The sequence below is a fragment of the Schistocerca cancellata genome, chromosome 5 (assembly GCF_023864275.1).
Source record: "Schistocerca cancellata isolate TAMUIC-IGC-003103 chromosome 5, iqSchCanc2.1, whole genome shotgun sequence".
NCBI lineage: Eukaryota > Metazoa > Arthropoda > Insecta > Orthoptera > Acrididae > Schistocerca > Schistocerca cancellata.
This window is the reverse complement of record NC_064630.1, coordinates 150,232,181-150,376,359: the sequence shown is the minus strand read 5'-3', so window position 1 is coordinate 150,376,359 and position 144,179 is coordinate 150,232,181. Positions and strand designations below refer to the sequence as shown.

At 40.3% G+C, this 144,179-nt stretch overlaps 1 protein-coding gene across 1 annotated transcript; it reads right to left on the bottom strand.

Moving 5' to 3' along the window:
- Positions 1 to 47,756: 47,756 nt before the first annotated feature.
- LOC126189003 (queuine tRNA-ribosyltransferase accessory subunit 2) lies at positions 47,757 to 135,295 on the bottom strand. Its single transcript, XM_049930809.1, has 9 exons — positions 135,009 to 135,295; positions 134,596 to 134,745; positions 126,805 to 126,923; positions 105,844 to 106,000; positions 92,386 to 92,574; positions 90,110 to 90,291; positions 60,349 to 60,552; positions 55,319 to 55,444; positions 47,757 to 48,671 (listed from the first exon to the last, which is right to left on the bottom strand). The coding sequence occupies exons 1-9, from the start codon at positions 135,120 to 135,122 to the stop codon at positions 48,569 to 48,571; spliced, it is 1,344 nt and encodes a 447-aa protein (XP_049786766.1). The 5' UTR covers positions 135,123 to 135,295; the 3' UTR covers positions 47,757 to 48,568.
- Between the last annotated feature and the right edge of the window lie 8,884 nt (positions 135,296 to 144,179).

The window sequence follows — 144,179 nt, the reverse complement described above, 5'->3', positions numbered from 1 at the left end:
TCATGGCAGATATGATTTAAATTTAAATCATCTTGTCTAAAAACATTTTAAAAAATTAGATTCTCCCTGATTTACATTTGTATTGTCTGGCCAAAAATATTTTTAAAAATTTAGGTTATCCTTTTTAATTGTTTTGGTATTTTTGAATATGTCTCAGCAAAATAAAAAATCTATTCATTTACATCTTCTTCTAGTTATATATCTATTCATTCATGTCTTCCTCTAGTGATATATTCTCTAACTATATCTTGATTTTAAACAATGAAATCATCGAATACTACAAGTGAATTATCTTGGCATTGATTTAGTGGTATAAATGCATCATTGTTTACAATAAACTTAGTAATCGTCTTATTATTTTTATCTTCAATTTTCTTACACATTTTTATAAATTCTTGATTTTTTGTTGATATAAACTTTTTGAATAAATACACAAGTGATTTACCTTATTCCAGTTTAACTATCCATGAGATGGTTAAACTGGAATAGGGTGAGATATTAACCAAAATCGATCTATGGAGCAGGCCAGTTGGCGGTACATATTGCATAACTCCTGTTTCTAATGTGGCTTGCAACTAACTAAACATTTTATCGCTATCTGGCTCAGCTAGAAGGTCCTGCTGCATGGGCAGAAGGTGGCATCAGGCTATGAAACCAGTTTCCCAGATGGCTTTAACAGCTGGAGCTGATTCAAGAAACTGCTGACAGATTGTGCCATATCTACAAATTTTTATTCTCGAATTCACTTTGTCACTCCATCACCAACTATATTCAGGATTTGTGAACTTTATTTACTAGCTCTGTGGGTCATAGATGAGTAGCTATAGGATTGGGTTGGCTGGCGAATGCTATTGTTATTTGCTACCATCGTCCACTGCTGCAGCCCATCAAGAAGATGATCGCCAGAAGCAGCTCTTCCAGTGCATACCAATGTGCACTGACCAAGACTGTGCCAGAACAGGAAGACAGGTGAATTACAGTTAGCATCCAAATCACAGTCCAACAGAACATTCAGCAAAAAATCCGGTGGAGTGAAATGAATTAAAGAGAGTAACATCAGAAAAATCTCTGCTGAATTTCCTTTCAAAAGACACCATAAAGTTTTGCTAAAATTTTGTGTCTCGAAAATAAATTGTAGTGTGCTCAAAATGCCCATTGTTTTCAACTAAAATTTTATTTCATGAAAAACTTCTCTAATTAATTCTAGTGCATTCAAAATACCGATTTTCGATGTAATATATAGTAGTAAGTGGTACTTCAAGCGCACTAGGAGTGTTTTTAATGCAGAGCTTTTTTATTAATTTTGTAAAGCTCTTTTATATGTAAAATTTTAAAATGTAATGTATTTTATATATACATTTTTATAAATAAGTAACTTTATGACATTATTAAAATTTTATGTGTAAAAATATATAGCTTTATAAAATTCATTGAAAAGGTTAGACATTACAAAACATAAGCCTAGTAAAAGAAGTATGTAAAGAAAGTATAACTGTTCTTTTCCCCCAACGGTCTTGCCACATTAATACACCCACTCCCATCAGATCACAGAAGTTGAACAATGTTGGACGTTGCTAGTACTTCGATGGATAACTGCCTGTGTATGCCACACACTGCTAGCAGCTTTCCCTTTGACTTTCCAGTGAAGTGAGGAGGGATGATAGCATAAAGTTCTTGATCACAAAACCTTGCACCAGCGACCTGGATTACATTACAAACTTCACTAGTGTGTCTCAGGAAGTAAGAAGATGTGACACAGTTGGTGGTTATCCATTCATTGGATGGGGATGTTAAGCCTCACAGACCTCTTGGAGCTATTTCAGAGAAGTAACCTGTGTGAATAATGGGATTGTACCACTCTGAGCCCACTTTGCACTGTTTCCAGCTCTCCCAAAGGCACAGGTCAAAGTAACAGTGTTCCATTATCTCCCAAAAGGGTCAATGTCCTCCTTGGTCAAATTCTTCCTTAAAGGCCACAGCATCTGAACTTTGCCTTGAAACCTACCACAACATGAAATACAAAGATACAAACATTCTGAAAAACACATTCCAGTATTGGGACTGTGCATTCAAGAAGGCTATTGAAAACTGGCTACATGAGAACCTCATGAACAAGGTCAATGGATTTCAACATAGTCGAGTGTGTGATCCAGCACTGAAAATTCTCCAAATGGAGCAGAAACAAAACACCTAGCACAGCCACACATCGAACAGTCGATGCACAGGGTCAGTGGAGAGGGGAAACAACTAGTATATATATCGCACAACTCGTCTAGAATGCTAGACAGCAGGAGTAACATGACGATGATGGAATGTTACGCCATCGAAAATTCGTTCTATGAGGTCTGTCTGGCTGCATACCTGAGAGACGTTCAAACAGCACATTCGCCTGGAAAACTTACAAACACATATTCTCCTAGTTCTTATTCTTTGTTCCATTTGATCAGGTCTCTACAATGTTATTTGAAAAAAAGGTATATCTGTATTAAAAAAAGATAAACATAGCATATGATATACATTACACTACAAAAGAGCTAGAGACTTTTATAACTAACAGCGGGTGAAAAAACTGACACACACACACACACACATACACACACACACACACACACAAAGAGAGAGAGAGAGAGAGCGAGCGAGAGAGAGAGAGAGAGAGATCCTCAGATGTGTAATCACACATATAGAATTTACATGCACACATGGTGTGCAGTCAGCCCATACACACACTCACATGTATGAAGGTATATAAACTATGGTAAATGGTTCATAATGCTACTCCACATTACACATGCACTTTCACTATATTAAAGAGTGCCTAGTGGGGATGACCACTCTGATACCACTCTGAACGGTCTGTGTGGTGGGTGGTGGACTGGAGAGCCCTGTGAAGACACTACTGACAGTAAAGAATAGCTTTATTTGACTCCAATACATGTTGTATTGTGACTCAGCAAGGCAAACACACCTCTCTCTTTCATCCTTGGCCAGTAATGAAATATGGGCAGCAGCATCTGCGCTGAATGCTGACCTGGCGCCCTGTACTGCTGACAGCAGGCCCATGGTAGACTGGCAGCCCTTAGAGGCCATGGCCACTGACATCAGCAGTGTGTTACTTCCCTCAGCAGAAAGGAAACCTCATGACCCCTTGCTCTGCATGCATCACCATGGTGGCACACAGAGACAGCTGTGCACAGGGTATGACACACTGGCAGGAGACAGTTGGCAGAGTAGTACCGAGGCACCATGTCTTACTAGAAACTCAGGGATGGTGGCAGCAGGCACAGACAGAAGGTTGTCGGGGTTCTGGTAACAAGTCCCATAAAGGACAGTCCCAAACCCATGACTGGTGCTGGCAATTCCCAGTCATCTAGCTGTCCAGCATAGCTCTGGCATTGTGGTCGTGCTGCTAGTCTCTGGGGACAAGAAGTGACCCCTGCCTCAAAATTCAGACTTATTTGTACGCCTCTAGCGTACATTTGTTTCACTAAAGCTCGGCACCTAGTTACACTGTCCATAACAAGAGACTTGGCTTGGTGTGGTGACATCATCCTACTCCCTACATGGTTACCACTATGCAGTGCAGTTTACTGCTCTGCTGAGCTATCCCCATCTTGATATCCACTTGTGTGTCTGTTATTGTGAAACACATGTCGCCACATTGGAGCCTACTGGCTTGCAGCTGCTAACGCAACATCCCATGGGGGCTTTCTCACTACTTCTTATTACTTTTCCTGAAGACATAACTTTTGTTCAGAGTCTGGGTAGTGGCAGTACACTGCTCCTGGCCATTGAGAAGACCTAGATAATTAGTCTTGCCCTTAATTTGTAGAAGAAGTATGTTATACTAAATCAGCTACTTCTAAATACTAATCAATTACTATATTAACCTGCAACTTTGCAAATCTATCTTCCATCTCTCGCTAGGGGATCCAGTGTATAGGAACTTGAATTATCCCTGACTGTGTGTTCACATGGCTTGTCGTTTCACATATATTATCCCTGACTGTGTGTTCACACGGTTTGTCGTTTCACATACATCTAAGCCAGGCAGAGCAAAATCAGACTCACCAAAATAGTAGGAAGTGCGACACTCAAGGTCACGGTTACCTGACGTCTGCTTTCCAAAACTGTTCCACATGCTGCGACAATCACACTGCAGTAACCCACCAATCCTGTGCTCCTATCCTTTGATCTAAAGAATGGTCCAGGCTCAGTACCGCGTCATGTTAAGAAAGGTAAGGTTTTGTTTGGAAAACACCTCTAGAGATTCTTCTGGTAAATACAGCTCAGCTGTGTCATATTCAACAGAGTAACTCCCACCATAGTAACTGGTAAATGAAACATGGGTCTCATAATCTCACACACAACCCTGGTGACTAACAGTCCACTAACTTGCAGTTCTAACTGTATTGATCACACAAGTTTCCGTTGCTCAAAGCAATTGCCAACCACTTCTATGTTGTTGTACACTGAGTATATACGGTTTTTGTTCGATCACCTCTTTTTGGCAAAGATGTCCCTCTGTTTTGCCACTGAACAGTGGCATGATGCATGTCCTTCCAACCACCAAAATCTCTAGAGTCGGGCACATGGTGACTATCCCATTATAACACTGCTGAAACTCACCCACGGCCATCCCCACATGCCGATCCTCATCTTCCACCAATACTAACAGCCCTTCCCCTCTCACAAATTTTTCAACTCCTGCTAACTTCAATGAATAAGTATGCACCACGTAACACCTAAACACTGTTTACTTGATAGTTACCTGTATCTTTACTGATATTTACAACAACATATTACCCTTTGTTACACCCACCATAGTACCATAGTAGAAGAACGGCAAGTTCTGGCTGCTCGGTTCCATTACTAATTGTAATTCTATCAGTAATTGCCCTCGTGCCTTCCTCAAACCCTTCAGATACTTCTTAGATGACAGCAACATTGGAATTAACTCCCTATGCAGCATCTGATGGACAGCTTCCTGCCAGTTCGTTAACTCCACTCTTGTGTCCCAGAATTCACACCCTAGTGACTACAACAGTCTTGTCATCATTATTGTTGCATCTAGTAATTGCATCTCTATTTGTACCGCTTCCAAACACAAGCATAGTGTGCTACCCAAGACTCTGGCATAATATGCATACCCTACTCCGTAAAAGTTGAATTGTGTGTGTATTGTTTAACACACACCTTTCCAAGTCCACAATCTGCATGGTGTACCACTCCATACTTACCTCATTTGTCTCTGCTATACTCCTTGTGGCCTCTGCTGTCTTGTTCAATTTGCTTATGTTTCTTGTGTCTCCCGTCCAGATGATGGTCTTCAGTAGTAGTGGGGCAACAAGGGTATCAGGGCACATTGCTGGATGCCTACATCAGGGACAAGCATACATTCAGAGGCAAACCTATTGTTCTCCTTAGACTGACTGGTCCTTACCTATTGTTTTGCTAAGAGGATTATGACCCCCTGGGGATAATCTGTCCTTTTGATTGACAAGTCCTTAAGCTATTGTTCCCCCACCCCTCCTGCTCCCATTCCTCCCCCCTCCACCTCCTCCTCCCTGATAGATTGATATAAATTTGATTGACTAATTAATTAAATCGATTAATTAATTAAATCCCTCTCTATTAAACCCCCAAGCCCTCCCTTTCCCAGAAATTGGCGAGGGAAAAGACCCAGTTGATTGGCCATTTGGAGGGAAATCGATTGCCATGTATGGCATATTGTTTAAACAATGTAGACAATACAGTTTATTTATTAATTTAAGAAATTGGTGGTAAATCGATGGCAGTGTATGGAATATTGTTTAAACAATTTAGAAAATATGTGGTATATTGTTGATTTAAAAAATTTGTAGGACAGAAGATGATATATAGAATATTTAAACAATCGCAATGCTTTTTCATTCCAATCACGCAAGGAATACCGTTATGAAAGACACATCACACATAGTGAAACTGTCAAAAATCTTTCCATCGTGAATCATGCACATCCACTGGACTGCACAGAACGCCAACAGTGCAGGCTGCCTGGAGTTGGGGTGCACTGGGAACCCCATTAAGCAATGTGTCCATCAGTAGCCAAGGAACACACTTGTGTCTAAGAAGTGTCCGCTTGGACCCTGCAACTGACAGATCGGATGTCATACTAATCCCTGAACAAAAGCATAAGGTGGCAGCAACACTATGATACCCAAGAAATTCCTGTCGAAATTAGTGCTCTCTCTCTCCTTCTCCTCCTGTAGCGCCCCACTTCCGGGCCTGCAAGCGCCGTCGGTCACAGTCAGAACGAACCACAAACAAAGCAGCATTTACCTGGTAAACCCCTATACAATACCGACAATTCCGACGCACTTGAGATCATCTTCCAAGGCAAATGCCTGGCTGAGAATGTATTCCGCCATGAGCTCTAAGCTGCCGTCTGTGCTCAAGAGGAGGATCTCACAACAGGAAATTCAATTATACAGCATAGGATATACTGTTTATTTATAAAATTCAATTCGCTGGGGCTGGATCTCACTTTTATTTGGTAGAAAAAGCTGACACCCAGCAACTAAATGTCCTAATTACGTAATTACACGCTGCAAATTGGAGCTGTGGTCTTATTGAAATATTTTCATGTGTGCACTCACCTTGACATGCAGGGATCGACTGAGCTAGTGCACAATGCCACCACCAGCAGACGTCCCACCCAGTCCCCTACCCCTCGCCCCCACCCTCCCCACGCAGCGCAAAAAAAAAAAAAAAAAATTGTAGGAAAAACAATCACTCTGTGCTGGAGAGAAAGGATCCCACAACACAAGAGTCAAATCAAAGTCAATAATATATTCATATATATTCTTTATTTAATCAGTTTGCGGGACACAGTGTTCTCCCAAATGGGTAAACAACATGACTACACTCCCCACCCTTGCGTCCCCTGACAATAACTGCAATCACCAGAAAATGGAATGAAGTGCAGTATAGTAGCCACCGCTTTGGGGTCTCGCGCGTGTGTGTATATCATCAGGGCGGCGCCACGAAGGTCAAAACAGCCCAATGTCCTAATTACTGATAACGTTACTTAATACCACCGACCACAGACCGGATACCAGCCTCCTTTGATCTCGTGGCCCCCAAACAAAGCATCTAGTGGCGGCTTGCTGTTGATCGGCAAATTCCAGATCTGCGCTTCCTGTCTCTGACTCTCTCGAAAGGCCACTCCTTGCTTGTGTGAACCAACGTCTCGAAACACAAAGATGGAAGTTCTCATCTCTCCTCAGAATACTGTACTCCTATTGGCTAGTGCTGAAGACAAAGCGAAAGCTGACGCAATTTCGAAATCAAAAATAGAGTGAAATAATCCATTTGCACTACCCTGTCAAATTAATTGTTTAACAATTTACAGGAGTCAAATAGATCGCTTTAGGCACTCACTTCCACCTTATGATGATTCTTCTTCGTGATAAAACATATTTTCAACATTTGAGTATCACACGCAAACAATGCAAATCGAGTAATGAAATTTCCACCACAAATAGATCGTAGCGCTAAATATATCTCAGGCCTTGTACGCACCGACGTTTGAGAGCATAAACACCCTCCTCCACCACAACGTTTCCACTGAACATATATGGCGAAAAAAAAAAATATCCTGCCGATCACACAGACTCTCGATCACGAAGCGCGCCGTCCGCCGACTGCAGAGTCGCGCCGGCTCGGGGAGAGGGACCCACACCAGCGGCAGCCATGCCCGCCTCTAACGAATACTTGCGTACACACGATACAATTATTGGCAACGACAAATGGATCAATCGGGAATTTGACGTCGCGATTGGGTTTTTAAGAGTACTATAGACTTCCTATTTCTAATTTCTAAAATCATTGGGGAAGTGGCAACAAAACGACTATTCACGTTAGTGTGTAGAATATACGAGTCTGGCGATATACCATCTGACTTTCGGAAAAGCATCATCCACACAATTCCGAAGACGGCAAGAGCTGACAAGTGCGAGAATTATCGCACAATCAGCTTAACAGCTCATGCATCGAAGCTGCTTACAAGAATAATATACAGAAGAAAGGAAAACAAAATTGAGAATGCGCTAGGTGACGATCAGTTTGGCTTTAGGAAAAGTAAAGGGACGAGATAGGCAATTCTGACGTTACGGCTAATAATGGAAGCAAGGCTAAAGAAAAATCAAGACACTTTCATAGGATTTGTCGACCTGGAAAAAGCGTTCGACAATATAAAATGGTGCAAGCTGTTCGAGATTCTGAAAAAAGTAGGGGTAAGCTATAGGAAGAGACGGCTCATATACAATATGTACAACAACCGAGAGGGAATAATAAGAGTGGACGATCAAGAACGAAGTGCTCGTATTAAGAAGGGTGTAAGACAAGGCTGTAGCCTTTCGGCCCTACTCTTCAATCTGTACATCGGGGAAGCAATGATGGAAATAAAAGAAAGGTTCAGGAGTGGAATTAAAACACAAGGTGAAAGGATATCAATGATACGATTCGCTGATGACATTGCTATCCTGAGTGAAAACGAAGAAGAATTAAATGATCTGCTGAAATGAATGAACAGTCTTATGAGTACACAGTATGGTTTGAGAGTAAATCGGAGAAAGACGGAGCTAATGAGAAGTAGTAGAAATGAGAACAGCGAGAAACTTAACATCAGGATTGATGGTCACGAAGTCAATGAAGTTAAGGAATTCTGCTACCTAGGCAGTAAAATAACCAATGACGGACGGAGCAAGGAGGACATCAAAAGCAGACTCGCTATGGCAAAAAAGGCATTTATGGCCAAGAGAAGTCTACTAATATCAAATACCGGCCTTAATTTGAGGAAAAAATTTCTGAGGATGTACGTCTGGAGTACAGCATTGTATAGTAGTGAAACATGGACTGTGGGAAAACCGGAACAGAAGAGAATCGAAGCATTTGAGATGTGGTGCTATAGACGAATGTTGAAAATTAGGTCGACTGATAAGGTAAGGAATGAGGAGGTTCTACGCAGAATCGGAGAGGAAAGGAATATGTGGAAAACACTGATAAGGAGATGGGACAGGATGATAGGACATCTGCTAAGACATGAGTGAATTACTTCCATGGTACTAGAGGGAGCTGTAGGGGGCAAAAACTGTAGAGGAAGACAGAGATTGGAATACGCCAAGCAAATAATTGAGGACGTAGGTTGCAAGTGCTACTCTGAGATGAAGAGGTTAGCACAGGAAAGGAATTCGTGGCGGGCCGCATCAAACCAGTCAGTAGACTGATGACCAAAAAGAAAAAAAAAGACTTCCTAAATTGGTTCTCTCCACTACATTCACAAGGAGGGAGGAACGTTCTATTGCATGACAGGACAGTAAATAACACTGCAAGACAGAGTCCACTGTGACGTATTGAGAAGCACTAAACACGACACACTTAACCGACGACCTAATCTGTAGCAATAAGCTGTCATGGCTAGATGTCAGAGATCGCTATCAATCGGGAATCTGATGTCGCGACTAGGTTTTTAAAGCATTACGGAATTCCTAAATTGGTTACTCCTCTATATTCCGAAGAAGGAGGAGGAGGAAGTTTCTGCTCCGTGATAGGCTAGAACAACAGAAAAAACTACACCAAGACAGAGTCCACTGCAATGTTTTGAGTAGCACTAAACACGACACACTCAAACCACGACCCAATTCACACTAGTAGTAGTTGTCGTGGTTACATGTCAGAGATCACTATCAGTCGGCAGTTTGGTGTCGGGACTAGGTTTCTAAAGCACTATGGAATTCCTAAATTGGTTATCTCCGTCCGCTACATTCGGATGAAAGAATGCTCTACTGCGCGATAGGATAGAGACTACAGCAAATACCACAGCAAGACAGAGTCCTCTGCGATGTACTGAGAAGCGCTAAACACGGCACACTTAAACCACGATACAGTCCGTAGCAGTAGTTGCCGTGGGTAAATGTTGGAGATTGCGGAAACGCTAGTACATCCAGCACATTCACTTCCCAGACGTCCATACACAGCGTGCCTGCCCCCTCGTACACCGCCAGCGCTCAACGTTGGTGTAAATTCATCGCAGTCGTGGCTGGGCGTGTAGGTCATAGTGCACGGCCCTGGCCATGGAGGGAATCCATGGATGGTTGGAGTGGTAGGAATTCGGTCGTTATCAATACGTCCAGCACAAACATCCACCCTTTGAATCTCCTCTCACGCTACACACATACGTTCGCTCTGCCGCGCTCACCCAGCACATTGGTCACTTCGAAAGCCCTTGCTGCTGTGGGCAATATCAGACAGGTCGGCGCGTTCTTTGCACCCTTCCCGACTACTCGTAACCACCGCTGCAGCCAGCTAAGGTGCACTGTGAAATAAATAGCTGCAGCTTGGAAGTATGCAGCAATTCTAAACAATTCCACCCCAACGTTGACCCGCCTGTTTCAAAAATTTACTTTACCCAGTCAGAGGCAGTGACGTTGTTGACCATGCACCTTGAATTTCTTACGCAAAACATAGATTTGTTCCTTTTATAAGAGTTATTTTCGAAGATAGAAGAAATCGGACCACACACGCGTTTTCATATCGCTAAAGTATCGTTACTTGTGAAAATCCTGTACAGGATTATGGCATAGGCTATATTCCTTCTAAGCTTTCCCTCATCAGGTACATAAATATCTTACATTATCTGTAATGTGCTGCATCACAGGACTAAAATATTAAACTCCTTTCTAGGTCATGATGGAGTGCTAATATCTACCACTGTCAGATAATATCTCCTCACTTTCAGACTCTCTCTTAAGCTAACAGCACACAGGACTTGTAAATATAAGGTTTATACTGGATATCAGTTTATAAATTCGGTAATACATCTCTTTTTTTACGACAGCCTTCTCCCCTTGTGTAGGCGAGAGATTCAAATATCGTTAAAAGATATCACCCCAACGAAAAAAACGCTAAGTCAAGAATCTTATCAGTGGTGCCCTAGCCACATCGCCACCACACACCAGGCGGCATGCCACTGATATCAGATTGATAGGCTAATTAAATTGATCATGAGAGACACTTCGCATGGCGAGAAATTTTTCTTTTTCAGTATTCGGATTACACGCATCAGGTAGTTAAAATGGGAATCCCAAAGGGAAGACGATGTTTTTTCGAGGTTGTTGTTGTTGTTGTGGTCTTCAGCCCAGAGACTAGTTTGATGCAGCTCTCCATGCTACTCTATCCTGTGCAAGCTTCATCATCTTCCAGTACCTACTGCAACCTACATATTTCTGATCTGCTTAGTGTATTCATCTCTTGGTCCCCCACTACGATTTTTACCCTCCACGCTGCCCTCCAATACTAAATTGGTGATCCCTTGATGCCTCAGAATATATCCTACCAACCAATCCCTTCTTCTAGTCAAGTTGTGCCACAAACTCCTCTTCTCCCCAATCCTATTCAATACCTCCTCATTAGTTATGTGGTCTACCCATCTAATCTTCAGCATTCTTCTGTAGCATCACATTTCCGAAAGCTTCCATTCTCTACTTGTCCAAACTATTTATCGTCCATGTTTCACTTCAATACAAATGCACTCCATACACTCCATACAAATGCTTTCAGAAACGACTTCCTGACATTTAAATCTGTACTCGATGTTAACAACTTTCTCTTCTTCAGAAACGCTTTCCTTGCCATTGCCAGTCTATTTTTTTATATCTTCTCTACTTCGACCATCATCAGTTATTTTGCTCCCCAAATAGCAAAACTCCATGACTACTTTAATTGTCTCATTTCCTAATCTAATTCCCTCAGCATCACCCGACTTAATTCGACTACATTCCATTATCCTCGTTTTGCTTTTGTCGATGTTCATCTTATATCCTCCTTTCAAGACACTGTTCATTCTGTTCCAAGTCCTTTGCTGTCTCTGACAGAATTACAATGTCATCGGCGAAGTTCAAAGTTTTTATTTCTTATCCATGGCTTTTAATACCTACTCCGAATTTTTCTTTTCTTTCCTTTACTGCTTGCTCAATATACAGATTGAATAAACATCGAGGAGAGGCTACAACCCTGCCTCACTCCCTTTCCAAGCATTGCTTCCCTTTCATGCCCCTCGACTCTTATAACTGCCATCTGGTTTCTGTACAAATTGTAAATAGCCTTTCGGCTCCCTGTATTTTACCCCCGCCACCTTTAGAATTTGAAAGAGAGTATTCCAGTCAACATTGACAAAAGCTTTCTCTAAGTCTACAAATGCTAGAAACGTAGGTTTGCCTTTCCTTAATCTTTCTTCTAAGATAAGTCGTAAGGTCAGTATTGCCTCACGTGTTCCAATATTTCTACGGAAACCAAACTGATCTTCCGCGAGGTCGGTTTCTGCCAGTTTTTTCATTCGTCTGTAAAGAATTCGTGTTAGTATTTTGCAGCTGTGACTTATTAAACTGATAGTTCGGTAATTTTCACATCTGTCAACACCTGCTTTCTTTGGGATTGGAATTATTATATTCTTCTTGAAGTCTGAGGGTATTTTTCCTGTCTCATACATCTTGCTCACCAGATGGTAGAGTTGTGTCAGGACTGGCTCTCCCAAGGCCGTCAGTAGTCCTAATGGAATGTTGTCTACTCCTGGGGCTTCGTTTCGACTCAGGTCTTTCAGTGCTCTGTCAAACTCTTCACGCAGTATCGTATCTACCATTTCATCTTCATCTACATTCTCTTCCATTTCCATAATATTGTCCTCAAGTACACCGCCCTTGTATAGACACTCTATATACTCCTTCCACCTTTCTGCTTTCCCTTCTTTGCTTAGAACTGGGTTTCCATCTGAGCTCCTGACATTCATATAAGTGGTTCTCTTTTCTCCAAAGGTCTCTTTAATTTTCCTGTAGGCAGTATCTATCTTACCCCTAGTTAGATAAGCCTCTACTTCCTTACATTTGTCCTCTATCCATCCCTGCTTAGCCATTTTGCACTTCCTGTCGATCTAATTTTTGAGACGTTTGTATTCCTTTTTGCCTACTTCATTTAGTGTATTTTTATATTTTCTCCTTTCATCAATTAAATTCAATATTTCTTCTGTTACCCAAGGATTTCTACTAGCCCTTGTCTTTTTACCTACTTGATCCTCTGCTGCCTACACTACTTCATCCCTCAGAGCTACCCATTCTTCTTCTACTGTATTTCTTTCCCCCATTCCTGTCAAATCGTTCAAATGACTCTGAGCACTATGGGACTTACATCTGAGGTCATCAGTCCCCTAGAACGTAGAACTACTTAAACCTAACTAACCTAAGGTCATCACACACATCCATGCCCGAGGCAGGATTCGAACCTGCAACCGCAGCGGTCGCGCGGTTCCAGACTGAAGCACCTAGAACCGCTCGACCACTCCGGCCGGCCATTCCTGTCAATTGTCCCCTTATGCTCTCCCTGAAACTCTATACAACCTCTGGTTTAGTCAGTTTATCCAGGTCCCATCTCCTTAAATTCCCACCTTTTTGCAGTTTCTTCAGTTTTAATCTACAGTTCATAACCAATAGATTGTGGTCAGAATCCACATCTGCCTCTGGAAATGTTTTACAGTTTAAAACCTGGTTCCTAAATTTCTGTCTTAGCATTATATAATCTATCTGATACCTTCTAGTATCTCCAGGATTCTTCTATGTATACAACCTTCTTTTATGATTCTTGAACCAAGTGTTAACTATGATGAAGTTATGCTCTGTGCAAAATTCTACCAGATGGCTTCCTCTGTCATTTCTTAGCCCCAATCCATTTTCACCTACTATGTTTCCTTCTCTCTCTTTCCCTACTCTCGAATTCCAGTCACACATGACTATTAAATTTTCGTCTCCTTTCACTACCTGAATAATTTCTTTTATCTCATCATACATTTCATCAATTTCTTCATCATCTGCAGAGCTAGTTGGCATATAAACTTGTACTACTGTAGTAGTCGTGGGCTTCATGTCTATCTTAGCCACAATAATGCGTTCACTATGCTGTTTGTAGTAGCTTACCCGCACTCCTATTTTTTTATTCATTATTAAACCTACTCTTGCATTACTCCTATTTGATTTTGTATTTATATCCCTGTATTCACCTGACCAAAAGTCTTGTTCCTCCTGCCGGCCGCGGTGGCCGTGCGGTTCTAGGCGCTTCAGTCCAGAACCGCGTGACTGCTACGGTCGCAGGTTCAACCTGGGATCCGGTGTTGAGCGAGTTGAAGCGGGCCCGGCGGTCGCGCGGCCAAAACATTAGCATAACGGTGCGGGACCGAGCACCAGTGACGTCACGAACGACGGCGCGGCTATATAAGCACGGCAGTGACAACCGCACGACAGTCATCCACTTGACAATGGCAGAGGAGATCTCTGCCGAAAGCTCGTGGGTAATAAACCACTTGACGCGGCTTGAAACCCGAGAATGTTGATTAACGGATATCGCCACAAAAGCATGCATTCGTACACAGGGAGCATAAGTGAGAAGCCTCAACACTATCCGCTGCACCACCGATTTGGTTGAGCTTCTCGTGCGTTAAAAAGCGCATAAAGTACCTCAAAAACTCTGACTGTCGTTTCGTCAAAAAATACTCAAGTATCTGCGCATAAGCAGACACGTGTTAACTTATTCTGAAGCTTCTTCCACTGAGCGATATTCTGGGTAATAGCGTTATGGGACTTGCCATGTTGTCCTTATTAATATAGCATTGTCGGCGTGTTCTGTCTAGAGGAAAAAACCAGGTCTTATATTATCATTTTTTAACAAAGTAAGAATAAAGTCAAATTCTTAGGCATGGCCAGAGAAGCCGCTGGGAAGCGATGCGAAAGCAAGGCAACCAGCCAGACGCCAGTCCATTGGTCTTTAAGCTCAGCTACAAGCACAGAGTGTCCACAGGGCATTACTGGACACTGTGTAACCTCTCCCTCTCTTATCGACCTTAATGACAGTGAAAAATTAAACCTCGTGTACCTAATGGAAATTTGGGAAAAGCATTCGTCACCAAGGTTAATCTGTCGGTAAAGAGGGAGGAAAGGGTTACATTTAAATGAAAGGAAAAATGCAAATGAAATTGGTGGAAACTAATTTTGAGAAAAGGGTAAAATTAATAAAGAAAGTAAATGTGCGGTCGTCACGTTAACAATTAATTGGCGTCAATTAGATATTTGAGATTTGGGGTAAATTACGGTCGCCAGTCCTATGGACAACTACGACAATAACTGAAAAAGAACGGTTATTGCACATATAATTAGCACTAGAAGTGTGGCAACTGAAGGTTGACACGTGTAGTGTGAAAACTGAAAGTTTGTCAGAAGTAATAAATTTCGCTACACTCTGACTTAATTTAGCGAAAGAATTAATAAAACTGGAAAATTGAAAGTTAATTTAGTGACTGAAATTAATAGTGAGCTTTGTTTGTGAAGCACATCGAAATTCAGTTAAATAAGGTTAGTCTTGGGCTACCTCAACAATCATTTCAAAAGCTACTTGAATCTACGCAATTTAGAAATAAGAGATTTAACTTTGAACTTGAATTAAATGATTCTGAACAATTAACAATAGTAAAATTTAGTACGTACCAAGCTGAGCTGCAGTCACAGGTAAGCTAAAATACGGTAACAAATCTCGCACTCTTAATTTGTGCTTGTGTAATCTAAATATTGTAGCCAGCTATGAATACTTTAACTGAACTTTGAAATTAAAGCAGTGAAATGGAATAATATTACTTTAATGCTGGCGTTTGAATTTCAACGACACTCGGGTTCATTCCGGAAAAGGAAGGGACCCTGCTTGGTAATGCAATTGGGACAATGAGCGACAAATGTTCATGCTAAGTTGCTGTAATTATAGTTACGAAAATGGAACAGTTTGAAAAGCTGAGGTCTGCCATACACTTCTAAAACTTTGCGTGCCTCCAGTCTTCCTTGTTGGTTGATTGACGGTTTGAAGCCGTCGATCGAGGAGGTGGCGACAGTCACTCATTGTCGGCCGTCACTGTTGCAGAAGCTGGATGTTGGCGCGCCTTCTTCTCGACACGGTCACCAGGCGAAAAGGGCTCTTGATCTGCGCCAGCTAATGCTTCCCATCCGCGACACCGTGACAGAAACTATCATCGCGAGTCGACAGCAATTACATACTGCCAAACCCCGAAAGCGCGGCAACTCGCGGGAGCGTCACACAACACACCTGCTCCACTGCACTACTCCAGCCAGACTCTCTCTGCTCGCTAGCGGTTCTGGCGCTGCAGTCCGGAACCGCGGGACCGCTACGGTCGCAGGTTCGAATCCTGCCTCGGGCATGGGTGTGTGTGATGTCCTTAGGTTAGTTAGGTTTAAGTAGTTCTAAATTCTAGGGGACTTATGACCTAAGCTGTTGAGTCCCATAGTGCTCAGAGCCATTTGAACCATCTCTCTGCTCGCGCTCCACGCGACAGAGTTAACACTACCAAAGATCCTAAACACTTTGGTTCTCCACACGACCTATCGATGTATTCGTTCGATAGCATAGTTTTCCCTAGGCCAGACCCAGCGTATAAATACAAACAATATTCACAAAACAAACCAATTAGACATCGACATAAATGCATATGTATACAAATAGTAAAACAATTACAATATACAAAGACACAGAAATGTTATATCTTCAGGTAACTAAATAAGGAAAAATCTATAGTACAATAGATGGAAATAGGAGGATATGCATTTCTGCCGTTACAAGTGGTCCATTCACAGGTGACAAATTCAGGTCCACACACCACATAATGATAGTGTAATGCCGAGATCAGCACTTATTGCTAAGCAGAGAGGACGACTGTGAGTTGAGAAGGAGACAGAGAGAGGAACTTTGGTGGGAAAAGCACTACGTCATAAGAAGTCAATGAGGGCTTAGGATGCAGTGCATGGCCGTATTAAGAGAGGCATCTCTTCCCCTCCACCAATCCTCTCATGAGTTGCTGGAGAAATAACATAAGCAGCGCCAGTAACAATGCAAGAACTCTTCGACGTTACGTCATGGCGAATGCTGGCAGGATCGAAGAGAAAATGAGAACGAAACTCGGGAGCTGTATGCTCCAACGTTTCTCAGGTCATAGTCAGAAAGTGGAAAAAGTCAGAGAAGCTGCGGGTAGGCAACGGGAATAGTTAGTTTGAGGTCGCTGCAGGTAGCTAGCAATCTGATGGGCTGTTTGAGGGCTGTTAGCTAGCTAGCTGTGGGATTCTGTGTTTTGTCGTGCGCGTCTTGTTAGTATAGACGGTTCCCTTATAGATGACAGAATAGCGATAGTCTGTCGCCGTCTTTGTATTTAGAGGCTTAGTCAATTCGTGGAGACACCTCCATCAATGCAGACAGGTTGAGCTTGTACTATTTCACTAATAAACTCAGAAGTTACTAAATGCTTCTAATGACTTTAATTTCAACCCACATCGTAGTCCTTTACCTTCGCATTAGCGATTTTTAACACCAAAGCCAGACCAAGTCTTCCTCTCACAACAGTCTACCAGCTAAATCCCTTATAACGACGGAGAGAGGTGGCGCAGTGGATAGCACACTGGACTCGCATTCGGGAGGACGACGGTTTAATCCCGCATCCGGCCATCCTGATTTAGGTTTTTAGGGATTTCTCTAGATCACTTCAGGCCGGGATGGTTCCTTTGAAAGGGCACTGCTGATATCCTTCCACACCCTTCCCTAATCTGAGCTTGTGCTCCGTCTCTAATGACCTCGTTGTCGACGGGTCGTTAAACACAATCTCCTCCTCCTCCTCCTTATAACGAAATGTGTTGCTCAATCCTAGGCAAAACCCAAGCTCGGGACGCAACATAAATAAAAACTGGTGCCAGGTGTGCAGCACACTAAGGCACTTAGTTGGACATTTTTGAGGTAGGGCTGACGGAAGGAAAGTCACATTCGCTACAGTGACTGTAGCACATTGCAGCAAACTGTCGCAACTCAAAACATTCAGTGTTAGAGATTCAGCCTCACGACAGCAGAGTCAGAGAAGGAGTCCTAGCCGGTGCAGGGCAGCAGCATAGTGCATATCCAATAGGCAAGGGGTGCCTCAGCAGGCAGAGGTCCACGGGTTCGAGGCCGAGTGCCCGATCTCAGTAGTGGCGACGGCAGCTGCAGCAGAGGCAGCCAGATCCAGCGACGAGGTCGGCACAGTCCAGAAGAACAGCGGCCAATGCAACGCACAGCGCGGGGACAAGGGCAGTGCGCATACACAGAGCATCGCAGCATGACTCAGCGCACCACAAGGAAAGTGGTACATATCGAATCCTGTAATAATTGTAACTGTATTCTTAAAGTGTTAAGACCGTTAAATTGTATGACTCAGTACACCACAAGAAAAGTGGTAGTTACCATATCTAGTAATAATTGTAACTGTATTCTTAAAGTGTTAAGACTAAAATTTGGTAAGATTGCCCCATAGTAATGAAGCGTTTTCATCCAACATCACTGGTAAACTTGCAGTTAAGGAAACTTTATGCGCAATACTAAGTCGTTTGCTGGCAACAAGCGAGATCTTACAGAATTTATAGAAAATGCGGGTGCAGTGTTTGATCTGGTAAAAGCTGAGGGCCACGAAATTTTGTTGAGATCTGTTAAAGCGAAGATAACTGGTGAAGCCAGATGCAGGTTGTGAAAGAACTGGTGCATGGGAAGAAGTGAAAATGGTTATGGAAGAATTATGTGAGCAAAATTAAGATACATTATTATGCTTGTAAAATACTTCAGGCAAGACAAGGCCAAATGGGGAACAATAACGTTGTGGGTGAGCAAATTCGATGAGATGCAAAAACGTTTTCAGAAAGCCGACAAAAGTGTAATGAGTAGAGAAAATCAGAGAGGCGCTATAGAGCTGGTAGACTCTGTGGGAAGAGTAGGCCTATGTTTCATACAAGGTCTAAGCAATGATAGGATCCAGACAACTGTGCGAAGGCAGGGTGATAAAATTGGACTAGCAGTGGCAGTAGATATTCTACAAGAAGAAAGCCCATTACTCTCGATGAGAGACAGAGGAATAGTTCTGTGAACGAGAATAGGGCATGCAAACAAGATGGAAAAACAGTCTACAAATGTAAAATACTTGAAGTGTTTCACACGTGGATTAACAGGAAATGTTACTATAGCTCACGTCATGTTGGAAGGCGGCCCCATGTTTCAACCGTTCTGAGCGTCCCCCACATTAACTGCTAGTAGGCAAAAAGATTCATTCTCTTTCTGAGCGGCTAGCCGCGAGTTACAAATACAAACTGGACTGCAAGAATCTCTCTCCCACGCGCTGCGCTGTTGCCATGTTTTGCGACAATGCAGTTTCATTCACAGAACGACCGAATTATTCATTCAGATGTCGATGTTATTTTCTTGTACCAGTATAGCTGTGAATGTGTATCTGTAAATGTTTTAGTGTGATTTCCAAGTGAAAATGTCATGTGACGGCAATAAAAGTGAAGTTCCTCACGAGCAACTTTAATTAAATTGCGTGCCTATGGAGTAACGTCTTAGTCGTGCAACAGGTTTCGTGGTTTCCAGTCAGAAAAATCACTGCATATAGTAATCGACGGAAAGTCATCGAGTAAAACAGAAGTGACAGAAGTGATATCTGGCGTTTGCAAGGAAGTGTTGTACGCTTTCTGCTGTTCCTGATCTAATAAACGATTTGGGAGACAATCTGAGCAGCCCTCTTAGACTGTATGCAGATGATGCTGTGATTTACCGTCTTATAAAGTCATCAGAGACTAAAACAAATCGGAATTAGACAAGATATCTGTATGATGAGAAAAGTGGCAATTGGCTCTAAATAATGAAAAGTCGGAAGTCATCCGCATGATTATTAAAAGGAATCCGCTAAATTCGTTTTACAGGATAAAACACACGATTCTATAGGCTGTAAATTCAGTTAAACACTTCGGGATTACAATTATGAATAACTTAAAATGCAGCTATCGCGTGGATAACGTTGTATGGAAATCAAACAAACCAAAGACTTCGATTTATTGATAGAACACTTAGAAAATGCAACGGGTCCTCTAGAGAGACTACTTACACTGTGCTTTTCCACCTTCTTCTGGAGTGTTGATGACAGGTGGAATCCACCGCAGATAGAATTGATCTAAAAAGTTCAAAGAAGGGCAGCTCGTTTTGTATTTTCGCGAAACAGCCGAGAGACTGCCACGGATATGATACGCGAACTGGGGTGGCAATCATCAAAACAATGGCGTTTTTCGTTGTGACAGGATTTCTCATGAAATTTCAGTTACCAATTTTCTCATCAGAGTGTGAAAATACTTTGTTGGTGCCCACCTACAAAGGGAGAAATGTTCATTATAATAAAATAAGAGAAATTAGAGTTCGCAAGAAAAGATAAAAGCGTTCGTGTTTCCTGCGCGCTGTTCGAGAGGGGAACGGTAGAGAAACAGCTTGAAGGTGGCTCTATGAATGCTCTGCCAGGCACTTCATTGTGAATTGCAGAGAAATCATGTAGATGTAGATGCTTCACAAGCAGCCGAGGAGGTTTACGTCCCGCATTTATAACTTCTTCAAATTCGAATCTCAAATAGATTTTTGACATTTTCAGGACTCAAGAACGAACTGCTGAAGTACGTGTCGGCAAGATAACTACACAGAGAATAATAAACAAATGTGTTAGACCTGTACAGAGAACAGTAAACAAAAGCGTCGGAGCTGTGAAAAACTCAGGAAATTTTGTTTTCGTGTTGCCTGAAAATTATCGAAATCGCTAGGAACTTGTAACAGAAATAGATGGTTTCGACAACGATGTTTTAAAGTGCTCTCTGTTTGAAACGTATATAAGAAGGGAATACCAAACATCACAAAAACTTGTTACAATTACGCCTGAGTAAATTGACTTCAAAGGTAGCGCTTCTTCAATGTAAAGAATTTTAAAATACATCGGTTTTAAAGAGAGAGTTTTTAACTGAACGAAGTGACGTAGAAGCAGCACGAAGCACGCCCGTTATGGAAATGCACGATACAAGAGGAGGAGACAGTTCTACAATATATTACATTTATGAAACATGGGTGAATCAGAATCATTCCATAAATACCTGCACGAAAATGAGTGATGGTACTGGTAGTTTTAAAGTTCCCTTAGGAAAAGGTTCTCGGATACTTATTCTGCATGCTGGCTCTTCTTCTGATTTGGTTCCTGAGAGTAAACTAGTATTTAGACGTAATAAAAAACAGTTGCGACTACCACTCGGAAACGAGCGGTCACTTCCAAGAAGTGATTCACTGAACAATTCTTGCCATGTCTAGCTTCGAAGTCGGTCATTGTAATTACCATGCCAGTTATCATTCAGCTGTTACAGAGAAATGACGAAGTACGAGCACCAAGAAAGGGAACATTGTGCTCTGGCTGAAAAATAAAAATATTCCGGACAATACAGGGCGAGTCAAAAGTCCTTGCACACCTTCATAAGTTGGAAGATTAAAGGGAAAATTGAAATATGATGATGGGAACATAGGTTTGATGTGGGGCCGCAACTTTTGGAATGAATGTCATTCATGGCCGCCGTCTTGAAATCCGCCATTTTGGATGCAAGTCATTTTTTTTAATGGGAAGGGGCGGGGGGTGCATGACACATCAAATAACCCTCGCTTGAGCTCTGGAATTGAGTGGTGTATTTTGTTTTTGTCTATCTTGTACAACTTAGAGGTTATTAATGTTCAAAGTTGGGAAATTACCTTCATACCGACTGCTACAATACATGTTCTACGTGTTGTCGATCCCGTGCAATGCACAACTGTAGTCGCCACAACAAATCTGACTGCACACGGAGGAGAGTGTCTCCTGCAATTTGGTCACAGGCGTGTTGTATGCGTTCCTACAGGTGTCTCAAATCACGGATGCTCTCAACATACACTATCTGCTTAAGATGTCCCCATAGAAAAAAATCAAGGGGCGTTAAGTCAGGGGATCTGGGCGGCCACTCCACGGGACCACGGCGACCAGTCCACTTCCCTGGCAGTTGTTCCTCCAACCATTCACAGTCACCAATGCCATAGTGTGGAGGGGCTCCATCGTGCTAGAAATAAGATGGGGAAATGCCGTCAGCGTTCAGTGTGGAAGGGAACACAAGGTCCTGCAGCAGCATCAGATACTGTGGTGCACTTAAGGTGTTGTAAATGAAAAATGGCTCAATGATGAGGGTGTCGCATATGCCACACCACACCATAGCTACAAGCTATGTGGGGGGAAAAAACAAAACATTCAAGATAACAGACACTGAAAGGCTTGTGCTGGCCTATGTTCTCGAATTGGGGCAACCCATTTCGGATCTGCGTCACTCCAGTATCGACAATTATGTCGATTAACCTCCCCGTTCAAAGTGAAATACGCCTCGTAGCTGAACAGTATGCCCTTGGCAAAAGAAGGATCCAGTGTTCAGTGGCCCACAGGCAGAACTCCAACCGGAACTTCTAAACTGTACAAGATAGACAAAAACAAATTACACCACTCAATTCCAGAGCTCAAGTGAGTGTTATTTGATGTGCCATACACCCCCCTTCCCATTAAAAAAAAAATGACTTGAATCCAAAATGGCGAATTTTAAGATGGCGGCCATGAATGACGTTCACTACAAAAGTTGCGGCCCCACGTCAAATCTATGTTCCCATCATCACATTTCAATTTTCCCTTTAATCTTCCAACTTATGAAGGTGTCCAAAGACTTTTGACTCGCCCTGTATATGGCAGACTCGTGCTGAACTCTTGCAGCTCGTTAATTTATAAAAGTCAACGGCAGAATGTACAAATTTGACTTTCTTGTATGTGAATGTGGTCGGAGTTTTGCGTTTACTCACATATTACTGCCAGTATAATCCGATAGAATTAATTTGCGCACAGGCTACAAGCTATGTGGGGGGAAAAAACAAAACATTCAAGATAACAGACACTGAAAGGCTTGTGCTTTAAGCAATAGACAGCGTCCCCCTTCAGCGTGGGCACCGTGTGTGTGTCACGCTGGAAAGTTTCAAAAATAAAGACTTTCACAGGGAGGTGAAGATGGATAAAAGCCTTGAACGTATCATCCTAAATCTACAATCAGATGGTACGGACATGGATTCAGATAGTAGTGGTTTTACGGTTTAGACTTTGAAATAAAGTAATGATCTTTCTTGGTTTTAAAGATCCATGGTTTAAAAACGTCTTTGTCGACACATATCAGTTGCATATACAGTACACGAGAACTTCATAGCTTTTATTGGTTATGAATATGTAGCCTGTGAAGTATTCTGACTATAATGTTCAATACACTGCCCAAGGAAAAGTTAAGCTTTTCCCAGCCTGTTGTATTGCTTGCGAGAATATGGCTGGATAAATTCGTGAAAAACTCCAGTATTTCGACACGCAAACCCCTGTCATTTTCATGACACTAATTGGAAAATGCCTTAAAATGAAAGGGAGGGTTACCTGTCGAGATATCGATGATTTTCAACGTTATCGGTCAGCATTCCGTCGATTTATTCACAGAAGATGGTTCAATGGATCATAAATGCGTTCTCCCACTGTAATGTCGAACGCGTTAGTTTAAACTCATAGTGTCTGTTGACACCGAAAAATCTGATAACATACTGACACTTTTTAGGATAGTCTTCTGCACTAGTGTTTGCTACCAGTAATTCTTTTTTACGCATAATGGTTTACGCTGAACAGCAGTGAAACACTCCCACATACGCGCATTATAGCCTACACATTTAAAAAAATTATGTGGAGTAGAAGCATTTGTCAAACAAATATAATGATTTCGGTTTTAGTTTGAAGCTTATTTTGTTACGTATTACATTTTTACTTATAACACAGTCCAAATCGCAATAAATGGCAATGATTGCAACTATTTTCGATGATCTTGTTGTTTAGACAATCGTCGTTTTGAGAAAAATTGCTCTTGACGTCTTCACAAAGCTGTATCAGATGTGCTCGCCTTCCGACGTCACACAGACAATTGCTGTAGAGCAGTGGACACAACCACAAGACTCAAAAGTAAGATTTCTCTCATGTAGACGAATGATCGAAATTGGTTTTAAAATGTATTATTGCCTCATAGAGTTGAACGTGTAATACGATGTATGGAAGGCAAATGAACATGGTTCTTGTCCTCAGCAACACTGTTCGGCAAATCGGACTTCGTTTGCCCGCGCTCTGCGGCGACGCATGGGCAAACCTCATCCCCTCCACGCCTCCCTATCGCTCCGCCTCTATGCGCAGAAGCTTCGTCTTCATGTGATGCAGGCTGTAGTAAATGGGGAAGGAATAAGTCAGAGGGCAGAGGCCGTGTTATTACGACAAAAGTCTATAAATTTCTGTTACTTATGTGACAACAAGGGTCCCACGTACGAATAGTGTAAGGTAACGAAAGCGACTGCTATAGATACCAGTGCATTTAAGGAGAACTGTATGGAGCTAGACGGTTTAATTGAATGGAAGTATCCTCGTGCAATTTACCAGGCAACTGTGACGTATCGTGTAAAAGGATAAGAAATGGGACTTGTTTTGCATGTAGGAAAACGGGCGCTACGCACAAAGATTGCCATGAAGGAGAGTGGCATGCACAAAGAAAGTGCAGAGTATCACATACAACGAAACCGGCAAAATTTCAGGGAAACTACGCTAATGGCCATTAAAATTGCTACACCAATAAGAAATGCAGATGATAAACGGGTATACATTGGACAAATATATTATACCAGAACTGACATGTGATTACATTTTCATGCAGTTTGGGTGCATAGATCCTGAGAAATCAGTACCCAGAACAACCACCTCTGGCCGTAATAACGGCCTTGATATGCCTGGGCATTGAGTCAAACAAAGCTGGAATGACGTGTACAGTTACAGCTGCCCATGCAGCTTCAACTCGATAACACAGTTCATCAAGAGTAGTGACTGACGTATTGTGATGAGCCAGTTGTTTGGCCACCATTGACCAGACGTTTTAAATTGGTGAGAGATCTGGAGAATGTGCTGGCCAGGGCAGCAGTCGAACATTTTCTGTATCCAGAAAGGCCCGTACAGGACCTGCAACATGCAGTCGTGCATTATCCTGCTGAAACGTAGGGTTTCGCAGGTATTGAATGAAGGGTAGAGCCACGGGTCGTAACACATCTGAAATGTAACTTCAACTGTTCAAAGTGCCGTCAGTGTGAACAAGAGGTGACCGAGACGTGTAACCAATGGCACCCCATACCATCACGCCGGGTGGTACGCCAGTATGGCAATGACGCATACACGCTTGCAATGTTCGTTCACCGCGATGTCACCAAACACGGATACGACCATCATGATGCTGCAAACAGAACCTGGATTCATCCGAAAAAAAGACGTTTTGCCATTCGTGCACCCAGGTTCGTCATTGAGTACACTATCGCAGGCGCTCCTGTCTGTGATGCAGTGTCAAGGGTAACCGCAGCCGTGGTGTCCGAGCTGATAGTCCGTGCTGCTGCAAACGTCGTCGAACTGTTCGTGCAGATGGTTGTTGTCTTGCTAACATCCCCATCTGTTGACTCAGGGATCGAAACGTGCCTGCGCGATCCGTTACAGCCATGCGGATAAGATGCTTGTCATCTCGACTGCTAGTGATACGAGACTGTTGGGATCCAGCACGGCGTTCCGTATTACCCACCTGAACCCACCGATTCCATATTCTGCTAACAGTCATTGGATCTCGACCAACGAGAGCAGCAATGTCGCACTACGATAAACCGCAATCGCGATAGGCTACAATCCGACCTTTATCAAAGTCGGAAACGTGATGGTACGCATTTCTCCTCCTTACACGAGGCATCACAACAACGTTTCACCAGGCAACGCCGGTCAACTACTGTTTGTGTATGAGAAATCGGTTGGAAGCTTTCCTCATGTCAGCACGTTGTAGGTGTCGCCACCGGCGCCAACCTTGTGTGAATGCTCTGAAAAGCTAATCATTCGTATATTACAGCATCGTCTTCCTGTCCCTTAAATTTCGCCACTGTAGCACGTCATCTTCGTGGTGTAGCAATTTTAATGGCCAGCAGTGTAGAAGGCGGCAAAGCCAAGTATTGTCGCGCTACATAAGCCCACAGTTTGGGTGATAGATTCTGCAATAGAAAAGGATGTTCTATGTTATGTTGTGTAGAATTAAGAAAGAACTTCAATTGCCGATAGACACAGGAGCGTAGTTGTGCTTGTTGAAGAAAGAAAATATTCCAGTTAGTTGTACTATTATCATAAATGAGGCAGAAAGGCTTTGTCTGTAAGAAATCACCAGCGAAGTAGTAAGTACAATAGGCGCAGGGCATATACATTTAAGGGTGGAAGGTGCTGCAAAAATCAGGCATTAGTATCAGGTGTAAGGGTCAGGACTGGCTACTATTCGATACAACGGGTTGATCGGAAGGGATTTCCTAATGCAGCACAAGGTAAAGTTAGATTACACAGGTGAAGTGTTAAGGCTACAAGGGCAACAAGAGGCACCAAAGGGCAGTGATTTCGAGCCGGATCACGGATCCGACGGGGTATCGGATCGAGACAAGAAAAAATTATGTTACTAAGTTAGTAAGGTAGAATACCGTGAGATACTGAAAGTGAAATGGTTATCCCAAAACAGGGCAGGGCCAATGAGGTGTACGTACAGCAATTTTTAGTGGAAGTTCGAAACGGCAGGTGCATTGTAAGTGCATTGAATTTGTCCTGTGACAAAGCTCAGCTGAAGAATGTCATGTTAGTGATGGTACAGTTGGAGCGACTAGTAAAGTACACAAAGTAAAAAACAGCAAAGCAGCCGTGTCGAAAACAGGAAGTCATGGTAGTGTTTTACAAAATCAAGAGAGAGCTGATAACTTAAACTGCACTGAGATGGAGTTACTCTCCATCTGCCAGGCGACAAACTGCCTCGTACATCTGCAGTAGAGCACAGAATTCCGACAGCAGCGGAACATGCAGGGAAGGTTAAGTGAACGCCAGAACATACAGAATTTCAGGAGTGCAGAAAGAAGTTGTAACAGGTCAAATTGAGCAAATGCTGAAAGATGACATAATCATTGAAAGTAAGAGTGCCTGGTTGGCTCCAAAGAAGATAAGACACCAGAAATGGAGAGTCGTCGTGGACCTACAGACAACTAAATGATATGACTGCAGGCCACGCATTCCCGCTACCGAATATCTCCGATATCTTGGACCAATTAAGGCAGACCAAGTACTTCTAAACACTTGACTTAGCCAGTGGATACCATCAAATATTGCTAGATGAGAAAGGGAGAGGAACGGCTGTGCTCAGTTTGAATTATCAGCATTAGAGTACAAGAGAATGCAAATGAGACTGAAAGGAACCTCATGGTGTTTTCAGCGGCTGAGCACTGTATTGGCAGGTCTGCATGTTTCATGTATTTACATGATTTAGTGTGCTATGGAAGAAACCTACAGGAATATAATCTTTGATAGGTTGCATGAGTATGATTTCAAGCTGTAGCTGGATAAGTGCAAGTACTTACGGGCAGAAGTGATCTTTTTAGGGCATTGTATTATGGACAATGGAATAGCACTGGACATGGCGCAGGTGGAGCACGTAAAGTTCTTTCCTCAGCCAAGAACAAAAAAGGAATCAAAAGGATTTCTAGGATTATTCGGGCACTACCGACGATTCATTTCTAAATTTATCAAAATTGTAAGGCCTCTCCATGAGATATGAAAGAATGGGGCAAACGACAAAACAATGTGTACGATAGGGTGTCCATTCGTCCCGTTTTTCCCGGGACAGTCCCGTTTTTTACCAAAATGTCCCACTGTCCCGAAATTTTTTTGGGGGAATCTCAAATGTACAGTTTTTTATGATTCCGCATGGCTAGAGTATTTTACGCTATTGGTTGTTTGACTTGCTATTAACTGCGCAATTATTTGCGCTAGGAAGCGAGTGATGACTTTCAGCATACCCCAAACATGTATCGAACTGTCAAAAATCGCAAGTAATTTTAAACGCACTATAGGTTACGAATAACAACGAAGATTCTTCTCTTCTAAATCGATCCACTGAATCCGTCCTTTCGGTCCAGAGATACTCTACACCACTGATACTTGCTCTCTGGATTTCGTTACCACACTGTTAATGTTTTGCACTGTGCAATCACTGTTCCATTATGCCAAAACGAAAGTGTAATTTTAACAGAAATATAAAAAGCGAGTTTCCTTTTATCACTGGTAGTGGAGAAACTGTAGAATGTACGTTGTGCAGATCAAAATTTGCTATTGGTCATGGTGGAAGGTCTGAGATTGTGAATCACATTAAAACGAAGAAACATCCCATGAGTGATCACACGAAAAGAGCAAATAAATGCGTGAGTTACTACTATGTAAACTTAAAATCAGTAACACAAATGGATAGGCAGTTGGCACCACAAGAAGCTACGTTTGCATACCACAGTGCAATGCATAACCATGGCTTTAAGTCAATGGACTGTACTACAGCAGTTGTTAAAAAACTTTTCAATCCTAAATTCACATGTGGACACACAAAATGTAATGCAATCATGAATGTTATTGCACCATATGCATCTCAGCAGGTTTTAAATAAACTGAAAAGTGCTCGATTCATTTCTGTAATGATTGATACATCGAATCATTTGGATTTGAAGTTGGTTCCTCTCCTTACCAGGTATTTTCACCCTGAAAATGGCATCACGGTGAAAGTGCTCGAATTGGTTAATTTAGCTGGAGAAACTTCAGATTTACTTCAGAATTATATGCTAGAGGTTTTAAAGAAATATGATCTTCAAGGAAAGGTGATTGCAGTTTCGGCAGACAACACTAACACCAATTTTGGTGGTAAGCAGAGGAAAGAAAAAAACAATTTGTTCTACACTCCTGGAAATGGAAAAAAGAACACATTGACACCGGTGTGTCAGACCCACCATACTTGCTCCGGACACTGCGAGAGGGCTGTACAAGCAATGATCACACGCACAGCACAGCGGACACACCAGGAACCACGGTGTTGGCCGTCGAATGGCGCTAGCTGCGCAGCATTTGTGCACCGCCGCCGTCAGTGTCAGCCAGTTTGCCGTGGCATACGGAGCTCCATCGCAGTCTTTAACACTGGTAGCATGCCGCGACAGCGTGGACGTGAACCGTATGTGCAGTTGACGGACTTTGAGCGAGGGCGTATAGTGGGCATGCGGGAGGCCGGGTGGACGTACCGCCGAATTGCTCAACACGTGGGGCGTGAGGTCTCCACAGTACATCGATGTTGTCGCCAGTGGTCGGCGGAAGGTGCACGTGCCCGTCGACGTGGGACCGGACCGCAGCGACACACGGATGCACGCCAAGACCGTTGGATCCTACGCAGTGCCGTAGGGGACCGCACCGCCACTTCCCAGCAAATTAGAGACACTGTTGCTCCTGGGGTATCGGCGAGGACCATTCGCAACCGTCTCCATGAAGCTGGGCTACGGTCCCGCACACCGTTAGGCCGTCTTCCGCTCACGCCCCAACATCGTGCAGCCCGCCTCCAGTGGTGTCGCGACAGGCGTGAATGGAGGGACGAATGGAGACGTGTCGTCTTCAGCGATGAGAGTCGCTTCTGCCTTGGTGCCAATGATGGTCGTATGCGTGTTTGGCGCCGTGCAGGTGAGCGCCACAATCAGGACTGCATACGACCGAGGCACACAGGGCCAACACCCGGCATCATGGTGTGGGGAGCGATCTCCTACACTAGCCGTACACCACTGGTGATCGTCGAGGGGACACTGAATAGTGCACGGTACACCCAAACCGTCATCGAACCCATCGTTCTACCATTCCTAGACCGGCAAGGGAACTTGCTGTTCCAACAGGACAATGCACGTCCGCATGTATCCCGTGCCACCCAACGTGCTCTAGAAGGTGTAAGTCAACTACCCTGGCCAGCAAGATCTCCGGATCTGTCCCCCATTGAGCATGTTTGGGACTGGATGAAGCGTCGTCTCACGCGGTCTGCACGTCCAGCACGAACGCAGGTCCAACTGAGGCGCCAGGTGGAAATGGCATGGCAAGCCGTTCCACAGGACTACATCCAACATCTCTACGATCGTCTCCATGGGAGAATAGCAGCCTGCATTGCTGCGAAAGGTGGATATACACTGTACTAGTGCCGACATTGTGCATGCTCTGTTTCCTGTGTCTATGTGCCTGTGGTTCTGTCAGTGTGATCATGTGATGTATCTGACCCCAGGAATGTGTCAATAAAGTTTCCCCTTCCTGGGACAATGAATTCACGGTGTTCTTATTTCAATTTCCAGGAGTGTATAAACTGCAACAGAACACAGTGAATAATATAGTAGGTGTTGGCTGTCCAGCACATGTGGTGCACAATTCCTTACAAACTGGCTCAGATTGCCTACCCATCGAATGCCAATTAACTGTAAACAAAATCTACCAGCATTTCTACATATATATGCAGTAAGGGTTGAATCTCTGAAGTCATTCTGTAAGTTTACTGAAACTGAATACAAAACTGTACTTGGTCACAACAAGACAGGGTGGCTATCTCTGCTACCAGCATTGAAAAGAATTGTAGAGATATTTCCTGCTTTGAAATCATATTTCATTTTCCTTGATAAGTGTCCTATTATCCTTAAACAATTCTTTGATAACCCTGTGTCTATTGTTCTTCTACATTTTCTTGTTAGTCAGCTAAAACATTTCTCCACAACAATTAAATGTATTGAGAAACAAGAAATCACAATAGTGAAAATTTATTAAGAAATAAACAAATTATTGGACAAATTACAATGTAGAAAATCTGAAAGATTTCTCACATCCTTTGTACATGAGACTCTAAGAAATCTGGAAGAAGAGGGTGAAATTACTGTAGAACAATTTCATATTTATGCTGACATCTTCTATGACTCTTGTTTGGTTTGTGGGGCACTCAACTGCGACTATGACTCTTGCATTGAGTATATTAAAAAATTGTGTTTACCATTTCTCACACCTTTTAAAGCATTTGACTGGGTTAATACTGAAAATGAGCAGCTACAGTGGAAGGATATTGAGGACTGTTGTGTTTTTGTTAAAAGTATTGTACCAAATTTTCCTGTTGATGAAGACGAACTGTTAGATGAAATTTTCATGTGCACAGATCTTCATAAAAAAAAGTGAAGAAGGAGACAAAGAAAGTGTTAGTCCAACGTGGTGTAAAATATTTGCTTATTTCAAAACTAAAAACATCAACATGAAAAATCATGATTCATTTGGTGGAGTTTTGTCTGGCAATTCCTGGGTCAAATGCTGCTGTGGAACGTGTGTTTTCGTTAGTGAACTCTTTGTGGTCAGATGAAAAAAAAAAAAAAAAAACAGAATGAAAGTTGAAACAGTGAGGGCCTTGATCATTGTCAAAACGCACTTTAATGGTGTATCGTGTACTGACTTTTATGATACAATTTCAAATGAAAATGCACTTCTTGATAAAGTACATAAAAGTGAAAAGTACGGTGATAGTGTGGCAGAATAATTGTAAAGAGTGATTTGGGATCATCTGAGTGCACGTTGTAAAGGTAAACTTGTATGTGTATTAAATTTAGTCAATACAATATTTATGTTCCGTTTTTTTTTTTTTTTCTTCATTGTCCCAGGTTTTTCTCTAATTTATTTTAAATGGCCCCTGTTTCAATGAAAATGAAACAGACACACTAGTGTGCGAGGAACTGAAGGAAGAATTGGTTAATCCACCACTACTTTAGTATCCAGGCTTCGAGAAGCCATTCATAGTGACTGGCTGATGTGAGCAACTCTGCTTCGGGTGCAGCTCAGACAGAAAACGATCTGGCGACGCGGTTATGTTGCGGCAGTTGGCAGGGTCTTTCGGCGGCGAGGGACGCCACACAGGAAGCGGTTCCTACAGAGCGGCTGATGGCGGTATATGGGAAAAATTAGTTTTCCGAATTTCTTGCTGTAAAAAATACTGTGAGTAGATGGAACAAAACTATGTCAACTCCTGTAAATAATTTTTCGGTAGAGATTCTCATCTTCTTTTAAAATATTAAAAACCACTTCTATCGGATTTGTGCGTTTTCTTCATTATAAAATACTTCTCATTTGATTCTGAAGAAACTAACTGGCTCAAAAAATTGATATTTGCATATCTTATAGTTTCACTTTATAGCTTGATGATGAAGTGTCTATTTGTCAATGTTGGTCATAGTTACTGTGATACCTACTTTCCAAGTACTATGTAGCATAAATGTTGAAGGGTTTGCAGTGAAAAATGTAGTCGCTGGCTACTGTACATTTAGTTCGTATTAGGTAATATTTTGCTGTGAAGCGCTACAGTCTGGAACTGCGCGACCGCAGGTTCAAATCCTGCCTCGGGCTTGGCTGTGTGTGATGTCCTTAGGTTAGTTAGGTTTAAGTAGTTCTAAGTTCTAGGGGACTGATGACCTAAGAGGTTAAGTCCCATAGTGCTCAGAGCCATTTGAACCATTTTTTTGTTGCTGTGAACTAAATGTAGCTAACGTATCGAAATTGTTTTTTAAGTTGGAACCAAAGTACAGTACAGTACCTCAGTACAGTATGGAGAAAATAGAAGTAAAGCTTCTTTATTTGTGTGCGCTGGCGCCGAGCGCGCTGCCTGAACGCGGTAGAGTCAAATACCGTAGCCTGCAGCTCAATCGGCCCAATTCGTGGACATACAAGCACCTTTTTCAGATTGGTGATCACGAATTATTATTGTATTTACTACCGGAAGAAAATGGTGAAGAAGAAGACATTCTACTCCAACAGTTTCATAATAGAAAAATTGAAACATATCCCACCTTTAAGACAAGCCTTGACAAAAATGTTTACAACACTTATCTATCGTTATTTATTAAACGAAGACAAAGTTCTGTGAGTTCTCCGGGTTAAATATTTCCCAGTTTAACAATTTCCTAGATCTGGTCAAAAAAGTATTTGGGAAGAATTCACCAAATAGATATTTGTATCCAATAACATCTGACGCTAAAATGTCCGCAACACTAAAGCAAAAAACAGTCAAAATATTTTGAAAACTACATTAGTTTATTTATCATACATTTGTTGTAAATGGCGCTTCTCCATATACGTGGCAAATAAGAACAAAAGCAATTTCACTTTATGTAAAACGTTCTCCGATTTCAAGACAGTAAACCAAGTTTGCATTAAGATATGGCACGTTTTGCACAATTACATTACAAATTATCTGAATTGTGTAAACACTTATCAAGCTGAGCCTGCCGTAGCCACAGAGACGTTCTCTCCAGTAGCTCATAACGCAGTTAACTGCTCACCTAGCTAATATGTTGCATTTTTAGTAATGGGTAGTCTCGTATACTACTAGTGTTGCATTTGAATAAATCAGTACCTTTAAAGGAAAGAGCACCAAGCGACACATCTGCAAAACTGTATTCGAGATCTAGTTTCTTTTTTGTGTATCCAAACATAACTCTACGTCTATAGTGAGCAAACCGCTGTTAAGTGCGTGGCTGTGTGTATGTCCTATTGTACCAGTTGTAAGGGCTTTATCCCGTTCCATTCACGTATGGAGCGCGGTAAAAATTACTTTGAATTCCTCTCTGCGTGGTGTAATTAGTCTGACGTTGTCTACACGACCCACATGGGAGCGATACGTAGGGGGTTGTAGTGTATTCCTAGAGTCGTCATTTAAAGCCGGTTCTTGAAAACTTGTTGAAAGGCTTTCTCGGGCAAGTTCACGTGTATCTACCAGTTCAGTTCTTTCAACAACTGAATGACACTGCCCCACAGGTCAAACAAACCTGTGACCATTCGCGGTTCCTCTCCCTATACGTTCATTACCCCTTGTTAGTCCTGTTTCGCTTAGGTCCCACGCACTTGAGCAATATTCTAGGATAGGTCAGATGCGTGATTTTTAAGCAATCGCCCTTGTAGACTGATTGCATTTCTCCAGTATTTTACCAACGAACCCAACTCTGATATCTGCCCTGCCTTACCCATGACTGGGTAATTCCATTTCATAGCCCTACAAAGTATTACAAACAGGTATTTGTACGACTTGGCTGATTCTAACTGTGACTCGTTGATATTGCAGTCATAGGATACTTCGTTTTCTCATTTTGTGAAGGGCACAGTTTCGCATTTCTGAATATTAATCCAAGTTACCAATGTCTGCACCACACTGAAATTTTAGCTATACCTCAATGAATATTTCAGACAGTAATTCACAACAGATAATTACGTGATTTGCAAAAATCTGAGGCTACTATGAACATTGTTCGCAAGGTCATAAATACAAAACACGGACAGCAAGGTTCAAATGGCTCTGAGCACTATGGGACTTAACATCTGTGGTCATCAGTCCCCTAGAACTTAGAACTACTTAAATCTAACTAACCTAAGGACATCACACACATCCATGCCCGAGGCAGGATTCGAACCTGCGACCGTAGCAGTCCCGCGGTTCCGGACTGAGCGCCTAGAACCGCTACACCGCGGCCGGCCCACGGACAGCAAGGGTCTCAACCTACTACTTGGGATACACCTGAAGTTACATCAATATCTCTTGATGACTCTCCATCCAAGATAGCTTGCTGCATCTTCGACAGCAAGAACTCCTCACTCCTGTCCAAATTTCACTTTATACCCCACACGATCGTATTTTTGATAATAAGCGTAGATGTGGTAGTGAGTCAAATGGTTTTCAGAAATTGAGAAATACTACATCTACCTGACTGCCTTTATTTTTGGCTTTCAGTATGCCATGTGAGAAAAATGCGAGTTAGTTTTCACATGATCGATGTTTTCGAAATCCGTGCTGGTTGGCATGGAGGAGGTCATTCTCTTCGAGATACTTCTTTATGTTTGTACTCAGTATGTGTTCCAAGATACAACAAATTTACGTGAAAAACATCGATCGGTAGTTAAATTTGGTAGGGATTCCATCGGGTTCTGGAGCTTTGTTCAATTTTAACGAGTAGGTAATCTGTTTACTGATTGCAAATGTTAAGCATAAAATTTCTCGTAATATAGGAGGTATTGCTTTGAATTGTATTATGAAACAAGCGTATGGAACAACATTTTCGGTTGTTTGTGTTAGAAACAAGCGTGGAAATATTTCTTTTTGACATCAGAAATACCATGTGAAGCTATAAAATTTTCGTTTTAATACGACAGTCAATTGTCTTATGTAAGGTCGATTTTCTATGTGTTGCTTTCCATTTAGATCCATTATGGTGCTTACATACTTGCTGTAATATCTTTCAGGTGCTTTAAGATGTAATATTCACGAACTGATTTCCAGTACTTATCACTGCACTGTACTTCAATTTGTGCAGCTTATGACATGTGTGAAAATTAAAATATCTGCAAAAATATTTACGATTTTGAACCAGTTAAGCAGCTATATCGCTCCATGCTTAGCCCTTCTTCGAAATGTTCTCATACTCTGCGTCAGCTGTATTGTATATAAAGTTTTACTTCCTCACCTGTTCGATAAGTTTTTCTGTTTGCATGATTTCCACTTAGTGCACTGCACGCTCGCCGATACGAAAGATCTGCGTGCCACTGCACCTGGCTCAGCGGCCGGTGTGAGAACACGGCAAAAAAATGCGGCTGCAGGCGCTCAAAGCCGCCTTTTGCAGCGGCGAATCTGTTTGAACTTTGAGACAAAAGCACTCGCCGCGGCTGCAAGACTGCCCGCCCTGTGTGTGACAGACACGGTGCACTAACAAGCATTTCACCGATGCGGGCTGCCCGCCGCTACTCAAGTTCGCAGACCGCGGCCTTTATAGAAGACGGAACAGCGATGGTTGTCGTTTTCGTACTTAAGACTTGGTCGCTACATGGAGACAATTCTGTCAATTCAGATAGGTTGAGCTTATACTATTTCAGTGATACACTTAGAACTTATTAAACGCTTCTAACGGGTTTAATTTCAAGCCTTCTCCTAGTCCTTTACCTTCACATCAGGGATTTTAGTATCATACCCAGATCAAGTCTCCCTTCCACAACAATCAAGCGGCTAAAGAACCACGCGGCTCAATCCCAAGCAAAATATATGCTCGAGATGCGACAGGCAGTAATTGTCAGAGTTTCTTCTGCACAAAGGGTAAAGTCATACGACAGCAAGTGACTTAAATATAAATGCTCCATTTGTTGAAAAAAGTGTATAAATCGCCACTGTCTGTTTAATGTAATCGTAGTACACAGCAACAACCACGATTTATGGCCCAAAAAAAGCAGTTTTGAAAGCACTTATATTTGTTGTAGCGAAAAGTAACAGTTAAATCCTAAATAAAGTTACTGAAACACAGTGGGATAAATTGCAAACCTGGATAAACAATTTGTACAGTACAGATTAGCTGCTTCAGCTACAAAATAATGTTAGATGGGTTTTTCCATATGAACTTCATATTAACATCCAAAGCAGAAAAAATGAAGAGAATCGTGGCAAGAAGAGGAGGCATGTAAATAATATTAATGGCAGATCCAAGGGGAAGTGTAAACGCCACTTTATGACAGTGTCTGGATACAAAGATTGTGGCATGTGACAGACAGTGGATATTTTACTTTTTATTTATTTATTGCACACTGATTCTCAGCAATACTGCTATAGGTATGAAAAGCTGCTGTATAGGAACCTTTAGACTATCATATGCTGACATTTATCTCAGTTTATTTATTATAAATTTTTTCGCCTCTATAGAAACTTTCAGTTGACGTAGATACGTTTCAAGTGTCACGTAGGCGCATGGTAGAAATCGAGGTTGCAGCAATGCCATTGGTACTTTTTGCTGTTTCGAAAGATAATCAATTCCAACACTTCCTTTGTCACTTGCTTCACAATACTGTCGACAGTTCCTAGTATGACACTAGATTTTATGAATCATTTGTATTCCCAGCTCTCTCACACACTTTTTAATTTATGCAAAACTTTCATTGTTTATTAATTTCTCTTTTTGGAAATATATTAAATTTAACATTTTGCCACCCTGGGCTGTGGCACAGTTCAGAAATACCATGGTAATGTTTATTTTCATCCTGTGTAACCACAGCCGCTTGATAGGTTTCAGTTTTTCCTGTGTCGGATAGGGCCTCTTCATTCTTTGCAAATGCTGTTATCAGTTCCTTTAGATTCCTTCCATATGATTTCCAGTCTTTCCGTGAACTTCTGTCAAGAATTTGTTCTTCAAGAATCATAAAAGAAGGTTGTATACATGGAATAAGCCTGGAGACACTGACAGGTTTCAGATAGATTATATAATGGTAAGACAGAGATGTAGGAACCAGGTTTTAAATTGTAAGATATTTACAGGGGCAGATGTGGACTCTGACAACAATCTATTGGTTATGAACTGTACATTAAAACTGAAGAAACTGCAAAAAGGTGGGAATTTAAGGAGATGGGACCTGGATAAACTGACTAAACCGGAGGTTGCGCAGAGTTTCAGGGAGAGTATAGGGGAAAAATTGACAGGAATGGGGGAAAGAAATACAGTAGAAGAAGAATGGGTAGCTTTGAGGGATGAAGTAGTGAAGGCAGCAGAGGATCAAGTAGGTAAAAAGATGAGAGCTAGTAGAAATCCTTGGGTAACAGAAGAAATATTGAATTTAATTGATGAAACGAAAAAATATAAAAATGCAGTAAGTGAAGCAGTTAAAAAGGAATACAAAAGTCTCAAAAATGAGATCGACAGGAAGTGCAAAATGGCTAAGCAGGGATGGCTAGAGGGCAAATGTAACGATGTAGAGGCTTATCTCATTAGGGGTAAGATAGATACTGCCTACAGGAAAATTAAAGAGACCTTTGGAGAAAAGAGAACCACTTGCATGAATATCAAGAACTCAGATGGAAAACCAGTTCTAAGCAAAGAAGGGAAAGCAGAAAGGTGGAAGGAGTATATAGAGGGTCTATACAAGGGCGATGTACTTGAGGACAATATTATGGAAATGGAAGAGGATGTAGATGAAGATGAAATGGGAGATACAATACTGTGTGAAGAGTTTGACAGAGCACTGAAAGACCTGAGGCAAAACAAGGCCCTGGGAGTAGACAACATTCCATTAGAACTACTGATAGCCTTGGGAGAGCCAGGCCTAACAAAACTCTACCATCTGGTGAGCAAGATGTATGAGACAGGCGAAATACCCTCAGACTTCAAGAAAAATATAATAATTCCAATCCCAAAGAAAGCAGGTGTTTAGAGATGTGAAAATTACCGAACTATCAGTTTAATAAGCCACGGCTCCAAAATACTAACACAAATTCTTTACAGACGAATGGAAAAACCAACCTAGGGGAAGATCAGTTTAAATTTCGTAGAAATGTGGGAAAACGTGAGGCAATACTGACCCTAAGACTTATCTTAGAAAATAGATCATGGAAGTGCCAACCTACATTTCTAGCATTTGTAGACTTGGAGAAAGCTTTTGACAATGTTTACTGGAATACTCTCTTTCAAATTCTAAAGGTTGCAGGAGTAAAATACATGGAGTGAAAGGCTATTTACAATTTGTACAGAAACCAGATGGCAGTTATAAGAGTCGAGGGACATGAAAGGGAAGCAGTGGTTGGGAAGGGAGTGAGACAGGGTTGTAGCCTCTCCTCGATGTTATTCAATCTGTATATTGAGCAAGCAGTAAAGGAAACAAAAGAAAAATTTGGAGTAGGTATTAAAATCCATGGAGAAGAAATAAAAACTTTGAGGTTCGCCAATGACATTGTAATTCTGTCAGAGACAGCAAAGGACTTGAAAGAGCAGCTGAACGGAATGGATAGTGTCTTGTAAGGAGTATATAATATGAACATCAACAAAAGCAAAACGAGGATAATGGAATGTAGTCGAATTAAGTCTGGTGATGATGAGGGAATTAGATTAGGAAATGAGACACTTACCAGAGTAGTAAAGGAGTTTTGCTATTTGGGGAGCAAAATAACTGATGATGATCGAAGTAGAGAGGACATTAAATGTAGATTGGCAATGGCAAGGAAAGCATTTCTGAAGAAGAGGAATTTGTTAACATCAAGTATAGATTTAAGTGTCAGGAAGTCGTTTCTGAAAGTATTTGTATGGAGAGTAGCCATGTATGGAAGTGAAACATGGACAATAAATAGTTTGGACAAAGAGAGAATAGAAGCTTTTGAAATGTGGTGCTACAGAAGAATGCTGAAGATTAGATGGGTAGATGACATAACTAATAAGGAGGTATTGAATAGAATTGGGGAGAAGAGGAGTTTGTGGCACAACTTGACTAGAAGAAGGGATCGGTTGGTAGGACATGTTCTGAGGCATCAAGGGATCACCAATTTAGTATTGGAGGGCAGCGTGGAGGGTAAAAATTGTAGAGGGAGACCAAGAGATGAATACACTAAGCAGATTCAGAAAGATGTAGGTTGCAGTAGATACTGGGAGATGAAGAAGCACAGGATAGAGTAGCATGGAGAGCTGCATCAAACCAGTCTCTGGGCTGAAGACCACAACAACAAACAAGTCTTCATGACTAGACTAACCAAACATTGTCAGGATTTTTCTCTTCTTTGTTTACTAGTACCTGGCATTAGTTGAGGGGCACTGGATGACATTTCAAGCAACTGTTCCATTTCATGTGGATTCCAGGATTCGTTCAATATTTCAATGCTGTAATCTCCATATTGGCAAGGTCCTAGCTTCCAGTTACACTTGTAACATACTATAACAACAGTAATCTCTTAGCAGTATTCATTTTGAATGTTATAAGATTCATCCCAAGCAGAATCAGATTTACAACAACACGGAGTTACTTTGATCATTTTGTCAGTGATGCAAAGATGCACCAGTTGGCCCAGAAAATAGCCTTCACGGCTGCTTTTGCTAATTAAAACGTCTCTACACCTAAGCCTGCAAAGACTAGATGAGACTGGGCAATGAAAACAACAAATTTCAGGTGCAGTAACCCCATATAATAATATGTTTAGAGCTCGATCTGGGAACAAGCTGCTGGAAGTAGACTAAAGGAGTAAGTACTTTTTCTATGATGTTACACTATTTTTAACACTGTTGCACTGTGTACCTGAAAATACAAGATCTGTTGCAAAAAAAAAATTCTGGATCTTCATCACAATATTTTTCTACACTTACCTGTTAATTATTGTGCATGGTCTCCTTCGAAATACTCTCCTCCATAATTGGTACACTGCTCCCAACATTTCCACTTCTGGAAGCAGTCTTGGTACAAATTTTGCTGGATCATGCAAAGTGCCATCTGTGAATTTTCTTTTATCTCGTCTTTTGTTGTAAATTTTCGTCCTTCCAACGGGGTTTTCAGCTTTGGAAATATAAAAAAGGTCCGCAAGGGCCAGGTCTGGAGAGTACAAAGGATGAGGCAGCACAGTGATTTCATTTTTTGTGCAATAGTCACACAACAACAGGGATGGATGTGCAGGTGCATCATCATGATGCAAGAGCCATGCATTGTCTGCCACATTTCAGGCCGTTCCTTCTCACATTTTCCTTGCAGGTGTCACAACACATTCTGATAGTACCACCCATTAAGTTTGTCGCTGTGGCACAAATTCATTATTAAGTAATCCTCCAAAGTCCAAGGAAACTATCAGCATGGCTTTGACATTTGATGTGACCTGATGAACTTTACTTGATCTTGAAGAACCTCTCCTGACCCACTGTGAAGACTGAACCTTAGTCTCAATACCATAACTGTAGACCTATGTCTCATCACCAGTTATAATTCTCTTAAGGAAAATCTCGTTCTCATTTGCACGAGCCGAAAGCTATTCTCAGACTGCGAGGCGAAGGTCTCTGTGGGCCGTGGGATAAACTTGGCGGCAACATGATGCATTCCAAAGTGTTGTGTCAGGAATTTATGACATGATCCTACTGAAACATTACATTCTTCTGCAATCTCTCAGGCAGTCAGTCTTCGACTGGCATGCACAATTTTGTTGACGTTCCTGATGTTAGTGTCATCAGTAGACATCAAAGAATGTCCTGAATTAGAATCTTTATCGTCTATCCGGCCGTTTTTACATGGTGTGAACCATTCGTAGCACTGAGTACAGTGTAAGCACTCATTACCGTAGGCTTCCTGCAACATTTTGTGTGTCTCTACAAAGGTTTTCTTGAGTTTCATGGAAAATTATAATGCACATGCATGGCTTCTCTACCTCTGCCATCTTGAAATCCACAAACTGTGCGACACAATGTCCTACTCAATACACCACTGAACAATAACTAAAGACCTACAAGAATGAAACTTCTGGCAGTTACACATTAAACACAGGCATATGTAGTCCTGCCAACTGCATTTCACTCCAACACACCATTGGTGTGAAATTATGAATATCCTGGAATTTTTTGAATGGACCTCTTAGACCAACTCATAGAATAGACAGATAAGCCAGAGCCATTACTTTTGCTGTCATTATGAAATTGCTCAATCTGTATCCTTGGACATGGAGGAAGCATACGATTACATTTTCCACAGGGACATAATGTGGAAAAAACCTCCCCATTATTTACGATGACCACACGAGACAAAACACTTTGTTCTACTAATGAGGCATAGGCCAGAAACAGTAACACAGATTCAACCAGTCTGCAGCCAAACCAAATACTGTTTCTCCACTCTTGCTTCCAGGAAACTGGGTAACATTAAATGGAAAATAGTGACAATGATAGACTTAAAACTTGTAATGATTGTAATATTATGGATATATGATCAGAAAAATTGAATGGGATCCTGAAAAATTTTTTGGAAAATTTCTTAACACACAAAACTACCAGATAAGGAGCTCATGAAGACTTGGAGCAACATTTTTAAAAATATTTACAGGAGATTCACCAATGAGAATACAGATGACTGAATTGTTAGAATGAAGACCCACTGTCACAGTTTCTTGACAAAATTCTTTTCAAACTAAGAGACCAGATATTTTTCAGTTTTGTTGATTTGTGATACATTTATGGCCAAATGAAATACTCTAATTACTTATTTATGCCATTAATTACAGTCAGGCATGCATTTTGATGCTCCCATCTTCAAATCAGATTTAATTACTTGTAAAAAAATTAGTTCATTCCATAGTCTGCTCTCATGTTTTGCAAGAAGCACAAGAATATTCTCATGTGCCCCACACCAAATATCTCTTGGTGGGATCAATTTTTTCCATAAGCTTACAAGCTGTGGCTAGAAAACAACAGCACTGGTTCTGTAACAGAGTAAGTAGTAAGTACATGTGTGCCAAAGATGAATGACCAACAGCTGTGAATCGTACAGCCTTCTGAGTCGAATGAAACATCACTGAAAATCAGTGTGGCCAGGGCCTTCGTTTCTGTAAGAGCTGTTATTTTGTTTAGTTGGAAAAATGATGACTAATAACTAAGAAGTAAGAGTCATGAAGTTTCACATGAAACTCGAAAAGCTGCTACTGAAACCTATCTGTTACTAAAAAAATGGTATGGCCTAAAACTGTTTATCACATACGTGACTTTTTGAGTGATACCAGCATTTCCAAAATGGTTGAGAAGACACTGAACATGACTCATACCCGGGATGGTGTTCAAGAACAAAGATAGATGACAATATAAAAAAAAGCACATAATCTGATACAATCTGACTGTCGGTTGAGTATTAGATCAATTGCTGATACTGTGGGAATTGACAAAGAATGTGTAAGGCAAATTTTACATAACCAGTTTTAAATGAGAAAACCATATGCAAAACTAGCGCAGAAAATTCTCAAGAGCGAACAAAAAGAAACTTGCAAAAATGTCTGTACTGATACTTTGAATCCTCCTGAAAACAATCCAAATTTCTTTGAAAGAGTGATAACATTTACAAATCTTGGTTTTTCGTTGATGATTCAGAAACTAAGTGCTAATCCATGCACTGGAAGGGCCCAACTTCTCCAAGAGTGAAGCTCGAATGAGGAAATTAAGATTTAAAGCAGTGACGATACCCCCCCCCCCCCCCAACCCCACCCTTTTGATATTCATGGAACTGTGTATGTTCACTGGGTTTCTGAAGGTCAAACTATTAATCAGCATCACTACCTAGAGATTCTTGCCCAACCTCTTCAGAAAATAAGAAAAAATGACCCAAATGCTGGAAGAATGAGTCATGAGTTCTGTATCAAGACAACGCACCATCTCATACTGCATTGTCTGTTACAGAATCTCTAGCGAAGAAGAGTATCCCAGTGTTGGACCACCCACATTAGTCCCCTAAGCTAGCACCATGTGACTTTTATCTATTCCCAAGGTCAAATCTGCATTAAAGGATAAAAGGCTTCATTCCATTGAAGCAGTAAAAAGGAAAAGTAGTACGCTTCATCAATGAGCTCACAGTCGAGGACTTCCAGCACTATTTCCATCAATGGAAAATCTGCACAGAGAGATAGTGGAGAGGAGTATATTGAGGGTGACAATAACTAAATATGAAATATGTGTCAAATGTAAATTTTCACAGCAATAGTCCCATTATTTTATAGCCAGAGCTTGTATGTACTGTTCATTTCAAACTGTTCCTTCAACATGAATCTCCCTACAGTTATGCCAAAGCATAACAGTCCGTATTGTGATTGAGAAAGAAAGTACCACCTTTTTTTGAAAGTCAACCATGAAAGCCTCTACCTTTCTGTTTCACATATTGGCTGACCGACATTACCTGCTGAAGCTAGTCTTTCATTCTTTACAGCACTGCCAAATGTAGCCAATATGAGGGTAGGATTTTTATTTTTCTAAATATTCTTTAGTGTAATTCATGCAAAAGCAAGTTCTCTTTTACAAGTCAATAAAATTTAAAATACTTTCTTCCATTTATTAATTTTCACATTTTAGTCCTCCAAAGTTGATTAAAAGCCATAGAATTTGTGAACCATTGTGCCATCCACTAACAAGGAAAACTGACAATTATGTAAGACAAAGCTTGCACAGGTTAATGGAAACATGACCAAGTGTTATCACCCTTGTCAGTTTTCCTTGAATCACCCATCCATCTACAATGTGCAGTTACAGCAAATATAACAATCATAGTTCCCATCTCGACTGAGTGCCAAATTGCTGGTTTCACTGCCATTCCATCTGACCATGCACCGGAAAAGGAAAGAGACACCAGGATTTTGAGCAAGCATCTGCTATTTACATAAAAAGTTATAATCATATAAAGATGAAATTCCGTGTTAGCTTCCTGTGTACATCATTATTCATACTGATGTTGTAAATCAACTTGCACATCTTCACTCATCCTTTTTGCATGCCTGTCAATGACTCAATGCCTCTATTTGGTGAGTAGTCTGCTTTACTCCTCAGTTATTTACATCTTCACACATATTAGATTTTAAAGATTACAATGTTTAATAATCACACCAAAATTCAGTGCAAATGTAGACAACTGAAACAGATGCACCGGGTGGCTGTGCAGTGAATATGATGTGGGCAATGTGCATGCATGACAAGAAACTAATTATAACTCAATGAAAATTTGCAAATGGCTTACAAGTTTCAAGAATCCTTATATCACTTATCACCCACCCATTACGATGTCTTCAAGGTTCCATGGAAGGAAGTATGTTGAGGAGTGCAAGAAGTTGTTGACTCCTGGTCAGGTCTCTAAACTCAAAATGACACTGCAAATGGTTAGGCTCCTTTAGGTTTTAAGGGAGCACAGGAACACAGCAATTAAGCCACAATTGCGTTAGTTTTTGTTATTCTTGCGGATCCAAATTTCAGCTATAAATAGCCACCTTCACTGCATTTCAGTGGGTTATAGTCCAAGAAATGCACGGCAGTACATGCCACCATATGACCTTATTGATTTATAGGCAGAAGGAAACTTTAGGTTTCATGTGGTTTTGTCATTGGCGTAGAAAATTTCTTTTCAGGCATTGCCAATATTTTAATACCACATTGCTCTACTGTGTCATTAAGTTTAATAATATATGTTTGACATATTCCAGTCAGCTGACATTATTTTTGCTTTTTATGTGTACAATATGTTATCCATTGCAGATATATATTATTTCATCTTCAGACATACATATGACTGTCCAATTAGTCATCTATGGAATACAGCAAGCAAATAAATATTGCAGTATTCCATACACAATTAATTTGATAATTATATGCATCTCTGAAGATGCAGTTACAGAACTCTGAAATCTCTAACACAGTGGGTACATAGACAACAAAAAACAGACACATCTGAATGAACATGTGAAATATAAATGTAATAAATATAATATAAATGAAATGGACACAGTTGAATGCCCAAGAATTTCATTTGGCAAAATGGATTACCCTAAAATAAAAGCTTCTTTAATTTACTTATACACTTTCTCTACCTCACTGGGCATATTGTATATCACCTGCCCATTCATATGTATATTGTATAAAATCATTTGCCTTATATCAACTGTATATTGTATAAAATCACAATACGATTAAATAAAATTAAATAAATCTACCTTACTTTTTGTGAATGGCTATGAATTTGTGAATAATTTTAAGATTTATTTATTCTGTTCATTAATGCATGTATAAGGCTTTTATTCCTCGTGTACTGCTTGTTGTGCATATTTATGAGTAGTTGGCTTCTTTCAATATTTTTCAAACATTTTGCAACTGTCATCTTCATTTGAAAATGTTTCACTTACACATGACTGGAAAATCATTGTTTACCCAGAGGAAATAATTACTCAGATTTCTTGCTTAGAGTGAAAAACAGAAAGAACAAATATACTGATGTAGTAATTTATACAGGAGACATAACATCTGAAATCACTTTGTCTACATAAGAACATGACAATGAGGTTGTATGCATTTTAAAAATTTGGTCTTGTCCATAACGTAATGAACCACTCATGTTAGTTGGTAGAATACGCTGAAAGAGAAGAGGCTAATATAGAATCATATCCAACTTCATAAGGCAATGAACATATAATTATTACTTTTACAATAATAGAAAGCAAAAATGAGATTGGAATTTTACCTAGAATCAACCCATCTGCATATACGAAATATTAATTCTACTACCAGAACAGACATGGACAGGGGATCACCCAAGCGGAGACATGAGCTGCAAATGGGGAAATCCTTTGAGATAAGAGACTTTGACAAAGGACAGATTTTCACTATGCAGAGTTTGTGAACAAGTATCGCGAAAATGGCGAAGCTGGTCGAACTTTCACATGCTACTGTCGTGAACATCTACAGAAAGAGGTAGAAGGACAGTGAAACTAACACTAGGTGCTAAATGATTGGACGTCCATGACTCTTTACAGAACATGGGGTTCAGAGGCTTGTCCACTCTGTAAATTGATCTGTGGCATCTCTGCTGAAAGATCACAATGCTGGTGCATGCATATATGTTTTGGAGTGCACCGCTCCTCATACACTGTTGAACATGGAACTCCACAGCAGACCAGCCCTATATGCTCACATGTTGACCCAAAGGCATCATCAATTATGATTGCAGTGGGCATGGGACCATCAGGATTCAACCATCAATCAATGGAAACATGTCGGCTCTTCGGGTGAATCACATTTTTGCTACACTAGGTTGATGGTCATCTCCACAAACGCCATCATCAAGGTGAAACAGCAGCTCAAAACACGTACCGTGTCCTGGCGGGAGCATTATAATGCTATGGGAGACATTCTCCTGCACTTGCATGGGACCTGTGGTAGTAATTGAAGACATGCTGACAGCTGAAAACCATTTATATTCATCCCTTCATGCTTGATGTCTTCCCCAACCGTGATGTCACCTTTCAACAGTATAACTGTTCATGTCTTGGAGCCATAACCTTTCTACAGCGGTTTGAAGTGCATTACAGTTGAGCTCACACTGATGTCTTGGTGACCAAATTCACCTGATGTAAATCCTATGGAGCTCATCTGGGTCGATGTCGGGCACCACCATTGCACACGCACATCAGCAGCCTCTTATTTACGTGAAATACATTATCTGTGCGATGCCACATACCTCCACATGCTCACCCACAGTTGGACCCCGATTTGCAGAATCAAGGATGTATTTTGTACCAAAAATGGACAAACAAGCTATTAAGCATGTGATCATAAATAAAGTTTCTCATCAGTGTATGTTAAAGCAGGGCGTAAGGATGAGCATGGGATACTGCACCCATTTATTGTTTGTGCAGGCAAAACTGGAAGGGAGATAATTCGTCGGCGCTGGCAAGTGTTCAGTGCGACCTGCCAAGAATAAGCAAATATGGTCCAGAAGCTCCGTGGCTGGCTGCAAAGAGTAATGTAGCATTGTATTGTTAAAAAACAAATGGAGAGACTCGAAATAGTGACTGTTTATTAGACATTGAACTGCTGTTGAGAATACGTGGACTGGACATGGATAGTCAGCCACAATAAAAGCTTATGTATCAATTGTGTTAAAAAATGTGTAATTAACTGAGTCTGGGTGCCCGGTAATGTGTGGGCTTAAGTCATAAAGTACTGTCTGATTGACATTTCAGCAAGTCGACTTGTAGAGGGCCAGCCAGCCAGGATCCAATTGTACTTCTTTCTCGAGCGCCACATGCTCGCTTTGTTGCCTGTTCTGTAGGTACATGCAGCACTATGGGACTTAACTTCTGAGGTCATCAGTCCCCTAGAACTTAGAACTACTTAAACCTAACTAACCTAAGGACATCACACACATCCATGCCCGAGGCAGGATTCGAACCTGCGACCGTAGCGGTCACGCGGTTCCAAACTGAAGCGCTTAGAACCGCACGGCCACACTGGCGGCTATACAATAAAAGTGACTGTTACACAAATGGTATAAGGAATTTACACAGTTGTCTTTATTTTTTAATGGTTTGTATTTTGGTGATATTACAATTTCATTATAATAGGTATAACTTTGTCTTCACATCAGTGGAGAGAACAGGCCCATATTCACCACACAAATGTCTCATACATTTCTAGTGCTTTTAATACTGTTACTTTCAAATCACATGAATACCTAACTCGTGAACTGTGCATAAACCACAACATCAATATTCGGTTGCAATCATTCTTCAGCTTATAACTTCATGGTCAGTGCTTAAGTACAAAATTGTTTTAATAAAATGGTGTACAAGTGCTGAAACATTTTAGATGCAACCAATCTTACATTATTGTAATTACATAGGAATGTTTGCAATTAAGTATAGTACAGATCAAGTCTGTGGTACATGCCCATCACCCAGCTACTGGCCTAACTGCAGACAGAATGCAGACTGCCTCCGCCACAGCACTAGGAGGGGAAGGGCTCCAGGCTCAATGCCTTGGCCTCCTTTTACCCCCAAGAAAGAACCCCAGTACTCATTTGATAGCAGACTTGGTGGACCTGGGTCTATCCTGGAAGGACTAGAATGAGGAAAAATCCCCGCTCCTACCTGTAATCGAATCCGAGAACTCCAGGGCCAAAGTGTCTAATCCCTTAGACCACCATGACCACTGTTAAGTAAGTGTAATACAATAATTTAAAGCAGGGGAACATAAAAATGTGATGTTTCATTATAACATAGTTACAACTTACGAAAAGAGTGATGTACTAAAATTATTGTACAAATTTGGTGTCATTTTTTATAACGTAAAAAAATAGGAACAGTTACTTCATGGAAATGCCGGTTTACATTTTTAATTTTATGTTATTTCTTAGCAATTCAAGGTCTCCTTTTGTAACTGCAGTTCTTATGCTTCTGAAAAACGCCAAATAGTGGTGCATATTGTGCCTGAAAAAAACACAGTTAAAACATTTTTAGTAAAAAAAGGTGAAAATGTCAAAAACTGGCAAATGAAAGAAAGCATAATTCACTTACTTTTCTAAATGGAGTAAATTGATATGTTACCAGTCACCTCATCACATCAGACTATTTTTGTTTCTAGATCATGCCCCAGGAACAGACAGACAATTTGAAACATTTGCCAAATGCTCCCCCCTCCCCAAATTAGTAGTTTGGTAATTCCTGCGTTGCAAGCAGCAGTTCATGGCCTTCAGTGTATGTCGTGTCACAGCAGCAGAGAGATGAAACTTCCTGGCAGTCAAAACTGTGTGCCAGACTGGGACTCGAATCTGCGACCTTTGCTTTTTACTGATTGGGCTCTACCAAATGAGCAGTGTAAGAAGCACAAATCATGACCTGCCATCACAGCACAGTACCTCATCTCCTACCTTCCAAACTTCACAGAGTGAAAAATCATTATGCAGAAAGATGTTTTCTCAACAATGGTGTTGATCCAATGAGAATGTTTTTAAAATCGTATTAATGAGGATATTGGTAGGACGGACAGTCATATTAAAAATTCAGCTCATTTCATTGACAAGTTAAAGGAAACGAGCGTGGGTCCGGATGATATCCTCGTCAGTTTTGACATTGTATCGTTATTTACCATGATTCCAGTAAACGAAGCTATCTTATGCATAGCGGATATTTTTCCTACCGATATTGTGGCATTATTCCGACACTGCCTCACCACAACCTACTTTCAATACAATAATAACTTTTATGAACAGATTGACGGGGTGGCCATGGGCAGTCCTCTCAGTCCTGCTGTGGCTAACCTATTTATGGAGACTTTTGAACAATGGGCGTTGCAGACTGCCAGTAAGAGACCAGCCAGATGGTATCGCTATGTCGATGACACGTTCGTAGTATGGACACACGGAGCAGTGGAGTTGGATGCCTTCCTGACACATTTAAACAGCATTAATCCGAAAATCCAATTCACTATGGAGACAGAAAAGAATGGGCAATTGGACTTCCTGGATGTGTCTGTGATTAAACGACGGGACGGAACGTTGGGCCATAAGGTGCATAGAAAGCCCACACATATTGATCGTTATCTACACAAAGATTCAAACCACCACCCTAGACAAAAAACATGTTTACCAGGAAGGTGATCATGAAATAAAATTCAGCGAGACAAGCGTCATATCAAAAACCTCGCATTATTATGCACACTTGTATAGAGAGGCTATCAAGATTGATAAACATCGTAATAAAAGAGGTGTAATGAAAACTTTGGTAGACAGGGCGTACAAACTTTGTGAACCTGTTTATTTAAAAGATGAGATTGAACATCTACGGTCAACTTTCGTGAAGAATGGCTATTCTAGCAAGGATATAGATCGAGCACTTCGCTCTAGGCAGAGAATCAGGAGTAACGACGAACAACAGTTGTCCAAGGGCAAAGTTTTTCTTCCGTTCATTAGTAAGATCACAGATCGCATTGGGAAAGTTTTAGGCAAGTATGGGGTAGAAACTATTTTCAGACCCACTACGAAAATAAAAGAATTTTTAAGGTCGGCAAAAGATGCATGACACCCTTTGGCTACACCGGGGGTATATAAAATTCCTTGTAGTTGTGGACAGGTTTACATCGGTACCACAAAGAGAAGTGTGAACACCCGTCTTGTCGAACATAAGAGGAATTGCCGCCTGGGTCACATGGATAAATTGGCCGTAGTGGAACATGTTTACCAGAAAGGTGATCATGAAATAAAATTCAGCGAGACAAGCGTCATATCAAAAACCTCGCATTATTATGCACGCTTGTATAGAGAGGCTATCGAGATTGATAAACATCGTAATAATTTTAACAGGAAAGACGAAGGTGTTAAACTGGATAAAATTTGGATGTCAGCGTTGCACCGCAAGCGTGACGATCGATTACTTTCAACCAAGAATGTTGGCAATACCAGAGACAATCTCATAGCCGACGCCACGTGATCGACAGTGGCGCCCTCTGTACTGCCTATGTAATCAGCGCTTCCTCGAGTTCTCTTCGCAGTTCGCCGCTTTACCTCCGAGGATGTCTCCCGCAGTCGGAGACAAAACGTCAGGAGACAGTTTTATACTTCGACCACGGCCTATCAGCCCGGAAGTTTTAAGTGAAGTTACTTAATTTCCCTCTAGTCCTGTTCTTCTGGGTCTCCCTAACCTAGGTGACTTTACTATTTAACCACTGAAAGTATCATTTACATAACACAAACAAAACAAAACATAAGGATATGTCACTTATAAGACTAAACTCAAGCTGGTTGATCTTCTAAATCATGAACCTATGTGAATTAAAAGTGCTGCCTACAATATCGTGACAAAAGTTTTATGAGATTTTTGAGTTGACTACTGTTTTGTGGAGCAGAAGCCAGTGCATTTTTGTCACATGAACTGAACATGAAATTTGATACTGTGAAATTTTTGCTGCAGTTGATGAAATAACTTCAAAATAATAATACTGCTAAATAATATAATCAGAAAGACCAACTCCAAAATTACATGGAATTTCTTTCTGAATTTATGAGTGCTGGTGTCACTTCATGTTACAGTCACAATTTGGCAAATGAATAGAAGTCAATATAAGCATTTTGTCATCAATGTCAAAAAAGGAACACCATGTGAAAGAAAACATGGAGAAAGTGTTCATTTGTTTGTTTGAAGGAAATTGTGTATAAGCCATTTATTACAAGAAGACGATCCAGAATTTTTACCAGGACGTTCTGAAAAATTGTTAAAAAAGGAATGTGACACAGTTATAGCCTTAGTCCCATGGCCAAGTGGGAATTGTCTGCTTCAACCCATCATCATCATCATCCTGTCCAACACAGGTTACAAATCCAACAGTTTTTGGCAGAAAACAACATCTGTGATTTTTCATCCACCATATTCTCTGAACCTTGCCCCCTACTGACATTTTCTTATCCCTGACCCTATGGCTGGCACACGACACAGCAAAGACGACTCTCAGGATGCCTTTCCATCTAATTCACCATACTGAGAACCCACCATTTACAATCAGATATATGCTACTAGGAATGCTTATGATGTCACTACCTTCGGTATCAAATGTGAACATTTATTTAAGGATCTCGTTATCTTCTATGACTGTAAATTTGTATTTGTTTTTAGCTAATAGATCACCATTTTGTTAATTTGGGAGAACTTGAAGAAAATCTGCAGTGGACCATCCCAGCTCACACAAGATTTCTTTTTTTTTCTTTTTTTTTCTTCTTCAAGGAGTAAAATAGTCATTGGAACTGGAGCACAGCATCAAATGAACATTATCTGGAAGTATCAAACAATGGAAAATCCAGGATGGAATGTAACAATATTATGAGAAGGAATGTTGCCACTCACCATATAGTGGAGATACTGAGTCGCGATAGGCACAGCAAAAAGATTTTCACACTTAAAGCTTTTGGCCAATGGCCTTTGTCAACAATAGACCCACATATGTGCGCACACAACTCACACAAACGACTGCAGTCTCGTGCAACTGAAACCACACTGCCAGCATCTCCGCTATACGGTGAGTGGTAACTTTCCTTCTCATAATATTGTTACCTAGAAGTATAATTTGTAAAATAAAACCACATTTTCTTTAAACATTCCAATGATTTGCAGTGCCTTCCTCATATGTCTAATGCTATCACCTACTGAATAGAAGTACTTTTTGTAAACGATAATAAGACACTCAGCATCAGTCAATCTCATAATAATAATAATAATTTCATTTTCATGGAACCACTTTTATTGAGTGATAGTAGTTTTTGCACCAATTTATATACAGATAGCATCTACATTATTAGAAAAATTTATCATACTTATAAGAAACTACAGGTATACATCAGATGGTGTAAAAATCTTACACCAGGGCTTCACAACATACGTGCTCGCGGAGCAAGCTGTGAGCAGCAAGGCGCGAGCACGGAGCAGCGCGAGCACGCTACCCCCACTACCGGACCAGAGCGGAGAGTGGGGAGAGTCATGTGGGGCACACAACAGCTGCCGCCAGTCAATGTAAATCCGCGGACACCTGCAGGGATATCACTCACGAATTATTACTGTGACAAATGAAACAAATAAAGGAGAATGTACACGTGCCACATAATTTTATTAGCTTGGTGTATGCCTCTACATTCGTATTAATTTGTGAACTGTTACACAATAAAAGGTGTCACTGAAGTGTGGGATTCTCTGTTATCTTGTACTTTTTGCCCTTTACAATTGCGTCTATGTTCAGAGTAATTGTTCTTGTGCATCGTATGCGCAGTGTGCAGTTTAAATTTCGATCAGACAATGCGTTTCTCAGGCACGTCTTGTTACATTTCATTGCAGAGAACAGTTATTCACAAACATACATGGAACCGAACATTGATATTATTGTAGCCACCAGTTTGTGCAAATGAGGAAATCTATCCTGAGGGAAGTGTCTGAAAAATTCCAAAATGTTTTCTTGTTCTGAAATTTGTCTCTGTATTCTCTGTCACACTGCAGGTCAATAATTTCTAGTTGAAGCTCAGGACGAATCTCTTCAATATTCGCTGAATATGGAGAGGACAACAGATCAGAATCACTGTCTAGTGCTGTCAGATCATGAAAGCGTTGATCAAATTCTTCCTTAAGGGCAACTAAACCATGTGAATAACATTCACAGTCTTTGTGAACATCTTGCATGGATGATAATTTAGGAAAATGAGCTGTATTTACTGTTTACAGCTGACTCACCCAAAGTGTCAATTTCATTTTAAAAGCTCGTATTCAATCTATGAATTGAGTAATTAGCAGATCTTTACCTTGTAGTGAAATGTTCAAAGCATTCAGATGGCTAGCTAAATCTGCTAAGAACGCGAGATCACATTTCCATGAAGGCTCTTTCAATTCAGGAACACACGTTATTTATTTCCATGAACATATTTATCTCATCCAATAGGCAAAAATTCGATTTAATAATTCGCCAGGACTAAGCCAGCGGACCTCGCTGTAATAAGGCAGGCTACCATACTGGCTTTCTACATCCTCAAGAAAGCTTTTAAATTGTCTGTGTTGTAGGCCATGCTTCCTTATATAAATGGTTGTACGAACAACAACACTCATCACATTTTTTAGAGTGATACTCTTTGCACATAAGTTTTCCTGGTGGATCACACAGTGAACGTTCCTTATTTCATTCAGCACGGTCAGTTTTCGCATTTTCTCCTTCAACAGCGCAACGAAACCTAATTTTTTCCCTGTCATCGCTGGTGCACCATCTGTAGACACTGAAACTAAAGAATTCCACGACAATCCTATATTTTCAACACTACTTAAAATATCACCTCCGGTTGTAGTGTTCTTCATGGCTACTACATCGAGGAGCTCCTTCCTCACCTGAAGATCTCTATTAACACCTCTAATAAATATGGAAAGCTGCGCTGTTCCAGTGATATCAACACTTTCGTCCAGAGCTAAAGAATACGCCATAAAATCTTTATAGATATTTGCAAGCTGGCTCTGGACGTCGTCTGCCATGTCCTGTATGCGACGCATAATGGTCATGTCAGATAATGGCACAATCCGAAACTGTTCAACTTGAGATGGACACAAATGTTCTGCTGCAACTACCAAACATCTTTTATTAAATCGCCATCAGTGAAGGGGTGCAGGGATTTTGCTAAAAACAAAGCAATTTTGTAGCTCACTTTGAGAGTTGCCTCAGTTGATTTTTCTTCGTCATCCAGATCTTCTTCAGATAGCTTTCTTTTAAGTTTAATAACTTCCTGTGCATGATCTGGTCCATCACATTTTCCACTTCTGTAGTCTTTCGCGTGGTACGACATATAATGTCGCTGCAAATTAAATTTCCTAAAAGAATTCAGCGTTTTGTGACATACTAAACATTTTGCAACACCATCTTTTTCTGTAAACAGATACAATTCCTCCCAATGGGGGTTGAACTGCGAAAGCATGGTTGGGGTTACACAACGGCGACTTGACATGATTCTTAACCAGCAAAGTGACTGTTAGAGCTGATCGTAGAACTTTTAACATTACACAGTCGGCGCGAATTCAATAGGCACGCTGCGGTCCTATTCATACGTGCGCGTGCGTTTCCCCTCCCTCCCCTCCCACCCTACTCCGCGACCTTGCACCTGCTCGCGAGCACGTGCCTGAGCAGACGCGAGTACTCGCGCTCAAAACTGGCCAGTTGTTAAGCCCTGTCTTACACCAACTAAATAACAAACCCCATGTGTACCATTCACTGAAATTTGTAATAATTATAAAAGGAGATGGCTCTCTGAGTCAATTATTTCTTCTACATTTATAATCATTTCAAATTTCAGTGAATGGTGCATGTGGGGCTCTGTTATTTAGCTGGTGTGAGATTTTTACCTCATCCAGTATATACCTGTAGTTTCTCATAAATATGATAAATTTTTATACATCTATTTTCCTTGAAAATATTACAGGGGAATATGGAAACCTTGGGATCAATTTGAGTTGCTTAGAGAGCAGATCATAGGGACCTAAATACTCATCAGCAGGCAGATAATACAAAATCTTACCATCCACAGTGCAATGTACAGTAAACATTAACTAAGGAGTAAGATGATACTCACACTGATAACAGTACTGGTGCAAGCAGCTCATTGGTCATTAACAGATGATGTATGTAGGCTCTTGTGTGCTTTTTGCAGCAAAGGCACTGACACGATGCTACCACAGGCTCGAAATCTTCACGAAACCTGATCAGAATCACATATAAAAAAACAGCCTTGGATACAGAATCAGTTTTCATTTGAGAAAATTATTTCAATTAAGTACGAAACACTAATATCAGATATTATACAGGGTGGTCCATTGATCATGACCAGGCCAAATATCTCACGAAAAAACTACAAAGAACGAAACTTGTCTAACTTGAAGGGGGAAACCAGATGGCACTATGGTTGGCCCGATAGATGGTGCTGCCATAGGTCAAACAGATATCAACTGTGCTTTTTAAATAGGAACCCCCATTTTTCATTACATATTCGTGTAGTATGTAAAGAAATATGACCACTTTTTTCACTTTGTGATAGATGGTGCCATAATAGTCACAAACATATGGCTCACAGTTTTAGACGAACAGTTGGTAACAGGTGGGTTTTTTAAATTAAAATACAGAACATAGGTACGTTTGAACATTTTATTTCGGTTGTTCCAATGTGATACAATGTACCTTTGTGAACTTATCATTTCTGGGAACGCATGCTGTTACAGTGTGATTACCTGTAAATACCACATTAATACAATAAATGCTCAAAATGATGTCCGTCAACCTCAATGCATTTGGCAATACGTGTAACGACATTCCTCTTAACAGCGAGTAGTTTGCCTTCCGTAATGTTCGCACATGCATTGACAGTGCACTGACGCATGTTGTCAGGCATTGTCGGTGGATCACGATAGCAAATATCCTTCAACTTTCCCCACAGAAAGAAATCCGGGGACGTCAGATCCAGTGAACGTGCTTCGATGACCAATCCACCTGTCATGAAATATGCTATTCAATACCGCTTCAACCGCATGCGATCTATGTGCCGGACATCCATCATGTTGGAAGTACATCGCCATTCTGTCATGCAGTGAAACATCTTGTAGTAACATCGGCAGAACATTACGTAGGACATCAGCATACAGTGAACCATTTAGATTGCCATTGATAAAATGGGGCCAATTATCCTCCCTCCCATAATGCCGCACCATACATTATAACCCACCAAGGTCACTGGTGTTCCACTTGTCACAGCCATCGTGGATTTTCCGTTGCCCAATAGCGCATATTATGCCAGTTTACGTTACCGCTGTTGGTGAATGACACTTCGTTGCCAAATAGAACGCGTGTAAAAAAATCTGTCATCGTCCCGTAATTTCTCTTGTGCCCAGTGGCAGAACTGTACACGACGTTCAAAGTCATCGCCATGCAATTCCTGGTGCATAGAAACATGGTACGGGTGTAATCGATGTTGATGTAGCATTCTCAACACCAACGTTTTTGAGATTCCCGATTCTCGTGCAATTTGTCTGCTGCTGATGTGCGGATTGCCGCGACAGCAGCTAAAACACCTACTTGGGCATCATCATTTGTTGCAGGTCATGGTTGATGTTTCACATGTGGCTGAATGCTTCCTGTTTCCTTATATAACGTAACTATCTGGCAAATGGTCCGGACTCTTGGATGATGTCGTCCAGGATACCGAGCAGCATACATAGCACACGCCCGTTGGGCATTTTGATCAAAATTGCCAGACATCAACACAATATCGACCTTTTCCGCAATTGTTAAACGGTCCATTTTAACACGTGTAATGTATCATGAAGCAAATACCATCCGCACTGGCGGAATGTTAGGTGATACCACATACTTATACATTTGTGACTATTACAGCGCCATCTACCACAAAGCGAAAAAGTGGTCCAACTAAAACATTCATATTTCTTTACGTACTACACGAATATGTAATAAAAAATAGGGGGTTCCTATTTTAAAAAAACACAGTTGATATCCATTTGACCTATGGCAGCACCATCTAGCAGGCCAACCATAGCGCCATCTGGTTTCCCCCTTCAAGCTAGACGAGTTTCGTTCTTTGTAGTTTTTTCATTTGATGCTTATTTCATGAGATATTTGGCCCGGTCACTATCAATGGACCACCCTGTATACTAGCTTCCCCCCCCCCCCTCTCTCTCTCTCTCTCTCTCTCTCTCTCTCTCTATTAGAATTATCGGTGAGGATTTGGGTTCCAGTTCAATAGGTCAGATAGGTCTGGCAACACTTATGAAAGGGTAGGTCAGACTTTGGATCTTACACTTCTTAACAGCTTGTTGTAACATCAGCAAGGACTCAAACTGTTGTTTTATCATTATGAATGAGTACACCAACTGCTGAACAAAAATAAAGATCTGCTATTGTAATTTATTTTTTAGTATGATGCTGTTCATGGATTTTAATATATGTTTAGGGTGTGTCCTGCAATACAAAGTAGCTGCCTTGCTGTGGTGCCATCTTTTCTTTCAACATACAATTTGATTTAACTGAAAAATGAAAGAGTTATACGGAACTGGTACAGAAATGAGACAGCTATTACTGGTAGAAAAACTGTATAAATAGAGATACAGACTTATTAACGTATATGACAAGCCCATTCACTATTACTTATCACCTTTAATTTGCATCTTTTGTAAGTCTAATCAAAATCACTGAAGACATCACAACAAAATAAAAGCTAGTGATAAAAGAATAGCTATCTTGAGAGATGTTAATGATGCTCCTGTTCTTGTTGAGGAAACCAAAATGTATGACACAATCAGGGTATCAAGCTAAAAAAATCATTTTTGAAACTTAAATACAGCTAAAGCAAATATGATGGCCTGTGACAAAAGAAGAGCAAATTGAGATAAGAATTAATGCCATAAATGAATGCCTGGAGGAGGCTGATTAATGTACTTGTATAAGGAATATGACACTCATGAACAGTTAACCAACATTAACTTACATAAAATAATGAAAAACAGAGGTGTGAATTAGAATTGTTCATTTAATCTCCAACAATTTTTTTAAAAATATTCCTATACAGCAGCCATGAAATTAACAAAGATGCTTTGAAAGCTGAAAAGGAAAGGAAGCTAAATTCATCTGAGTAATGGCACTACAAAACTGTGAAAGAGAAAACATGGGTTTACAAAAAATAGAAAGTGGTTTTTCAAAAATTAACTGTAAGCTGAAGCCTACTGAAATCCACTGTAACCAAATAAATATGTTTTAGTGGCTTTATAGACACATAATAAATTGTTTAAAAACACTAACCGACAGACATCCTAACCACAAGAAAGCAAAGAGAAGGCTGTAATTATGCAATCTGCAGCAAAGTATAAGAGACAAAGGAGGCAACAATTACGAAAAACTGAAGAGAAATAAGAAGAGTGGAGAACTACCATAAATCGATCTTTGGATTGATCACTACCAATGTGACTGCAGATAGTGCATCAGTTAACCAAAGATCCATAAATGTGTGCATCCACAAAGACATCAATTCTAATAATAAAAAAATTTAAAAAAAGTTCATTACATATCTTTCCTTCAGGAGGCAAAGAGAGAATCTGGAGACAGAAATGGGGAGATGAACATTTGTAAAAGAAAGGGAGTGTTCATCAGATCAACACTGACTGAAACAAATGAGTTTTCAGTAGTTTGAGTTCAATATCAATAAGTTTGTACATTGAAATTCCCTGGAAGAATGAAACTGTGTGCTGTACCAGGATTAAAAAGCAGAATTTTGTATTTAGCATGAAATGCTCTTCCCGATTGACCTTTCCAACCATGACTCACAGTCTGACATTAATACTTTATGTCTACTGTAACTTCTCTCCTAGTTTACAAACATCAAAGAAGCTCTCCTGCATACCTTGCAGAACTAGGACTACTTTAGTCAAGTCGCTGTAAGTTGATCCCTGACAGCTGGAAGCACTGTTGTAAGCTTTCAGCTGTGAAGTGCAGATGGTTGCAGGTGAAAACAACAGCCATCTATAGAGATCCACCAACAATGAGGCACTGCCACAGAGATATTTACAAAATCACATAATGTGACTGGTTGCAGTAGGCAAACAAAGCTGCTGTGTCCAGCCCAATGCTGCTGTCAGGATCTTCTTACAGTTACATGACTACAGCCACAACCTGTATAGCTGTGCCTGAAACCTCAGTAAAAGAGCAATGGCTCTGGAAGGTAAGATTAAGGATCTGCCTCTTGGTTTAGCAAGCCATTTTAATCCGACAGAAAGTTCTAAAACACTGCACAATATGATGTAGAGTGAAAGATTCATTCTGGAACATTTTAGATAGTTTGCTTCTTCACTTCTCTTAAGATTTTTTTACACAGGCATTTTCTGTCTGTGCCAAAATCCTTCTGCTTTCAAATTGACATCTTCACTTCCTCAGCTCTAATGTACAAAATGACTGACACTTAAGCAGCAGCATCAGTGATAAATATGTACATTTGAAAGAAATACAGTATCTTTTGTTTAAACATATAATAGTGACATGTTTTCTCTGTAAGGATTATTCAGGAAAAAAGATAAAAATCTAATGAAGTAAAAAAAAAGTTTATTCATAACCCAAAGGTTACTAGTGGTGGTGTTACTGGAGGTGGTAAGAACCCTAGCTTCCTCTGGCTTTTGAACTGAAGCACCCAGATAATTACAGGTGAACTTAAAGCTTAACATGGACTATAAACCCCAATTCAAATTATATTTTTCACATTAAAATTTAATTACCAGAAGTGAACGAAGTGATAATTGAAAGAAAAAAATCACTTGGGCACTGAAACCATGGACTTCTGGGATAGTTGTCTGACACTTCCCCAAAGAGTCAGCAAGTCACACAAATCTAATAAAGTGGAAGAAAACTGTTTTTATCATTGACAGGACTGTTATTTCTCTCTGTCTACATGAGAAGCCACAATTTAAGAAAAACACTCATGTACATTACAGTTCTGGGCCTAAAAGCAGAGGCCATCATAGTATACAGAAAAAAGTGACAAAAGAATAACTTATATTCTAGCTGAGCAAGAATATGTTTCATTTTAACCAAGTACAAATTACCATTACTCACCTATCATCCTTCAAAGATATTTCATACACAGTGTCATTACTGTCATGTACACCATTTGCACCTGCGGTTGAGGAATGTACGATGGCTTCTGAATCAGAGTTCAGATTTTTACAGTTTTCACCCTTGTCTGATTTTACTGCTTGCTTGTGACTATCAATATTAATAATTTTGTTAGTTTCCTCTTCCTTTATAGGTGAATCAGGACTGAAAAAGTACATTAAGTATAGTTCTAAAGAGTAAATAAAACATATAAGTACTAACATTATTTGTCACATAAAATACAGCCAGGCTTCAGCAGTCAGAAAATGTGGTTGTGTGTGTGAGATGTCTTTGCGTGAGTGTGTGTGTGTTTTCTGTATTTCTAACGAAGGCCTAGTTGGCTGAAAGCTCACTTTGTGACAGTCTTTTTGTTGTGCCTATCTGCAACTCAGCATCTGCGTTATATGGTGAGTAGCAACACTCATTTTCATAATACTGTTACAGTCCATCTTGGATTTTACACAGTACTTAGACATTCTTTCACTATCTCTAACTATGTCAATGTTCATATTTTTGGATTAAAAGACACCGCTTACTAAAAAGTAAAAGCATTTGCTGTCGATAGGCACACATTCAAAAAGAAAACTTGCTAGCTTTCAGAGTTATCCTAAGATACACCTATGCCCTTAAACGCTGCCACCAGAACTAACATGACTATGATATTTTTCAACAGGTGGACAGGTTGTAGTGGTTCGGGTAGACGGAGAGGGAGGCAGAAGGCAGGGAGAGGGACAGGAGTTGGGAGAAGACCAGTTTGTCATTTTGGAATGCAGGAGGGAGAGGTGCCAGGTATATGGACTAGCGTGATTGTAGTGGCCAGTGGGCAGCAGCACACATTGAAGATAACATGGGGATGTGCATGTGGGAGGAGTTGACAGGATGATGGAAGGGGAAACTTTTGGGTGGAGGGTGTGGAGACTGTGAGGTAACAGACTGACACCAGGATGATTACAGTAACAGAGGATGTGTTGTAAGGATAACTCCCATCTGCATATATGAGAGAAGCTGGTGGTGGAGGGAAGAATACAGATAGGTTAAGCATCCATTAAAACTGAGCATGTTATGTTCAGCTCTTTGTTGAGCAACAAGATGGTCAACTTTGTTCTTGCCAACAGTTTGGCAGTGGCCATTCATCTTGGTGGACAGCTGGCTGGTAGTCAACATAGCAAACTGCAGTTTTTGCTGCAGATTTGGCATACGACACGGCTGCTTTCATTGGTAGCTTGGCCTTTGATGGTGAAGGATAATCCTGTGGCTTGGAGTTGGGAATGGGAGTGGTATAAGGATGGACTAGAATGTTGTTTAGGTTGGGTGGGTGATGGGACACCATTTTAAGAGAGGTGGGAAGGATCTTGGATAGGATGTCTCCCATTTCAGGGCAAGATGAGAGAGAAACAAAGCCCTGGTGAAGGATGCACTTCAGCTGTCCCAGTACAGAGTGATAGTGGGTGACGACGGGGTGCTCCTTTGTAGCTGATTGGGAGGATTGGGTTGTGTGAGGGTTTGGCATGGGAAGTCTGTTTGTAGGCTAGGTTTGGGTTTGGAGGGTATTAGCTGTCTGTGAAGCTCTTGTGAGGCCTTCAGCGAACTGGGCAAGGGAATTCTCATCACTGCAGACATGTCGCTCATGGGTGGCTAGGCTTTATAGGAGGGGTTTCTTGGTGCAGAAGGGATGACAGCTGTCAAAATGCAGGTACTTATGGTGGTTAGTGGATTTAATGTGGACAGACTCCCAATTTCTACAGTGGAGAAACTTCTTTGCCATCAACCTCCAACTTAATGCCAACACTGAACTTCACCTCTCCCAGTTCATAACATCATCCAACTACAACCCCCCCCCCCTCTCGTCCCCCTACTCCCACCTAATCACTGAAGACAGCATGGCTATATAAGGAAAGCAGCAGCAATCATTCAACAATCACCACTTGACAATGGCCGAGGAGAACTTGGCCGATAGCTCATGGATTTTAAACCACTGGACGTGGCTGAAAGCTCAAGAAAATTTTATCAGCTTCCAACAATTCCTTACCTCCAACTTCTTCTCACAATCCTTCCCCAGGTCCCTTCCTAAGAACACTAACCTTTCGGCAGAAGAAAAGTTCGCCATGCACAACCTGAAAGCAGACCCAGACCTAGTCATCCTCCGTGCAGACAAAGACTCCATACATGTCATGATGAGTCGCTATGACTACCTGATGGGTGGCCTCTGCCACTGTCTGACTCCTCCAACTGTTCTACCAGAGTGATCCCATCCTGGAAGTCGAACATAACCTCCAATTCCTACTGAAATCCATAGGCCCCACCCAGAAACTCTCGCCTGAGTCTACCTCCCTATCCACCCCAACAATGTCCCGCACACCCACCTCCTTCATGCTCCCCAAAATCCACACACCCAACAATCCTGCAAACACCATTGTAGCTGGCTATTGCGCTCTCACTGAAACAAATTCCATTCTTGTTGAACAACACCTCCAACCACTTCCCCGATACCTAGCCTCCTATATCAAAGATACTAACCACTTTCTTCACTGGCTTTCCACCATCCCTTTACCTCCTATATCCATACTCATCACTGTTCTTGCCACCCCTCTATACACCAGCATCCCTCATGTCCATAGCTTTACTGCAATCGAACACTACCTCTCCCAATATCTTTCAGATCCTAAACTGATCACCTCATTCCTTATACACTTTACGAACTATATCCTGACTCAACTATTTTTCCTATGAAGGGAAGGTATATAAACAAATTCATGGCACCAGCATGGCACCCTCCTATGCCAAGCTATTTATGGGTAATCTGAAGGAAACCATCCTAACCCTCAAAATTCCCAACTCCTAACATGGTTCAGGTTCATTGATGATTTCTTCACAATCTGGATTCAGGGTCACAACTAGACCTCAGACTTTTAGGTTCTAAAAATCTTAATTTAGGTATCTAAAATAGGTTCTATCACTTACAAAAATAGGTTATAAAAATCAGAAAATAGGTGACCAAAATCTGACATTTTACTGTCTAGAAAGATAAATAGGTTGACAAAAATCCACATTATATTAGTATCCATGTCCATAGTTACAGTCACATTAAATATCTAACACATTCTCCAGATTTTCCATTAAGAAACTGCTTCTCTTGTCTGTTAATAGCATCTTATATGCCGAGAATGAGCAGTCCACGTCAACAGATGTTACTGGAGCATATTTAAATGACGGTATTAGGCTCAATGGGACAACACACTCATGTCCTGTTGATTTACCTGATAAGATGTCAGGCACTGTGCAGAGGGTGGTCAGTTTTTTTTTTTTTTTTTTTTTTTTTTTTTTTTGCCCCCCAAACCACTGCCTTTAGTTTCTCACTAACATTCATACCAATAGAACCTGGGACCAAGATTTTTTCTGTCCCCCCTTCTATCAATCGCAGTTGCGTGTAGACTGCTTTCCCTGGACACTCTAGAGCTTTAATAATAGGGACTAAAAATGCACAATGAGATTTTAGGTATGCAATGTCGTTGGAAATTGTTGGGTCCTTTAGAATAATGCTCACTGCCTCCTCCCGCGATTTAAGAACGATGTTCTTAATGTCTTCCAAATACTCGCCGTAATATTCCACATTGTGGGTGGTAGATAGGCTCCAGATGGCATGAGTATTGAACACCTTTTAAAGTAGTTAGTGTTGCGATGTGCAGAATGTTCTGTCACTGTTTGGTGGATGGTTCTGGATAAAACATCAATTTCATTCTGAACATTATAAGAAGCAGAAATCTTCATACAACTCAAAACTTGAACAAATTCCTGCAGTTAATATTCCACGTTCCCCAGCGAGTAAGTACAGGTTCTGGTGGAAGTGGTACCTTGGGAAGTTCCTCTTGAAATAACTGGATTCTTGTAGGTGCTTTAATAAAAACCTTTTTGATGGTTGAAACTAGCTTATTTACATGTTGAAACTCAAGACGTATCAGCTCAGCTACACGATTCATGGCATGGGCACGACGTGATATGGAGCAAGGCTGGGTAAAATACTTTCAACAATTTAACAGCAGCAATCGTGTATGCAGCTGCATCAGTGTAGATTACAAGCACTTTATTTTCATCTGGACTGTTGGGGAAAAGTAATTTGAGGGCTTTATTAACAAAGTGAGCAATTGTTTCCTGGTTAGTCCTTTTTAGTTCCTTCCTGCAGATCAGATGCGGTACAGGGCAAGTGTCAGGATCTAACTTTCCAACAGTCAAATTAGCCACATATAGACCTTTCTGCCAGTTGTCTTATTGACAGAGATCCACATGTATAAATCACTTATATCTTCCCTTATCCTGCTCATCTGCTCATCGCATTTTCATATAAAGTATCTAAATAGTTCTTTCTCAGTGTGGTTCCTGATGGAATGCTGTGGTGACAGTATTTCTCTAGAAAACTCTTGAATTGGCTATTTTCAGCTGCATTGAATGGTATATTTGCTGCAACAATGGCTCGACACAGGTCAAGATGAAATTTGTTTTTGTTTGTTGCATCTGGTTTAGTTACAAACATTTGTTTCACGTCTGATTCATTTTTTTAAATTTGCCTGATGTTTAATCCATGCAACATGCTGACTTAAGTGCGGCCCCTATTCAGAGCATACCTAAAAACAAAAAGAAATGAGAAACACTTTGTGGAAGAATTTATGTGCGAGATCTACTTCGCAAAATTAACCTACATTTAGGGTTTAGAGACAATATTTTTGCATTCGCATGTGTCTGGTCCAAGTTAAGTTGGGAAAAACAGTGGCATCACTGTTCTCTGAGTGGGCATAGCAGATAAAATGTTAAAATTTTACTTACATCTTTGTTGCACACATTGCAGTGAATAACTCTTTTGTCTGTAGATAAACCAGGAAATTCTTGTAACCACTGACGAATCAGAGATAATTTGGAGCTGGCCACTTTCGGCATGCTTGACTTTCCACAAATACCCTGTTGCTGTGAAATATTTCACCACATCTAACCAGCACACTGACCGACTGAATGAAGACAGTGAACGTGTTTTAAACAGGCCATTCAGATGGGGCAGGAAGACGCTGGAGGCAGATCACAAGACTCCTCCGTGCCCTGCCGGCCCATTTGACGGTTCAGGGCGAGTGACAACACTCCACTAAGCAGGGTGGGCTGGAACAGCTTAGCATATGCTGTCATTGTCTGACACACAATTGGCATTCATGCATGCAAACAAATCTGTTTTCTAAGTAGCTGGGAAGACCAGAAGAGTATTTTTAGTCATACAAATTTTATTTGACTGGATTTTTAAAAATTAGATACAGTCAGGTCCTAACATAAAATTAGGTATTTTTAGGATTTTTAAAAATTAGGTACAATCAGGTTCTAACATAAAATTAGGTATTTTAGGTACTACAAAATAACAATTTTCGTTAAAATATTTGCGTAATTCTTAGCTGGGAAGACCATGAGAGAACATCAGTCATAAAAAATTTTATTTGCCTTTATTTAATGAGGTACAAAATAGGTTTTTACCTAAAATCTGAGGTCTAGTCATGACACCCTGTCCATATTCCTTCACGACCTCAACAACTTTCCTACTATCCGCTTCACCTTGTCCTCTTCTATGTAATGTGCCACCATCCTGGACATTGACCTACACTTCTCTTATGGAAAATCTCTGTCCACATTAAACCCACTAATCACCAACAGCACCTGCATTTCGACAGCTGCCATCCCTTCCACACCAAAAAACCTTTCCCTATGCCTTAGCCAACCATGGACAACATATCTGCAGTGAGGAGAACTCCCTTGCCCAGTATGCTGAAGACCTCACAAAGGCCTTCACAGACAGGCTATACCCTCCAAACCTAGTCCACAAACAGATTTGTCACTCCCACTCCCAATACCCCATCACAGCTACCATATCCCTATGGCAGACCAAGGTGCAGAACCTGTCCAATTCATTCACCCATTATTGTGGATATTTTGCTCTAGTTTGTCAAAGGATAAGTCCAAAAACTGACAAGTTTTCTTTCTTTGGTGTGTGCCTTTCGACAACTTAACATTTTTCTGCTTTGCGGTAAGTGACTCCTTTAATCCAAAAGTACTTTCATTCTACAAGAACATTCCTGCAACATTGATGTCAATGTTAATTAACTGCAGGAATTTGTTCAAGTTTTGGATTGTATGGAGATTTCTGCTTCTTATAATGTTCAGAATGAAATTGATGTTTTATCCAGAACTATCCACCAAACAGTAACAGAACATTCTGCACATAGCAACACTAACTACTTTAAAAAATGCTCAATACTCATGCTGACTGGAGCCTATCCACCACCCACAATATTTCTCAACACTAACTCTCCTGATGTGTGCAGGTGAGAACTGTGTATTATGCCTTCTGTTCAGGTGATCCTCTGATCTAAATCTTCAATAGTCTCTAACCTGGCCACCACCTCCCACTCCGTTGCAGCTGCCATTACCTCTCCAGTCATTTCCCATACAACACTAACTGAGTGGTGGCTGCTCTTCCCCCCCCCCCCCCCCCACACACACACACCCGCCCCCACCCCAACCCCACCCACACATCTCTCTTCCTCTCCATCCCTTTAGTTTTGTGAATTAATCTGCATTGTGCCACTGCTCCTGACAGATTGACTATTGATGGCAGGTTTGCGACAGCAGGTCAAATAATATCTAACTGCTGAAAGAATACGAAAATCTATCACTGACTGCCAACAATGGGCTATGGATAAACAGTGTGAATCTGCCCGCATTCTTAGTATTTCACTGTGTGTTGTGGCGCTGTGTGGTCTTGGAAAAGTGTTATATTAGCACACAGATCTCATGATTCAACTAACACTTACCATAAACAAACCACAAGAGAAATGGATTGAAAAACAAAGTCATGCATCCCAATCAAGAATTGGCAGACAATCCAGAACTTGGTCAGTATTGCAATGTGTGTGTGTGTGTGTGTGTGTGTGTGTGTGTGTGTGTGTGTGTGAATGCATGCACAAAAAAAAGCAATGCCTCTGATCATTTTTTGAATTGTTTCCATTCCAGAATTTGTAGTACTGTAATATTTAAAGAAACAGGGCAGCAAACGTGTGTTTGACATGCCAGTGCTTCATAAAGTGTTCTATAATTTGATAGAATTCAAACCAATGTGCAATTTTGGATTTTCAGCAGACCCCCCCCCCCCTCCCCCCCCCCCCCCGCCCCCACACCCACCCACACACACAAAAACACACAAAGGCATTATCGGAGACAAAATTTTCAAAAAGTGGCAAAAAAATTCACAGACTGACAGGGGCTTGATCCCAAAGAACTGGATTTGTATTCTGAAACTTGTCCACTAAGCACCACATGATCATAGTATGTGACAGAATATGGTTTGTGTGAAAATGTAATGAGACTGATTGTTTTATCTACCAAAGTTTTTATTTTTTTCACACAGCAATTCTGTCTCCTTCAAAACAGTTCCCTTTGGTAGCTACATACAGGCGGAGTCATCGTTCCCAGTCTTGGTAGCAGCGCTGAAAGACTTCAACTCGTAGGTCCTTTAACATGTCAGTCACATTCTTTTGAATGTTCTCCAGAGTCCCAAAATGATGTCTTTTTAAGACTTTCTCAATTTCAGGAAAAGAAAAAAAGTCACAAGGACTCAGATCAGGTGAATAGGGGGATTGTGGAACAACAGGAATGCTATTTGAGTTCAAAAATTCCATGATGGAAGTAGCCATCTGACATGGGGCATTATGATGGTGCAGCTTCCACTTGGCTGCAATGTACAGTCTCGTTCGATTCACCCTTTCAAAGATATCTTTGTAGAACATTTGACTGACAGCTTGACCAGCAGGAACAAATTGTTTATACACAATATCCCTACTGTCAAAAAGCAAATCAGCACTGTTTTTATCTTTGATTTGCTCATTTGAGCTTTCTTCGCTCCTGGAGATACCACACCGTGTCATTCTGCACGTTGCTGCTTTGTCTCAGGATCATACTCAACAAGCCACGATTCATCACCTGTGATGTCACAACTGAGCCATTTGTGTTCATGGGCAATCCTCTCGAGAAGATCAACATACGCACTTCTTCAATTGTCCTCCTGCTCAGTTGTGAAGTTTGTCAACACTATATTGGCACAAACCTTTCGCATGTGCAACTCTTTAGTAGAAATGAAATGTATGGTGAAAGTGTTTAAGTTTAACAGGTTTTGATGTTCGCCTGCTTTATTTCCTCATTGACTGTCCTCAGTGTTGACATACTGCGTTGCTACACTGGCTGAAAAATGGGGGTGGAAGTTCAACACTGACTACTTTAAATGATGTAGCCAACAGGTGTACATTTGCATTTCACAGTTCTTTATTATCACAGTTCACAACCACCCAATATACACATTTAATATGGCCAGTTAACTATTGTTTAACTTTTGATAAGCCTTGTTAAGAGATTGCAGGCAAACATCCATGTACTGCTACAACAGTGTACTGTTGAACATCTACAAGCAGTAAAAGCTAACCACATAGTTCACAGTTCTTGAAGAATAAAAAGGTACATATGGAATAGACACTGTCATTGTTTTAACACACGGCCTAATTGTGTTACAGTTATTTCATAGTTAAGTTGATGTATTGCTGTTGATCTAACCATTACATGTTTCCCATCTGAAACTCGGCCGTGGACTGACTGTCTCGAGCTCAAAAATTTGGTCTTTACATATCCTCACAATAATAGGTCCTGAAATTACAGATTGTTCGACATTTAAGTTACATAAATTACAATTAAAACATCACTCATTAAATTAAATTAATACATCGAAAAATTCGTTCTTCTTAAATTAACAAATATCGCCACGCAAACAATACTTTTGACAAAATCGTTAATTAATTTGGAATTAATTAAGGGCTGGCTTTACTAACATGTTTTTGAATAGAACTAAATAGATCCCTCAAGAATACTATTAGTTGCTCCTCCAAATGTTTATAATTAGTACAGAACCCATATTTGTTTGTAAGTCAACAATAGAATTTAAGCCGTGAAACAATCACAGGTTTCACCCTATAACAAAAGTATTAACCAGGAAGAGTCAAAATAAATTAGAAAATCAGTCACATACATAAAACTCAGCAAAAAACCAGACCTGGTGTTATATTCTTTAAAACCTAGAGCCAACCTTTCTCTTTTATGAAAATGCAGACTACACCCACGCATGTCAGTGGCAATTAGTTAAAAGTGAAGAAATGAGTTTTAAGGAGGCCGATGGCTAAACAAGGGAGGAAGCAAAAATATCCCAGCTTGCTTTGTCACAAGGTCACCAATCATTCTTATCATTAAACGTTGGTCTGATCTCATGTTTGACATTTTTGTCAGTTTTTGAATTTGGTTCATGTTCTCAGCCTTCCAAAAATGATTTGTGACAGCAAAAAACCTGTGCTCTTTAAAAGTAATGTTTCTCATTGATTTTTCAAAGGTCTCATGCATGGATTCCCCAAAACTTGGCTGCATAACGGTGCTTTAAATTCCGCAGTTCCATTTTCGTAACACACGACTAAAACACAACTTCACTGATGACACTCTCAAAAATTACATTATGGCTATACAGAGCTGAAACTCTGAGCATCCAGAATGGATAAACACATGGGTCTACACAAGAAGAACAACACAGTGTGGCCAGATCACTCGCAGTGTTGTCAGCCTAATTACTTTTCTCATACATCTCATGTTTTATTCTTTTGTGTCCAACTAGCTTATTCTGTGTATTATTTTCATAGGATAACTCATTCCTTTTGTTGTGTATTGACAATAATAGATTAGTATGTTGCCAATACGGAATTCCCACCAGACGTCACAATAGAATATTTGAAAAATCACATATGTGAAATTAACACTTTAAGTAACAATGGTATGTAACTTTTTCCTCCCGATTCATTGATAATTATGTTATCCTGAAAAAGTCTTTTGTCACTTAATCCTCGAGTCGGTGTGCCGTTTTTCGTAACACGAGCAGCATGCGATGTACTTTGTAGGCATGTAAGAAACAGCTACCTTTATGTAACCAAGGTAAACATGTTGAGCAAAATCACAAATTAATCCTAATTTAATTGAACAACAATAAAACAGACTTACATTATATGACCTAAATCTCTGTTTCTTTAAACAATAATTGGTTGTCGCGAACAAGTGTTAACCCACACAAATGACCCACTTGAAGCACTAAACAGTGCAGCTGAATGAGGCCTCAGCCATCCACTTATTTGATTACTAATTATTTCACGAATAACTACCTCAGTGTGGGATTGTGCTGCAAGCTCAATCTGGGTAATTTTCTTGCACAGATTGTAATTTTTTTCTAACCTAGCTTGCTGTTTATTTTATATTACTGCTGCTCACTTGGATGTCTGTCAACACAACTTCTCACTGTGTTAGCTGAAGCAGTAATGAAGAAATACATATGGGCTTGCAACTGTAAAACAATGGAATGTAACAAAACAATCTTTTTTGTTGTTGGTGCACTCTGTACATAGGCCCGCACCCTCTCAAGGGTTAAACGGTTGATAATTAAAATGTTTAGAACAGGTCCCGTCTGATAGTTCCAGGTCCTTTCTACAATGGCACAAGATTGTAAAAAGTATCATAATATATCCTAAACTTATTATAGAAAAGAAGTAGCTAAATAACATGTCCACATGGATCCACTCTTTGCAAGTGTTTACTGCTGATGACAAATTTTAGGGCATTTACGAATGATATTGTAGTAACCGAAGAACAATTTTCATATAAATCTTATGTTTCTATTTACAGCTCAGAGAAGAGTCTAGTTTTGGCAAAATGTACATAATGAAGTAATGCTACATCCAGGGAATAATGGAAATTTCAGAACATAAACAATAAACAAAAATGAGGAAATGCAGCCATTCACCTTAAGCTGATTCATATGAGACACAAATATAGTAGCAAAGGCGTTTCTCACTTCTGAGCAGGCAGTAGCTTGAAAGAACAGTTAAATAGTTACACATCTGTGCTGTTACTTGTGTCACTTGCTGTGCATGCACCACACATCAGTTAGCTACATGTTGTCATTCTCTTTCATGAAGAGTTTTATCTCTGCATTCCTAGAGCGTCTGCACCTAGTGTCATAGAAAATTCATGAGATAACTTCATACGCCAAATACGCCAAACACAATAGTGCAAGAAAACTACACTTACTGACAGACAGCGTGGCATGGAAGAGGATCGCTGCCATGAAAACAGCTGGCGAGTTTAATATTCACTAATGAACATGATGTAGCAAACACAGTGCAATATAGTTTTTATAAATCTAGCTTAACTGTAATGCTGCCACTGCCGAACTTCACATAAACTATATTTTTGTTGGTTGTTGCTTTAATAAATTGTAGAAAAGACATCATGTAACATGTTAAGCTTGTCTTCAATTTGTTCTTTAGGTGCGACCTGTACCGCTCAAAGACCATTATCCAGCACAGATTTTTTTTTTTAATAGCTAGCAAAAAATGTAGCACTTATAAATAATGTTTAGTCATGCAGAGATGGGTGAATGCATCAGGCTCTTCGTGATTAAATTTTATTTATAAATATTATACTACGGACACTTTTTAAATGTAGGTACATTTGCAACTCTTGCTGTTAACAAAAATCTAGTTGGATAATGGCCTTTGACTGGTACTGGTCACACAATAAAGAACAAATTGAACAGCAGCTTAATGTGTTACATGATATCATTTCCCCAATTCTTGCATTCAAGCAAGAAGCTTCACTGTTTTAAGGAGTGCAAAATTTTGACTCATAGCCAATGAAAATCAGTCCAACAAGTATACATTTACATTGTGATCTACTGTTGGAGTACACTGTTCAACCAAGTTCTCTTCTTCAAACAATGGGAGACCATACTGGTTGGGGCAAATACTGTACCATGGTCATACGGCAAGGAAAGGTAACAAGTATGATATACGAAACCAATTTAGGAGACTATGTTCACTCCCCATGTGGGATTTGTTTCCCCATGATAATACTGCCAATCGTATATCCTAATGTATAAGGCAAAGGCAGCCACATAGTTACAGAGGACTGATGTAGGATGCACAGAAACTCACAAAAGAAAACCGTTAACACCAGCTTTCGAGTTCTTGGTCTTTTTCTAGCAAGAGTATTGCGATTGTATGTACTCTTACTTGAAAAAGAACAAGAGCTCAAAAGTTAGCATTATCTGTTTCCTATTACGTGTTTCTGTGCACCACACACCAGTTCACTAAGGATAAGTACTTGCCTTTCTCTTATTTTACATATTTTTCCACCCGAGAATTTCCATTATTGTTATATAATAGATGTCAAAGATGTTTGATCAGCATGAGGATAAAATAGGATATCTTGCCTACCAAAATTTCCAGGTTTGATGTTACTAATTCAAGGTAGTCTGTGTTGGAAAAGCATTTAAGTACTTTTTACACACTGTTAGTATCTTTGTAGGATCTAGGACAATTTATTTGCAAGCAATGGTACAAAATCCTATTGTGACCATTCAAAATTTATTTGGACTAATCTGCAGGAGCAGGATGATTCAGATTGTATTAGTGACAAAGACATTTGAAGCAGTTATTCATATGATTTCGCCCGGTTGCTATACCAACAGCACATTCTTCTGGTGACATAAATGTTACTAACATTAATAACAACTTATAGATACGGTAATGCAGCACAGAAATTGTCTACCACAAAGGTTTCTGCTGAAAAGGTCAACATTGTTGTAACTACCAAATTTGTGTGTCTGCTGCTTCATAGTCCATGCATGAGGTTTGTGCTTTATTCGGCCACTAGATGCCACCCAGCCTGCTGGTACGATAGCAGTTGCGGACGTAGCTTGACGGCTGGGCCCCCTGTTAGAACTAATGGTTATATAAGCCGGAGCACAAGTCTCTGCCAGCCACTACTGTGTTGTCTGTTGTATGTACTTTGTCTCTCATGTGTTTATGCTTTATCAAGTAATAAAGTTACAGTGTTCTTGCATTACGACACTTTCACGACAAGTACTGTATTCCACTCTGTGTATCCCACTTCAATTATTGGTCCTTTCTGTTTAATTTCCATATAGGCATTGCTTAAATCTCTTCTCGAGCAACAGCATGTGCTGACAGTTGCTATTTCCTGTTTAATATCTACATTATGATGACATGCACTCCTGCCAATGATATATCCACCACTGTTCCCTGTGTACAATGATGCAGCAGAAGACTGGAATGGTTATGAAAATGCCTGCAACAGTATTTCCAGGCATCTGGGGTAACAGACTTAACATCGTACAAGACTCTTCTTTTTTTGTTATGGATCTCACTTCTTATGTATCAGTTGTTGTGCCAGCTCAACTCATTACAGGAACTTTTAAGTCTTTCTTTTTATCAGATGTGGAAGATAGTTTCTACCAATCATTATAAATGTACTCATGTTACTGCTACTCATGTGAAGTTTTACCGTTGCAATAGTGAGCAAAACAGTCGTACAGGGCATGAGCAGCAGAACTATACAGACTTACTCATTGTCATAATTTTGTGAAAACGTTCTTAAGGAATCCTACGCAAATCAAATGGTTTGAGATTGCAACACTACATACGGAAGTTCAAGAGCAAGCTCCACAGCATGAAAATCCTACACTTACAGAAGTATTAAACTTAGCTCAATGGAAGCCTGGTCCAAAGTTTAAGAAATCGGTTCCTCTCCCCCCTCCCAGCCTTCAGTCACTTCGCAAGGGAATGGAGAAGCTATTACAGCACTCCAACATATGTCTCAGTATCATATAGGTAATAATTGTTCATGACAACAATGGTCCGAGTAACAACAGCAACAGCCTTGCACTCTGCTGCCTTCATGCCCATACTGCTTCATTCAACTTGAACAGACTGCATCCCCCAAGTGCTAAGCAATGCGTAATACATGTCATAAAAAAACGACATACTGCTTCTGTGTGTAACTCCCTTCCAAACCTGAGTGAGGATGAAACGAACATGGATGTGAACAGCGTGTCAGCAGTGATGGTGTCTCAAAGCAAGTTATACACTGAACTATTGAGAATGCAGGTGGACAGAGGTGAAGCAGCAACACTGGTGAATCCTCAAACATATGTGGGTTTGGGTTCTCTCCTACTGGCTCCAATGCCGCAGACACTCGTGCGATAACAAACAACAGATTCCCATTCTTGGACAGTTTTCTGCACCTGTGGCTTATAAGGCTGTGGTTCATTCATTAGCATTCCTAGCTGCGAAAAATGAAAGCAGAGTTAGATTGTCTTCAATCCCTTTATGTCATTCAACCTATTTCTCCCAATGAATGGTTAACACCACTGGCCATAGTAAAAAAACCTACAGATAAATATTATGCCCCTGCCATAGTTTTAAAATAAAATCACTTAATGCACCATCACTGATACCTATCCTTTACCACATCCTGATGAGCTATTAGCAAAATTATCGGGGCACTATTATTTTTCAAAGATTGACTTAGCAGATGCACATTTACAGCTGCCACTAGACAAGGAATCTAAATGCCTTCTGGTTAACAATACACCAGCTGATCTCTGTTGATCCATCATGGACAGGAGCTGGTCAAGTAATTATCAATGAAATTCACCAATAGCTGTCTAATTGAGATGTTATCTTATTTTATTTTGACTACCAGTTTCAGCATTTCACTACGCCATTTTCAGGCCCCAGTATGAATCTCTCAGAAATAAACAATATTGTCATACAGTGTCATAAATTCCTGGATGTCGTGAATTCGAAACCGTTTCACAAGTGCTTCATTTGAAGACTTGAGTTGCTATCATGTCTTAGAATGGAACACTTGTGAAACAGTTTTGAATTCATGACATCCAGGAATATATGGCACTGTATGCCAAAACTGTTTATTTTTGAGAGATGCGTATGGGGCCTGAAGATGGCATAGTGGTACGCCGAAACTGTTGGTCAAAATAAAATAAAATAACATCTCAATTACACAGCTTATTGCATCAGTTCCAGGCTGCATCAACTATTTAGATGACGTAGTAGTGTCTGGTGGTTCTACAGAGGAACATTTGGAGAAACTTCATGCTCTATTTTCTGTTTTACATCCTGCAGGATTAAAGTGCAATTTGGGCAAGATACAGTTTTTGCAACCATCTTATTTACTGGAAGTGTCACATGCCGGCATTCAACCCTTAGGCCAGCCAGCATTTTGTTGCTGTTGCTGCATTACCACACAATCATGGAATTACAGACATTTTTAAGCAAAATTGTGTATTACCACAAATTCATACCAGACAGTGCTACTGTGGCACAACCACTCCATGAATTACTGGGCAAAAATGTTTCTTTCCAATGGTTCCCAGCTTGTGACCAGGCATTCAAGTTGTTGAAATGTAAGCTGCAGTCGGCCCCTTGTTTGGTCACTTTCCAGTCATGCCAGCACCTTCTGTTAGCCACAGGTGAATCTCAAATTTGACCTTCACGCCATCCTCGCTTATATGTATGTGGCTGCATCAGAGTGTCATATTGCATATGCTTCTAAAACCTTAAATTCAGCATAATAGTGTTATTCTCAGATAGAGAAACAAGCTTTAGCAAACATGTATCCTCTAAAAATATTTCATGTTTTTATGTAAAGGTCTAAGTTTCACCTGATCAAAAAACACAAACCACCAGTGTCTCTTTTTAACCATTCTGTGACCTTGACGAATAAAACTGCACATCACTTACAGCAGCGGGCTCTCTCTTTTCCCATCACAATACAATTATGAGAACATTTTTAACGTATGGCGCAACATGCAAATCCTGAGGCCTTATCGTGTTTGTCAATTGGTCCAAATCCAGCATTTGATAAAGAGGAATTCCTTTGTTTTCATTTAGGTGCAGAAGATCAAAATTTTGTTGACAGTTTTCCTATTACAAGCACTAAAATTGCAGTTGCAGTAACTGAAGCTCCTGTTTTAAGTAATGTTGTCCAACACAGCTGGCTGGACAAACATCCCGGATGTGCTTCTGATCCCCTAAGGAATTATTTTGCATTACAAAATCATCTTTCTGTTTGGGATGGAGTTCTGCTGTTAGCTTCAGAGGACACCGCTCTGCGTGTTGCAGCCCCACCTGCCCTTCGGAGTGAGGTTATGCATTTAGTACATGTGGACCACTGGGTGTACCACACACAAAAGCATTAGCATGTAAACATGTTTTCTGGCCGGGCACTGATGGGAAATAGTGCAAGTTGCTGCAGCCTGTCCACACTGTGCTACTCATCAGGTGACCCCTGTGCATCTTTGTCAACATGGCCAGGTGGCCTTGGAAATGAATTCATGTAGATTTTGCAGGACTTTTTTTTAAATTTCTACTGTACTTGTTGTACTTGATGCACATTCTCAGTTTCCATATGTGGTGCACTGTCTGTCTACTTCTGCACAATTTCAGCTTTGTCCAAAATTTTTGCAATGGAAGGTCTTCCACATATGTTGGTTACAGAGAACGGCCCCCAGTGTGTACCTCAGGAATTTGAAGATTTTTGTAAAAAAAAAAAAAAAGTGGTGTTCACCATGTCACAGCTCCTCTTTTCCACCCTCAATTAAATGGGGAAGTGTAACATCTAATGCAAACATTTAGGGATCGAATGAAAATATATGTTCTGGATGTGTCACCAGATGTGGCTCTTGACTGATTCCTCAGTTCTTATAGGTTTACCCCTGTTGGAGGTAAGAGCCCAGCAGAGTTGTTGCACAGCCATCAGCCCCGTACTCTGCTACATCTGTTTCAACCAATACCAGGACATCCACTGTCACTGCCACTGCAGCACTTCTGGCCTGGCACAGCTGTGGTGCTCACAGTTTTGGCTGCCACCTTCAATTGGTGCTGGCAGTCACTGAGAGTCATTGCGGTCGATGCCTCTGCATCTTCTGCTCTGCTAAGAGAAGGGTGTCACGACAGTTCGGCCAGCTATGACCTCGTGGCGACAGCTGCACACCGGGAGCACCACTGCTGCCCTTGCGTCCTCTGTCTGCCTGGCCACCTCCTGCCTCATGGCTTGTGCCTTCGTTTCCTCGACTACCATTGGCGACGCCTTCTCAATCGTCTCCTTCAGCTGTCAGGGGCCAAGGGAGAACCCCAGGTCCCATGCTGTCGCAGCCAACACCTCCATCACTACCGCAGCTGGTGTTCCCTGTTCAGCCACCTTTGCCACAGCCTCCTTCACTGAGGTTGAACTCAGGGGAAATGGAAGCCACATCAACACCACCTGTCCTACCATATGATCTCTTACAGAGGGGGGAGGGGAGGGGGGGCAGGTGCCGCACCTGTTCATGCTCACTTCACTTCTGATCCTATGCCCCATGGCAGTGCATTGCATGGCTCGACAACCAACATCAATGACAGAGGAAATGGACTTATTCACAAAGTAAAGGAGTGCTGTAACTACCAAATTTGTTTGTGCACCACATCATAGTTCGTGCATTAAGTTTATGCTTGATTCAGCCACTAGAGGTCATCCGGCCTGCTAGCTAGTAAGAGAGCAGTTGCATGTACAGCCTCCCAGCTGCACCCCTTTAGAACTAAAGACTATATAGGCCGGAGTGCAGGCTCTGCTGGGCACCTGTTTGTAGTCAGTTGTATGTATTTTGTCTTTCATGTGTTTTTGCTTTTTCATGTAATAAACTCACCACCTGTTTGTAGTCTGTTGTATGTACTTTGTCTTTCATGTGTTTTTGCCTTTTCATGTAATAAACTCACAGTGTTCTTGGGTTACAACAAACATTTATTGCGATATATCAAGTATATATCTCTGAATATTTCCCATCCAAAGTTCTAGTATGTTAAAATAGTTTCTTGTTTCCCTTTAAAACAGTTCATTGCTGTAATGACAAACACACCCTTTCCCCAGTAACTATGCAACAATTACGACAAACTACACGAAAGTCTTGATGTATTATGATAGCCATATTTCTTGCATTTTTCACGTAAGTGTTTTTATTAGTAGTATTAGCGTTAATAATTACATCTCTGTATAGCTTGCGTCACGGCTATTGTAAAAGAATATTAAGTTCCACTGGATTTCTGTGCAGTGTGACTATTTGTACCTGCAGCAGGAATGAAACTATATAGATTGAGAAGTTAATGTTAAAAAATAAATACAATTTTTTCAGATGTATTATTCTGGGTTCATAAAAGTAAGTCATAGGTACACAGATGGGGCTTTGCATAGGATACAAGTAAGATTTTATTGTAATATAATGCCTGACAAAAAAAAAAAAAGGAAAGGAATCACTAGGGGAGGAGGAAACAGAATGAAATTTTATGGCTTGAAGGGATTGATACTGCAGTGATACAAAATCGAGTCAGGTTTACAAAGAACTTGATAATATGAGCCCACATATCAGTTTTATATTGCACCTCTTATGGCTTGGATGAATGCACAATTTGGTTGGCAAGGGAGTCATAAACTGCTGAATCCTCTCCTGAACCAGCTGGCCCACAATTGTTTTAACTAGCCTTTGATATTCTGGGTAATGGTACTGGAACAGTGTTGATGTCCAAGATGGTTCCACACATTCTATCTGTGACAGATCAGGAGATCCTGCTGGCCACAGGAGTACCCCAACATCACACAGGCAGTTCATAGAGACACATGTCCTATGCAGAAGAACATGTCAACATCACACAGGCAGTTCATAGAGACACATGTCCTATGCAGAAGAGCATGTCCTGTTGAGAACGGCACCACAATACTGTATTACGGCATGTAACACATACAGAGGGAGGATGTTCATGAGATACCATTGTATAGTCAGAGATTCCTCAATCACTACCAGCCATATCCTGAAGTAATATCAGATGACTCCCCATAGCATGATGTAACAAGTACCACTGCTGTGCCTCTCAGAAACATTGGAAGACTGGGGTCTTTCCCCATGTCACCACCATACTCGCTAATGATGATCATCTAGGATAGTGGAGAACCACAATTCATTGTTGAGCACCATGCAAAACTATTCATCAGTCACAGGACTACCCCAACTGCAGCAGTTCATACTGTGGTGTTAATGGGAGAAAACATACACGGGTTGGAAATTTCCTAGTCTGGCTATAGGGAACTGGAACCCTGATGACGAATATGCTGGCCCTCGTGTCACCTACAGTCCAACATTAGGCCACTGACACATTCGAATGCCCCACAAATTTGGATACTGTGTGATTTGATCAGCCAGCCAAATGGAGAGCCCACCTTCATGCCCTTCAAAGTGTTCACTCAACATGCGACATTGTTCATATCCCTTATACACAAATCAGCCAGCACATTATGATCACCTACCCAATAGCTGGTATGTCCACCTTTGGCACAGATAACAGCAGCAATGCATCATGGCATGGAAGCAATGAGGTCCTGGTAGGTTGCTGGAGGCAGTTGGCACCACATCTGCACACATAAGTTACCTACTTCCCATGAATTCCAGGGAGGGGCATGATGAGCTCTGAAATCACATTCAGTCACATCCAAGGTGTGTTCTATCAGGTTCAGATCTGTCGAGCTGGGGTGCCAGCGTACCCACTGTAACTCGTCACTGTGTTCCTCAAACCATACCATCACGCTCCTGGCCTTGCGACACGCTGCATTATCTTGCTGAAAAATATCACTGCCGTCAGCAAACGTGATTGTCATGAAGGGGTGCATGCCGTCTGCAATCAGTGTACAATACTCCTTGGCCATCATGGTGCCTTGTACGCACTCCACTGGACCCACAGATGCCATGTTAATGTTCCCCAGAGCATAATGGAGCTGCCGCCAGCTTGTCTTCAGGTATCAAGGAGCTGTTCCGCTGGAAGATGATGGATTCGCACCCTCCCATTAGCATGATGAAGAAAGTATTGGGATTCATCAGACCACACTCTGCCCCTGCACCAACATGCAGTCCCGATGGTCAAGTGCCCATTTCAGTCGTAGTTACCAATGTCAGGGTGTTAACACTGGTACATGCATGAGTCATCAACTGTAGAGGCCCATCATTAGGAATGTTCAGTGCACTGTGTGTTCAGGCACACTTGTACTCTGCCCAGCATTAAAGTCTAATGTTAGTTCCGCCACAGATCACCGCCTGTCCTTTTCTACCAGTCTGCCCAACCTAAGACGTTCGACATCTGTAAAGGAGGGTGGCTACCCAGCTCCATTATGTGTGGGTGTGGTTTCACCTTGGTTTCGCCAAATTATGAAAATGCTCACCATACCACTCCTAGAACACCTGAAAGGTCATGCAATTTTCGAAACGCTCATGTCGAGCCTTTGGGCCACCATAACCTGCTCTCAGTCAAACTCAGATAGATTGCTCGCCTTCCCTATCCTACACACGGACCACATGCTCACTGATACTACATGCACTGTGCATGTGTCTGACTAGCAGTGCAGCACTAAGTGACGCTGCTATAGCCTGGACAGGTTTATATCAATAGTGAGTCAGTGGTCATAATGTTCTGGCTAATCGCTGTATTTCCTAGCAAGTCTGGCAACAATACTAAACATGAAAAACAATAATCCACCGTGATGTCGATTCTACCTGCCACAGAGAACTGCAACTCTAATCATTTACGAGATGTGATCAAAACATATGTGACCGAATTTTTTTAGCAGCAACAGCAGACATTACAACCTTTTGATGTAATCTGTTTGATAGCCTGATCTGTTGAGACAGGCAGCATCAGGTTGGAAAACGTTCTGAATTGTCAGTCAGTGTCCAAAAGTGCTAGAGTGAGGCGGTGTTTACCACATCTGTCGCGCACCACGAATTTCAAACAATGCATGCACATTAAGTTCTGTTTCAACTTTGTGTATGGCTATAATGCTGTAACTCTTGAAGACTGTTAACAAGTGGTATGAGCCATCAAAAAGTGGAAGAAGACGAGCAACATTCGGGGCATCCATTAACCTCAAAAACAGAAGAAAATATGCAAAAAGTGGCACAAATTGTTCATCAAGTAGGGGAATAAGTATTCGAGCTTGACGAAAAAGGATTCTTGCAAAACATTTTACAGATAATTTGAATATGAGATTTAGTGTGTGTGAAATTTGTTCTCAGACTTTTGGATGATGAACAGAATGAAAATCATGTGTCAGTTTGCAAAGAGTTGAAAGATTGTTTTCATTCAAATCTGGACTTCATGTCCAAAATTGTAACTGGAGATGAAACTTGTGTCTATGGGTATGATAATGAGATGCAAATTCAGAGTTTCCAATGGAAAACCAGTGTATCTCTTCCCACTAAACAGACACACAAGTAAAAACTAAATATCGAAGTCACACTAATTGTTGTTTTTGATATTGAGGGTGTGTCAAACTTGCATGAACATTGTACATAACGAAGGACTCAGATTAATGTTCCACATCGCCCATCACTTGCGATAACATTGTAAATTCCAAGTTAAGTATTGTCAATCTGCTTTATTGATATAAAACTACTAATGTTATTTGGTTGAATTGTTGTATATCATTCCAAGAACATCAGCATCCCTTAGGCACCCTATACGTGACGAGTGGGCAGGACCTCACAGAGGGCATAGTGCAATCAGAGTTCATTACAAGGGGAACAACTGTGAGCACCAAATTTTACAAGGGCATATTGCAAAAAAAAAAAAAAAAAAAAAAAAAAAAAGAAAAAAAAAAAAAGAAAAAAAAAAAAAAAAAAGAGAGAGAGATTACACCACTCCTAATGTTTCAGGGGGATACAACACAGCATCTGGGCACCATTCCAAAAGAAGCCCTCCAGAAATGCTTCCAGTCATAGACTTAACGATGGGATAAGTGCATTGTTAGCCAAGGGCAGTAATTTGAAGGACATTAAATCAAATTCCATGTAAGCTTATTACTTTGTTTCTAATAAAATTATTCACTGCATTTCTTGACCACACCTCATACATACTGACAGTGGCGTGTATTGTATTAAAATACATTGACATCCAACTATGTCTCCTGGGTGCTTCACTTTTTTTGATAGGCTATGTATAAGCACCTAATTAATTATGCACAAAAGTAATACGTAAACCATGAGGATATAATCAAATTAGAAACAGACCACACGAATACATTATAGATGTATGAAATAACAGAAAAGAAAACAGTAGCAACATCTGCAGAGCTGATTCAATATAGAGCACAGAATATAAAATCTTGACTATAAAAATTAATATTTGTTGCACAGGATGGGAAAATTAGGTAATGTGTGGGCAAACAGAGAAGTACAATTAGTGGTTATAAGAGTATAGCACAGATAATGTGCCACAAGAAATATAGGGCACAGGTAAGAAGTCATAAGTAATAGCAGCTATAACTCAAGTTCCAGATTAATAATAAATGAGGTATACTAACTATACAAGTCAAAGATGGAATGCGAAAACTGGAAAAACAGGGGGGGAGGGGGGGGGGCACAGGTCACAAGCAAAAATGAAAAAATAAAAACAATACAACAAGATAAGAGTTAATACCCTGACAAGTGAATCTCTAATTCAGAATAATCAAACTGAAATGAAGAAGTGAAAATATATTATTCCTCCCTCCCTAAAATGAAGAATCCATGTGATACATCAAAAATCTTGAAAACTCCTGAGTGCTTATGATCATGCTCTAGAAGTACTCTGAAATTTATTTAGAATTCCTGTATTTCAGTAATGTATCATTGTGTCTTGAATAGAGTCCAAAACACTTTCAGATACCTTTTTGAAACTACTCCTGGATAGAATACAAATAACAAATATTCACTGTATACATGAACCACTCAAAATGTTGACAGGCACATAAACAGATTGGTCACTACTGCGGATCCACCATTCACATGTGGCCTGACTATAAGGATGTTGGCTACAAAGAGGAGATACTATTGATGGCTGATAGACTTAATATGAACAGAGGTTTTTGTGGAGCCATATGAGAAGTGGAGGTCAACGTCCACGAAGGTGGTACACTAGGCTAATGAGAACCACGTGAAAAAGATGAAAAGAGCTTTTAAGGCTGTGGAGTAATGAGGATAGAATGCTTTGATCTGGATGGTGTTGATATCATCTATGAAACTGAACCATACAAGGGGTTCATAATCTCAGGTAGCTAGGAGGGTTTTCTCTAGATGACCCTTAATCAGCTTGTTTTATGAGGATGTTAAGCAGATGCCCATAGCAGTGCCTCCGATTTGTTTTTATATCGTCTCTCAAAGGGTGCATACTTGTGGGTAAGAACATAGTTGGGCGTGGGCATAAGGGTGAGGTGATGAGTCTGGAGTCAGCAGGATGTTGGGAGAGGTAGTTACTATGGTTGCAAGGTCAAGGGCAGGGGCAGTTTTGGTGTACAACAGCAATGAGCAAGGCTCCGGGTCATACTGAGGTGAGGATAGTAAACAAGATGAAGGGCTTGGTTTGTGTCCTCAGTACTGGAAGTTTCACAAGAGGTAACGTGTTGGAGACGTTGGTCATCAAGAGGAGAACAGTCGATGGTTACATCAGGCCTTTCAGGACAGTTAGATGTATGCATTGCAGGAAGTGTGTGTGTGTGTGTGTGTGTGTGTGTGTGTGTGTGTGTGTGTGTGTGTGTGTGTAGGGTGTAGGGTGTACTTGAGTGAAAAAGGAAATGGGTTTGGAGGATGATTAGATCAGGATCTGTTTTAAGTTGTGGATGGTATCACTTTCCTCCACCTTGGGGACTATGTTTTTGTGAGGGGACCTGGGAACTGAGTACAATGCCAGGTTGGGGGTAAGGAATTTCTTTTAGGTAACCAGTGGGTCCCCCCCATGAACCATGGACCTTGCCGTTGGTGGGGAGGCTTGCATGCCTCAGCGATACAGATGGCCGTACCGTAGGTACAACCACAACGGAGGGGTATCTGTTGAGAGGCCAGACAAACGTGTGGTTCCTGAAGAGGGGCAGCAGCCTTTTCAGAAGTTGCAAGGGCAACAGTCTGGATGACTGACTGATCTGGCCTTGTAACAATAACCAAAACGGCATTGCTGTGCTGGTACTGCGAACGGCTGAAAGCAAGGGGAAACTACGGCCGTAATTTTTCCCGAGGGCATGCAGCTTTACTGTATGATTAAATGATGATGGCGTCCTCTTGGGTAAAATATTCCGGAGGTAAAATAGTCCCCCATTCGGATCTCCGGGCGGGGACTACTCAAGAGGATGTAGTTATCAGGAGAAAGAAAACTGGCGTTCTACGGATCGGAGCGTGGAATGTCAGATCCCTTAATCGGGAAGGTAGATTAGAAAATTTAAAAAGGGAAATGGATAGGTTAAAGTTAGATATAGTGGGAATTAGTGAAGTTCGGTGGCAGGAGGAACAAGACTTTTGGTCAGGTGATTACAGGGTTATAAACACAAAGTCAAATAGGGGTAATGCAGGAGTAGGTTTAATAATGAAAAGGAAAATAGGAATGCGGGTAAGCTACTACAAACAGCATAGTGAACGCATTATTGTGGCCAAGATAGACACGAAGCCCACGCCTACTACAGTAGTACAAGTTTATATGCCAACTAGCTCTGCAGATGACGAAGAAATTGAAGAAATGTATGATGATATAAAAGAAATTATTCAGATAGTGAAGGGAGACGAAAATTTAATAGTCATGGGTGACTGGAATTCGAGTGTAGGAAAAGGGAGAGAAGGAAACGTAGTAGGTGAATATGGATTGGGGATAAGAAATGAAAGAGGAAGCCGTCTGGTAGAATTTTGCACAGAGCACAACTTAATCATAGCCAACACTTGGTTTAAGAATCATGATAGAAGGTTGTATACATGGAAGAACCCTGGAGATACTAAAAGGTATCAGATAGATTATATAATGGTAAGACAGAGATTTAGGAACCAGGTTTTAAATTGTAAGACATTTCCAGGGGCAGATGTGGACTCTGACCACAATCTATTGGTTATGACCTGTAGATTAAAACTGAAGAAACTGCAAAAAGGTGTGAATTTAAGGAGATGGGACCTGGATAAACTGAAAGAACCAGAGGTTGTACAGAGTTTCAGGGAGAGCATAAGAGAACAATTGACAGGAATGGGGGAAAGAAATACAGTAGAAGAGGAATGGATAGCTTTGAGGGATGAAGTAGTGAAGGCAGCAGAGGATCAAGTAGGTAAAAAGACGAGGGCTAGTAGAAATCCTTGGGTAACAGAAGAAATATTGAAATTAATTGATGAAAGAAGAAAATATAAAAATGCCATTAATGAAGCAGGCAAAAAGGAATACAAACGTCTCAAAAATGAGATCGACAGGAAGTGCAAAATGGCTAAGCAGGGATGGCTAGAGGACAAATGTAAGGATGTAGAGGCTTATCTCACTAGGGGTAAGATAGATACTGCCTACAGGAAAATTAAAGAGACCTTTGGAGATAAGAGAACCACTTGTATGAACATCAAGAGCTCAGATGGAAACCCAGTTCTGAGCAAAGAAGGGAAAGCAGAAAGGTGGAAGGAGTATATAGAGGGTCTGTACAAGGGCGATGTTCTTGAGGACAATATTATGGAGATGGAAGAGGATGTAGAAGAAGATGAAATGGGGGATACGATACTGCGTGAAGAGTTTAACAGAGCACTGAAAGACCTGAGTCGAAACAAGGCCCCCGGAGTAGACAACATTCCATTGGAACTACTGACGGCCTTGGGAGAGCCAGTCCTGACAAAACTCTACCATCTGGTGAGCAAGATGTATGAAACAGGCGAAATACCGTCAGACTTCAAGAAGAATATAATAATTCCAATCCCAAAGAAAGCAGGTGTTGACAAATGTGAAAATTACCGAACAATCAGTTTAATAAGCCACAGCTGCAAAATACTAACACGAATTCTTTACAGACGAATGGAAAAACTAGTAGAAGCCGACCTCGGGGAAGATCAGTTTGGATTCCGTAGAAATACTGGAACACGTGAGGCAATACTGACCTTACGACTTATCTTAGAAGCTAGATTAAGGAAAGGCAAACCTACGTTTCTAGCATTTGTAGACTTAGAGAAAGCTTTTGACAATGTTGACTGGAATACCCTCTTTCAAATTCTAAAGGTGGCAGGGGTAAAATACAGGGAGCGAAAGGCTATTTACAATTTGTACAGAAACCAGATGGCAGTTATAAGAGTCGAGGGACATGAAAGGGAAGCAGTGGTTGGGAAGGGAGTAAGACAGGGTTGTAGCCTCTCCCCTATGTTATTCAATCTGTATATTGAGCAAGCAGTAAAGGAAACAAAAGAAAAATTCGGAGTAGGTATTAAAATCCATGGAGAAGAAATAAAAACCTTGAGGTTTGCCGATGACATTGTAATTCTGTCAGAGACAGCAAAGGACTTGGAAGAGCAGTTGAATGGAATGGATAGCGTCTTGAAAGGAGGATATAGGATGAACATCAACAAAAGCAAAACGAGGATAATGGAATGTAGTCGAATTAAGTCGGGTGATGCTGAGGGAATTAGAGTAGGAAATGAGACACTTAAAGTAGTAAAGGAGTTTTGCTATTTGGGGAGCAAAATAACTGATGATTGTCGAAGTAGAGAGGATATAAAATGTAGACTGGCACTGGCAAGGAAAGCATTTCTGAAGAAGAGAAATTTGTTAACATCGAGTATAGATTTAAGTGTCAGGAAGTCATTTCTGAAAGTATTTGTATGGAGTGTAGCCTTGTATGGAAGTGAAACATGGACGGTAAATAGTTTGGACAAGAAGAGAATAGAAGCTTTCGAAATGTGGTGCTACAGAAGAATGCTGAAGCTTAGATGGGTAGATCACATAACTAATGAGGAGGTATTGAATAGGATTGGGGAGAAGAGAAGTTTGTGGCACAACTTGACCAGAAGAAGGGATCGGTTGGTAGGACATATTCTGAGGCATCAAGGGATCACCAATTTAGTATTGGAGGGCAGCGTGGAGGGTAAAAATCGTAGGGGGAGACCAAGAGATGAATACACTAAGCAGATTCAGAAGGATGTAGGTTGTAGTAGGTACTGGGAGATGAAGAAGCTTGCACAGGATAGAGTAGCATGGAGAGCTGCATCAAACCAGTCTCAGGACTGAAGACCACAACAACAACAACAACAACCAGTGGGTGGTTGTTTGGGAGTAGGGGAGTTTCATAGCTGCACAGATTTATAACCTGGCAGAAGTAAGGTTCAATGTTAGCTTTGATTATGAGAAGTCAATGGTAAAAATTTGTTTCCATTGCACGGATCGAAAAGTGTTCCCAATGCAGGAACCAAGTGAAGGGTGGCAAATTTTTGACCAGCCTAGCATGACTGAATCTTGGAGCAGCGCTAAGGTGGGACCTTATGATAGGACTTATGCAGGATTAAGGCTGCAGTGGACATATTGCCGACAGTGTCTTGCATGTGTTTGGGTTCTGGGTTTTGTGGTATAATGTGGTATAACAGCAAGGCAGGGCATATCATCTTGTTGAGCAATGGTGTTTTGGTATTGGAGTAAGGTGAAAGTAAACTGGACAACTTTTATGAGATGGTGTGCATGCTCTTCTAGGAGAGAACAGAGATAGTTTAGAGATGTCTATGCCGCGGAAATTTGGTTTTCTATTATTTGAGAGTAACAGGAACTGGTGGGATCTGAACATTTTTAAGTCATTGTGGAAGGATGTCTGGCATCCAACATATTGTGTTCGAGTATAATGACTTTTCTGGAGACTAGAAATCTACTCTGTAGGAATCAGCATGGGTTTCGAAAAAGACGGTCATGTGAAACCCAGCTCGCGCTATTCGTCCACGAGACTCAGAGGGCCATAGACACGGGTTCACAGATAGATGCCGTGTTTCTTGACTTCCGCAAGGCGTTCGATACAGTTCCCCACAGTCGTTTAATGAACAAAGTAAGAGCATATGGACTATCAGACCAATTGTGTGATTGGATTGAGGAGTTCCTAGATAACAGGACGCAGCATGTTATTCTCAATGGAGAGAAGTCTTCCGAAGTAAGAGTGATTTCAGGTGTGCCGCAGGGGAGTGTCATAGGACTGTTGCTATTCACAATATACATAAAGGACCTGGTGGATGACATCGGAAGTTCACTGAGGCTTTTTGCAGATGATGCTGTGGTGTATCGAGAGGTTGTAACAATGGAAAATTGTACTGAAATGCAGGAGGATCTGCAGCGAATTGACGCATGGTGCAGGGAATGGCAATTGAATCTCAATGTAGACAAGTGTAATGTGCTGCGAATACACAGAAAGATAGATCCTTTATCATTTAGCTACAAAATAGCAGGTCAGCAACTGGAAGCAGTTAATACCATAAATTATCTGGGAGTACTCAATAGGAGTGATTTAAAATGGAATGATCATATAATGTTGATCGTCGGTAAAGCAGATGCCAGACTGAGATTCATTGGAAGAATCCTAAGGAAATGCAATCTGAAAACAAAGGAAGTAGGTTACAGTACGCTTGTTCGCCCACTGCTTGAATACTGCTCAGCAGTGTGGGATCCGTACCAGATAGGGTTGATACAAGACAGAGAGAAGATCCAATGGAGAGCAGCGCGCTTCGTTACAGGATCATTTAGTTATCGCGAAAGCGTTACGGAGATGATAGATAAACTCCAGTGGAAGACTCTGCAGGAGAGACGCTCAGTAGCCCGGTACGGGCTTTTGTCAAAGTTTCGAGAACATACCTTCACCGAAGAGTCAAGCAGTATATTGCTCCCTCCTACGTATATCTCGCGAAGAGACCATGAGGATAAAATCAGAGGCATACCAACAATCCTTCTTTCCACGAACAATACGAGACTGGAATAGAAGGGAGAACCGATAGAGGTACTGAAGGTACCCTCCGCCACACACCGTCAGGTGGCTTGCGGAGTATGGATGTAGATGTAGATGTAGATGTAGATTTGGAGGATTTGATGGAATTGTCTGCATTTCAGGCATAGTATTTGGGATGGGTTGTAGCTAGGGATAGAGATGCTTTTCTGAACAGGCACAGTTCAGATGGAACCATGTTCCAATAGAGGTGATATGTACCCAAAAGGGAGGAAAAGAGAAGTTATATAATCCTTAAGTATGACAATTGGAGGTTAGGTACTGCAAGAGAAGACTGACAAGTAAACAAAGGAGGATTAAGGTGAAATAAACACAGGAAGACAAATATACACAAGACAACTGTAAATGGATGTGTGTTTTGATAGTTATCTCTGAAAAAGACCATAGTTCTATAGGTCAGCACTATTTTCAATCTTGTACCTCTTGACCACTCAATGCATCAACTATATGGTCCTTCCCTTATTTAGGCTTTAAGATAAATAAGACCGGAATAAGTGATAACAACAATTCACAACTCTCAGTATTACAAGAAGTTTATTTGGCTTAATATTCTAGATATGCTGCACTGACTACTAAACTAACTGATAAAGAATCTGCTTGCGATCATTCAAAACTTCTAAATGTTCTATTTTTATTATATTCATCTTTCATCAAAAGGTATCCCACTTTGGGACAGGATCGATCCTAAGAAAGTAGTTCCCTGTACTTCCTTTTCCCTGCAAGTATTGAAGAGCATTCTTAAGCCATGTCAGCAATTGTGAAAATTTTAATATTGCACTTTCTTGCCCAAATCTGCTGGATGTACAACAATTAATGACATGTAATGAACAGAAATGGAAAATTAAATGAAATACTGCTTTGCCAATAAACTGAATATAGAAATGAAGTATCCTGAGCGACATTAGGTAGAAGACTACTAAGAAAAAGATCAGAGACAATCTGAAACCTGTGCTGTTTGGTGTGCTCATAATCCAATGAGTTGCAGAACACTAAAGCTGATCCTCTCTCTGACACGATAAACGGGTATGAGCTGTCAAATACATCAATTCCAGACTCTACCAGTTTAAGAACCATATCTGGATTCCAACAACCATGAGTAATACGGGGCTTGTCTTCTGGAAGTAACTTCTGAAACAGTAATGGTAAACGAACATCACTATATGAGAAAATATCAATGAAGATAATAATACAACGATTTATTATGTTAACTGAACATATATTAAATATATGAATTGTAGTGAGCTCAGAAAAGAATTTATTTTGAAAATAATTATAGCTAAGTCCTGAACATAAGAATCATGAAGAGCATTCCATCTTTTTCCAATAGGCAGCGCAATATTGTGGAGGGTGACAAAATACATGTAATTTGTGTGAATCACTATGCAAAAATCACAAATTTTATCAATGTTAGCAGTGTTGATCTCAAAGCATAATTGTTATAACAAAAAAGGATAAGTGTGACAATTCAACAAACCAGTCATCCGATGAACCTGACATACATTGCTAGCTTCTTTTGCATCTAAAATATTTCATTTTTGCAAACCTATCAAGAAAAGCTGACGTAGCATGGAAGTAGTAGTAAAAAGGTGGTGTAGATAAAATTGATCATAACAAGTACAGGGTGTCTCAAAAGGTATGCTACAACTTCAGTGCATTATAGCACATAAACTAATTAAGATATTCACACCATGTTTGGCTTATGAGACTGACATGCAAAGTTTTGTTTGGATGTGTTCCAGATTGTTGTGAATGAAGCATAATGACAACGGTTCAATATAAGGCTCAGTGTATGGAATGTTTTATTCAGACCAAATCAGACACACAGGTTCATACGAACTCCCAAACATGATAAGGGAGTATCCACCCTTCCAGATATCGATACTCCAATGGTACAGGGATTTTATGCAGACAAGAAGTGTTAATGTGAAGCATCATACTAGCTCACCTGGGAGAAATGACACTGACACAGAATGGATACAGTTGCCTTTCCAACATTCACCACAGAAGTCTGTTCAGAGGGCGCCGCAGGACTGCAAACCCCGAGAGATAACTGTGCATTTGGTCCTTCAGAAACATTTACAAATGTACTGTTGAGCATATTGAAACCAGGTGACAAGCCACAATGTACGCCTTTCACTGTGGACGTTCTTCACTGATTAGAGGGAAGACGGAAATTTTCTAAATAACCAAATATTTCCTGGCAAAGCAATGTTCCACATGTGGAGTATGGTAAACAAACACAATGTTTGCATCCAGGGGACAACCAATCTGGATACTGTGATGGAAAGGGTATGTGAATGTGTAGTGTTGTTTGATGAGTGGTCATATTGTAGGACCTTTTCCTTTCTCGGGGGGAGGGGGGGGGCAAAAACAAAAAACCGTTAATTCTAACAATTACCTTGAGATGCTGGAGCCGTTTGCATTGCAACAACTGGCTGACTGCTAAGAAACAATCTTTTCCAACAAGATGTTGCACTTCCACATTGAGCTCAGTCAGTGTGGGATGTTCTAGACCAGGCATTTTCAGATCGCTGGATTGCCAGGGGTGATCCAATTCCCTGGCCTCCTAGGCCTCCTGACATTACACTAATGGACTTCTTCTAAGTGCCTGTCCCACACATAAATTATTTAAATAACTGAATAGTTGCTGTCATTACCACAGTTGATGTGAACATGCTGTGACAGGCATTGGTAGAGCCCGAATACAAACTAGATGTTGTGCATGCCACCAAACGCATACATGTTGAAATTGAGTGAACATCATAAAAACTATGTGTGATAGTGTGTCGTGTAAACCAAACACAGATTGAACATTTTAATTAGTTTGGATACTATAACACATTATAATTGTAAGTACATTTTGTGACACCATGTATTTCTAGATATGAAAAGTTTAATTTCATTAGTCTGAAGAAAGGCAATTCACACCATGGGATGATACTTATGAATTTTAAAAATGACAAAAAGGAACACAACAACTAACAGAACTCTTTACAGTAAAGAAACAAGTACAAGATAATTTAAGATAGTCCAAACTGTCAAATTTACATCGCAGGACTGATGATGAATGGCATACAACACATTTTCTAACAAAAAATACCAATGACAGTATAAAGACTTTGGGATTATTTATTTAGTTCTGCTACATATAAAAAACATACTTACTCGTAAAGCATAACACCTGCATTACTACTCACTAAACAAAATACTTTTCAGACTTACCACAGTCTCCTGGATCACTTCTCTGATGCTAGAGAATGTAATTTTCTCCACATCTGGTCCATTGGTATGTAGGCCATCAATAACAAAGCCAGATACAGGATGCTGAGCTGCAGCTCTGGCTGATTCTTGTCTTGCATGTACGCTGTATCCTCCTTCAATTACTGCGAAGAGGCTACTGCTTTGTAATGTCTGAAAAACATCACATTTCACGAAGCGTGATGAAACGACATTGCTATGAGTAAATATACCACAACACAGACTAATGTCAGTACTAAGTAACATTTCAAAAAAATTTAGAAAGACGTATTTTACTCTAATGTGATTTGTTAAAAGTACTGAATTCTTATGCTGCTGAGTCCAGAATACAACAATCTGATTGCAGGATCCAACAATGAACTAACTAGTGTTTTGCTCCAGTAACAATTTCAGTATTAATCACTCAAAAGCTAGCCATTTCATAAAACACTGACACAGAGAGGTAGCTTGACTGGCATTTTCATTACTACCAGCAACTGGTAGTTGCACTCTATTTATAAACCAGGAAGCCACGCAAATCAAAAAATGTTTTCCGTGTGCAAGGTTTTGGAGCCAGTGGCTCCTTCCAACAGAAGGGTTGGAGGCAAAGGCCTGGAGAGGATTAGGAAAAGGGTTGGAGTTCAAAACCCATCCAGAACCCCAGGTCAGTGGAGACTTACCACAAGGGATGAGAAGGAAAGACTGACTGTTGGGGACTGCACTGGTTCCAAAAACCTGCATACGTTACACCTTCTTTTATAAGTGTGTTCTCCTGCCACTGTTTGGTGGGTAGATGTTTTTATCTATCCAATTACTTCGTTGTTGTTGTTGTTGTTGTTGTTGTTGTTGTCTTCGTCCGAAGACTGGTTTGATGCAGTTCTCCATGCTACTCCATCCTGTGCAAGTCTCTTCATCCAAGTAACTATTGCAACCTACATCCTTCTGAATCTGCTTACTGTATTCATCTCTTGGCCCCCCCTCTATGATTTTTACCCCTCACACTCCCCCCAATGATAAGCTGGTGAGCCACTGACGTTTCAGAATGTTTCCTATCAACCAGTCTCTCCTTCTAGTCAGACTGTGCCACAAACTTCTGTTTTCCCCAATTCCATTCAGTACCTCCTCCTTAGTTACATGATCTACCCATCTAATCTTCAGCATTCTTCTGTAGCACCACATTTCAAAAGCTTCTATTCTCTTCTTGTCCAAACTATTTATTGTCCGTGTTTCACTTCCATATATGGCTACACTACATACAAAACTTTCAGAAACGACTTCCTGACACTTAAATCTATATTCGATGTTAACAAATTTCTCTTCTTCAGAAACGCTTTCCTTGCCATTGCCAGTCTACATTTTATATCCTCTCTACTTCGACCATCATCAGTTATTTTGCTCCCCAAATAGCAAAACTCCTTTACTAATTTAAGTGTCTCATTTCCTAATCAATTCCCTCAGCATCACCTGACTTAATTCAACTACATTCCATTATCCTTGTTTTGCTTTTGTTGATGTTCATCTTATATCCTCCTTTCAAGACACTGTCCATTTCATTCAACTGCTCTTCCAACTCCTCTCCTGTCTCTGACAGAATTACAATGTAATCGGCAAACCTCAAAGTTTTTATTTCTTTTCCCTGGACTTTAATTCCTACTCCAAATTTTTCTTTTGTTTCATTTACGTTTGCTCAATATACAGATTGAATAACATAGGGGATAGATGAAGATGAAATGGGAGATACGATACTGCATGAAGAGTTTGACAGAGCACTGAAAAACCTGAGTCGAAACAAGGCCCTGGGAGTAGACAACATTCCATTAGAACTACTGACAGCCTTGGGAGAGCCAGTCCTGACAAAACTCTACCATCTGGTGAGCAAGATGTACAAGACAGGCGAAATACCCTCAGACTTCAAGAAGAATATAATAATTCCAATCCCAAAGAAAGCAGGTGTTGACAGATGTGAAAATTACAGTTTAATAAGTCACAGCTGCAAAATACTAACACGAATTATTTACAGACGAATGGAAAAACTGGTAGAAGCCGACCTCGGGGAAGATCAGTTTGGATTCCGTAGAAATGTTGGAACACGTGAGGCAATACTGACCTTATGACTTATCTTAGAAGGAAGATTAAGGAAAGGCAAACCTATGTTTCTAGCATTTGTAGACTTAGAGAAAGCTTTTGACAATGTTGACTGGAATACTCTCTTTCAAATTCTAAAGGTGGCAGGGGTAAAATACAGGGAGCGAAAGGATATTTACAATTTGTACAGAAACCAGATGGCAGTTATAAGAGTCGAGGGGCATGAAAAGGAAGCAGTGGTTAGGAAGGGAGTGAGACAGGGTTGTAGCCTCACCCCAATGTTATTCAATCTGTATACTGAGCAAGCAATAAAGGAAACAAAAGAAAAATTTGGAGTAGGTATTAAAATCCAGGGGGAAGAAATAAAAACTTTGAGGTTTGCCGATGACATTGTAATTCTGTCAGAGACAGCAAAGGACTTGGAAGAGCAGTTGAATGGAATGGACAGTCTCTTGAAAGGAGGATATAAGATGAACATCAACAAAAGCAAAACAAGGATAATGGAATGTAGTTGAATTAAGTCAGGTGATGCTGAGGGAATTAGATTAGGAAATGAGACACTTAAAGTAGTAAAGGAGTTTTGCTATTTGGGGAGCAAAATAACTGATGATAGTCGAAGTAGAGGGGATATAAAATGTAGACTGGCAATGGCAAGGAAAGCGTTTCTGAAGAAGAGAAATTTGTTAACATCGAGTATAGATTTAAGTGTCAGGAAGTCGTTTCTGAAAGTTTTGTATGGAGTGTAGCCATGTATGGAAGTGAAACATGGACAATAAATAGTTTGGACAAGAAGAGAATAGAAGCTTTCGAGATGTGCTGCTACAGAAGAATGTTGAAGATTAGGTGGGTAGATCACGTAACTAATGAGGAGGTATTGAATAGGACTGGGGAGAAGAGAAGTTTGAGGCACAACTTGACTAGAAGAAGGGATCGGTTGGTAGGACATGTCCTGAGGCATCAAGGGATCACAAATTTAGCATTGGAGGGCAGCGTGGAGTGTAAAAATCGTAGAGGGAGACCAAGAGATGAATACACTAAGCAGATTCAGAAGGATGTAGGTTGCAGTAGGTACTGGGAGATGAAGGAGCTTGCACAGGATAGATTAGCATGGAGAGCTGCATCAAACCAGTCTCAGGACTGAAGACCACAACAACAACAACTGGGGTTAGGCTACAACTCTGTCACATTCCCTTCTCAACCATTGCTTCCCTTCCATGCCCCTTGACTCTTATAACTGCCATATGGTTTCTGTACAAACAGTAAATAGTCTTACATCCCTGTGTTTTACCCCTGCCACCTTTAGAATTTGAAAGCGAGTATTCCAGTCAACTTCGTCAAAAGCTTTCTCTAAATCTACAAATGCTATAAACGTAGGTTTGCCTTTCCTTAACCGACCTTCTATAAGAAGTTGTAGGGTCAGCACAGCCTCATGCGTTCCAACGTTTCTCCAGAATCCATACTGATCCTCCTCAAGGTTAGCTTCTACCAGCTTTTCCATTCTTCTATAAAGAATGCGTGTTAGTATTTTGCAACCGTGACTTACTAAAGTGATAGTTCAGTAATGTTCACACCTGTCAGCACCAGCTTTCTTTGTAATTGGATTTATTACATTTCTCTTGAAGTCCGAGGATATTTCACCTGTCTTATACATCTTGCACATCAGATGGACTAGTTTTGTCATGGGTGGCTCTCCCAAGGCTATGAGTAGTCCTTGTATATGCCCGGCACCTTGTTTCATCATAGGTCTTACAGTGCTCTGTCAAATTCTTCATGCAGTAACATATCTCCCATCTCATCTTCATCTATGTCCTGTTCCATTTCCATAATATTAGTCTCAAGTACATTGTCCTTGTATAGGCCCTCTATATACTCCTTCCACCTTTCTGCTTTCCTTCCTTTGCTTAAGACAGTTTTTCCACCTGAGCTCTTGATATTCATACAAGTCGTTCTCTTTTCTCCAAAGATCTCTTTTATTTTACTGTAGGTGGTATTTATCTTTCCCTTATTGATATATGCTTCTACATCCTTACATTTGACCTCTAGCCATTCCTGCTCAGCCATTTTGCACTTCCTGTCAATCTCACTTTTTAGAAGTTTATATACCTTTTCGCCTGCTTCATTTACTGCATTTTTATATTTTCTCATTTCTTCAATTACATTCAATATCTCTTTGTTAACCAAGAATTTCTACTAGCTCTCATCATTTTTACCTACTTGATCCTCTGCTGCCTTCACTATTTCATCTCTCAAAGCTATCCATTCCTCTTCTACTGTATTCCTTTCCCCTGCTCTTGTCAGTCAAAAAGTTTCCTAATGATCCCTTTGAAACTCTCTACAACTACTTCTTTCAGTATATCAAGGTCTTGTCTCCTTAAATCTCTACTCAGTTTCTTGTGTTTTAATCTACAGTTAATAACCAATAAATTGTGGTCAGAGTCCACACCTGCCCCTAAAAATGTCTTAAATTTAAAATCTGGTTCTGAAATCTCTGTGTTATCCTTATGTAATCAATCTGAACCCATCCGGTGTCTCCAGGTCTCTTCCATGCATACAACCATCTTTCATGATTCTTAAACCAAGTGTCAGCTATGACAAAATTATGCTCTGTGCAAAATTCTACCAGGTGGCTTCCTGTTTCGTTTCTTCCCCCAGTCCATATTCATGTACTATTTTTCCTTCTCTTCCTTTTCCTACTACTGAATTACAGTCATTCATGACTATTAAATTTTTGTATCCCTTAAATACCTAAATAATTTATTTTATCTCATCATACATTTGTTCCAGCTCTTCATCATCTGCTGAGCTACTTGGCATATAAACTTGTAGTACTAGGATGGATGCGGGCTTCATGCTTATTGGCTATAATGTGTTCAATATGCTGCTCGTAGTAGTTTACCCACATTCCTATCTTCTTATTCATTATTAAACCTACTACCCCTATTTGATTTTGTGTTTATAGCCCTGCATCCACCTGATCAGAAGTCCTGTTCCCCCTGCCAGTGAACTTCAGTAACTCCCATAATATCTAACTTGAACCTAACCATTTCCCTTTTTAAATTTTCTGACCTGCCTGCCGAATTAAGGGATATGATATTCCATTCTCTGATTCGTAGAATGGCAGCTTCGTTTCTCCTGATAACGACATCCTCCTGAGTAGTCCCTGCCCAGAGATCCGAAGGGGGGACTATTTTGCCTCCAGAATATTTTACCCAAGAGGATGCCATCATCATTTAACCATACATGGCCGTATCAGTCAATCATCCGGGCTGTTGCACCTGCAACTACTGAAAGGCTGCTGCCCCTCTTCAGGAACCACACATTTGTCTGGCCTCTCAACAGATACCCCTCCACTGTGGTTGCACCTACGGTACAGCTATCTGTGTCACTGAGATATGCAAACCTCCCCACTAACAACAAGGTCCATGGCTCATAGTATAGTCAAAAATTGATTATTTTTGTTACTCTATTAACAAAGTATCACAGATCCATCAGTCTCTGGCCATCAATGTATTCTTAACTTTAAAGCCATAACTACAACAGTTCAAACTCTAATTATTTTGAATGTCTTCATGTTTATGAGCAGCAGTGGCTTTTCTGATATTACATGCCAGGCCAAGCCATCTGAGTAACAAAATTAAGCACTAATTAAATTAAGCAGTTTCTTTTAACACTACTGTCTGTTTAATAAGTGGTACCTCACAATGCTCATCACATCATCATAGTACTGTCCATTTTATATCCACTGCTGGGTAATAGCCTCCTCCAGACTTTGCCATGCATTTCCGTGTATAATTGTATGCTTCTTGTTACTGCTGCATGTTTTTAGTGTCTTCCATCCACATTTCACTAGGTCACCATCTTAGGCTTTTGTTATATCTTGGCATCCAGTGAAATACAAGGTGTCTACACTGAAATACCATGTTAGCTGACGCAGTTTAAAAATAGCAAATCTTTCTTCGTTTCAGGTCTGACTTGTCTGTTGGGTGCGAAAGGATCTAAAGTAGCTGCCTAATTTTTATCAACATTTGACACATTTTCACTGTTGTCTGCCCAAGTGAAAATTGCATCAGTTCAGGAAAAGGTACAAACTGTGCTTTGGTATGCAGAGTTTAAACCCACTGTTATGGTGCAAAAGCAGTTTTGTTCTTTTTGCAGAGAAACAGCACCAAATGCAAAGAGGATAAAAGCATGGCGCAAGCAGTTTCTGGATACTGGTAACATTCTGAAGCAGCATGCAGAGGGTCGCCGTGGCTCTGAAAAACAAGCTGAGAATGTTTGCCAAGTGTTCTAACTAAGTCCATGCAAATCATTTCATCAGGTTTCATGGGAACTTCACATGCCATGTGCAACTGTTTGTAAGGTCTTCAAAAAGTGGTTGCATCTATATTCATACAAGGTGCTGATTCTGCAGCCATAAAGTCTGCAACAGTGATGTGGATTTCCACTTGAAATGTTTAACCGAATTGACCAGAAATGTGCTTTCTTATCAAGTGTTATGTTATCTGATGAGGCCACATTCCATGTATCTGAAACTGTGAATAAGCATAACATTCACATTTGGGTGCCACTGAATTCACTGGGAAAAGGTGTGTGAGAGCACGAAAGTGAATGTTTGGAGACACTTTTGTGCAACAATGTAACTGGACTGTTCTTTGCTAAGGAATGACGTACCTAGACTTGTTGGATATGTTTGCTTTTCCCGAGGCTGAAGACCTGTAACCAAACCTTTGGTTTCAACAACATTGTGCACCACATCACTGGTCATTGGCTGTTTGGACAACTCTCAATCAAACATTTACAGGACACTGAATTGGATGAGATGGACCCATGAACTGGCCTCCTTGATCTCCTGATATCATTCCAATTGATTATTTTTTCTTTTTTCATTTTTGTTTTTCCTGGAGCTACGTGGAAGACAGGATGTTTGCCACTGCAGTGCAGGACCTTCAAGACTTCCTTATTCAAGAGTGGAAGTCATAGGTACCATCCCTCTGGACATACTGCAAAGGACCTAGATGGAAACTGAATACAGGCTACACATTCTAAGTGTCGGAAACTGAATACAGGCTACACATTCTAAGTGTCACTGCAGAGGCTCAAGTGTAAGTGTTTTGATTTGATTTTTTAACTTAACTTGACATACAACTTATTTTTGTGAAGAAAATAAATTGATTTCATTTAATTTTGTGTTGAGAGCAATTTGAATATAGCATTTTGATACAGACACCCTGAACTTTTGTGATCTATCTACCATCTATTCACATGGCTATATGCCTACCGACGTCCATTTCATGTTAATTACTCTCACATTAATACCTTTTACTCCAGTCTACTGCCTATTATCTCTCACAGATGTCAATATGAACCTTCAAATTGCCTGCTGAGCAAAAACTAGTAAAACCCTACTTAGTTTACCTAATTCCCTTAAAGACATTTTTACTATTCTGTTCATTTCTTTTGCTATTCAGCCAAGTCTTCTGAATATAAAAATTCCTCAACTAGCTCTGAGACTTCAGTGTTAATTTGTACTATTTTTTCCTGAAGCACTGATGACAGATTATTTTAGATCTATGATAACTGATTTCCAGGTCTACTTTTAAACTTGGTTGGTTGGTTTGGGGAAGGAGACCAGACAGAGTGGTCATCGGTCTCATCGGATTAGGGAAGGATGGGGAAGGAAGTCGGCCGTGCCCTTTCAGAGGAACCATCCCGGCATTTGCCTGGAGTGATTTAGGGAAATCACGGAAAACCTAAATCAGGATGGCTGGACGTGGGATTGAACCGTCGTCCTTCCAAATGCGAGTCCAGTGTCTAACCACTGCGCCACCTCGCTCTTTTAAACTTGCTTTATTAAGTTGTTCTATTTGCTCAAGAAACATCAGCAAATGAAGGTGGTTCATATACATTCCACTAACATATTCTGTCTACATTTTCCCAGTCTAATACTCTGAATACCCGCCAGGTTAGCCAAGAGCACTAATGCGCTGCTTCCTGGACTTGGGTAGGCGTGCCGGCCCCGGATCGAATCCGCCCGGTGGATTAACAATGAAGACCGGTGTGTCGGCCAGCCTGAATGTGATTTTTAGGCAGTTCTCCACATCCCACTATGTAAATACCGGGACAGCCCCCACGTCCTGCCTCAATTACATGACTCGCATACATCTGAACACGTTCACACTATTCCATGGATTACACTAGATGCAGACAGCTGGGGTACACTAATTCCGTCCCATGGGATACGGGGTGGTGACAGGAAGGGCATCCAGCCACCCCTTAACATTAACCTTGCCAAATCCAACCCTAACCATGCCAACCCTGCAAAACTGCAGGATAAAGGCACAGGCATAAGAAGAAGAATGCTCTGAATACTCCAAAACTCTTTCAACTGAGAATTCTGCCTATGGAGATGAAGTCTAATGGAAGATCTAGTAAGAACATGAACTTTTTTCAGAGTTTTACCGTAAGGAGAATCAACTGCATTGTTACTCATGTGCTGTTAGTACAGATTTAATTCAAAATGGGGTCAAAATATTTCTCAGAAGTTATGACCCACAGGCGTAGTAGCAATTCAGACTCAATGCTCCATTCTACAATTTGCTCATGACTCACACAAGTGGCCTGTTGTTACCACCATATAGCGGAGACACTGAATTGCAGATAGGCACAACAAAAAGACTGTCACAAAAAAGCTTTTGGTTAGCAAGGCCTTCATCGAAAATAGACAAAAAACACACACGCACACACACACACACACACACACACACACACACACACACACACACACACGAAAACGCAACTCACACACACATGACTGCAGTCTCTGGCAATTCAACTGAAGCCAGCAATGGCCTGTTGTGCTATATCCACTTCTGGAGCCACATTGTTCCTGTGCCAGACTGACATCAAGAGTTTTTTTCTAGGTGATTGGTGATAATGTTTGTGAAAATTTAAAGTAAAACAATTACTGCATTGTTCCAGTCTTGGAGAAGTATCTTCTGGCATGCACATTCAATAAATGATTTTGCAGACTCCTTTTGCATTAACTTTACTCCCAATTCTGCAATTTCTATTGAGCTACCATAATCTTCATCTAACTTTCCTTTCTTCACACCTCGAAATGCTTTCTATATCTCATCTGTCATTACTTCACGAATAATATATTTGTATTAGTAACCATCTTTGTTTGCAATTCCCCCCTTTGAACTACACAACCAGTTTAAGAAATCTTTGAAAGCTTATAAATGTTTTTGCACTTCTTAACTGCTATACTACCTGTTGTCATAACTGACAAAATGTGATACCCACAAAAAGTAAATTTTGGTATCGTTTTCTTCACACACTTATTTTTTTCAAATGTTTCCACCTCTCAAACTTACTTGATGGAGCGGACATGTACCAGAATCATTTCCTCCCTCTTCATTCTGTTTGAGAATGGTGTGCAGGAAAAAAATTGGTACCTCTCTGTCTGTATTCAAATTTCTCAATTTTATTGTCATGGTCATTATGGTAAAACTGGAGGAAGTAGTACACTTCTTAGTTCTTACTGGGATGTAACACATCACAGCCTTTGAGAGTAGAGTCTCTACGGGGTGCATAGAACCAAATGAAATTTACTGAGTTCCAGAAACACAAAAAAGCGCAGTTGCTTTAGAAATACACTGTCTGACAAAAACTGTCATGCATCTGGAAGTGGATGAGGAAAAAAAATGGAACTTCATAGGTTGAGGGGGACTCTAAACTATTTCAGTGTTTACATTATCGAGCAAAATATATAAAGAAATTGTCACTATCAGCCCACATATCATTATGGCATTGCACCTCCTCCGAACTGGACGTATGCACCGATTCGGCAGGGAAGACATTGTATCCTTTCCCAAAGCAAGCTGGTATACAACTGTTGTAACTGGTCTTTGGTATCCTGGGTACTAGCACTGAGATTAAGTTGAAATCCAAGCTAACCCACACATGTTACATCAGGGACAGATATGAGGATTCTGTTGGCCATGAGAGTATGTCCAAATCATGTAGTCAGTTCATAGAGACATTTGGCATGCATGGATGCGCAGCATTTTGCAACAGTATCATGGTGTCATTTTTCAGCACGAGAGATAATACATGAGACTGTAGGCTATCCATGACATACCACTGTGCCATCGAAATTACCTCAGTCACTACGAGCTGTGACCTAATGCCACATATTACGTCTCTCCACACCACGACACCAAGAGTAACACCGCTGTGCCTCCTCAAAACATTGGAAGAATAGGATATCTTCTGTGGTCACCACCATGCTTGTCGACAATAGGCATACAGGGTAATGTAGAACTGTGATTCACTGCTGAACACAGTGCAACATCATTCATCAGCAAGCCATGCTTCTCATCAGTCACAGCACCACTCTAAGTAAAGACATTTGCACTGTTACGTTAAATGCAGTCTACTCACGGTATGGTAATCACCTGGTCTGGTTGCTGCTACTCTCTGGCCAATGGAATGGGATGGCATAGAATCTTGCAGGGAGTCCATTACGTGTTCTCGAATGGTGTAGGGTTCCCGGCAGTGTAAGGTGCACAATATGGTGATCTTCCTTTTATGGTGGTCAGACACGGTCGACCAGAACCTCACTGATTATGCCTCCCCACAAGCTCCCATGCCGTCCATCATCTAGCCAGTGTCACATCCAAATGCCCCACAAATCTGCATATTTCCTGATTCGACCAACCGGCCAAATGGAGGCACACAACTATGACACCCCATTCAAACTCTGTCCGGAGCTGATAATGCTGTTTCACACCAGTTCACAGCACCTCTGGGTCCTTCACAGTGATCACTTAACATGTGACACTGTTCATGCCCCTTATAACCCTACCAGGACTGGTGACAATGCTACAAATGGGGACACTAATGCACTCTGGTGACCATTCTATCTGTTACAGAGAATTGTAGCTTTACTTATTTCCACATCCATCAATGGTGTGGATGCATATTAAGTTACACTGACATCTGACCACACCCTCTAGGTGCTTCACTTTTTTTGTCGGGCAGTGTAGTTTTACAAGTTCTTACAATAAATATCTACGATGTTTACCTTCCCATATCTCAGCTAACAAATACTTAACAGTTGTCAATGATTCCAGTGATAACTGATTGTGTAGCCATATAATACTGGGTCTTTTTGGCTAATAACATAGTTTTCATTATATTTATTTACTATGGCTGTATGTCCACCTTTGCACTGACTGCAATCCATCTTGAACTTGAAGACTTTTGTACCAATTTCCTAACAGCGAAATCTCCCTATACACAATTGCGTCTGCTGAAAACTGCTTCAAAAAGCTCATTGCCTGCCAAGTTGCTTGCATACATTGTGAACAACAATGGTCCTAAACCACTTCTCTGAAAAAAATGCTAGACACTGTTTTCCCTTCGGATGATGTTACCCCTTTAAGAATGACTTACTGGGTTCTGCTTGCTAGGGAGTCTTCAGTTCATTCATATATCTGCTCAGATATTCTGTAGGCACATATCTAGTTAACTAGGCAATGGTTTAGAATTTTATTGGGAGGCATTTTAGATGTCAGAAAATATAATATCAACTTGACACCATTGCATACGGCACTCTGAACCTTGTGAACAAGCAGACTAAACTGAGTTTCACGTCTTTGTGGAACTACAATGAGGTGAAAAAAGTCACAGGATAGTGATATGCGCATATGTAGATGACAACAATATCACGTACACAAGGTATAAAAGGAAAGTGCACTGGTGAAGCTAACATTTGCACTCAGATAATTCATGTGAAAAGATGTATGATGTGATCACAGCTGCACAATGGGAATTAACGGATCTTGAATGTAGAATGGTAGTTGGAACTAGACTTATGGGACATTCAATTTCAGAAATCGGTAGGGAAGTCAATATTCAGAGATCCTTAGTGTCAAGTGTGTGCTGAGAACACTGTCTTTCGGGCATTACCTCTGATCACAGACAACACAGTGGCTGATGGCCTTCACTTAATGACGAGAGCAGCATAGTATGCATAGAGTTGTCAGCATCAAAAGACAAACAACACTAAATGAACTGCAGAAATCAACATGGGACGTATGATGAACATACCCGTTAAGACACTGTGGTGAAATTTGATGTTACCAGGCTATGGCAGCAGATGACCAGTGTGAATGCCTTTGCTAACAGCACAACATTGCCTGCAGTGTCTCTCCTGGGCCCATGTTTGGTTGGACCCTTGACAACTGGAAAATTGTGGCCTGGTCAGATGACTCCAGTTTTCAGCAGGTAAGAGCTGGTGGAAGGGTTCAAGTGTGGCACAGACTCCACGAAGCCATGGAACCAGGTTATAAACTAGGCACTGTGCAAGCTGATGATGGCTCCACAAGGGTATGGGCTGTGTTTACATGGAATGTACTGGGTCCTCTGAACCGACTGAACCAATCATTGACTGTAAATGGGTGTGTTCAGCTGCTTGGAGACCATTTGCAGCTTTTCACGGACTTCATGTTGCCACAAAGTGATGGAATTTTTATGGATGACAATGTGTCATGTCACCAGGCCACAATTGTTCACGACTAGATTGAGGAACATTCTGGGCAATTCAAGCAAATGATTTGGCCTCCCAGATTGCCCAACATGAATTCTATCAAATATTTATGGGACAGAGTTGAGAGGTTAGTTCATACACAAAATCCTACACTGGCCACACTTTCACAATTATGGACAGCTATAGAAGCAGCATGGCTGATATATTTCTGCAGGGGACCTCCAATGACACGAGTCCATGCCATTTCGAGTTGCTACATTATGCCAGGAAAAGGAGGTCCAACACGATATCAGGGGGTATCGCATGACTTTTGTTCCTTAGTGTACATTGCTTCCTACTAAGGAGCTTGTTTTGAAAAAAGTCATCACATACAAGCATAATGCATGTTCCACAATCATTTTGCAAGTTGCAAAGACATAAGTAGAATCTCACCCAAGTTGGCCGGTACCAATATGTCAAATTTATTCAATATCAGGCACGTTGAAACTTATCAGTGTCTTATTCTTATGCTTCAGTGAGGATTTGTTTCCTTGTTTGCTGATTTGTGGAACAGCAATGAAACTCCATCTCATTTCCATTCAATGCTCAAATAGTCACGCTGAAAACTAATGATTGCTTTCTTCCTGTGTATAGAGGATACAGCAGATAATTATTCCCACAGTGAATGCTGAAAATCAGAGCAATGCAATGTACTTTACCTATATATTAATGGATCAAAACACTTAAATTTTGCTGAACATTGGTTGCTTTCCTGTGTATGTGATTAAGACTTTGACACTGAAGCTGACACAAACTGCACACACCTTTGATGCCTTATGCCTCCGAACACAGTGTTTAAGAAACTCTGATGTGCGATCAACACATTTCCGCGTACGTTTTTTGCTGCTATGGATATCCGTATCACCATCACAGAGTGCTTGGTACATGTCAGGCTGGAAGGCTTCAATCAGATCCATGTACCTGAAACCAATTTTACTGTTGAAGCTAAACATACACTTACAATTATCACTATATGTATTTCAGACACATGAATGAATATTTATTACAGAATAAAAACAATTTTACTAACAGTACAATATATAAAATTTTACTAAAATGGACACCCACAACAGAAAATGAATCTCTCTCTTTCACTCTTTTGGCTTAAATTTTGCAAAAGATGAACAAGGTAGTGTTACTGAATGGTATTTTAGATTTACCCCATTCTCCCTCCAGAGTTGTGATAATGTCACACACAACAGTAAATCAATGCTCTTGTAAATAAACACTTAACTTCCAACAGTGAAGTGTTACTTCTAGTTCAAACTGTACTCCTGATTTGCTTGAGAAAGCAAAGGTATATTTTTTATTTGTCACTGACCACTTTCAGTTACCTTTTGTCATTAAGTAAGCTACATATACATGACAAGGGTATTTTTTAACATAATTCCAGGAAACTCAGGCTACTCTTACACTGATATTAATAAAACTTAATGAAAATGCTATTTTATTTTATAAATATAAATATCTGCTACAATGTAGATCGAGCATTAAAAAAAAGTATGGTTCTTAGAAGTTAAAAGACAGACTGAGCAGCCTTGGATAATTAATCAAAAAATATTTATAAAAGTAATTTTCTAAGACTAATTAGTCTTTGAGAATCTCTATCCTGGAATATGAATGTCCAAAGTTCTCCTGGTGTTGTGATAATAAATGTTTTTATTGACACCTTCCTCAAACATTGTTGTCGCATGAAGTAATGCAACATAAATGACTATGTTTGCATTGGTTCTTCAGCATGATAAAGGACGTACATAGATTCCTTAGGATTAACTCTGCTGATTATTCTGGCCATTTTTTCCTGTGCTTTCAGAATTTCACCAAAATGACAAAATTGTCTGCAAATCATTATGCTAAAAAATAATTGAGACTGGAAAAACCCAATGTATACCACCCTTAGATGACCAATAATGACTGCATCCTATAGTTTCTGCAGAAAGTAGAACACAGTCATGTTATTCTTTCACAGACAATGACTAATACATCTGCCTAATTTTAATTTGAAATCAATATCTTACAGATACATTAATTTACTTTCCTTTCCTTTATTTAGTCTTAGAATCATGTGGTTCGTTTTACCACAGTTGCAAATGAGTTCATTAAGATCAAAATTAATTCATTGCTGACTACTATTTCCTTTATTTATTTATTTATTTTTTATTTACACGTCTAGTTCTGTAGGACCAAATTAAGGAGCAAAACTCCAAGGTCATGGAACATGTCAATACATGAAATTACAACATAAAAGTATTAGCAGATAAAATAAAATGTTTATGACCCAAAAAAATCAAGCCATAAGTATAAGCAAACGCAATCAACAATGTAACACAAGAATCAGCTCGATTTTTCAAGGAACTCCTCAACAGAATAGAAGGAGTGACTCTTCAGTTTCAATTTGAAAGTGTGTGGATTACTGCTAAGATTTTTGAATTCTTGTGGTAGCTTATTGAAAATGGATGCAGCAATATATTGCACACCTTTCTGCGCAAGAGTTAAGGAAGGGTGATCCAAATGCAGATTGGATTTCTGCCGATTATTAACTGAGTGAAAGCCACTAATTCTTGGGAATAAGATGATATTGTTAACAAGAAACGAAAGTAAAGAATATATATATTGAGAGGCCAACGTCAAAATACCCAGACTAGTGAACAGGGGTTGACAAGAGGTTCACAAACTTATACCGCTTATAGCCCAAACTGCCCGTTTCTGAGCCAAAAATGGGAAGAGTTGCCATATGATGATGTTTTAATGCTGTGGTCATTGGATAAGACTACTGGATGACCTCTTACATAAGTACAGAAATGTTTATTGCAACTAATGGAAGGAATGTCCTCGTAGCATTCCTTTTGATAGTTTCAATAAATGATTCCCATAGTTATACAGAAGATCATCCAGTTGGCAGGGATGCTGATGATCATAACACTTTATAAATAGATCATATGTCGCAGGAAACATTACTTCAATAATGAAATTAGAAAACTGTTTAATTATTCTTTAATTTTTTGATAAGGAATTGTCAGTGGTGTAGTACTGCAGAATTTATAACGGATTGTACATACTATTTCATGTGTTAACAGATTCTAACAAGTGAGCGGCCACTTTAACAAGCCCTGTACTTACTTACAGTGTTATATTCTGTTGGAATAATTCTGATTTCTTACAAATGTTTGAAAATACATACTTCATCGCTCTGTTTTTTAAAACTAGCATCATACACTCAAAATAAAATCACAGAAAATTTATTTGTAAATACAAGAATTATATTTTAATGCATTCACGAATTAGTTCATAACAATCATTTGATTATTTGTGTGGGGGATCAAGGTTCTAAGCACAAATCTTATGAATGTTTTAACAGTTAATTTCATTTATATTATATAGTATGACCGTGTGGTGAAAATTAATGCTGCTAAATTTTTTATTCTGTTCTCAATATGGACTACGTATTACATGTCATGTATATTTATCTGTCCAACCCCCACTTTGCTGATGCAAGATGCAACCCTCTGCTGTTAGAGGGCTGGGAATTGCAGCATGTAACATGGCTGTGTGCAACATAACTACTGTATGTTGATGTGAGAAAACTTAAAGCATGAATTCAAAGACTTCACCCACACATGAAACACCCACTCCTTCAGCATGACAATGCCAGACCACAACAAGCACTGCGACATCTGCCACAATCTGACATTTTGGGTTCACTGTCGTTGATCATCCTCCACACAGTCCCAACTTGGCCCTATCTTATGTTCATCTGCTTCAATGACAATATTGCGAAGAACAGATTACTGCTCACCGTATAATGGAGATGATATATCACAGATAGGCACAACAAAAAGACTGGTAACAAGTGAGCTTCAGTCAGTTTAAAGTAGGAAAAAAAGGAAGCAAAGAAGCACACACGAACGCAGACACGTGCACCCACACACACACACACACACACACACACACACACACACACACACACACACACACTCTTTCCTGACGAGGCAACCATTGGTTGCGAAAGCTAGATTTTGTGTGTATGTTTGTGTTTGTCTGTGTGTCTATCGACCTGCCAGCGCTTTTGTTTGGTAAGTCTCATCATCTTTCTTTTTAAACATATATATATATATATTCACTCAAGTACAACTCACACACATGACCACTGTCTCTGGTTGCCAAGGCCAGACTGCGAGCAACTGCATATGATGGTAGAGGCAATTTGCATGGTGGAGGAGGGGGATGGATAGCAGGGCCGGGGTGGGAGATGGTAAAGTGCTGCTTCTGAGAGCATACAGGGATGAGCGTGTGTTCGGAGGTAGGTGGGGGGGGGGGGGGCAGAACAGGAGAGAAGTGAAAAGACTGTGGTTGCATTAGTGGAATAGAAGGCTGTGTAGTGCTGGTGTTGGAGCAGGGAAGGGGACAAGTGGGTGAAGGACAGCGGCTGTCAAAAGTTGAGGCCAGAGGGTTTATAGGTACATAGGATATACTGCAGGAAGAGTTCTAACCTGCGCACTTCAGAAAAGCTGGTGTGGGTAGGATCAATGCAGATGGTGCAGGCTGTGAAGCAGTCACTAAAATCAAGAACATTGTGTTGGGCAGTGTGCTCAGCAATTTTGTCCAGCTGTCTCTAGGCCACAATTTGTCAGTGGCCATTCGGGCAGACAGACAGCTTGTTGGTTGTCATTCTCACATAGAATGCAGCACTGTGATTGCAGCTTAGCTTGTAGATCACATGACTGCTTTTACATGTGGCCCTGCCTTGATGGAATAGATGAATGCTTGCGACTAGGATGGAGTAGGTGGTGGGGGAAGGGTGTGTGGGATAGGTCTTGCATCTAGGTCTATTAAAGGGATATGGGCCATGAGGCAAGGGGTTGGGACCAGGAGTGGGGTAGGAATGGGCAAGTATATTATGTATGTTTGGTAGGCAGCGGAATACCACTGTGGGAAGGGTGGGAAGGATAGTGGGTACAATATTCCTCATTTCAGGGTAAACGAGATGTAGTCGAAACCCTGGCGGAGAGTGTGATTCAGCTGCTCCAGTCCTAAGTGGTACTGAGTCACAAGGGGAATGCTCCTCTGTGACTGCACAGTGAGAGTTTGAGAGGTAGTGGGTGACTAGAGAGATAAGGCACAGGTGGTCAGTTACTGTACAAGGTTGGAAGCATAAGTTCAGTGTGTGAAGACCTCAGTGAGACCCTTGGCATATTTCAAGAGGGACTGCTCATCACTACAGATGCGACGACCACTGGTGGCTAGACGACCACTGGTGGCTACGCCTTACGAAGAGACTTCTTGGGTATGGAATGCGTGGTGGCTGTCAAAGTAGAGGTAGGTTTCATATGGATAGAGGTACTGATGCAGCCATTTTTGAGTTGGAGGTCATTGTTGAGGAGGGTGGCTTGTTGGGTTGAGGAGGGACACATGGAGCCATGGGGGAGAAAATGAATTCTGGAGGAATGTGGGTAAGGTGTCGTCACTCTTGTTGCAGATCATGAAGATGTCAACAATGAAGCTGAGCCAGGTGAGGCATCTGGGATTTGGGGAGGTTAGGAAGGATACCTCTACATGGCACCCGAATATGTTAACACAGGATGATGCGATGCAGCTGCCCATTGCTCTGTCATAGATCTGTTTGTAGGTAATACCTTTAAAGGTGAAGTAATGGAAGCTGAGGACATAGTTGGTGATAGTGACCAGGAAGGAGGTTGTGGTTTTGGAATCTGTTGGGCACTGGGAAAGGTTGTGTTCAATAGCGGTACGGCTGTGGGCGTTAAGGATGTTAGTGTAAAGGGAGGTGGCATTAACAGTGACGAGCAGGGGCCTGTGTGGTAAAAGAAAAGGAACTAAGGAGAGTGGATGAAGGAAATGGTTGGTGTCTTTTATATAGAAGGATAAGTTGCTGGTAATAGGCTAAGGGTGCTGGTCTACAAGAGCAGAGATTCGCTCAGTGGCAGCACGGTAACTGGCCACAATGGGGTGTCCCGGCTGGTTGGATTTATGGACTTTAGGAAGCATGTAGAAGGTAGGAGTGCGGGAAGTGCTAGGGGTGAAGAAAGAGGCAGACTCAGGGGAGAGATTCTGGTATGGCCCTAAGGTTTGAGGAGGGTCTGGAGATCCTGTTGGATTTCTGGAATGGGGTCATTGTGGCAGGGTTTGTAGGTGGATGAATCTGACAGCTGGTGGAGTCCTTCCGTCAGGCAGTCCCTGCGGTTCAAAACCATAGTAGCGGAACCCTTGTCAGCAGATAGGTTTATAAGATTGGGATAAGTTTTTAGGTGGTGGATTGCAGTTCTTTCTGTGGATATAAGGTCAGCTCACATGTTGAGGGGCTTGTGGAATGATGGTTAGGTAAGGTTTGAGGTTAAGAAATTCTGAAATGTTAACAGACGGTGATTTGGGGGTAAGGGGGTGGATCATGGTTGGACGGAGGAGTGAACTCAGTCAGGCAGGATTCAACATCGGTTTGGGGGCGAGCCTGATAGGTAGGGTTGGTGGTGAAAAAGTATTTCCACTGCTAGGATCCGGAGAAGAAGAGAAGGTTTTTACCAAGGTTGAGGCCTTTAGAAAGAACTGATACTTTTGTGGGACTAAGGCTTTTGGAGGAATGATTCGTGTCTGTGTTTCAGGCCGGTTTAGGTTCTGGATTCAGTATGATGGTGAGAGGGAGTTTCTGAGGCTGTGGTACATGTAGGTCTATGCAGGGTTTATCAGCTATGAGGGGATGGCGTAAGGGGGAAGAGGTTTGGAGACTGTTGTAGAGGTGGTAGATATTTGTAGTGCAAGGTGGGGAGTAGGAGGTGAACACATTAGAGAGCTGAGGTGGCGTTGTGTATGCTGCTCTAGGTCCTGAAGGATAAGAGTTTGAATGTGAGTGATGGGATACAGTTACGGTGGAACTTTAATTTTACATCTCCCCAATTTTACATTTTTCGCAATTTCGTGCCATAAATTCATAGTCCCTGTGAAAAACTCATAATATCAATGCTAAAAATTCCCTGATTTTACAATTCTTCCTAGTAAGGTTTAACTCGATTCTACATTCTTACTCGACATCTCACTTGACTTCATCCTGTTTTCTTCCCATTGATATTTGATGTGACTGAACGAGTTATAAGTGGTGACATAAAAGACAGTTTGCACCATAGATGGTGGCAGAGTTAAAGGCATATTTTAGGCCATTGCGGGAAGGGGAGATGTGAGAGAGGAAATGCTGACATAATCCACAATCCGTATTGCCAACACAACTTGCAACATTTAGCTTCACAATGCAATTATGATACAAGTACTGCTAGATTGTGGAAATAATGGAAAAACATGACAGTCTACACAAAATGTGCCGCACCAAGCCAATAGATGACAAAGGTGCTCACCAGCCACCACTTTTTCTTGTGCCACTTATAACTCAGTCTCGTCCACCATCTTTGTGTCCCACTTGTAACTCAGTCTCATCTTTTTGCATGTATTTCCGATGTACTGTATTCAACAACAATACAGAGTGCCAACCTTTTAAATACAAACACAGATTCTTGAAGAATATGCTTGGTCAGAATCAAGGCCCGTTGGCCATTTCTAGCTAGTGTGCTATTGTTGGCTGGTGATTTGTTACGTCACCCTAACAGCCAGTGCTGCCACAACATCAAATTAATACATGTAAAATAAGCTCGCCCCTTTGTTTAGCTCGCTATGTAATAAGTTCACAGACCTTATTCAAAATTACTAAAAGTACTGTATTATAAAGTACACACAGGCATGGAAGCTATAAATGAAAGTTTGTACGAGAATGTCACTTTTCTCTCCCCAGGTAGCAAACAAGAAAGAAATTTCAAAATTTTACATCATATAATATATCCATTAGGAAAAACAGTGGTTTTTGCCACTAGTAATACAGTACAGTACGTAATTGAAAAGACTATCACTTTTGCTAATGACGTATACGGTAATTGAGCCATTTCCCAACCCACTACTGCCACAAATTATACCTGAAAACACACAGTTCTGGGGGTTATTTAATTATATGTTCACCTCAAAAATAGCAAAAATTGATAGCCTGTGTGATCAAATAAACTGAAAACTGTGAAATATGGTGAAAACTGCCAGAATATAACATCTCAGATGTTTGTTTCCCACCTGCAGCCACTAACTGTATAGCATGGTGATGTCATCCTAATGCAGTGGCTTGTAGAATACAGAGCGATAAACAGCAAGCTTACTTGGCGGCCTTTCCCAAAGTATGGCTGATGCGATCGGTTTATAGCAAATGGAGTGACCATGGCTTCCACTAACTTATAAACGTAACGGATTGCTGGAACAGAGACATGCTGAAATCACAGCAGCTTAACTTTATGTCATATTGATTAGTATAAATAAGTACCACACATGAAGGAACACTTGTGTGTATATAGACACTTTCTCGAAACATGCTGTGTTTACACTACAGCAAGTGAAGAGTTCGAAGTGCAAACACTGCACATTGGTAAATACTGCAGAATGTTCCACTTCGACCACTCGGCTTAGGATGGAGTAGATTTCGCACTACTTTTTGCAGTCGTGATGCCACTAGTGGGCTTTAGACCATCAATTTTTGCAAGCGCATGTGAATGACTCTAGTGTGAACTGTGTGCATTTCAATTATTCATTTCCTTTGTAGTGTGTGTGCCACAACAGGCTGTTTCAAAGCAGTGGCACATAGCAAATGTATCACAAACACATCACCTTCATCAGTAATTGTCCATTAATAAAGCATCAAAAATATAAGGCTTCAAGAAATATTATAACAACAAAGATAAGACACAACTGACATGAATTAATCTGTAACATAATGAATAATGCTGCGACTTACACATTTAGGGGTGGTAGGTTCGCATCCTGCTATATGCAAAAAAATTTTTCCTTCTTAGCGTTGTTACCACATTCTGAGACTTTGTTATGAAAGTAATACAAGTATGTTCTGCAATATTTGATCTTATTTAACATTTCTGTCTGATTAGAAAACAAAGGATGAAATAAATATTTGGATGCCCATTTCCGAATATATGGTGATTTCCGTCTGTGGGGTTACGCAGGGACCTAAGAGAACAACCCATATTGCTCTGAGTGTAATGAGCAGCAACAAAATTCATATTCTTCCTTGTCACAAATTCTTCGTTGTTTATTTCTGAATATGTTGCGATTTCTGAGTGTGTGGTTAGCTAGTTTAATTGCTGAGACTGAAGCAAGTAGCAATAAAATTCATATCCATCCTTCTAACCAAATATCTGGCTCTTTGTTTAGGAATTTCTGATGATTTCCGAGTGTATGGTTAGGCAGGAATCTAAGAGGACAGCCTAAATTACTCCAAGTGAAACAATTAACAAAAACATTCATGTTCTTCCTTATTACAAATATTTCACACACTGTGCAACCACAGACACATTCCCGTAAAGAGCTCTAGCTACAACTAAGATTCTCCTGTCATTAAAGTCGGGTTCACACATGCAACTGATGTGGCAAAACAGCTTGCGGCTATCTGTAGTTGTATTGTGAGATATCATTCACATAGGACACTATAAATTCTACATAGCTGCACAGCTTTCAATGTGGCATCAGTTGAAATCATATTTTTGGGTATGAATGTTATAGTGTAGCTTATGGCATTAGAGCTATGACAAGACTTAAATAGAATGAAGATGAAACCCGAAAGTTGGATCCAAAAATAGATTTTGCACAGGGAGAAATCAGGGGCCACAAACACATTTGTGAAAGAAATAACACCCAGAGACAAAAAAACTGTGCACAATAGCAAGCTAGCCAACACCTGGCACATAAATATCACCTGCAGACACACCATTCTCCCAAGAGTTTAGAATCCTATTGTATTACTTGGTATAGGCATTTCAAAAAACCAATTTTTAGTTTAAAAGCAGCTACATAACATTCAGCAGCTATTTCCTGCATATAATCCACAATTTCGACAATTCTTGGTCTGAAACACAGGATGTTTATACAACTCCCTTTTTTGGTCACACACCTTCAATTTATTTATTTATTTATTCATCCCAAAATCTAAAAGATTGTCAGATATGCCATTGGTTTGCAAATATCACGTGAGTGCGTACATGCAAATATAGTGCGCGCCCGCGCCCACGCACGCACACACACACACACACACACACACACACACACACACACACACACTGCTGCAAAAAATCAATGTAGGTTGCTGTCCTTGTCATTCCAGAAGCTACGAAAGTGCACCTGCTGACCACCATTTTCACTTTTTCAGTATTTAAAACACTAAAATCGAATGCAGTATAGCAGCGATTACTCCATGATGACTGTGACAGAATGCTCGTGTTTCGAAATACTGCCACCAGGGAGCAGTGGTGGAAGAAAAGGGCCGCAACAAAGTACAACCAAGTTGAACTTTTTGTGGCATGACAAAAATTGTATATCTTAATTTGCACCATTAAAAGCTGGGAGTTCACACTTGCAACTGCACTGCACCTGCAATCGGAGATACTTTCATCGTGTGTGTGACCCCAGCTTAACAAAACCATAAACATCAACTCGGCGGTACAACAATCGATAAATTGAGAGCCTCATTTCTGGTCACCATTGCCAGTGGCTACAGAAGGAAAACACACAACCTCAAATGTTAGATCCCAATGCCTTTCTCAGTACTTCACTTTTCCATTCAATTCACCATGTTCATCAATTTTTGCTTTTTTCTGGGTGAGCACAAAGGAAAGAGCTCTAGAAAACCCGTGTTTTGACTTATAGTGTGTGGTCATAGCATGTCAGAAAAGAGCTCTATTACCTAGTACAGAGACAAAAATTTCCGTTTTTTGACGAGTTTTTCTTGCTGTTACACACCTGTGATTTTTTAAGAACTGAGGACATTCATTACTACAAATTATTGTATAAATATTGTAGTGAACATTTAATTTCCTTAACTTATACATATTTCATATGATGTATTGGAGAGGATTACAAGTTTTAATCGTATATGCCAATTACATATTTTTTGCTCAAATTTAGGGAGTTTTAAGGTTTTCCTTGATTACGCATTTTTCTCAATTTTACGTTTTTTAAATATGGACAGCACTAAAACCTAAAATAGGGGTTTCACTGTATTTGGGACTATAAAATTGGAGAAATTTACAGATGAAGAGAAGGTACTGCAAGGAGGTTAGCACCTGATTTACATAGTTTGGCAGGACTAGGTTGATGAGAGCTAACGACCAATGGAATCTGAAAAGTATGTAAATTGAAGGAGAAGGGAGGTGAAAGGAAAGAAAAGGGAAGGGACTAGTGATGTCAGCTGCATCGGTACTTTTTGCAGAATCAGCAGTGAGGAGATCCTGGTTTCAAATCCCAGTATGGCGTAAATTTTCACTCGGCACCGCTGATTCCGTGAAAAATCCCAATGCAGCTGACATAGCTAGTCCCTCTCCTTTCCTTTTCTTTCTACCCCTTCTCCTTCAATTTACATATCATATATCACAGCTGTGAATTCAGTGTGGTACCTGTTCTTTCGGACATGTCCAAAGGAAAAGATGGAGGTTATTGTGGAAGGAGGGGTTGCAGCCCCTTCCCTGCCCCCACTCCAGCCCTGCACAGCATTATATTCCACCAACACATCCACAGCCTTTTTACTTCTCTCCTTTTCCATTCCCCCACCCGTCTAACCTCCCGATAGCACCCAGCTCCCCTACCCTGTCCCCATCATGTCCCTGTATGCTCCCACAAGCAGCACTTTACTGTCCCCCACCCCTATTCTGCCATCTCTGCCCCTCCCCACACCAGCTTTGGCCTTACCGCAGAATCTCAGTTGCTTTTCCCATCATGTGCACTTGCTCACTGTCCAGTCTCTGTGGGCAGAGAGACTGGTTATGTATGTGTGAGTTGTGTTTGCGCCCGCACGTGTGTGTGTGTATGTTTTATCTACTTTAAAACAAGGTCTTTCGGCCGAAAGCTCATTTTTTAGGAGTCTCTCTTTTTGTCGAGGCTGTCTGCAACTCAACATCTCCTCCTCTATACAATGAATACCAATCTATCTTTCATAAGGCCGGCTGGTGAGGCCGAGCGGTTCTAGGCACTACAGTCTGGAACCGCGCGACCACTACAGTCGCAGGTTCGAATCCTGCCTTGGGCATGGATGTGTGTGATGTTCTTAGGTTAGTTAGGTTTAAGTAGTTCTAAGTTCTAGGGGACTGATGACCTCAGCAGTTAAGTCCCATAGTGCTCAGAGCCATTTTTTTTATCTTTCATAATATTGTCATCATCATACTAGATTTTCCATTGTTTGATTTTTCCAAAACCTAGAGAACGCCTTCGAGAACTTCACTTTGATAGTGATGAAGTGGTACAAAGAGAGGTAATATTGTGGCTCCATCAACAAAGTCACACATTCTACAGTGATGGTATGAACAAACTGGTCTTTCGTGGTCTGTTTGTCGCCAGGGTGACTAAGTTGAGAAACAAATATGTAGGCATAAAGAAAAAAGATGTAAAATATTAATAACATTTGTTTTATTTAAAAATCTTACAGAGTTTTCAAGCAAAAAATTCAGTGTTACTTTCCAGCACACCTCGTAAGTAAATGCATTAGTGCCTCCTCAGTTCATATAACAACTGTTTCACATTATCCATTAAAGTTAAAAGTTCATAAGAAGGGAAATAGCACACTTAAAGTTTTAGGGTGGCTACTCAAACTTGGCAATAAAATTCCCTGAGAATTCCAGATGTGAGGAGGAAGCTGGTGTCAAGAAGCTCTTGATAAACTAATGGTGAGTGTGTGTTGTGGGACAGTGGGGGGAGGTGCAACACACCACAATAATGACTTTTCTTTTCTCTCAGCTGCACTGTATATCAGCCATAGGCAGTAGTTTTCCAGCAGTTTCCAGTATTTAAACATCAATGATTTATACGGAATAATATTCATATAATGAACACATTTTGAAATATTCAGTATTTTCAGATTTGCAATTTATAAATGGCATAAATGGCTGGTCTTCTGGGTTTGAGATTTTTTCAAGCAGGTGGTCACTCTGTAATTTAAGAAATTCTTCACACATTCTCACATGTAACATAATTCATCTTGCGTAAAAGGAAATTTACTTCAGTAGTAACTCTTTTCAAACCACCATTTGCAAAATCTTTCCACGGCCTGTTAGAAACATAAACAATTGTGATGTCATGCTCATCAAAAGTAGTTTGTAGTTACAAATTATTGCATAGTCTTTGTCCTAAAGCCTTTGACACATTTTGTTGTCAGTAGATGCCTGCATGGGCACTGTGTTTTGTTGTCGTAAATGGCATATTTTCTTGCAACTAAAGTTTTATTTTGGTGCTATTCTCTCATTTATGTTTATTGTTGGAGTATTATTCTGTAGTAATGGACTGAAGTATAACTCTTTATTAGAGTATCAATTCTTACAAAACTTAAACTGAAAATTAAAACAATGAAAAATTCCCAAGCTTTTCCAAATGAAACAGCTCCTGGGTTTTTCCCAGATTTCCTGGGGCATATACACCCTGTTATAATGTACATACACTATTGGAAGCCATTCAATTTAAAATCCTACCCTTGAAGAATATAATTCCAGTGAAGAATTCTGTTGAAGATGCTATGGTCAGCTTAACCCTTTAACTGCTCTGGACAGGTGCCTTTGTACCTGTCCCTGTGTCCTCTGAACGTGTTTACGTGTGCCACCAGTCCTACCTGGTACTCTGAATGTGTCAACGCATAGACACGATCAGAGTAACAGGTAGGACTGGTGGCGTGTGTAAACACATTCAGAGCACACAGGGACAGGTACAAAGGTGTGCGCGTTAACACGTTCAGAGCAGTTAAAGGGTTAACAATAGAAAAATTCTTCAGCAAGGAAGGGCTGTGGAAACACTGGACATGACAACCATAAAAACCCTACACTTTAGGTTGATTTAGGATATTGCAACTTCAAAAACATTGAAGAAGCTATTTGAAATGCTGCTTGCACAGACAGATACTTTTATTGCTATCTACCTCCAAAGCATTCTGGTCACACTTGACAGAGCCTTCATCTGTTCATCACACTTGAATAATACTATAACGTGTTCATCTAAGAAGTATTATTCTACATTTTCTGGAACCTCGATGGATTTCCGTTTCACGTGGGACTGCAGCCAAGCTTTCTCGAGTACTGTCGAGGACGATTATAAGGGTATGTATTGTGCTGTGCATTACGCGCACATCGACTTAGCGATAATATGGGACAACAGCTTTACCGGCGCATTTAACTTTGACAGCACTGCCCGGTCAGCTGGTACAGCTAGCCTGCAGTGATGTGGCCAGCTGCAGTTCACATGTAAAAAGGGATGAGCAGAGAAGCAATACAGCTTCGAATGTCATTTAATTTATAAGCAGAATGAAATAATACACTGCAGATCTCCCACAATACACTCCTTAGATGACTAGATGAAAACCTCAACACGTTATCATTTTTAGCTAATGTACTATTATAATTAAAAACAAGAATGATGAAAATTCCTGACTTAACTACAGGGTAATTTTTCTGCATAAGCTGAGTGTAACATATGAGAGTATTGAAGGATTTCACTGTATAGTTAAATATTGAAGCCACTGATGGTATTACTTACACTCAGTCATCTGGTAATCTCTTAACTCCTTCCTTATCCGAATCCGAGAAATACATTTCAGTTCTGGGAGTGTCACCTGCTACGTTGATAATGAGCCTATCGACAACAGAATCCACGAAGCCAACCAGGTGCAGCATTTTCTTTTCTTCTTTTATGACGAGCCGTCCTATATCCCTCCAGCGTTTGGCAGTGACATGTGAAAAAGCTGTGTGTGTTAGTTCCAGTACGTCTGGTAGCTTAACAGTCTTGTTACTTCTCGGGCCAAATCCCGCAGCTTGGCTCCAGATCAGTTCTGTTGTGTTCATACTGTAATGGTACAGTAGCAAATGTAAAAATGCAGCATTTGTATGATGTGCTCGATGCTGTGAAAATGATTGTTTCTAATGTTTCTTTGATACTTTTGTACCTCTGTGGTATAAAATGATGGAAGTAGCCCAAATAGAGAGGATTTGATTTCTCATTTCTGCCTTAAAAAATTAAATTGTTTTGTTTTCTTAATTTAAACAACTTTTATGAACAGTCTTTCATAAAACATCAATAATAAACAATTCTTATTTGAAATGGAAACAGAAATTTTGCCTCCAATATGTACTCAGAAACAAGAAGACGTGCATTATTCATAAGAAATGTTGAGTTTTATAATTATGAGATGTAGGTATTTCAATTTTAACAAGAAAATTTTTTTTCTGGCGAGATTTGAACCAACACACGAATAACCATATTCCGTTGACATTGCCACACGCTACCGACTGCACTGAACATTCAACCTGTTTGTTACTCAACTGCATTACATATGGAGCTGGAAAAACAGAGCTGGAGAAACTTCAAAGCCAATTATCTCCATAAATTTATGAAAAACATTAAGAACAGCCTATTTCTTGGAACTTTTTAATGTGTTCCACATGCGTGTTTCACTACGGAACAGAGAGCAGCCTCAGTCATTTTTATACTGCACATTAACAGTGTGACAATCGGAGCACAAAACTGCAAAGGCTGTGACTGTACACAATTTCTGAAATAAATACTACATAGCTATAGCGTGATTAAGAAAAACATTGATGGCTGTTAATGCATTTGAATACCTTAGAGTTTCATTTAATGTAACTTAGTAATAAGCTATCTAATACATAAGTAGGATCTACTTCCAAGAGCGTAACAACGCCAGTGTACATGTGCTATGGTGTCTGACCAATCATTGCATTTGTGTTTGTTTACATCAGGTTTAATCTTATGATGAACTGATTATAGCGCCAAATTCACAACATAAACAGCATCCTCCAAATGCTGTGTAGTACTACATGGGGATGCGGTATTACACTCTGTTTTACAACAATGCATACAATCACAGGTTTTCTAAAAGCTACACCAACTTACTGGCTCCCAACCTCAAACATACTTCTCCACTTGAAATCTGAAGCCAGGAAACATTGTTAAATGAGTATATGAAGAAACTGGATAACCAAAATATTCCTATGCACGACTACGTCCCAAGTGCCACATCTGATATGCTGAAAGCCTTACAACTACCAATAAAAACTGCTATAGAACTTCTTGACCAAGGACTTGATATGTGCCATAAACAGGAGCAAATATGTATCCAGCAAGTACCATCAAGAGTACAAACTGGCATAAATACATGCACTAAACCAGAAGACATCAACCTGGATTGATATTCATGGAAAACACACAACACAACCCATTCAAACCATAGACTAGGCAAGAACTTCCTTCTCAAACAGAAATAAAAGTGCCTGATACATCTTGCAGTTACACTGAGACCCACAACCATCCAGCAGATTGCAGTTGGTTGGTTAACTGAGTCCAACACATTATGCAAGAGTGTTGTTTAACATAATATCCAACCAATGCTAATGACTTTCTGAAACACAATCTGGACACTGCTGACTTAATTAAAAAATTAAATTTAATATTAGACATTTTTTCCACTATAGTATTTTGCCATACAAGTAATATACTGCACTCTAACATTTTACCTGTTCTTCATTGGTGCCAGTGTCTAACATAATGTATCTAATGTAGCTTGTTGGTTGTCATGCCCACATAGAATGCAGCACAGTGGTTGCAGCTTAGCTTGTAGATTACATGACTAGTTTCACAGGTAGCCCTGCCTTTGATGGGATAGGTGACAGGATTGGAGTAGTTGGTGGTGGGATGATGTATGGGACAGGTCTTGCATCTAGGTTTATTACATGGATATGAGCCATGAGGTAAAGGGTTGGGAGCAGGGGTTGTGTAGGGATGGACGAGTATATTGTGTAGGTTCCATGGACAGCGGAATACCACTGTGGGAGGGGTGGGAGGGATAGTGGCCAGGACATTTCTCATTTCAGGGCATGAAGAGAGGTAGTCGAAACCCTGGTGGAGGATGTAATTCAGTTGCTCCAGTCCTGGACGGTACTAACTTACGAGGGGAATGCTCCTCTATGGCCGGACAGTGAGACTTTGGGAGGTTGAGAGACTGGAAAGATAAGAAGAAAAACTGATGAAGCACAGGACAGACATGTACTTACAAGGATAGATCCCTATAGGTAGGATCGATGTCCTGGAACCACCTATACGGTGGAGCAGATTAGAGTCCAAGATATCAAACCCTGCAACTATTCACCATAAAGGTGTCTCATTTTCAAGCAACTGATAAAAAAGAATTTCTTCTGAACCATTAGAGCCTTGACTATAGCTCACCAATTTGAAAATGGTGCCACAGCCTAGTGGTTAAGTTGTTTGGCTGGTATGCTAAAGGTTGTGAGTTCGAATCAGAATCAGGCAGCATTGCACATGGCAGTTTACTGTTGAAATTAAGATTTATTTTAGGCCTTGACACTCCACTTATTTAGTTGTTCATTCTTATTACCATTTTATGTATCAATGCTGCATGACTGCAAGCATATGAATGAAGTATGTTTGTGCTGAAGCAAATGTATGAAATAACGTGTTTCTCTCTTTTGTCATACTTTCTGTGTAGTTTCTGTGTCTTGTCATTTGATGTGTAGCAGTGCTAGTATACGTCACAACCAGTCCAATTAATAGTTAATTGTGAATAATAATTTGGAGGGAAACAGTTTAAAAAGTGTGACACTGCACTGCAGTATACTAAGTATTCAACACACAAGTAGTGGCAACAGTTTCTGTCTAAGGTAGTTTTGCATAACATCAACAGAGTCACTCTTCCATTACACAAACCACAAATAAAAGCCATTTCAGCCCAAACATTCACAATTAAGCTGCATTGAACTTTAAGGTACTTAAGGAGCTAGTCTACTACACAGTGGAGTGATGTGTGTATAACAGTCAGTTGTATGGGGCACTGTGAGATGTATCAACATGACAGAAAGGAGCTACTGTGTTTGGAAATGCCCGTGACCACATCATGAATGAAGCTGCTCAATTTGCTTGTGTATCAACAGAGACTGTCTAGCTTTCATAAGGAATTTAACTTGACATAAGAACAATGGTTACAGAAAGATCCTAACTGAAAGGGGCCAGAGACTAGTGTTAACGCATTTTCAATGACAATGAGTTTCAAGATTGACTGGAATTGCTGCCATTAGTTAATGCTGGTACATCTCAAACAGTTTCTGAGCAATAACTACTTACTGGAGTGCATATCGATGAGTTGTAATTTCTTCTCCTTTAAAGTGATGCATCAGTGCCCTGATGGCCCAAAGAAAAATAAGCAATCAATTCAAACCAGACGAAGCATGTGAAAAAGGAAGGGTACCCATATAAATATGGACGGAGCGCCTGACACATAGCGATGGCTACGTGGTAAAGCTTAACTGCTAAGCTTACGACTCGAACCAAACTACTATAGCTGTACCGTCATTCATTCGACCTAAATTGAGTCTCATATTACAATGGCCCAACTTTTGACTTGGAGGTGCGACCTAAAACTTTTCTCTCCCCTTGAATTTCGAGTCTCAAATTTCAGGTGCGGCTTAGATACGGGAAATTATTTTTTTCCTTGATTTCAAGCCTCATTTTTCAGGTGCGACTTAGATTCCAGTAAATACGGTATCGGGTGGAAAGTAGCAATCAACATTCCCGTGATTTCATAGCTCTAAGGCAGGGGTAGTCAATCTTTTATACCTACCATTCACTTGTTTTTATCTCCATTAGTAGTAAAATTTTCTAACTGCCCACCAGTTCCAAAGCAGTGATGATTTATAAAAGAGGGAAGTAATTTTACTTTACAAAATTTGTGGTATATTTACAGCAAATTAAAGCATATAATAACAATTACTTATCAAATACTTCATGTAAAATTTTATGAAAACATAAAGAAATTTTTTTTAAATCCTCTATCACCTACCGTCCACCATGAAAGCTGCAATGCCCACTAGTGGGCTGTAGGACCAGGTTGACTACCACTGTTCTAAGGGATCTAATCATCTATGATTGGCAGCAGGCAGATATGGCACATCTGAACAAACTTGTGGACTTCCTTTCTCACTGAGTTGAATTCATTCTCAACACTAGTGGCAGTGTTACACGGTATTAGTGTCACATCTCCTGAGGGTTACTAATTTTTTGTACAGTGTGCTTACAATCATACGGAGGGGGTGGGGAGGGGGATGGAGGAGGTATGAAACAGATTTTGTGACTGTACTAAGGATTTCTAGATAGAATGAAACAAGTTATCTTCAAAGAACTGTCATCAGCAAATGAAATACATTCAGGTGTGACCCAGGAAAGTGGACTGGGACCCTTGCAGTTAATGTATATTAACTCTTTCACAGCTGCTAGGGCCAAGTGTCCATCCTGCCTGACTGGCTAAAGGGGGGGGGGGGGGCAAACATGATGTGCGCCTCGCCGGTGGGCAGCTGACTTAGCCATATGACCACTGTAGACTGTGTCCATTGTTGGCTAATCGCTCGTTCCAGTGTGCACAAAACCACTTTGCAATCTTTTCTTTATAAAATCAGTATCACACTGTACAGTCACAAAATAGGACTTCAAAACTAATCCAAGCTTTCTGTTGTACATTTACATGGGCTAAGAAACAGTTAGTTTAGAAAAATGATAGGAACTTTCCTCTTTGCAATTGGGAAATTCTGTAACTTGAGATTTACACTAGCAATACATGTGCCCATACCCCATTACAATCTCATTAACTTCAGACCAATATGTGTAAAGATATAAATCTGAAGTGAGCAGTTTCTGATGAAGACACCCAAAACTCAGATCATCTTCTGTTCTGTGCAGCCGCAAAAATTGCCGAGAAACTGCAAGCATCTTCCTACAAAAAAAATGGTTCAAATGGCTCTGAGCACTATGGGACTTAACATCTGAGGTCATCAGTCCCCTAGAACTTAGAACTACTTAAACCTAACTAACCTAAGGACATCACACACATCCATGCCCGAGTCAGGATTCAAACCAGTGACCGTAGCGGTCGCGCGGTTCTGGACTGAAGTGCCTAGAACTGCTTGACCACCACGGCCAGCCATCTTCCTATACTGTTTGCCTTTTGTAACATCTGATACATCAGTTATGTACTATAATCCGTGCCCTTTCACACTTTGTGTGTTTGGATCATGTATACTTTGTAAATTAGAAAATCAGATTAAAGGTACTTGGCTGTGTGTGCCGCTTTCTGTTCAGCATGGCCATGAGAGTTGCTAAGAAACTGCAAGTATTTTGCTACACAGTTCTCCTTTTGTAACATCTGATACATCAATTCATTAGGATAATTCATGTCCTTCAGAGTATTTATATTTGTGTCATTTGTCTTGTGTATGTTAGGAAACAAAACTATATCTATTCGATGGACTTGTCAGCAGAAAGGCACCAGGAGCAGGTTAAAGCTGTAGCACTTTCCAACATTAAAAAGAAGACAAGTTAACGATGACGTTGGCAGTGATGCGAAATGCAGACAACAGCGAGTCACCATTCTTTTGTGCACATTTACCTGCTCCCACTCCCAGCCATCAGGCATTCCTGCCTGTCAGGTGTAAATGAATGCTTTAGCCATATGGTTGTTTCACCTGTCGTGCGTACATGTACACCCATAGCCATCTGGGTGCCCCGCCTGTCGGGCATATATTTATACCCACAGCCACGAAAGGATTAATGACCAGGCAGACAATATTAACAGTAATCTCAGTAATGGCCTCGAAATAGTGGTTAACATCACTCACATCTCAGCTGATTGTGTATAGCTTGACTAGCTACACCAACATTTCTGTGGAAGGAGTTGTTTGTTGTGAAACATTAACACTCACACACAGTAATGCTTAGTTAAATTGTCTTGTTTTATGTACATTGTATTTCCTCTTTGTTTTTATTTGTACTGATGGTTCCGACATGAATAAAAAAAATTAAAACAGCAGTTTACAAATACAAACCCCATCACAAGAACCTCATTCACATTCCTATACTGCCTGAAATATTCACTTCCAATGATCGGCTCCTTATCTCAAAATATTCAGTTTAAGATACTCCTCTATTTGTATGATTTTATGTTTCAAAGTTTGGAAAACCTTTCTTTCTAAAACATTAGAATTACATCATTCTTTTTAATCCACTGATATCACATACTATTAGTACTGTGTAAGGGACTAAATATAACACTGAAGAATCTGTTAGACATATTCTTGATACAAAGACATATCCTATGAAACTGTAAACGATAAAGAGTGCATGCTGATCAGACAAAATACCTTGGGACTCTCATACTCTCAATTCCAGTTGTCACTTGCATGTAACACCATATTTAGTGGTGCTGTAGCTGGTTTCACTTCTTTAAAGCTGCAGTTGCCTAGTCACAGAGGTAAGTGGGAATATGGAGGACAGAGCAAGAGAGATGAGTATAATCCTACCGATGGGAGAAAACATGACAGGCCACATTTACGTGGTAAAGAGGTAGGTTGCTGAAGGGATACAAGCAATTAGAATGGCAAATGGGGGAGGGGGGGGGCGATAGCAAGTGTTTTGCAAGCGTGAAACTAAAGATAGATTCCAAATGAAGATTTTTATATGTTTACCATTATTAAACATTTATTTTGTCCAATATTAAAAATTGTTAAACAGATCTGCGTTCTCATATATAAATTTTAACATTAGGCTAAAAGATAATTTTGTCTTAAATCAGTGCTTACATATCCGGTGTCAGGGAATGATTACCACTTCTGGACCACACAGAGACTGCTCCCTTCTCATTGTATCCTGAGGGACTGACTACTGCTGGGTCCTGAACACCACAGTAGATCATGTAGTCCTATAAAAAAAAAAAAAATAAAAAACTCAAAGAAAATAAAAGAATCACACACTTTTGTCCAAGAAATATGGCATGTGGAGCAATAAAAACATCTGTTGGACAGGACAACTATAATTACAAAATGCACATTGGAAATGATTAACAATCAATATTTTTGTTCTAATATGAATTAGTAATTCTGCTTTTTCTTTTTCTTGTGCTTTCTCTTTAAACTAAGACATGATCAAGTGTGTTACTCTGAAAGTTTAAAAAATACAAAAGTCCTTCACACTGTGTCGTTGTAACTGCCGCCTGCTTCACGTCTGCTGTGCAGCGAGCTACCTTAATTTAAGTATTAACTGTATTTTTCTCACTTGTCACTTCTTCTTCCGTGTGAATTTGCTTTTAGAAAGCTTTAATTTTCGAGTGCTAGTAATAGTGTTCCATAGATTTCGTGTTTGTTTTGAATACAGTCAGAGAGAGTCCCTGTAGTCAACCATAGTGCCAGTAGTGCTAGTGTTTGTTTTCAATACAGTCCAGAGACAGGTAGTGCTATTTTCATTGTTTTCTACAAGAAGTGGCTAGCAACCACAGTTTAGTGAATAAGCAGCCGCCTTTAGTGAATTAGCAGACTAGTTAAAGGTTGATTAACTCTCGTCAGTAAATTGATTCCTTAGGATGGATAGGATGTGTGACTGCTGTGTACGGACGCAGGAGGAGCTGGCCACTGTTCGCGAACAGCTGAGCGTGTTGATGGCCGCGGTCAGCCGTCTTCAGGCTGCTGCCTTGGAGTGTAGCGGCAGTGGGGAGTCTGGTGCGTCGCAAGGTACACCGCAGGTGTTACATGCTTCACCCACTGTCCCTGCTGTCGAGACATCTTCGCCTGTACCGGGCGCGGTTGGGCCACCATCTCCCCAAGGGGAGAGGCGGGTTCAGCGGCGTTCGCGGCGCACGAGGCGGAGGGTCAATGTGGAGGCTGGCCGTGTGGCATCGCCCGCTCTGCCTGTGAGTGGACATGTGGCTGCTCCTTCAGCAAGGTCCGAGCAGGCACACGGGGGGAGGGGTTTATTAGTTATTGGGAGCTCCAACGTTAGGCGGGTGATGGAGCCCCTTAGGGAAATAGCGCGAAGGTCGGGGAAGAAGGCCAGTGTTCACTCTGTCTGCTTGCCGGGGGGTCTCATCCGAGATGTGGAGGAGGCCCTACCGGCGGCGATAGAGAGCACTAGGTGCACCCGACTGCAAATTGTTGCTCATGTCGGCACCAATGACTCATGCCGTCTGGGTTCAGAGGTCATCCTCAGTTCGTACAGGCGGTTGGCGGAATTGGTGAAGGCGGAAAGCCTCGCTCGCGGAGTGGAATCAGAGCTAACTATTTGTAGTATCGTTCCCAGAACCGATCGCGGTCCTCTGGTTTGGAGCCGAGTGGAAGGCTTAAACCAGAGGCTCAGACGATTCTGTGGAGATCTGGGGTGCAAATTTCTCGACCTCCGCTATCGGGTGGAGAAATGTAGGGTCCCCCTGAATAGGACAGGCGTGCACTACACGCCGGAAGCGGCTACAAGGGTAGCGGAGTACGTGTGGAGTGCACATGGGGGTTTTTTAGGTTAGAGAAACCCCTCCTTAGGCCCGACAAGACGCCTCCTGAGACGCGGCAAGGTAGGAGTAGGCAAAATGCAACAGGGAATAACAATATTAATGTGCTAATAGTAAACTGCAGGAGCGTCTATAGAAAGGTCCCAGAACTACTCTCATTAATAAACGATCACAACGCCCATATAGTACTAGGGACAGAAAGTTGGCTGAAACCAGACGTAAACAGTAACGAAATCCTAAACTCAGATTGGAATGTATACCGCAGAGACAGGCTGAACAGTGAAGGAGGAGGCGTGTTTATAGCGATAAGAAGTGCAATAGTATCGAAGGAAATTGACGGAGATCCGAAATGTGAAATGATTTGGGTGAAGGTCGCGGTTAAAGCAGGCTCAGACATGGTAATTGGATGTCTCTATAGGCCCCCTGGCTCAGCAGCTGTTGTGGCTGAGCACCTGAAGGATAATTTGGAAAATATTTCGAGTAGATTTCCCCACCATGTTATAGTTCTGGGTGGAGATTTTAATTTGCCAGATATAGACTGGGAGACACAAACGTTCATAACGGGTGGCAGGGACAAAGAATCCAGTGAAATTTTTTTTTTAAGTGCTTTATCTGAAAACTACCTTGAGCAGTTAAACAGAGAACCGACTCGTGGCGATAACATATTACACCTTCTGGTGACAAACAGACCCGAACTATTTGAAAAAGTTAACGCAGAACAGGGAATCAGCGATCATAAAGCGGTTACGGCATCGATGATTTCAGCCGTAAATAGGAATATTAAAAAGGGTAGGAAGATTTTTCTGTTTAGAAAAAGTGACAAAAAGCAGATTTCAGAGTACCTGTTGGCTCAACACAAAAGTTTTGTCTCAAGTACAGATAGTGTTGAGGATCAGTGGACAAAGTTCAAAACCGTCGTACATTATGCATTAGATGAGTATGTGCAAAGCAAGATCGTAAGAGATGGAAAAGAGCCACCGTGGCACAACAACCGAGTTAGAAAACTGCTGCGGAAGCAAAGGGAACTTCACAGCAAACATAAACATAGCCAAAGCCTTGCAGACAAACAAAAATTACGCGAAGCGAAATGTAGTGCGAGGAGGGCTATGCGAGAGGCGTTCAATGAATTCGAAAGTAAAGTTCTATGTACTGACTTGGCAGAAAATCCTAAGAAATTTTGGTCTTATGTCAAAGCGGTAGGTGGAGCAAAACAAAATGTCCAGACACTCTGTGACCAAAATGGTACTGAAACAGAGGATGACAGACTAAAGGCCGAAATACTAAATGTCTTTTTCCAAAGTTGTTTCACAGAGGAAGATTGCACTGTAGTTCCTTCTCTAGATTGTCGCACAAATGACAAAATGGTAGATATCGAAATAGACGACAGAGGGATAGAGAAACAATTAAAATCGCTCAAAAGAGGAAAGGCCTCTGGACCTGATGGGATACCAGTTCAATTTTACACAGAGTACGCGAAGGAACTTGCCCCCCTTCTTGCAGCGGTGTACCGTAGGTCTCTAGAAGAGCGTAGCGTTCCAAAAGATTGGAAAAGGGCACAGGTCATCCCCGTTTTCAAGAAGGGACGTCGAACAGATGTGCAGAACTATAGACCTATATCTCTAACGTCGATCAGTTGTAGAATTTTGGAACACGTATTGTGTTCAAGTATAATGACTTTTCTGGAGACGAGAAATCTACTCTGTAGGAATCAGCATGGGTTTCGAAAAAGACGGTCATGTGAAACCCAGCTCGCGCTATTCGTCCACGAGACTCAGAGGGCCATAGACACGGGTTCACAGATAGATGCCGTGTTTCTTGACTTCCGCAAGGCGTTCGATACAGTTCCCCACAGTCGTTTAATGAACAAAGTAAGAGCATATGGACTATCAGACCAATTGTGTGATTGGATTGAAGAGTTCCTAGATAACAGGACGCAGCATGTTATTCTCAATGGAGAGAAGTCTTCCGAAGTAAGAGTGATTTCAGGTGTGCCGCAGGGCAGTGTCATAGGACCGCTGCTATTCACAATATACATAAATGACCTGGTGGATGACATCGGAAGTGCACTGAGGCTTTTTGCAGATGATGCTGTGGTGTATCGAGAGGTTGTAACAATGGAAAATTGTACTGAAATGCAGGAGGATCTGCAGCGAATTGACGCATGGTGCAGGGAATGGCAATTGAATCTCAATGTAGACAAGTGTAATGTGCTGCGAATACACAGAAAGAAAGATCCTTTATCATATAGCTACAAAGTAGCAGGTCAGCAACTGGAAGCAGTTAATACCATAAATTATCTGGGAGTACGCATTAGGAGTGATTTAAAATGGAATGATCATATAATGTTGATTGTCGGTAAAGCAGATGCCAGACTGAGATTCATTGGAAGAATCCTAAGGAAATGCAATCCGAAAACAAAGGAAGTAGGTTATAGTACGCTTGTTCGCCCACTGCTTGAATACTGCTCAGCAGTGTGGGATCCGTACCAGATAGGGTTGATACAAGACATAGAGAAGATCCAACGGAGAGCAGCGCGCTTTGTTGCAGGATCATTTAGTAATCGCGAAAGCGTTACGGAGATGATAGATAAACTCCAGTGGAAGACTCTGCAGGAGAGACGCTCAGTAGCTCGGTACGGGCTTTTGTCAAAGTTTCGAGAACATACCTTCACCGAAGAGTCAAGCAGTATATTGCTCCCTCCTACGTATATCTCGCGAAGAGACCATGAGTATAAAATCAGAGAGATTAGAGCCCACACAGAGGCATACCGACAATCCTTCTTTCCACGAACAATACGAGACTGGAATAGAAGGGAGAACCGATAGAGGTACTGAAGGTACCCTCCGCCACACACCATCAGGTGGCATGCGGAGTATGGATGCAGATGCAGATACCTTCTTCAATTTGTATATGCTAATGCAATGTCTCAAGCTAATGGTTAGTGGTCCAACAACATGCCTCTTTGGAGAGACTATCCAAGAACAATTACCAAGCAAAAACAACCACTTTTAGGGGCACTAAATGATCTACAATGTTGGTTTATTGGAGCAACGGACAATTCAACTGAGAAAATGTAATAAATAATTGCTGGTCAGAACATACATTCAGGAAATAAAATTAATGGTATTGCTAACACACTACCTAGCTTTCGGAACTAACAGCTACTTATCGGGGAGGAAAGAGGGGTGTGTTGGTTACACAGGAATGACAGATCATTCAGATCCAAGGATGAGAGAGACCTAGCTGTAATGAATGTACCATCACTCTCATGACAGGTGAGTCTGTGTCATCCTGGGGTCTAAGTGACATGCCTTTCCTTTTTAACTTTCCCCAACACAACACACTTTCCTACCCGAAAAGCAGCAATTAGTACTGAAAGCTAGATAGTTTGCCCCTCTACTTTTACAGCAGTAGAAACATACATTTCACTTCCTGAATTTAAGATGCAAGATTAACATATAATATTACAATTTAACACACTGTCTGTGACAAGATCATTAGAGACAATGCACAAGCTTGATTGGGTAAGATGAATAAAAGAAATTGGCCATGTTGTTTTCAAAGGACTTGTTCAGGCAATTGCCGTAAACAGATTAGGGGAACAACTGACAATCTAAATGAGGAAGGCTGGACAGAATTTGAACTGCCACACACCTCAATGTGAGTCCAGGGTGTTATCACTGCACCATCTCATCAGTTTTTTTTTGGAAAGAGAGAAAACACATGAGATTAAAGCCAGATTAGGGTAACAATATGTTAATTACTAAGGAGAGTATGAATGTATGTGGCTCAAATTGGTACAGTTATATTGTCCTGTGTTTACTGCTGAACACTGATTATGTTTTGGCAGAAAAAGACATATGTTAATGAACTGCTAACCATTAAAATTGCAACACCATTAAGACAACGCACAAAAAAATGTCAAATTGACACCAGGTATACAACATGCTTGGCTGCACAAATGATTAGTATTGCTGTGTAACCATTCAGTATTGGAAGGAGTAACACCACCTACATTTTGTACACAAGGAAAGATTAGGCACAGCAGGTTATTGGTTTAGAAATCACATTAGAAAGTTGGTGGTTTGTGACAGACTGTGTTGTAACTCCTGCAGGAAGGAGAAATGAATATCAGCAAGTGTCAGAATTTGATAGCGGCAAGGTTGTCGCCCTATTGAGAATGCATTCTGCAATACTGATGCTTGCAGTGGTTAATATCCCACAAGTGTTATGCGATTATGGAATTGATGAGTTCAAAAGGGCACACTCAATTCTTGTTCAGGATTTCAGCAACACAAAAAGTGCACAAGAGAGCAGACATATCATTAGGTCCTCCGTGCAGGATCACACAGCCATGTCGCATACAGAGGCAGTAAAGCTGCGTATGTCTCCAAAACACCTTAGAATTTCAGTGTGGTGCCTATCACTGTCATTTCCTTGACACTAAAACTAAAATTAAGTCAAATAAGGCTAGGTTTTGATTTTGATGAGCCTGTTATGTGGTAATAAAACAGATTTTATGCATGGCAAATATTTCAATTGTTTATAAAACCTGTACGACCTAAAAGTGAAAGTTCTGCTTTTCAGGAAATGTAGAACTATATGGTACTAATCAACAGGAAAAAAAAATCAAAATTCTATGGATTGGCATGTTTGAAAAAAAAAATTTTTTCTATAAATTATAAAAAAAGTTCAGAGCACTATAGTAAAGGAACTTTGACATGCAAGTCCAAATGGTGGATTTCTTAGTAATCATAAAGCGTTATCTTCCAAATAAAAAAACCTAAAAAAATATCCAGAACTGTTCCGGAGATACAGCATTTTAAAATTTTTTCCAAAATCCGCTTCTTCAAAATGGTATGCGCAGTGTCATTTTTGGAGGGCCATATCTTGGAGCAGAATTTTTTTTTGGAGAAAACAAACAAATACATGTTCCTTACTTAGTCCTTCATTTTAACATATGCTAAATTCAGTAACATCCAAGACTATGAAGGTGAGATTTTTTCCTTGCCTGTCTGAATTGATATGGACAATGCCAGTTATTTTTTTTATGTATGCTGAACTGGAAGGGGTGGATGGATGTAGGGGAATGTTCAATATTTGCCATCAGCTTCGAACAGTGACACAGGAAACACACAAATGCCATAAATAATATGGTGACTTTAAATTGATGTTATTGGCAATTTTTCACACAGGCTAAGCCACAGATCAGTCTGCCACCACAAACAGTTCTTCCTTTCTTTCCAATTTGTTGGCTTTGTCAACTAACAACAAAAATGTGAATATATGCAGCAAAAGGTGACATGACAACAGCCATTAACATTCCATCATTGGTGAAAGCTGACAATTTGTAGCAAACATTGCTCTTTTTCTAAGATGGGTTAAACCTACTGATAACACATGTTAGCTTTGAACAATAATGTAATAAGTGAACAAACAATGTGCAAGTTGGCGAAGCTAATGAACATTACGAGAATAACAATTCTTGTTAGTGCATCTTATGCACACTTGCGTCGGATCTTTAAGTCCTCCATTTAGATTATTTCATGAGTTGAAGCAGATGGACATACCATTAAGTTCAACATTTGTGTCAACTGAATCTACCAGTCTCAGATGTTAGCTTTCTCCTAGATGTAATGATAAAGTGTCATATAATTTCATACTTGAAAAAACAAAGTGCACAGAACAGTGACTATATGTATTCTGAATCGAAATTAGTTTCAGGAATAGAGGTTGTGGTGATGACTGACCTGTATTGTTGCACAAGGCCTAGCTTAGGTTGTAAAGTGATAGTTTGGGTGTGAGCTGGGGAAGCCAATGACTGTGTATACAAAACCAGTTCTGGTGAGTTACTGATAGTGTATCCTGAGCTCTAGTTTATGTTGAAGACAAGTTTGGTTGTTACTTGGCAAAGTAGCATAGAATGCTTCATTTAATCCCAATATTTCCCTTCTAGGTTTGTAGGGGCATAGAAACTCATCCTCAAAGTAATAGGCTAGTATTAATGCTGTGCAGTAACAACTGTGTCAAACACACAATTCAATAATAAAAGTCCTACACACAAAATAATTCTTTTATACAGAAATCAATATATACTAACCTTCATGCCAATGAATGAGGCTAGGCCCTTCTTTATCTCAGCAACTGGTGAATGCATGTGAATAGTTGTTGGTAGGCTAACACACAGAGGATGCTTCTCATGAGAAACCATCTCCAGGACTTCATGTGTAAGATGAGGCACAGACCCACCCTAAAAAAGAAAAAGTTGGAAAATAATGAATAAATTTAACATTATTTTGTAAAAGAAATACAGAGCCCTATAGTAAAATTTATTGCTTCAGCTATGTCCCATAAATTGCACTATAAATGAGAAAATCTAGGGTTCAGCACAGTTCTTTAACGCAACAAGCACAAGTATGATTGTAAACTGCACTTTTCCTCCAAGGTAAAACAATCATAACAAAGCTTTTGCAACAAATCTTATAAACCAGCATCATCTGTTGCACAATATACCTTCGTATACAAGAGCAGGAGAGGTGTCTCTAGCGCCATCTCCGGCAAACGTGAAATCTCCGTAATAATTCCAAGTCTTCCGCACTTTGTAGCGTTTTGTAAACAGAATTTCATTTTTGTTGTGATACAAATCTCTGTTCTGAGACAGGAGGCGCCACTACCAAAGTAAAACCCACGACGATACCGTTATCACTTGCTTATTTCACATTTGTCAATTTCGCAATACGCACGTCCCGCTACTGCTTCTAAACCTACCCCCACTCTTGGCATCAAAACAACACACCATTTTTTCCCTGTTAAAAAAAAAAATACAGTCCAAAGTTTACTAGTAGAAGGATCGTCCACACGTACAACTCTGACTGAGCAGATAAAAACCTGCGCAGGCAGATCGTTGCAAGAATACAGGAGTTTTGCGCAGAAGTGAGATGCGCGCAAATCTGAAGTTGTGGGTTTAAGCAAAATTGCTCAAACCTGTGGGCACTAACCGTATCAGTGCAGACACATCCGAGCGTGTGGATAGCAGACCGCCGCAAATACGGCTCATACAAGTATTTGAAACAACAGTCTGGCCTTTCTCACCTACGTGTGGACAACGAATTTTAAGTGGTAGACACATGTCAGTGCTCTTGAGAGTTCATCACCAAGTTTATTGGAATTCATAGGAGTCACACATGTGTTTGGAAAATTAAAAACAAGAAGTACAGCGATCGAGATAAGAAAACAGTTGTTTATAATTCCTTAATAGAAAAATTACGAGCAGTTGACCCTACGGAAAATAGGGAAATATTCGATCTGGAGCTGGGGATAGGGAAATATGTCAACCAAGTTGTGGTATTTCGACCTTCTCTAATCTCAGGCGGGGAACTGAAAATCCTGACTCAGTGACAAACTAAACTACAGCTCATTGGCCACAACTACAATTTCTAAGAGTGTACTGAGTTTTAAAAAGGTATAAAACTTTAAAAAATAGTATCTGTTAATTCTCAGAATTGATATTTTAGGCTACACAACTGCGGCACTTCATAAAATCCTTCTTCAGAGCAGTGGAAATAGTTTCACATGCGTTGGGTAAGATTTCATTCGATGATTGTTTCGAAATTGCAGTAGAAGATTCTAGATACCCGTTGCTTCCTCCTGTTGTCAGGAATCTTAACACCACCATCAGCCGCTCGTGGGGAGAAATTGCTGTCCTAGTACAAGTATTTTTCCGTATTATGCGAGGAGTTATGAGTTTCAGAAGATAATTATCTGTTTCCAAATCCATCAGCAAATAATTTCGCCAATTCCCGGATTCGCCCCACAATCTGAGACTTAAATTTTGAATTTATGTTCGAAAACTGCCTTTCCTTAAACAGCCATTGCATGGAGTATTTTGATCTTTCTTTTTTTTCAGTACAAGTTGCAAACACAGGCCATTAGAGAATTTCTTTCATTACGACTTTCTTAATAAATGAAATAAAGTTTAACTTCCGACGGTTTATCCACGATTTGATTCTTGTTGTTTATGTTTTAGTTCGTGTGAGGCGACTGGAATTCGTCAACTGCTATCGCAGACTGGGCGCTTTTGTGCCTGCCACGCTGGCCAAAGATGTTAGGAGGCAAGTGTCACAACGGAACGTGCAGGCTGCCATTTGATCGTTTTTAACAATAATTAATGTTAACTTTTTCTCGTTTCATTGGAAGAAGTTTGTAAGAAGGAATAGCGAGATAATAATTAGAGCTGTTGAGCAGCACAGAACAAAGATGAAGAAATATATTTATATATTAAAAAACCTTTACGATAGCGATGAAAATCAGAGTGCAACTAAATTATTTCTGAGTTAGCATTCTGATCTCAAACACGCTCATTGAACCCGCTACATGAGAAAAAGTCAGAGAGAGAAGCACTGTACCTTTCAGATCTTGCTTTTAAGTTCTCGGTTTTTGCGTCTTGCTTCTAAGTACTTGGCTAGGTATTTGTTTCCATTGATCAAAATGAGACAAAAATTTTGATTCTCAGATCTGTATTGTTCAGAAATTCATTTGCAAAAAATTTTAGGGCGTTGCACTGAAATATGTGTTAAATCATAAATATATTTGTAACAACAGATACATAGAATTACAGAACAAAATGTTCAATTGATCTTCAAAAACGATTGTGAAAATTCAAGTGGGTAAAACCTTTTGCAAACAAGTTGTGATTAAAATAATGGAGTTGCTTAAAGAGTAATTATCCGCCCAGGTATTGAAATTTGAGAGCTGAGCAAGTGTGCATGATGTTGAGGTACTGTTAGCGACTTAAAGAGCTAGGGATCTTCACTGTAGCCTCACAATATATATATTCACTTATGAAATTTGTTATTAACGATCTGAACGAATTCAAAAGTAATAGCAGTGTACATGGCTACAACACTAGGAGAAAGGACGATCTTCACTACTCAAGGTTAAATCTAACTTTGGCTCAGAAGGGGCTAAATTATGCTGCCACAAAAATCTTTAGTCATTTACCTAATAGCATCAAAAGTCTGACAGATAGCCATATAGCATTTAAAAGGAAATTAAAAGAATTTCTTAATAGCAACTCCTTCTACTCATTAGATGAATTTTTGATATAGTAAGTGGGTAATTGCCCCAACCCCCCCCCCCCTGAAAAAAAATTAAAAATATTAAGTGTCATGTAATATTTTGTGTAATGTAATATCTTGTATAGACACCTTTTATTAACCTGAGACGTTCCACATCATTATGAAGTGTCGTATTCATTATCTATGGAACAAATACTAATCTAATCTAATCTAATCTTCTGCAGTGGTGGTCATAGGTTCCAGTATGATGTAGGTTTGGCTTTTAATATGTGACATTTCTGAGCTTGTCCCCTGTATCGATCAGAATGAGTGTATCAAGAATCACATTTGCAGTGGATGGAGTGTTCATATGTGAAAACTAGTTGTAATGGAAGTAACACATAACAGAAGTGAAAATCCACTTCTACCAGGGATGTGCTACACGTGATGTTAAAGTTCCTCGATATCACTGAAACTGTCCGAACATTGACATTCAATGGTTCATCTTCCTAGCTGCAGATTACATCACAAGGCATTTTATCGTGAAGCTCAGCGTCGACGGTGACACCTAATATTGGCAACAAATGAGGGAATGAGCCACAAGGCTGCTCAAATAACCTTGATGCCGACTGCTAAACAGAACACTGGCCTCTAAATCGCTACTGCACCTGATTCAGTACTCAATATCCACTCCTTTGAATACTAAATCATTAACAGTTTCTTTAACTGTGATCATATTGCCTCTGCAATTATTCCAGTTGTAGATCTGTATTAGGGGAATACCTCATCTTAATTTTTCTTTCCTGTCTTACTGTTACAATGTTTTCAATGCAATATTTAGTGTTCTCTAACCTCTGAAATGTCTGTTGTATTACTACTGTATCCTTCAATAGTCCATCAACAACACTATAGTTTGGTATATCGTCAGTAATTACTCTATTAAAAATGTGCTATGTTTCCTATCATCTTATTTTTATCCATAGAATAATGTGCTAAGTTATCTGCGATTTTTGTGTCAAACTTCATATTCCTTTAAAAATCTCAAAAAGTATTAAAGGTAACTTCACTAAACCTTCTACATCTTATTTTTACAGCATAACACATATATTCTCAAAATTTCTGCTGTGTATCTCTTTTCCCTGCCGGATGTGAAATTGCGACAACCAGAGATTTTTGTGGAAAGTAGTTATTAATTTAACTCATGCTTGGTATTTCTTGCATCTACATCATTCTACACTATTTTATGAAAAAAATATAAAATTCTATAAATATTTAATTTCTTTGTTACACTCTGGCACAATTCTTTGTCTGCTAAGAATATGTACTGAGGGCATGTTCGACATGACCTTGAGGCAGAACCACTGTTACTCTGCAACTAGTGTTTGCTTCCCCACAAACTTTCTTTTAACTTAATGGCATATAGGTTGCAAGTAAGCGAGTAGATTGCTAAAAAGAAAAGGGACAATCTCCTGTGTACTGTTCTTTGATGTGTATTCACTTCCTTTTGGTTCTTGAGGACATTGTTCTAGAATCCTTAAGTTCTTGTTTCTGCACATCTCTAAGACAGAATGCTATAGAGAGGCACCCAAATTAACAGAGAGCACATAGAGAAGCAGTGCCTGCGATACCACACCATACTATTAGCCACCATATTTTGTGTGGTCATTCTGCAGTTGGCCTGCAAACAAGATAGTTTGTGTATGGCTATGTAAGCTACAAAAATGCTGATTTCTTTTTTCAGAATCGTGCTTACCATGTGCTCAGGGTATAAATTCCTGAACATGCCTCACAAAAAGATATAAGATTGATATAGACATTTTTACAGCTATCCTGCAAGTGTTCTGTATTTTGTGTACATTGTGATAAAGTTTGGTCCATCTAAGTTCTCCTTGGCATATGCCATAAGCCACATTTATTCTGAGAATGTGGTGATAATGGATGAGCTTGACAAAGATTTACGTCATAATTTATAGCATTTTTCAAAGTCTAGGAATATAAGATTAAAAGTTAATATTCTGACAAAAACATAATTGCTGGATAGACGGTATAGTGAATTAAGTCATCTCTGTATTCTTATTACAATATCAATGATTAAGTTTTTGATAATTAAATGGCCACCCTAGCTGCAAACTGGCGTTGATATACTTCATTGGGGACATGTTGAAAATGCGTGCCACGACCGGGACTCGAACTCAGGATCTCCTGCTTACATGGCAGACACTCTATCCATCTGAGTCACCAAGGGCATAGATGATAGTACGCCTGCAGGAACTTATCCCTTGCACGCTCCCTGTGAGACCCACATTCCCAACATGTCCACACCACTACATTCGTAGTGCACCTAATTGATGTTTGCCCATCATACTCATTACTCATGGCAAATTAATCTACCAAGTCCTGTACGAGTTCGGGCATAGCGTTTGCTTTCGGTCAAGAATTTCAATGGCCGGGAAGCCATATTTTAACTATATATGATGGTAGACTCTTAGTGTCCTGTGAGCAGATAGTTACTTGTATTAAATTATAACTTTAAATCGTAATACATCCCCTTTGTAAATAATGTAAAAAGTGGAAATTACTCTATGAAACAATCTAGGTATCCATTGGTACATGGATAGTAGTTTTGCAAGGTCTGGATCTGCATCAAGAGCAACTAATAAGCAATTTCAGAAAAAGATAGTTTAGCTAGGTAGTGTCTGAAGTATTAATTTCATAAACATACAATCATCCAACTATTTCCTTTTATTAGACTGGCTGGGTGGGCTCAACCATAATGTACCCGATCTATGACTCAGAGTTTCTGTATTTGACCCACATTCAACTTAATTTAACTCACTTATTTCAAATTCAAATACAAATTTAACCACGTTACACACCATTTATAGAAAATCAAGCGTTTTCTAGAATGCTTCTCTGTTAACTCTGTTCTCCAACAATTGTCTTATACTTATTTCCAACTGACTATTTGATATATCTTATATATAGTAAAGGGTGTATGAAACCATATGAAGACAGAATTTTCCTGACTCTGTCTTCTTATTATCAATGTCACTCAATAAAACGTCTGGGACTAGAGTATTTGCATGTATATGTCACAATAATTGCTTAAAGACTTGCATATCAAATGTTTCTCCATCTTAATCAATGATAATTTTGCTTCTGGTTGTAACCAGTAGTTGGATGTAATTCTACAGTTGTTCCACATGTTATCTACCACTGTCTGTTCCTCACCCACTTGTTCTGACAGCATAAAACATGATGGAGAACTGTTCAATTTGCTTCACTGTCATTGCGGATATGCCTCCAAAGAGGTATAACACTATCATGTTCTAATTGTGTATACTGTACTTTTGTCTCTTCTTGATCTTTACTTTGCAGTTAACTACGTTACTGTCACACACTGCAAATGTTTCATGACTACTTGGAGATTTTTCCCAGCGTTTCGTTCCATAAAAGTAGCCAGTTATCTCAAAGTGAAGAATTATTGTGTTTTACAATACCAATGTGTACAGTTAAGAACATAAACTAATGAAACAATTTTTACCAATTAAACTTTTAAACAGCAGAAAATTCAGCTTAATGGAAAGACAAAAACAAGATATTTTTGACATTATTTGATATTTAGCACGCAAAATATACAGCGGATAGACTCAAAGGCTGTATGTATTTGTTTCTAAATATCGTTAGATGTAGATGTATGCATTTTCTTCTAGCAAATAAATGCCGATCTTTTGAAATTTTTCGATGATACCTTTTTCTATTGTATCACTTGCCATCATTTCACAATGCAAACTTTGTTAAGAAGACCTATAATTAAATTCGCTTTGTCATTTCAGGAACTTTGTTATTGTTTGTTCCTTAGTTGAGATACTATACTTTCAGTTCCATTTTATGTTCTTGGTTAATCTAAGGGATGTGTGAGAGTTCTATCTAATCTAAAGAAACCTCATTCTACTATGCTAACATTCAGTGTGAATAGGCCTTTATGCATGTACAGGACAAGTCAGTACAGAATACTGATTTATACACTCTGTATGAACAGTATAATAACATTTATGTCATGTGATCCTATAGACAATGAGTATATGTAATACAATGTTAATACAATATTTTAATGTAATATGAAGTAATTTTACACTGCCTAAACTACTCCAGATTTTTTAATAGGATTTTCTTTCTTTCCCAGTTGGGTATTATTTGGAAAATGGTTTCAAAATTGTGTATCACAATGAAGGACTCTTAATAGGTAGAAGTTCTGTCTTGAGGGATATGAATATTAATCAGTTTCAGGTTGTATAACTACTTACAGAGGTGTTTCGCTGATATTCATTGCATGTTGCTAAATATTTGTAAATAAAGGATATTAATTTCTATGTGTGCAAGAATGAAAGGTTCAGATGATGACACATTAAATTATTGTCTCTTTCTGTTATAGGTGATTCTGCTGACTCATTTTTGGATTTTGAATGTAGTTTGATTACAGGTTTCATACCAACATAATGTTATTCCATACACGATTGCTAGAGACAGGATTATATGCATCATAAAAACCTTAAAATATGTATGAAAAATGCTTAAAGTGCATGAAAAGTGTTGGAATATGCAATATCAAATAATAAGAAAACATAGTAGTTACTGCATGCGTTATATCTCAAAGTCGAACCTGTGCAAATCAATTATGAGGAAGAGTGCTGGCCACGTGAAAAATTGCTACATTTGGAATGCTGATATCATTTTCTGTATACCTTCTGGTAGAGGTTAGGAAATAGGCTTCCTGGTGTTATTTTCTAATTATTGCAAAATGGGGGCTCATAGAGAGTGTCAAGAATTGTTCCTTTTTTGGTATTGTTGTCGATAACAAACGGATGCGATGCGAGTGAGTCGCAGCGAAACAATCGATATATACAGGTCCAACTTCGCGATATATCGCAGGCAGATGTGTGCATGCTCAAAAACTCTGTAACATTTTATTTAAAAAACAACATACAATCATGAATTTTAGCTTTTAATTAACACTATTGGACCAAAGCTTCATTTATAATTTAATATACATTTTTCTATAGTTGTTAACATAAACGACCATGCACTGTTCCAAATGTTGGCAAGTAAGATCTTGTCTTCGATCACCCAAAGCATTTTTATAAGCATAAAAGTACCATTCTACATCAACTGAGGTAAATGGGCAGTATTCGAATTTGGGTGCTACGTTGCCACTTACTGTTTCTGGTAGAAGTTCACCCATCCCATTAATAAACTATCAATTTGGCACAAGGGTTCAAAGCCTAGGTTATTGTTTAAAATTTTTTTTCAAACTTTTCTTTAAGTTTTCTTGGGAATACCTCTGGCAAATTCACTCGAATAATTTTATTCATTAACTGAATAGATTCTGTCAGTGCCAGACCTTGAGTTTTAAGCTTTTCAATACTTGCAGGTATATGGGAAAAATGAGTGCTAATCACAGCAATGTCTTTTTTAATACCAGAATCTTTAAACGCTTCCTTGCACTTTAAAACTGCCAAAGCCTCTGCACTATCGAAGTCGTTTACTGTTCCTCTAATAGTGTCGAAATATTCATTGTAAAACAACACAGCTTCGACCAAAGTACACCAAAGAATTACTACTGGTTCTGGAGGTAAAGGCACATTTGGTAGTTTTTCTTTGTAGGTCTTTGTGCGAGCAGGAGCCTTTAGGAACACTTTCTTTGTGGATGAAATCAGTTTATTTACATTCACAAACGTGGAACATACTCCTTCAGCTAGGCACATCACATGAATAAAATTGGGATAAAATACTCGGCGGGCTTTTCCTGTGTTGATCACATAGGGAGCAGCATCTGAAATGAACACAAATACCCTTTCATCTGCAGAAGATTCTGGAAATATTTTTCTAATACCCTGGTTCACAAATCTGGTGAACGTATAATGGTATACTTTTTCAAATGCTTTGCAGGACGCTAAATAAAAATAAGAAGGTTCTTCTTTTAAAGCACCAACAATTAAATTTGCAATGTAATGGCAACAGGTGTCTGTAGTTTTCTCAACTAAAATCCACATAATGTGTATTTCATGGCGTATTTCTTCCAGAAAATTTACATAAATTGAAGGTATGTAATTTTTACGCTATGTTGATTCATTTGGTATAATTTGATTTAAGCAATATTTGCAGAGGAAGCCTTTGAGCATAGGATTTGTAAGTTTGTGAAGAGAAATATTGCTTGCAATGAATGCTTCACATAGATCCATGTTAAATCGACCACGCAAAGCAAAATGTTTACAGAGATGTGGAGGAAGCATGTTCACGCTTTCTTAAATTGTAGATACGCTACTAATGCCAGAAATGGAAACAAGGCGATGTCTGATGAGACCACATGTTTTGAACATGTGAACTCACCACCTAGTAACTCAAGACAGAAAATTACGAGTGTAAGTATTAGTGATAATAGTTATGAATGTCAAAATAGCACTAGATATAGGTCCACTGACATTGAATTGTTGTCCACTGCAGTTAAATTGACATCTCTAAGATATGTGGTTCCAACAATCTGGAATTTTTCGATGATGGCAATAGAGTACTTGAGGTGTGTAATGTACATATTCTATGCAAGGACTTTTATGCAGAAACACCATTG

Excerpts from the sequence above, each read along its gene's own strand:
- LOC126189003 (XM_049930809.1), bottom strand. The coding sequence starts at position 135,122 with ATGAAATTCTGTTTACAAAACGCTACAAAGTGCGGAAGACTTGGAATT. Across the intron at positions 126,924-134,595 it reads CCTCATTCATTGGCATGAAG|GACTACATGATCTACTGTGG; the intron begins GTTAGTATATAT and ends TTTTTTTTATAG. Across the intron at positions 55,445-60,348 it reads ATATCTTTGAAGGATGATAG|GTTTCGTGAAGATTTCGAGC; the intron begins GTGAGTAATGGT and ends GATTCTGATCAG.